The sequence below is a fragment of the Homalodisca vitripennis genome, chromosome X (assembly GCF_021130785.1).
Source record: "Homalodisca vitripennis isolate AUS2020 chromosome X, UT_GWSS_2.1, whole genome shotgun sequence".
Taxonomy (NCBI): Eukaryota; Metazoa; Arthropoda; class Insecta; order Hemiptera; family Cicadellidae; genus Homalodisca; species Homalodisca vitripennis.
Genome location: NC_060215.1, coordinates 19,864,219 through 20,008,397, shown reverse-complemented (window position 1 = coordinate 20,008,397; position 144,179 = coordinate 19,864,219). Strand labels below are relative to the sequence as shown.

General features: G+C 34.2%; 1 protein-coding gene across 3 annotated transcripts; it reads right to left on the bottom strand.

The window, feature by feature from the left end:
• Positions 1 to 39,176: 39,176 nt before the first annotated feature.
• Positions 39,177 to 132,866, bottom strand: LOC124368753 (probable G-protein coupled receptor No18). 3 transcript variants are annotated; one of them, XM_046826097.1, is made up of 3 exons: positions 132,500 to 132,866; positions 44,180 to 44,327; positions 39,177 to 41,799 (listed from the first exon to the last, which is right to left on the bottom strand). In XM_046826097.1, the coding sequence occupies exons 2-3, from the start codon at positions 44,314 to 44,316 to the stop codon at positions 40,392 to 40,394; spliced, it is 1,545 nt and encodes a 514-aa protein (XP_046682053.1). In that variant the 5' UTR covers positions 44,317 to 44,327; positions 132,500 to 132,866; the 3' UTR covers positions 39,177 to 40,391. The 3 variants fall into 3 exon arrangements, with proteins under 3 accessions (XP_046682053.1, XP_046682055.1, XP_046682054.1); XM_046826099.1 differs by lacking the exon at positions 132,500 to 132,866 and adding an exon at positions 109,104 to 109,363; XM_046826098.1 differs by lacking the exon at positions 132,500 to 132,866 and adding an exon at positions 56,233 to 56,440.
• Positions 132,867 to 144,179: the final 11,313 nt, after the last annotated feature.

The following is a 144,179-nucleotide window of genomic DNA, read 5'->3' as shown; positions in this document are numbered from 1 at the left end:
TCTTTATATAGTGGCTTGAGATAAACACACTGTTGAGAAACTTTTTGATGACAATATTCATTATTACGAAATCTTTGACACTACAGAACTGATTTACATGGAACTTAGCACACAAGATCCCTTTACTTCTTAGGTTCTCGCTAAGAAAGGGTCTGAAAATCTTGCAGCCTAACCTTTCAAATCCAAGAAAACCCATAATACTTGTAATGCAAATGTTTATCGGATTAAGAATTATTAAAACTACCTGTATGATCTCACGTGAGTCCTATAGATACGCTTAAGACGAGTTATTTCGCACGTTCCATAATTATTCGTGAGAACACGTGAAAAACCGCGATATCACTAACGTGACTCCATACTATTCGTGAATAGCCAATGGCGCAGTGTAGCGGGTACGGCGGTTATCGCAAGATAACCAGATCAAGCAACGTCGAGCGTGGCCGCTGCTTGTATAGGTGACCTCTGAGCGATCCTGTCCTTGCAAGCGGCCGCCTGCCCGGCCATTGGTGGTGGTTCGGAAGTCACCTTTAAGCCGTTGGTCCCCAGGTTAAGTGTTAGAGAGGGCTTCTTAGCCCTAACTTCGCCTGGTAAAATAAGACAATCTTTACTTTACTTATAAAATATTACGGTATAAAATATTGAATACCGAGGTTGAAAATTGGTTTACAAATTTTAAACATTAGCTTACCATGATGAATGTAATGGAGTTCGATAATACCCATATCTGAGCCCACGGGAATTATAGGCTTGGTAGAGTTTACGTATTTAGGCTGCGAAAACCGTGACTTATTATTGTCTTTCACAGATTTTGGCGATATTTGGGGAAATGTCGACGCTAACGTAATGATTCCTGCCAATCCTACAGTTGGAAACGGAACGGGCGAAGCCATAGTAAGCCTCTAGTAATATGGTATAATAGTATACTATATAATAGTATTCTTTCTCTGCTGCAATCCTTTGAGTGTAATAATTTAACTCGTTGACAAACATAAGGTATGTCGTTGTTTGCATGGATGGGCGGCCCAAGGTAGAAAATTAACCCCTGCAAGACCTCATTTTAGCTTCTCCCCAATCTGCAAGCCCTTCACCAAAGTTACAAGTTTTCAACCGTAACGTTCATACCACCAAAATTCCCAATAGCTGCACATAGTTTTAATAGAGGTATTTGTTATTAGTAGAAACTGGAAAAGAAGTTGATAGCATATACGCTTAAACAGCAGGATCTGGAGTGAGCGTTTAAATAGAAAAGGGGCAGATTACTGACCTTTTTTAGTATCATGCGCTAAAAGTACCTTGTTACTTAGTAAAATTTTAGGACTTTGGGCAAAAAAGCGTTTGTTCAGAAAATGTCCAGAAACAAAACAACTTCTTTAATTATTAGATGTACCATTACCACATGAAGTGAATGTGGGAAATTCCGAACGTATTTACTTTAACTAATATTATCTCAGAGATAATCGGTTCGGGGATTACTTCCAATTTTGATGAAAGTTCTAAGCTTAACATATGAAAGTTATATATCAACTAATCAGATACCGAGCATAATGCCGGATTTTAATGTTTTATTTATAAAATTTCTATGATATTGGTAAACATGTTTATAAGGGAAAAATTGTTTATAATCAAATTATGAAATGTAAGAGACCAAATTACTAAGTTATTTGACCTTACTAAGTTCACCGCAAGCTCGCTCGCCGAGCTGCGTCAGCGGCGTCGGTTACGCGGCCAGAGTTTAGTTCGGTCATAGGGTCGTCTGAACGGAAGTGACCAATAAAAACTTCTAAATCAGTACACAGATATAATAATTCTTAAAACCTAAAATTGAAAGAAGTTAAGTATAGTTTCAGATTCATTTATAAATATATTTATACTCTAGTCGTGGATTGTAATATTTTTTCAAACTCTGTGGAGGGAGGCCTCTTGGACTGTCGGAACACTCAGTTTCCATTATAAAGCAATATAAAGTTTGATGTTATTTGTGGGATTATGAATTGACTCAACTTGAAAGTCCTGTTCAGTGCGAGCGGGAACTAAGCGGGGCGGTCACGCTGCATTACCAGGAGTCTTTTTTCTATTCTCACAATATCTAGGGGGAGGGGAAAGTAGTATCAATAAAGCTGAAACTTGCCGGGATTCATTAGGTTAGAAATACCATTCGAAGGTATGAAACAACTCTTTATATGTATACATATGTATATATATACAGGGTGTAAAAGTCTCGTACGGGCTCCATAATTCCCGAACGGTTACAGGTAAAAGCAATAAAACTTTGCTCATTATTACTGCACCCATAAATAATCTACTTTTTGAAGTAAGTACCATTTATTTGCTATGTCAGGGAGATGGCCCGCAAGGAGTCAGCAGGAAATCTTAAATTAGAGCATAGGTCAAGTAGTATATCAAATTAATGGTCTCTATTAGTAGAGTACAATGCCGCATATCAGACATGAAAAGGTTCACTTTTTACAAAATTACGCTGCTTGAAAATTTACAATGTAGGTCCTGTCCTAAGTCGTTTAGTATTCTCTTCCTAGCTGAATTTGTTAAACTTAAACTTACTCAATGAATACTAAACTTAAAAAATAGTTTTAAGGTAGTTATTGACTTTTCACAACCAATGGAGGATGGTGTAAAATGAGTTAGATAAAAGATTTTAACGTAAGCATAACCCAAGATGTACATTATTTTAAATTTGTAGACCATCCTCCATTGGATGTGAAGAGTCAGTAACGACCTTAAAAATTATTTTTTAAATCCAGTATTCATTTAAAAAAAATATAAGCGAAAGCCAAGTTATTGTGTTTATTTTAATTGTTTCTTTTCATTTTGAACCCTCCCAAAACGGCGCACCGGCTTGCATGGACCTTTAATCACCCCGCTTGTTTGCTTTTAAGAGCGATAAATAAATTATACGAGAGTGAAATATTATCCCAATTCAATGAGTAGTATCTCTCTTTGTAAGGTTTAAACAACAGCATCCCAATCTCAAATAATCAACGAGAGATATGCTTATCTTATCTCTGCATCTGTTCTGCTCCAACAAGTTGTTGTTGGTAAACAAATGAATCGATATATGTCTTCACTAAATATAGTCTTTATCGCTTCACATTTCTCAAGACACGTTTATTAAATCACGCTTTCTGACACGTCCCGATCTGTAAAGCTTCGCTTTATCATTTATGGTTCAGTTTTAATAGTTAAAGTAATAGTTAATCTAAAACCAATATATCCTATTCATAGCAGTTTTAAAGACTTGCTTATTAATCTAAACGGCATGCATTACTTTCGTAATTTACCTGAAGAAGAGATCAGTTGAAGATCTCGAAACGTAGTGATACTGATTGTATTGTATCACTGAACGATGGCAAATGTCCGGAAAAATCCTGTTTCCTTCACAATCCTTCCATCGTCAAAAACTTCAAACAAAGTACCGGTATAGTTTGATCGTCTCCGCAGTTAAAAACTGTTGTTTGTCCTGGAAAAAAGACAATTGACACAGAAAAACTAGGGTTTATCAGAGAGCAAAAGCCAGCATTGTCAACTGATGGCACTTTCTGTATTTGCGTCGCAATCAGTGAAAATTCAGCCATTGCAATGTTTGATTTGATGAAACAACGGTGTTCATTATTGAAACGTTTATTGACAGGAAAATACGAGTATATTAAAGTAGAAGTCTGTTCACTTCATGTCTCATCAAATCAAATGAGGAAAGTTGATAATCATCATTTGAACAAACCCGTTTTAAAAGTATAAGAGCTATCATTGATGAAATTTGTTGGCTATATAATTTTGGATTTTCAATATAACTACTTAAATTTATAACATTAAATATTGCATAAAAAGAAGTATATAATACTAGTAGCAGAATAAGATTTCCGACATTTTCTCTCCTTATATCATAGGAAAAAGAACCCTACGTTTCGAGGACTGAAATCTAACGTCTTCTTTAGGTGCCAAAACACCTAAAGAAACTCTAATATGTAAGGTTAAACATGGAAAAAACTAAGTTTAACAATGTAGTACATTTAGTTTATGTTGTTGGAAATGTATTGTTACGAAAGTTCATCATCCATCGTTAACAACAAACTTCAAACACATAACTAGATAAGATCTCATTTTTGTTAACCCTAAACCTACCGTATAAATTGGAAAGAAAAACCTTTCTCGGTAAGAACCTACTAAATAAAATGGATTTACAGGTAGCTATTGAAATTTTACCTTTTAAGACTAGGCTCTGAGACAATATCGTGAATATAACATGAACTTTTATTACATTTGTTCTACAACATTTCATTGAATACTAAATTTAAAGGCTCTTTGCTGTAGAGGCCTACAAAATTGGAAAGGCCCGAAACAGTTACGTTTTGTAGAAACTACAACGTAACATGAATCATCGCAAATGTTCGTTGTTTAAAGTATTACAAATGCTTATGAAATCAGACTAAAGCATCACGATATAAACACATATAGGGCAGTTTAGAATGCTATTACGTACTCGTATGTTTTAAAGCTGCTTCACAACGAGCACTTAAGCTTAAGCGTACCTTACGTTGCTATCTATTCCAAGTTTCAGCGTCCAACATTTTCGAAGTTTACATGATACGTAAGTAAGTGAGTACAATTACAGTTTTTCACTAATTCCCACGATTTATATAAAGACACCGAACAAATTTGTAATTAAAGTACCTTAAGTGGAGCTCTAATGCCTATCCCTAATGTTTAAAGACTCAATATGTCAACAATTGTTGTTACTGTAACACAAATATTTGCGGATTTTGGCGATTAGGTTCGTTACGTATTAAATATTTACAAAGATTTTTAGGATGTCAAATCGTAGATTTTTACACCTAGTGTATTTTTGAGAAAAATGTTGTTAATAGTAGACAGAAACTCAAATAGAACAATAAAAATAGTCTTTCCATCTGATACTCCATTGTTTGAGGGTAAGACATATTTTATCTCATTTTGCTCAATTCCTAATAAGGGTAAGTATAGTCGAAAGTAAGATTCATAAGTATAGTTTACCTGTGAGAAACAAATAAGCGTGGAAAACTGCAAAGCGTAAAGTTTTCATTTACTACAAATATAAAGGCCGAAACCTTAAGGTCGGTTTGGCAGTCAGAGCGTTGGTAAAATCAAGGGTTTTTAGGAGTTCTTTGAAATGCCTTCACAAAGTTGATACGAATTAATAAAATGAAGTTTCGGGGCAACCACAATGTTTAAACTCAAAACTTCAGATAATGGTTTCAAACAGTTAATTATCTTCAATAGTTACAGATAAGAGAGGGGATAACTTTCTAATAATGTAATATGCTTTATATTTGAGAGAAAACTATCACCAACACAATCGGGATGTCGGAAATTCATAATGCAATGTTACTTAGAAATAACTATCCATCTTGTTTTAAATTTCTTTTTGAAAAAACGACGCCTCTATATGTTTCCGAGAAAAGCAGTTTTTGGCCCATTTTCAGTAGATGAGTCGTCCGTTTTATTGGTTGTGATAGCGGACGCTAAAAAGTCATCATTTGGATAAAAATGAAACACTGAAGAAAATATTACTTTGTTCGTCCCGAGAGAAAGGTTGCGCTTACTTGGACTGGATCAGTGCGAAGAGATAAGTAATGCATCGGTCAGATTGGGACCACGAATTGGCCTTTGGCATACCTCGGGGATCAGTACTTGACCCAGTTTTATACAATGATTATATTAACAGCAATCCTCTGGACTCATTTGCTCCCATGTAATCTAACGTATATATAGTATAATCTATCCATGTAGGTTAATGGTTTAGTGTGCAAATCAGATTAAACAAATAGTTACACGGTTCTCTCGCTAGTTTTTCGTTATCTAAATAATAGCCATTTTCATATGAGTAAAGAGATTACATTTTGGTTTCATTGGCTAAATTAATTAAATTTGGCAACCCTGCATTATTCCAACAGCGCAATACAGTGAATATTTGATTGGCAATATTGTTTAACATTATATGTAATATCCAATGCTTCAGTACCAAGTATTGAAGTGGAAAGCCACATGTTTTCCTATAAAAGATATATTTATACAACTAAAAAGACTGTTTCGATATGTGCTCTGTTTACAGCCAAGCAGTTTATATCTTAGCATAGATGCAGCAAACGCGCAGTGATGTACAAACGCAGAAAAAATTACGAAATTCAAGTCAAATAATAATTATTGTAATCAAATCACGGTATTTCCTTCGTTAACTTCGTTTTACTTATATACGGTTTCTTTAGAAAACTTCAAGTAAAACAGGCCATTTTGATAACTTATTAATGATTATTATTAGTTATTATGAGTCAAGCTGCTGCAGCTAATCATAAAGACTTCTAAAATTCATACTTGGTGGTGTTTTGGGTCTTCAAAGTGCTCTTATTTTTAACGAACACATGGAAGGATAGTGTTTTGCCCGCATCTTATGATCTAGGTAAGCCAAATATTTATGTATTTGTCGCGGAGTTAAAATAAAATCCGTCATCTAAACATATGTTGATTAAACCGGTATACCATTTAAATTATAGGATTAAAGTGTAAATGTAGATTAAATTAATTACATGCAAAGAGCACATAATTTTAACAACGGTGACGGCACATAAAAATATTAAATTCTGGATATTCAGTAAACCTATCAGTTAAAAAAATCGGTTGACAACAATCGACTAAATAAATAAATTAAAGGTTGATTCAGAAGAAGTTATAATTATGCGAATGAATATGAAAAGATACCAGAGGTTCACAAACCCTATAGAATCTATAACAAATCAACTTTCTCGGTACATTTCACACGAATGTCGTTAATTTCAATAATACTACAGTAAGCATTGTTACATTATACTACACATTATAATTAAAAATGTAAAGCTGATGTGTTTAACTGCAATAATAGATGAAGAAAATCTGTTATGTTTAATCTCAATTTTTAAAACAAAAGACAAACGTTCATTGAGTAAAACAACTGGAATTAACAGCTTTTCTTAAATATTGAAAGAAACACTTATCGTCTAGAAAAGTGAAGGTGCACAAAGCTCAGCCTTTGTTTAACAACACGTCATAATGACGTCAAAGTGGGTGGGCCATGTGCACACAACCTGTACACAACACAGAATACGTTGTGGTGAAGTCGTGATGTGGCTGGGTAATACGTGGTTTACGTGGTAGACACTAACCACTTTATAGTGCGGTCTTGATGGGACTAGGTAGATCACGTAGTAGACACTGACCACGTTACAGTGCGGTCTTGATGTGTTCGGTAGATCACGTAGTAGACACTGAATACGTTACAGTGCGGTCTTGATGTGACTCGGTAGATCACGTAGTAGACACTGAACACGTTATAGTGTGGTCTTGATGTGACTAGGTAGATCACGTAGTAGACACTGACCACGTTACGGTATGGTCGTGATGTGACTCGGTAGATCACGTAGTAGACACTAACCACTTTATAGTGCGGTCTTGATGGGACTAGGTAGATCACGTAGTAGACACTGACCACGTTACAGTGCGGTATTGATGTGACTCGGTAGATCACGTAGTAGACACTGAACACGTTATAGTGCGGTCTTGATGTGACTCGGTAGATCACGTAGTAGACACTGAACACGTTATAGTGCGGTCTTGATGTGACTCGGTAGATCACGTAGTAGACACTAACCACTTTATAGTGCGGTCTTGATGTGACTCGGTAGATCACGTAGTAGACACTGACCACGTTACAGTGCGGTCTTGATGTGACTAGGTAGATCACGTAGTAGACACTGACCACGTTACGGTATGGCCGTGATGTGACTGGATGGCCACGTAGTAAACACTGAACACGTTATGGTGAGGTTGTGATGTGACTGGGTAGGCCACTTAGTAAACACTGAACACGTTATGGTGAGGCTGTGATATGACTGGGTAGGCCACTTAGTAAACACTGTACACGTTATGGTGAGGCTGTGATGTGACTGGGTAGGCCACTTAGTAAACACTGTACACGTTATGGTGAGGTCGTGATGTGACTGGGTAGGCCACTTAGTAAACATTGAACCCGTTATGGTGAGGCTGTGATGTGACTGGATGGCCACGTAGTAAACACTGAACACGTTATGGTGAGGTTGTGATGTGACTGGGTAGGCCACTTAGTAAACACTGAAAACGTTATGGTGAGGCTGTGATGTGACTAGGTGGCCACGTAGTAAACACTGAAAATATTATGGTGAGGTCGTGATGTGACTGGGTGGCCACGTAGTAAACACTGAACATGTTATGGTGAGGTCGTGTTGTGACTGGGTGGCCACGTAGTAAACACTGTACTTGTTATGGTGAGGTCGTGATGTGACTGGGTGGCCTCGTAGTAAATACTGTACACGTTATGGTGAGGTTGTGATGTGACTGGGTGGCCACGTAGTAAACACTGTACATGTTATAGTGAGGTCGTGATGTGACTGGGTGTTCACGTAGTAAACACTGTACATGTTATGGTGAGGTTGTGATGTGACTGGGTGGCCACGTAGTAAACACTGTACATGTTATGGTGAGGTCGTGATGTGACTGGGTGTTCACGTAGTAATTACTGAACATGTTATGGTGAGGTCGTGATGTGACTGGGTGGCTACGTAGTAAACATTGAACACATTATGGTGAGGTCGGGACGTGTCGGTTAAAGTCAATGTGAGTTTCAGGAAATACGGTTTGACCAACTCGGTTTGAAATTCCTCAGGGAATCCGTATCATCAAAAACACCGCTTTTCCTCACATTTTCTCTTTTCTGCTTAGAAACATTTTGACCTGTCCTTAAAAACATTGCCATATTGCCTTTTGTATTATTTTAACAATTCTATTATTAATAATATGAATTAAATATATCCCGAATTAGATATGTCCAAAATTTATTTTGAAATAACTAACACCTATTTTTATATTAATATTTTCTACTGTATTCGTGAAGTAATTTGAATACTCATTTCTCAATCTTAATTTTGTGTAAGTAAGAAAACTATTTATACGAGACTACTAAAACTAAATCGTTTAAAATGACACTTTGATTAAATTAGGCAATACCAGTTTCCTTCGAGATTTTTTTAACATTCTAGAGAACTTTGTCATTTATTATATTTTCAAACACAATACGTGACAAATAAATCTCTGAACTTGATTTTATAAATTGGTAAATGTATTGAAAATAATATGATAGATAATTTATCGACCATTATAATAGCCATAAGAACATGATATTGAATTTGGTATTGATATAAATTAAATAATAATAATTACTAGTTTATTCAAAAGTAATAAAACTTTCTTAAAATTGCAAGAAATCTACAATTAATTTACTTGATAAATAGTTGAATATTCTATTAGTTCAATATTATTCGTACGTGGAATAATGAAGAACTAAACTTATTCAATTTTAATAGTTACACAGTATTATAGATAGTTGCTGGTGGCTTATTAAATGTTATGTATTAAATAAAAATTAATTTCAGGAACTTTAGTTTCAACGTGGAGAAGAAATAATGAAAATAGATTTGATCACGTGTCATCCAACTATGTCTAAAGTGAACAAGAATTAACCTTTCAATTATAGTTTATTTAACTTAACATGTACATAAACTAAGAAAAAATAGTACCTGAATTTGATATAGCAGATATGTAAACATTAAGCAATATCACGTCATGTAAATGGCGATGAGTAGAGTACTGGATGATGGTAATTTTCGATTTGCCATGCAAGGGAAACTGAGTTGTTTCTTGCACTTCTTGGTATGCATGTTTTGACATGTTTCTTGTGACATACTGCATGGCACTGTGCAAATAGCGAAATGTAGAACTCAGGTTGATGGCAATGTTCTGTTTGCTTTATAAGCTGGGCTAGATGCACCTCAACACATTGTTATTTACGATGGAAGATTTCAAAGGATAGTACGATATTTGCCATTGTTATGTGTTACAAAATGTGCAACACAGCGTTTCAAAGACTGAAATCAATCCTTCTTATCTTAGCGCCTGAAGGGGAGGATAGATATCAATCCTAGAAACGTTGTGTTATAAATTTTGTAACATATACCAATGGAAAACGTCCGAAAACCTATTATCCTTCCAAGTTAATAATTCATTGTTTAAAATGTGAAATTGACGATGGAAGGTTTGAAAGGATAAGAGGATTTCGAACATTTTACACCGTTATAGGTTATAAAGGTATAACAAAACATTTTGAATATTGGAATCTATCCTCTTCATCAGGTGAGGGAGGTATTAATACATACAAAAATAACGAACAGAAAGAAGTAAAGAAGGAAAAAAGGTTTCAAACGTACCCAAAAGCTGCTTTTAGTCCAGTCCAGGCGTTACATAGATCACAAGTACGTGGATAACAATCACACATCACGTGTGAAACCGCGCCACCTGACGAAGAGGATAGATTTCAACTCTCGAAACTTTGTATTATACCTTTTATAACCTTTAACGATGGCAAATGCCCAAAATCCTGTTATCCCAAGTTAACAATATTAAAATTGACGTATCTATATTATCAAGAGTAAAGTTAAATTTGTATTTTTGTATTTCTCAAAACTGGAAACAATTGAGTTTGGAATAATGGATTTGATCAATATTCCGTACATGGTATTAAATATCACCCACAAAATTCCAGTATGCAATATGCAATTCAAAGGCCCTTAAAATTGCTTGAATTAATATGTGCAAAACTGTGTAAGAATCATAGTTTTTAGGCTTACGCAGCTATTGCCATAACTAACAAATAAAATATCTGGTTCACACCAAGCTGACAAGTTGACACATTGCACATCGCGGCCGAATTATTTCAAGAATGTAATTGCGTAAGCAATGTTTCGGCGCGGTGTTAGTCAAAACTTACTCATTTTAGTCATGTGGAAAGAACATTACGGACCAACTTTACCAACACCTTCCATATCTTTTCCTCGCAACGACATTAGGCACAAAAACGTACCTAACTTAGAATATATTTTTCCGACTGCTTTGTGTACTTATTTAAAATAAAATTTGTATAATTTCCTTAGATTTATTTTTATTTATTGTTTACATGATGGAAAATGTACATAGATACAATTATGTATATACATACAGTGGGTCCTGTAAGTCATATCACACTCTTAATTTATTAAAGTTACTCGATTATTGCTTGCAGGTCTATGAAACAGGCATAAATGAAAACAGATTTTTATACATTTTTGTTTTAATTAGCGGTCACCCGCTATTATCTATCACCTGTGGCTAACGGTTTTACGAAAACAGCCCTAATGGCAACTTTGTAAAGAAAAGTTTAGTATATTTTGTGGCCAGCAAAGTGTTATACTGTGATTTCAGTGCAGCTTGAGTATCGTCGAGTGAAGGAATTAATGGCAGAATATAATTAATTTCCAGTCCTCATTAACATTGGGTTGGTGCTGCAATAGGCTACTGGTAGTTTGTCCTAAAGTACATACTAAATATATATATAGGTATATATTTACATTAAATTGTATAAATGGCAATAGCCTTATTTAATTTCAATAAACACTGAATACAAAATAATTGAATCGGATAAAGTAAGCGCTCTGTGGTGTAATGGTAGCACATTCACCCGGCAAGTGAGAGATCCGGTTTCGACTCCCGGCGGAGCAAGTACTTTTTGTGATTCAATGTTTATTGAAATTATATATATATGTGCATTCAATATGTAGATAGTGTAGATGGTATGCTTTAAACAGTAAGCGAGCTAAGAATTAGTACCTCGAAACGAGATTTAAATAACCCAGCATATACTTTGTCTATCTAATGTACCTAATGCAACTAACTGAATAACCAGCTTATGTAATGGCAAAGATGGAAACCGAAATAGGCAAATAAAGGCAACAGGGCTTCTTCGGACATTGACCGTAGTTCAGTAGTACAAAAAAAAGGTAAACATACGTTCCGGAAACCAACAATCCAATCTCTTCCTCAGGTGAATAATAACGTAACGTAATAAATAAACAATCAAGTTCACCAACTAGAAGTTCTTACTGTACATTCTAAAAGGATTATTGGTTCTTCCCCATATTGTTTTACTAGTGAAAACGCTATATACAAATCTGAATCAAAACCTATATCAAAATTAAACACTTTAGTTAATATGAAATTAGGAGTTGAGTGGCAGAGAGTACTTGATATCCCCAACTCCGCCTCGTCTTGATAAAAGCATTTCCATTTCATTGCGATTCTCTTTTGATTTTCTATTGCAATTTAAAAAATTTTCTTTCCAAAAATTTGCATGGTAAAGCATAAGTTTGTATCAGCCTAAATAAAAAACCTTTGAATATTTTTGTATGTTATAAATCAATAATAATTTGAGTTCAATCGTTGAAAGCAACTTCCGAGAGATATCAGCTGCTATTAAATTCATTTAATTAACTATATTTACTCTTTTTGAAAGTTACTAAAACACTCATCAGACCTAAGAGTGCTTTTACTTCGTTAAAATACAGCCATTTAAAAGCATTAACGACATCGTTTTTTAAATGTCTGCGAGTTATTTTAAATTAACGTTTTAATTAAAATTATTTGCATGTACAGTGTGTCCACAAAGTCATGCCTCACTTTTAATTTATTATAGCTACTCTATTATTGACCACAGGTCAATAAAACAGAAATAAATTTAAACAGTTGTTAAAAAGTTTTGCTTTCATTAGCTGAGTTACACAATGTTCTCATCTGTGGTTACATGTTTACGAAAACAGCCATAATGGCAACTTTGTAAAAAACGTTTAGTATATTTTTAGGCTAGCAAAGTTTTATACTGTGATTTCAGTGCAACGTGAGTATCGTCGAGTGTTTCATGAAAACCCCTCTGACGGTCGCAGCATTTATTGATGGCTATTCCATCATCGTTTAAGGAAACTGACAGCTTACTGGGAAAAACGCATACATATAGGCTATAAATAGGAAATAAAACCGTCGAAAAATTCAAAACAGTTTGGTAAGAAGTAAAAGAGTCTGAGCGGCAACGTTGAAGTGAGTTGAATGTTCGTGAAGTATAAAGTTCACAAATGTTTGAAGAAAATACTTAAGTTACATTGTTTGAATCTTTAACTATTATCATACAGTACTTTGAAACCAGATGAAAAAACTACAAGTTATTGTTGTTACTGTTCATATTCGATATAAAAATGTACTGGATAAACATTTTGTAAACCAAACTGTTTTAGTGTTGAGGCTGCCTTTCACTTGTCTCGAAATGTGCATCGTCATAACGTTCGTTATTGAACACTTAAAGCAACGAATCAGAGCTGGAATTGAATCAGTTAACCCAGAAGTCCTGATAAATATCTCGGAGAAGATCACAGTTCGCTTGGACGTCTACAGATCGATTCCTGGTGCTCCCGAAGGATTACAGGTAAAGAATAAAACTTGGTACATCATTACTGCACCTTTAAATCTACTTTTTGAAATAGCTACAAGGATTCAGAAGGAATCATTAAATGAGATCATAGGTCGAGTAGTACATCAAATTAAAGATGTCTATTAGTAGAGTACAATGCCGCAAATCTGACCTGAAAAGGTTAACTCTTTAAAATGTTAGGCTGGTCTAAAGTTTAAAACCTTTACAATGTAGGACCTGTATATTATCGGTGATGGTATATTTTAAACCAACCTAAAACATTAACCGTAATATAATTGTCTGTGATAATATTGTTCTAGGCGGTTTAGTATTATTGTCTGGGCTCAAGTTGTGAAAGTTAAACTTAGAAATTAAATACTGATCTTAAGAAATAGTTTTTAAGGTACTTATTGATTCTTCACATCCCATGAAGGAGGATCTACTAGGAGTTGAGCAAAATTGTTAAACTAAAAAATAGCTCAAGATGTACATTATTAGATAGGGGTTGTTTAGTAGAATCCAGGTATCAATTAGTATAATAGAAATTTATTATTTTTAAGTCTTTTTACTTTACTTGATGTACATTTTACGTTACACCTTAAAAATGTAATAGTTTTACTTTTATCTTTATAGTTCGGGAATTATCAAGCCCGTGCGGGCCTTTTTTACACCCTGTATATCTGAAAAGGAGATAAAACTTAAATGAAACTGTCTGTAAGTTTTACCGTCTGTTAGCTAGGCAAAAGCTAGATGATACACGGATACTTAAGCCGGTGCCTCTACTTGAGAATAAATCCAATTCGTAGAATAAAGAATCCAACAATGAATAAAGAAACAATCCATCTACGTAACAAGACACGATGCGAACATGGCCAGCGTGGCGTGACGTGAATAATTGCTTTGGCGAATAAAACATGGTACCGACACGACGATCCTCTCTCCACGTTTGTACCGTAGTTGTCCTCATCACGCATTTCATGTTGTGTACGGATATCTGATATTTCGAGTTATTAATGTTACGTCGAATTGTTTAATTGATAGGCTTTTTTAAATAATTTACATATTTTTACAATTAGCGATAGTAATATTATTAACACTAAAAGAGTTAGTGGTATTCTTTCTTTTAATTAGATGTTTATGAACCAATTGTCTTTTCACCTGACGAAGAGGACAGATTTCAATTTTCCGAAACGTTATATTAGGCAATTTGTAAAATATGACGATCGCAAATGTCCGAAATCTTATTATCCATATAATTAATTTTAAAGTATAAAATACAAATTAACAACGAAATTAAATAAATTTATTACATTATTATAGATTATTTATAAATAGTAATAGCAATAAATAATAATTATTAACATTTATTATGTAGTTTATTATGAATGAATTTCACCACCTGCATAGTTTAGAGTAAAAGAATTGTAGAGTTGTTAAAATGTAGCCCATTCAGTTTGCAGTGCAATAATTAAATTTGAATACAACGTTATTAAAAGTAAGTTATGTAATCGTAAAGAAAACTGGTAATGCTATTTTTGGAATATTATTTGAAACTCTGATTTTCTCTGCTTTAGAAAATGTTATATTTATTAAGAAGTAAAACGAAAAACGTCGTTATATTGTTAAAACATTATTACCGTCAGAAACTTCCAGACTGTTTTACAGAGGAAATATCAAAGGAATGAAAATAAGCTGCACCTCTGCCTTGTTGAATATACCGGTACACATCAGTTAACTTTTGTCAACAAGTTCAGCTCAACTGTGGCAAAAACGCGGAATGCACGACACGGCTGTGAGTATTATTAGTAGAGCAGCTTTCGCCTTCACAACGCATTCACACGTTACACAACGTAATGTTGAAGCTATTTACGAAATATAAGTTTTATTTTCACCTTCCTTTGACTTAAAAATATTAATCAATACATCAAAATTAAATTGAAATATAATACAACAGTTTATATTTAAAAATTGTTTTTATTGTATTTATTGCATATAATCTTATAATAAGAAATGGTGGACACTAATAGATGCGTTAATTCATAACTGCATTTACGTTAGTTTCGTATGTAACTATAAAATAATAACGTTTAAACCCATATTAATATAGTTTAAATTGGATTTTGTTCTAAAAATTCAACAATTGGTTGCAACTCGTTGCTTATGGATAAAAAAACCGCTTGGTTTCGATGATATTTTAATTAATTTATGTAATAATTGTCCTCTCACCTGACGAAGAGGTTACATTTCACTCCTTGAAACGTTGTGTTATAGATTTTTGAAGTGAAAACTTCTTTAGGCGCGTTGAGCGTTTTGGTAGAGGGTAAAATCCTCGGTTCGCGTCACCGACATGCTAATGATACTAACCTGCATGAAAAAGTCAGTCTCGCTGTGTTTTTTAACCGTAGACTTGGCCGCGGACTACTAACCTGCATGAAAAAGTCAGTCTCGCTGTGTTAAGGGGATCCGCCACTATCTCAGACTTTTTTTTCATCTTGACTGTTTTAGGTGTTTAAACTTTTTTTTATTATTGAATAGGACTTAATTAGAGGATTTATGCATTGAAACCAAAAACTCAACAATTAATTTTGTTTTTATGAAGCTTTTCAAAAAATTTTTACAAAATTCTAAATAACTTTTTTATTTACAAACCTATATTAAAAAGTTGGATATTAGTTTGTTTTCTAACCACTACCAAGAAATATCCCTGTGTATGGTCAACTTGGTAACTTAAAAAAAAATAACTTACTTATGAAATATTTTACAAAATTATAAAAAAAAAATCCCTCAGTTTTTCTAATTTTATTTTTTGTTCTCCTACTTTTATAGAAATAATCCTTGTATTGCATTGCCTATACACACAAACCTTCTTTCATAATATCAAAGGTACTATGGTAAAAATTTGACAGCTATATATATCATAGTAACAAAGTTATTCAAACTTACTTAAGTTCCTCTAAATCTAAGTTTTGAGAAAACGGCCGTAAAAGTTAACATTTGTTTTTAATGGCTTTAAAACTCTCCTGCACCATATGTAACACCCTCCACTTTTTTTTATTTTCTTCCTCTTTCAGCTGGGCACTTTTCACTAGTTTTCCTGTACTTCTTGTATTTTTCTGTGTCTCTTTCTTTCCGAAGGCGAAGACGATGAGAGTCCGTCTTTTGGGTCGCACTGCATTACTCCCCGGTGAAATACCAGCCTTAGAAAAGAGCTTGGTCATTGTCTAGGCATGTCCCTTTATTGTACAAGCTAATGCCCACTGCCACCAAGGCATCAAGCTTCCTATTGGTAGTAAAAATTGTTTTTTGGACATTTACTCCATATAACCCCATGTAGGGACTCGTTTGCGTTTTGAGTTTTTTCCTGAGGAGCATCTTTTTAGAAGATCATCTTTACACAAATCCTTTAGAAAACTGACTTTCTTTTCAAAATTGCTTCTGATTTTCTTGCCTAATTTACTCTTCCCATATTTACTTACCATATGAGCACAAAGTAAGCAAAAAAGGTATGCCTAGCCTAAGTCAAAAAACTAAAGCACCACTCAAAATTCACTGAATAAAAACTATATAAGCTTTAGTTAGCTGTTTATTAGTTGTCACGCACTCTGTTTACTAACAGTCAAACATAACCTCTAATAACAATAAACAATGATTATAAACTCAAAGAAGCAACCAGCAGTGATGCAACTTTTAATTCACAAATTGTTCACAAATTTTTATTATTTTTATGTAAAATACATACTAATGTATATATAAAAACATGAATATTTGTATTTTTTTTATGAAAATGTACTTTATACTTTGTTACTACATGGTTCTATTTTCATCAAAATACATTTACAGTAAAGAAAAATAATAATAATTGGTGAATACGCCAAAACGTGATTGAAAAACTGCCAAAACAGAGAGGTGCACTGTTTTACATTTTAGTTAAAAAATACATGAAAAAAATTTTTCATATTGAGTTAAAATTTCACCCACATGTTCAAAACTATATACTTAACAAAAAAAATCCACTTTTTTGGAAAAAGTTTAAAAAAATTAAAAAATCTGTAAAAAGATAGTGGCGGATCCCCTTAAAACTGTCCCCGGCGGAGTATGAAAAACAGACTGCGAAAATCAGTGACCTTTACGGCTTCCTCTCGCGATTTAAAAGTGAAAGCCAATGTCGTACAATTCTGTAAGATGCGTCAAATTAAAGCTCTTAATATTGGCAATCTATTTGGTTACATTTTTAAATATTAAAAAAATTTCGAAATAATTTTGATTATTTGTTTACATTTTACATAGCGTTTACAATGACAAGAAAAAAGTAGTAAGCGAGGATTTTTTTTTATTTTTTGGTCAGACAAAATTTGTCAGCGAGAAAAGTTGTGTGAAAATAGATGAATATTTTTTTTGTAATTTATAATTTTTTTTATTGGAAGTTTTTAGTTTAGCCTGTAGTAGTAAGCGTATGAAGTGATGAGTGAACGTTTCTGCCGGAACTGTAGTTGGCGCATTGGCTCACTGATACCGTATTAACTCAATAAATTGGTTTTATTGTGCAATAAAAATAACTTTACGAAAGAACCAAGTTAATTTAACTAATTTATTAGTCTTAAAAATATTGTGGGTTTTAATTGTTATAGCAATTATATACTTTATCCGTAGCAATATTTATTTTAATTATGTTTTTTAATAATTTAACCTCTTCATCATGAAATGAGTATTATTACGGTATAGAGATTTATCTTACTAGCGTGGTAAAATAGATTTCTAGTTATTTGATAATATTTTTTCGTGGATTTTAAAATTGTAAAATTAAAAAAATGTTATAATAATTTTAGATTTTATGAAATATGTTCATTTATTGTTTTTTATTAAGATATTGTTAAGATAATTGTATATTAATTATTTTTTCACAACCACTTTGTATTTATATTTTGTTCATGATTTGTTTAACCCATCATATGTAACTAATAAATAAAACATAAAAAAATTTCATATAATTTTTGCATATAGTTTTTAATTACTCTCAACTTAATAGTTATCTGTTTTCACTTCTATCGGCAGTCCCACGACTGCTACTGTTTTTTTAAATATAAGGATGGGAAATACTTTCAATAATTTTTAATTCTAAAATGAAAATTAACAACGAAATTAAATACATTCATTACATTACTATGTATTCTATATTCATAAATAGTAATGAAAAGATGATCGCTGAGTAAGATACAAAAGAACAGAGGTACCGCTAATGTAATATTGCGTTCGTATCGATTCTTTAAGGTTTTGCTGTTTTAGGAGTTATTAGCTATTTATTACTCATTTATTGTTATATACTGGCAATCCATGGGTACACTGCATTACCATATTCTACAAGATACTATTAACTATTGAGGTTAAGTGGAAGAGAGAACTTCGTTTCATTTCATCATCTAGAGTTTTCACTTTACACAGCTTAAAACTTTCAAGCGACACAATTAAAGTCGAGGTATTTTGGCATTGATCTGGTGAACCATTTCCAGTGAAGAGATATCAAACCAAAGTCTGAAATGCATGTTTATAAAATGAAGGTTAGTATATCAAATAAACGTCAACTCAAAATTGGGCATATCAATTAAATCTAAATAAAAATGAAGAAGGCCCAAAACCGACCTATCCTCATTACATTCTATGGTAGGTAGAACGGTAAAATGACATATTACCAAAATGTTACTGAAGCCGAGTATTATTGAAGTCGAACATCGAATAACTATTTGGGAACGTTCATGGATATCCCAAATCCAGTGTATACGCAACGAGTCTACACAAGGCCATACAGTTATGGCTCATTCTACAATGGAAAAGAAAATTACATCTACATGAATTCGTGGACATTTTAGGCATAACAAACATGATACTAAAATATAATCCAAAGCCGAACAGATCCAACACCAAACATATAAATGTAATTGGAAAATTAAAGTATTGCCGAATTTGAATACTATTATTCCAAGATTAATAAAATAAACCAAACAAATAATCAAGTAGAAAAATAAACCCAAAGAAGACAGCATGAAATTATAAAAATACATGCATTTTAGAGGTTGATTAGTCGAGTCTAGCCAATAACGATATAAACAATCCATCCCCTCCACTCTGTATGACCTTTTTATAAGCGGCTGTGCATTACTGGGTTTGCTTTAGTACTTGTGTTTTTTTAATAATAACGATGAGTTTTCGATAAAAATAAAACATAAAATATTAAAGAAAACGATTTTAACCTCATCATTTTACTAATATTTATTTATAATTTATGTAGTAATAATCATTAATGAAATTATACTTTTGTAATATTAGTGCGAGTTTCCTCCCTTCCCATTTTAAATATAATGTAACAAAAGTATGTAAAGTCCGAGGTTAAGTCACCTAGTTAATGTAGAGTTAGAGGAATATGATTCTTTTGTTTAAAGGTTTTTATTGACGATGGAAGGGTTGAAAGAATAACAGGATTTCTGACATGCCTTTCGGTCCTTTTCTTACCTATAATGGTGGCAAATGTCAAATATCCTGTTATCCTTTCAATATAATTTTATTTTCACTAGATATTTAATGTATAAGGAAAATGTTCGTCCGATTCTGACGGAATTTTTGAACATGAGGAGAGTCTTTACTGTGATGGAGCCCAAGTATTTTTCTGGTCAACAGTGAGATGGCCAAATGAATGCATCATTAGTACTGTTTGAACAACTGGAACACGATCCAGACCTACTGTTTAACCTGTGTTATTACTATTGACATGAGTTGATTTTGCCAGTATGATCCCGACAAATGCTGGTTTTGGGCATAGGAATTTTCAATTTTCCTAGAATAAAAAATGCCTCTAGTCTTTTGGCATGAAGGGAAGAAGTGAAAGGATGATTTTTGCTTTTTCGATTCAGCGTTATTTGCACTAGTAGTATACAGATCTTGGAACAAACAATAAAACTTCAGGACCATAAAGAAATCCTGGAAAAATTGCTAAGCATAGTAAATATCTGGAACCGGATGTCTCGGTTAGCATTCTGCATCACTACTATATTCTGTCTCTCACTGTACTTTCCGCGCATAAACGATTACATTCCGGATATAACCCCACGTGGTTATTCTTAGTTCCAAAAATAAAATCGTAAGCATCTCCGTACACCGTTTTAAAGTAGGAAACCGTACCCAAGTCTCTGAGTTGAACAACTTTAAACAACAAACCGGAAGAAGAGTTTCAACATTTCTATGTTGGAAGGACAGTTTGTACAGTGTCAAAGAACCAAAACAAGACACTTAGAACGAGATCACTTTCATGTCAAACCTCGTGTATATTCCTCAAGCGTACACAGGGTGTTCACTTGAAAACTTCAAACTCGTATTAAACTACTTATAGCACAAGTATCAAAACTCTGTAAACGGGAGTGTACAGTACTAATTGGGGAACAAAAAACAATATTTCAAAATGTGGTTGCTTATCCACATGCCCACCCGCACCCAAAGTCAAAAATTTTAAACGGCAACTGATACCTTGTGACACCTCAAATTTAAGCTCATAAAATATAATTTATTTTCATTCAAAGAAATTTAAATCGGCTTAGCCATTTAGTGTCAGCAGCCAATAATGTAATTACTTACACAAAAATTATTAGTCTACAAAGTACTGTACAACAAGCTAATAACAACAAAATTACTCACTGAATACTGTTGTAAATCCTTTGTAAACTTCAAATCAAATTTTTGAATTGGCAGCCATTGTTATCAAGCAAAAAATAACTTATTTTCAAGTTCTTAAAGTTTCCCTGGTCAAGCACCTGAAAATATACATTGTTGTTTGAAAATATTGTTTTTTGTTCTCCCAATTAGTACGAGTTTGAAGTTTTCAAATGGACACCTTGTATAGTTTAATGCATGTATAATGTAATATTAACTAAATATTCTAAACGTAAGAAGTGATGTCATTAACACAGGAAGAACGATTTACAGTATATGCGCGGACATGTACACTGAGGTGGCGGACACACAGACTCAGAACAATGACTCTACAGACTCACTATCACTAGAGCCTGTACACTCACTTACACTTACAGTGGCACTAGTACAGTCATAAGAAATATTACTGCAACTCCCAACTGGATGACTGAGTCCGTGCTTGTCGTGTATTACACACACAAAACTAGCAGAACGTAGGAAAAAAGTAAACCAGGTCGGTTGTATTGTATTGATTGTACTGCGTATTGATTGTCTCTGTTATTGTAAAAATAACTGCTGACAGTTATCATTTCCTGCTGTAGATGCATGCAGGTTTTATCAGGAGATTATACTGACTGAGCAGATTTGTGTCATTATACATCTTTACAGAAACGTTTGAAGGACAATAAAATACGTAATAAATAATACTTAACTTGCTCTAACAACGTTTTGAATTTTGATACACTGCCATTTGTGAAAATGAGAAAATTGTATATAGAATTGTATCAGGAAAAGAAATCAATACTCAGTATTATGTATAAATATATATTTTCGTGAGACGAAACTTGTCTTTTGGCACTCCTTCAATTAAAGAAATAATCGAAAAAGGTTTTAAAGCAGTTGGTATTAAAATTCGCAAAAACAGTCAGAATTGATTATCATTGGCATTTACAGATCACCCAGCGGAAATGAAATGAACTTTTTTTCTTCATTTGAAGCCGTACTGACTGACGTAACAAATTACAGGATTTGTCAGCACAAAACTACTAAACAATAACAGGCACAAAGCCAGGAAACATTGTCACCTCCAACACCTTTCATATATTCAAGTTTCTCACATTCTACCGAAAAGCTTTTTAATATTTTCTGAATTTTTGAATCACCAACTGGGCATACGCTCTCCTACAAAAAATTGAAGTTTGCCCGAAAAGGCAAACAATAAATAGATAAAACTATTTTTGATTTCAAGAGAAAACCAAAAATTTTTTCCCAAATCCAAAAAATAATATTGAACTAAGAGTAATAAAGTTTATTTACAAAGTCTTCAATTCAATCATCTTGTCAAAAAATATTTGGAATGTTTGGGACATTACAAAGCTCAATAAATACTTAAAAATATAAAGTATATACCCAAAAAAATGCAAAATGGGAGACAATGGGCTGACGGAGGAAGCGTCTGAGGGTGCAAACGAGTTTAACGGACTTTTTCTCTTATTTTGCTTGCGAACAAGGTCCTTGTCCATTACCTCCAATAGAAAATCTCACGCGTAGACAGAACCCATTATTCTCATTGTTAGGCTACTGGCTCTTGAAGTTGAGGAAGAGCTCGATTTTCATTCTACAGCTCCCGGCTAAAAAATCAGTTAATATTAATCTAATGTTTAAGTGACATAAAATATTGCTCAAAAATTGCAACTGTTGACTCTTCCAAGCCTCTAGAGTTTAGAGACAACTTTATTTTGCATTCAAGGAGTAGCTCTCCTAAATTGGAAAGCAAATATTTTCTTCAAAAATAACACACAACGAAAACGATGGACACCTGACGATGGCATCTTGGATATCGAAAGGGCTTGTGTATGAAATTTAAAATTATTTGTACCAAGACATCAAAGTGGTTGAGACAAGAGGCAGAGATATTTAGAGACTTGACAGAGATATGGCGGTGATTTACGAACACTTACCCTCAACAAGTTGCTAGAATCCATTAAAAATACATCGACGCCCAAGGCGTTAAAAGCTCGTTTGAAACGCTTTTTTTATAAAACGCGTCCCAAGCATTTTATAGTGGTGAAAGGTTTATACGACTGGATGACTGCACAATCCGGCACTGGAAGTGGGAAAATTGGCAAGAATGAATATTTGATAATGTTATAGCTACTCCTATTAAAGAACGAAATTAATATTAACATCTTGCACATTAATAAAAAATAACGCACTTAAAGGAGAAAAATAACATGTGTTTGAAAAATAATATTATTATTACAATATGGATATCTGTAAAATCAGGAAAGAGTTCATGGTTTACTATAGGTATAATTTTAACATGCAATTACCAATAATCATTTCATCGAGGGAACTTTCTACATGTTATACTGAATTGTATGTCTCTTTCTCGCCCCCCCCACCACTATTTATCTCACCAGTCAAATTGTTTAGTGGGAAAAATTATAACAGAAGTTTTCACCGTAGATCTGCCAATAGGATCCTCAGGAACCAATCCCACTAGTCGCGGTATCTTCAGATCGGGCCTTGGCGAACCGAGCGAGCACGCCTATCGTAAGGTGATGTAATCGATAAACACAATTTTAGTAAGAGCTCAAAATTTAGGGTAGTCTACAGTTAGACCTAAATACGTTTTTATCCTTACTTTGAATATAAATTTGTACAGTGTGTGTATGAAAGACGAGAAAGGAATGATATGGTATTAATTATAGAAAATGATTTTTGAAAGTAGTACCATATCATTTCTCAACCATCATATATGCCATCAACCATAAATAATTAAATTATTACAAAACATATTTGTATTGATGTTATTTTCTTCATTAATATTTCATTAAAATGCAAATAAATTATTGAAAACCCTCTTTAAACATGTATAACCTATCTAAATATTTTTAGGGAAAATATTATTCCAACTTAACCGATTGCACCACCTATATGACCAGGTACAGTTTCAAAATGTAAATAATTTAAACGTAAATTATGTCGTAAATATTTAAAAATTTCTCTTCAAAATATGAATATGGATATTGATTACATACGTGGTTTGTCTCTTCTGTTATGGTGTAATAATTTCAGAACGAAACGGGTTAGATATGAGTACATGGCAGGGTTGGCTATGTTAGTAATTTTCCAGTATGACTTCTGACTGGTCCATAACATGCAATAGTCTATTCCAATTCGGTAAAATTCTAGTGATTTCCAGCTGTCTTGTCTAATAGTTAATTATGAACGGATGTGTCACATAAATCTGGGAAACCTTTTGGATGTCAAGGAGCGGTACATCACTAACGGCAAATGTCGATATATTGCAGTGGAAGGGTAGATCAATAGGACTAATATACTGCGGGAGATAGCTGTTGGAATTAGTGGGGCTCCCTAAGTGTTAAGTGCTATTGCTAGCCTAAACATACGGGCTGTCACCCCTGCTTGGTATGACTGGAGAGGCTGATACAGAGCTGGCACTGTCTTTCAAGGAGACATGACTGAGATTAATGCTTCCTCATGGGTCTCGACAGGAGGCGGTCCCTACCCCCAACCTTACCGATCCAGAATATCCTGTCACTCTGGAAGCAGCGCAAAGGTTATCTTAGATTTAAGTGCAATGTATTTGCTTCTTGTCTTGAAGCAAAGTCAAAATGAAAGTCAATTTGGAAAGTCGATCATTCAACGATTGTACCATACTATTAAATCCATGGAGACTCTGATTATTTTCTTCAATAAATAAAGCACAGCTCACATAATATATGCTAATGATATATTATAAAATTTAATTTTCTATTTGAACTGCTAGGAAAAATGTCCAAAGCTCTCTCTTATGCAGAGTCTACTCTGTGATAGAGATTTTTTTGGCCGTATGTATCCAAGAACAAAATGTATGTGTTGTTGTATATTTGGTTGATCAAAGTGGTTTCGTCGTAAAAAAGTTCAAAACTACTACTAATATTATTTAGGTATTTATAATTTTACAGGGCTATGCTTATTTTACTGTTATAGCAGGCATAAAAAACATAAAAATCATATCTTTGAATTTTTGAAGTGAAAACTTCTTTAGGCGCGTTGAGCGTTTTGGTAGAGGGTAAAATCCTCGGTTCGCGTCACCGACATGCTAATGATAATACTCTATGTAAAACAGCTGATCCCTATCAAAAGACAAACTGGTTGTTGTTCCAGGCTTGTGCAAGCCTACCTTTAACGTGGTTGTGTTTACTTGGATTGACGGAATTCAATGAAACAAGTACCGTTGGAATAGTAATGTAATTTTTCATTTAATTGGTGTCTAGTAAGTTTTTTATAACTGTACTGGTTTTTTTCTAATTTGCCTTTAAAATTTTAACCGTAGACTTGGCCGCGGACTACTAACCTGCATGAAAAAAGTCAGTCTCGCTGTGTTAAAACTGTCCCGGCGGAGTATGAAAACAGACTGCGAAAATCAGTTACCTCTACGGCTTCCTCTCGCGATTTAAAAGTGAAGCCAATGTCGTACAATTCTGTAAGATGCGTCAAATTAAAGCTCTTAATATTGGTAATCTATTGGTTACATTTTTAAATATTAAAAAATTTCGAAATAATTTTGATTATTGTTTACATTTTACATAGCGTTTACAATGACATGAAAAAAGTAGTAAGCGAGGATTTTTTTATTTTTTGGTCAGACAAAATTTGTCAGCGAGAAAGTTGTGTGAAAATAGATGAATATTTTTTTTTGTAATTTATAATTTTTTATTGGAAGTTTAGTTTAGCCTGTAGTAGCGTATGAAGTGATGAGTGAACGTTTCTGCCGGAACTGTAGTTGGCGCATTGGCTCACTGATACCGTATTAACTCAATAAATTAGTTTATTGTGCAATAAAAATACCTTTACGAAAGTTAATTTAACTAATTTATTAGTCTTAAAAATATTGTGGGTTTAATTGTTATTGCAATTATATACTTTATCCGTAGCAATAACTGTATTATTTACAACGGTGTTAACTCACTCGTATTATATGTTTAACTAACTATTAATATTGAGCAATTACAACAAGTATAATGATTGCATTGAACTTTCTTGCATTAAAATAATATTATTTAATACCTACAGTACTTTTTTACAATGGAGCGGCGAGTTCCTCCACATCACTGGCGTCACTATCCTCTTCACTATCGCTGGTCTCAGAATCACCGATGTTTATTATAAAACTTTCACTAATACATCGACTATTTCTGACTGTATTATGTGCGCGTTGGACGCCTTTTGGATAAGTATAATTTTGTGAGTCACGTCAACAATACGTTATAGTAGCAGTACATCTGTATAATTTTTGCATAGACTATAGTTTTAATTACTCTCAACTTAATAGTTCCGTTTTCACTTCTATCGGCAGTCCCACGACTGCTACTGTTTTTTTATTTGAATTATATTTTTCTTGCACTTCAGTTTTTAATATGTACTAATATTTATTCCCTACAGAATTATATTCTCGTACAACATAACAACACTGAAGTAAAATATGAAATAATAAAAAAATCTACATTCATTTGGGTTAACACCTACATATACAGTAAATATTGGTATGTTTTTGTATGACACAAACATATTGTGCACAGTGCGCCTCAAGTAAAAATAAGTATTTCTGTAAAAATTTGAAATGTGTAGAGCCTTTAAAGATTTTAATTTTATTTCTCACTCAGTAGTAATAACTACATATTACTCCGTCATATCTGACAGTATTTCTTTACTATCCTGGTAGATAATTTCAACTACTGCAAAATGATGTACGACCCCACAAATATATAGAACGAGGCAAACAGTTCACGATTAATGATTTTGGTGCTAGGTTTCGTGCCATACTGATTTTCAGCTATTTATGAATAGCACATCTAAAGCCTATCATAACATATATAAAAAACCAATTTGTTTTTTCTCAATATTTAACAGCCCACCACTATGCAAACTACCTGAATCGCATGTACAGTTGGTAAGAGTACAAAATCTTAACTACAACTGAACAAATTATTGTACACTCATTCAGAAAGGTAGCAAGAGACCGAGAAAACGAGCAGAAGCATAAAGTTATTTAATTATATTCATTCATAGAGTAATATTTGCATTTATGAGTGGATCCACTGTTAGTTTATTTATTTTATTAGTTTATTCAAAATTAAACTAATAATTTTATGTACGCAGTTACTCAAATTTCCTTAAGAAAATTACATCCGCTAACTTTTATTTTTATTCATACAGCTCATTACGAATAATTTAGTTTTACAAGGTTACATGTGTATGAGAAATGGTTATACACTAGCTTTTACAAAATAGCACACTATCTTCTTTTATGTCACTTCGTTGAAACTTTCTATTGATATCCCTCTCTTTTCGATAGCTGCCATTCCCATTTTCTGTTCCTCTTATCTCGTCAACTAAACCTGCCCATACAATATTGGTTAATATATACGAATTAAGAACTAAACTTGTGAGATGGGTCAATAAAAACGAATTAAGAGTCTAGAATCTTATCAGTTTAGTTCTTAATTCGTGTATATCGACCCATCAAACAAGTTTTTCTCTTAATGCATGTATTGGCCATCTTACAAGTGGCTCATAATCCACATTTGAAGTTCGTATATTACTAGATTATTTATTTTTACTCATAATACAAGTTTGACCCATATACCCATGTTTGGCTATATGAAAGATTCAATTTCAGTTATTTCAATGTTGTTCGTTTCAAAACAAACAGTTAATAGTAAATGATAAATTTTAGGTAAAATATATGTTTACTTAATTACATAGGTATGCAGTATTTCATGACCATATTTTATAAACTTTAAAAATAGAACCTTAAACATGAATCACATTTATTAAACATGAATAACTTTTAATCATTGATATGAAAGAACTTCAATATAATAGAGTACCAATTGTTTTCTATAAGAATATTTGCCTAAGAATTCAAACAAAGGCGAATCAAACAATTTCACTTCACGGAAATCCAATTGGTTTTCTGCTATGGAACAAAAGAATATTTGTAACACTCTTTAATAATGGTTTCACCGCATTGTGCAGAAATTTATTGCGGAGCGTTCCACGACATATTGCATTTTTTGTGTTTACTCGACAACTTTAATAAAATATTGCGCAGCACCACGAGAACCAAGTTTGCTACTTGAACTACTTTGTGTGTTATTGAAACGTGTGAACTGTAGTAATATTTACTCACTGTGTTTGTTTTAATCCGTTTTTGAAACTGTTTGATATATTTAAGGTATATGAACGAATTTGGAGTAATTTTCCAACTATTGAATGTGATAGTTGTTTTTTTGAACCAAAACAATGTGGGAATATAGAAGTATCATGTAGACCACACTCAATGCCATCCTGTACTATTTTAAACCGTGGGGTTTCACCTAATCTAACAGCACCTAATCTCACAGCACCTAAAATTTAACCGTCTAATAAGGCCGATTCTCATAGCACCTAATATCATAGTACCTAATCTCGCAGCACCTAAGGAAATACCCGAGAGTCGCACGGCACCTAATGATCGTGCCGGAGTTTAATAGCACCTGATATCACACCACCTAAAAGGGAGTGCTGTGGCTCGCCGGAGGGGTAGGCCGCCACCACTGTCCGTGGCCAGTGGGCGGACGTATGTTAAAACAGTTTCAGAAGTATCAAAATTAAAGTACGCCGTTGAGTAAAATTTAGCAAATTATGAAAATACAAAACACAGCATGAAGAACTAAATAACTACCTTGCATGTACAATGAAATCACGATTGTGCTTTTAGGATTTTGAATATTACACACACTAGCCCACTACGTTCTCTACGAACTGTTCGTTCCAAAATATTGTTCAACGGAGTGATTGGAAGCGCCTCTACGGAGTGTCGTGTACTGCAATTTTATATAATAATTTATTTCCTAGCTACTTATTAATTACTCATTTTTAATACTAATATATGGTATTCTTGTTATTGCTAAATTACATAGTTTATTAGCTGTTAATATTAGTTCTCATTGCTTTTATATATTTATTATATTTTATTTATTCCTGTTATTGCACTTTTATATAGTTTATTATTGTTGGTATTTATTATTATATATATTGTATTGTTGTTAGTATCTGATTTTTGTTAATTAATTGCTGTATTTGCAGAACACATCTTGCAGTTTCATTGTTTATGTTTCAATAGTTTATATTTTTGTTTACATCTTGTTGTTTATAAGCTTCATAATGTTATTGTATCGCATTCTCTCGATTTATACACTTATTCTTTTTTTGTATTTTTATTGCCTTATCGCTTGTATCAGCTATTGTGTAATTTATTGTAAAATGGTTTGTCCGTTAATAAATAAATAAATAAATAAACGGGTTTTAATAGTAACTAGAGTTAGTAAATTAATTCGCTACGGTTCACCCAGGGCCCTCATTGGTCGGTTTCCAAATCCCACGTACTATTATAGTTCTTGGTCACAATTAATCCATGAAGTTGAACTTGCCCACGTGATTAGATTCACCAGAGTTAAGTAGTAAGACTATATTGTTTATTTCCAAGGGTAATAAAAAAACCTGGCGTCGATACTGAAGTTACATTTACTTATTGATTGGATGGATTATGTTTTATCTGCAATGAGCTATAATCAACTATGAGACTAATTCTACAACAGACTTAAATTTACTTATGGATTCAGTAGATAATGAGAAAAAATTACCAGTAAACTATGTTACAGTGTTTTTATGTATAATCGGTGGTTAATTAAATAAAGGGAAACAATCGAGCAGGAGACAAGTTTACAATGGAGTTAAGTTCCGTGGTGATTAAGTTAACAAGGAGAATCAATCGACTAGGGGCTGGAGTTCACAATGGAGTTATGTTTACCTGCTCGTTTAGTTGACAGGAGATACAATCAACCATGAAACTAACTTCACAATGGAGTTAGCTTTTCCTGTTAGTTCAGCTAACAAGGAAAATCGATCGATCCAGCACAACGAATTGCTACGTAGTGTACAGTAAACTATAATGAAGTAAAGTTTCAGTGGAAATACAGTATGTAAATGTAAATATACACAGTAGACCTGGTGTCATGTGGTTTAAAGAACTTCTGTTTATGCAGGCTTAGAGAAGAGTGTATGTTCTTGAAATGCTGTCAGGAGAACAATTTAAAAATAAAAAAATCTTAGCAACTGGGTTAGAGTTCATAGGATGCCTAACTCTGTGGTAATATTTATCAATCGGATAGGAACATGTTCACGAGTATATTCAATAGCTATAATGCAATTATACGCTTATTGAGTCATTCATTGTTCATTGAGAAACAATGAGAAAATGTGTTCGATAAGAGCAGATCAACTTCCAACACAAGAATTGTCCTCCTCTATAGACTAATGGTTATAGTCTTGACTATCTAATTGAGAGTTCACAGATTCCAATCTCGGGAAGAGCCCAGACATGATATGCAGTGTACTTTGAAGCCGGTAGAGCTAAAAATGTGAAAAAGGGAGAGAAAAATATAGCATGAAAGGAACAGAACGGTATCTTGTTTCAATCTGGGTATTTATTTTATGTCAAACTATATTTTGGCTGTTTTGAGAGCACAATAGCCCCCTTTTGGAGGTTGCTTTTGTTTTTTATTTTATTGTTTATTTAAATGTTAACCCATGAGAATTTTAGTCAGGATACATAGCAATCAGTCCAGTGTAAGATGTTCATCTTTTTTAAATCGAAATAGATTTAAAAAATCTATATTTCGACAAAAAGTTCTAAAGAGAGTGTTTTTGAAGTGGTAGCAATGGCGATATCTCATTAGGTATAAAGATAAGACCGTTTAATTATGGGAAATTTTATAAATTGGCTGTTGGTGTCAAACTTTTATAGGTCACAACATATATTTTGCGTTGTTATTAAATCATTTTTCAAAATTCTATTATCTGACTTTTACTACCGATAAAAATGAAGACAATGTTCCTAAATTTTACTGTTAAATATTTACTATTAAAATTACTGTTAAATAAATTGGTTCTCAGGTCACAATAACGACCGTATTATTCCAGATTAGTATTGTTTGTTAAACTGTGTAGCATAAAATCTTCCATGAAGTTTATTAACATAGGTCGTGAGGTCCGAAGGTGATATGTTTGGTATTGACCTTTGGAAACTATCTTGTTATTGACCAAATAAACAAACGCTTTAATAAAGATAAAGCAAGTAAAAATACACTCTTGGAAGAACACAAGGTTTGAGAGACCTTCCCAAGATTGGATTTTGCATACTACCTCAAAACACAATTTAAAAGAGACAATAAAAAAACTGTTCATTATAATATCAAGTTAAATTGCCTAAATAGCATAACACACCCTGTATATGATTAATTGGGAAGATAAAATAATTTCAAACGAACATGTTATTTCCAACGAAGTTACTTGAGACAGACTACATTAAGAAGACTTCCTATTAGAAAGACTACTCTTTACAAGTATTTGTTGGAGATTTTTGAAAGTTAAACACTTTTTGGGCTTCATTTAGGAGCGAAATTAAAGTATATCTTGAATATGATACATAACAAAACTTTATATTTTAGTTTCTAAAATTATGCTGTATATCATTCAGCTACGAAAAAAGTCACGTATAATCTTAATACGCAATAACAAGATTAAAATTGAGATAATTCGGCCTCACTGTTAAAATTCTCAGTCAATAGGTGTTAAACAATCTCAATTGTGTGCCTGATGAGACAATGAGACTACCACTTCACTTATTTATAGGTGTCACTGATGTCGAAACCATGTAAATGTTTCGTTTTAACTTCTTCGTCGTCGACTTTCTTTGGATCTCTTCAGACGAACATAACTCCAGATTCCAGGAGTCAAGTTTGAGACAGCGTCAGATACCAGACGCTGTAATAAAAGGAAGAGCTGGAGCTAAACTCAAAAGTCAATCTCAGTAAGTTTTTACGTTTCAATACAATATACTAAAAACTAAAACTGAACTAAAAATTGGTCTCCGCAGTGCGACAAAATATCACAATAAATGAATTGAGATATGTCGGCCTTACCGTTGAGATTCTCAGTTAATCGACGTCCATCTCGGCGAATTTGTATGTTTTGTTGTAGTATTGAAGCGCAAAATTTACTTAATAGTCTCTACAACTATCGCCGCAAAAGCCAAAGAACAAAAAAGAAATCTTTTGAATAACTGTATCAATTTGACTATTTTAAAAGAATCAATAACAAAAGTACATATTTAAAAAAGTATTATTTTTCTTGTATTTAATCAATGAATAACTGACATAACGTAAACAAACCTAAACGAGGCAACTATAGTTCAGATATATATATATATATATATATATATATATATATATATAAGTTAGCAAGAAATTAATTTATTTATTACCTGCATATATTATTCGAATAGGAATATAATTTTTGTTTAATTTGTACTTTCACATGTTCTACCCAAAAATACTTACAAGTAATCTCCAACATTATCAAAGAAATTAAGATGAGAACAACTCTTCACTATAACTCATTATTTTTCATTTTAATTGGGTTTGACCTTTAACATTAAAACCAGTAATTGCATTTTCTTTTGATCTTTTGTTGTTGTTTTTATTTTTCATACTCCCCGATATGATCACAGTTCGTGTTTTAGTAACTAGAAATGATGTTTATATTAATTTCAAAATAGATGGTATTACAATAAATTGGGATGGATGGATAACGTTGTTCGTCTAGCAAGACCAAGGACTAAGACAATACAAGATGGAGAGGTTGAAAGAAGCAGTATTGTGTATTAAGGCCCCATTTTTATTTAGTTCATACGGTGTTGTTCAGTGGTTTTGTTAGTTTGCTTAACCTAGAACAGAAAACCATATTGTTATTCCTAACATTCACCATTCAATAGCTATAAATTAAGGTTTCTTTCTGATCTTAAATCCTTGAGCATGTAGTTTAAATCATTGTGTCATTTTTGACACGTGTAACATTATTTTATTTATTGTGTTAGATTTGAAAAAGTTTTCAAGGGTTATATTTAACAGGTAACAAGTCTTTTTGCCTTCGCGCCATACCAAAGTTTGCTGTCATCCGCAAACCATCTCATAGGATAGACTACTGTAATCTGTGAACTGCTCATATCTGAATATATCCAGTCAGATCAAAATACGGAGTACCATTGATGCAGGAGTCTTGTTTCTACGCACCGTTTTTCCATTCCAAGCGGAGCCAATGACTTATGGCATGGACGAAATGACACAGGTTTCGGAGTATAAAAAAAAATTGAGGGTGAGGCACAATCGTTACCTTAATAACTTATCCGCCACTAAAAGAACACCACATTTCAAACTGTATTTAATTTCCGAACATAACAAATATAACGTTAAGGCGCAAATTTAGTTTTGTGAAAAACATATTATTGTTATATATGTTGTTAGTGTTTAACATATATTTCTCGCAACATTTATCAGAAAGCTGAAGAACAGAGACGATCCTCGTGTATTGCAAGTTGCATAAGTGGTTACAGTTCGTCTAAAGCGTTGTTTTTTAGGACTAACTATATTTCGGCCAAATTGTAATCATAGTTGTGTAGCTTTGGCTCAGTAGAGAATATTAGCAATTTTGACAACAGTCAATTCACATTGCTTTTGTATTTAATGTTAAAAAAACTGCTAGAGGTGACCAAATTAAAACTAGAAATAAATTATCACCGTTATCTGTATTATACGTGTGTTTTGTTTGCGGAAAATAAGGGCGAGGTCTTGTGTAACTAAATATGATGATGTAACTAAATAATAATTAAATATGATGAACAGACACTAAAAGGACACAACGAGCCAACATGATAACAACGGCTGTTTTTGAAAGCTACAGCTGTTCATATCCCAAACTGTAATGTTTTCCTTAGTCGTAGTATTAATACACAAGAACTTTTCAGCCTAATAATATCATATATTATAACTAGCTCGTATAACAATGCTTAATCCGTAACACTTACTTACTTAGTCAATAATATTGTATTCACAACTCACATGGATTTAATGAAAAGAAAGACCCAACAATTAAATACAAAATTACATAGAATCTGGTATTTAAATAAAGTTTTAAAGTAAGTAAGTGGTATTTAAGTTAAGGGAAACTAGTTTCTATACCCGTCGTTTAAACTAAATAATCTGATGGTTGGTTTTCCCTTCGGTAAAATTAATTCATTGTTTAAGTTAGAAATTATACATATTTCTACCATAATATTAGAATGAAGATACATATTTGATTTTATGATTATTGTGTAAAAAAGGCAAAAAAATCCCTTTTGAAATAAAAATTCTAAACACTCTGTAGCTGTTACGATGTTTATCATGAAATATTACAGCCTAGTGAATGTGTTGCAGTAACTACAATTAATCTACAGTTCCAGAACAATGGGAGATAATATGTTCTGCCGGGAGATAAATAATTAAAAGATCTGGATGTGTTCTTGACTTGATTATAAAATTATAACAAAAAAAATATATCATCATAGTCATTCAAAAAACAGATTTTCACGATTCAGAACGTCACTCTTGAATTGCTGCAGTTACTAACAAAGTTTCATCCATTTGCTACTAAAATAAACAGAAGAATTTAAGTTGTCCTATAATGAAAATGCAAGGCAGTGAAGTAGTGTGACAGAACTCATTCACACCGAAGTTACGTATGACGTCGACCCACCCCCTCAACAGCTTCCAACTCTATAAATGTATGACGGTCAAAAAAATGACAACAAAACTATTTATAAGACCGAACGAAATAAGCTAACCGGAGTTATATTTAGCTGAGATATATATTTTCTTGTAGTGACTCGTCAAGAACAATTATAGACCGTTGTATTGTATGTAAGTATAACGTCGCGTCGGGCCCGGCAGCAAGTTTGGCGAGCAGCCACCGCTAAACCAGCCCTCCCCGCACCCGCGAGCTTTGTCACGTTTTGCTAATTACATTTCACCCGTAATTACAACGGAACACTTATTCAGAATTTATGTTTGTAATGGGATTTTGTAATTAGTTTTGTAAGCAGACTTTGCAATTGGTGTCTAAGCCATTCGCAGTCACTGAAAATGTTAACCGCGCGTTATTTCAGCAGTTATTTTACTCTATTTCGCTTAAATTACATACAGCTATTTCAGTATCGGATTATAGCGAAGGAACGTACGGTTTATGCGAATGTTCCTAGTTGACGTTTTACACGTGTACACGAAAATAAAGACCCCAATCATATATATGATGTTGTGATTAGGGACTCGCCTTTATAAAGACTCTTTAGTCATGACTTCGATGTTAATTTCTGTGTGAAAATAATTTACCTCTCTAGGCATTAAACGTAGAATTACGAAGAATAGAATCTCTTACTTATACAACACATAATTCTTGAGCACAATAATTTCAACCTCCTTCAAAAAAAAAGACTCGATGATCCTCCTTTCCCCTTTTCTTTTCAAAATTTAAACTCTTTTTAAAAGATTAGAAAAAGATTCAGTCGTAATAAGTATATAACATTGCTGATATTAAATTAAATCCTTTATAAACTATTAAACATTCATTTGGAGCACAGAATAAGTTCAAAATACCCGGAATAATTTCGTGTTTAAAACCGTTACGAAACAAGTCAAATTGCAAAAATGTAACTGAATAAAATCATATAGCCAGGTGCTATTATTAGTTTTACTTATTGCTTTTATAATACAAGCTAAATAAGACAAATATAACTGAGTTAAAATTCCAACGCCATACACAACTATACTATCCCCACTTATTTATGGTGTCAGTGGAATCTTCAATAATTGAGTCGACGCTATATTAAATTTTTTAGACTAAATAACGATATCGCACCATATTCAAAGCTTCAGTATTCAATATTTTAATAAGATATGGGTCCGAGCTAAGACCGGGCCATGTTGAAAACAATTCTGAAATTATTATTCAATGTAACACCATGAAAATACTGCGGGCGATCTTATTATTAATAAAAGTTTATTTAGGTCCAGATAAATTTTTTAAAACATATTGAAACACACTCATTTAAACCCACCGGTACTTACAAAAAGTACTACTATTTACCTTTTATATTTAAAATTGAAAAATACTTTTCGATCAAGAAAACATTTTGGATATTCAATAGTTCCACAGGATTTGATTTTTTCTAAGACTTTGTTAAATATGGCTCAGTTAGACAACTTTGTAACAAGTTCATATTTGCAGAAGACGTAAAACCAAACGACAAGACGCCCAAGTCCCAGGAAGCCTCACGAAACTTCCGGGCCCAAATGGCTTTCTCTTGCTTTCTGCACTTCTAAAAGCATCGTAACCCGCTTACCAAGTTATGAAAACATGGATCTACCAGGTGATTTCAAGTTTTGAGAACAATAATGTATTTGAATTACTTAACAAACTCTAATAATTTTATGGTCGCAAAAGATGTTTAAAACGAGAAGAAGCTTGAACCCAAAATGTCTTAATTAATTTTCTGACAAACACGGGTGTTAATGCTTTCTTACCTTTTAATAACAACATAAGGTGTTTAAGAAGTCTTAAGCACGTTCTGAAGGTGATGAACACGGAGAACAATAAAGTCTAAACATGTCTTAAGACCAATATTAATTAAAATGTAAGTTGTACACGGAAATAGTTTCACACTTTCCATCGTATTTAAAACAGGCAAAATTGTTCATAGATTCAAGCACTTTGTCACTAATTTATAATTTTAACATTTTCAAACAGAGTTATTACAAAGCCTTTGTTAATATCTCTAAATTTTATTTAGAAACAAGGCTTGTTGCAATAAATTGCAGTATTTGAGTGATTCACATTCAATTTTCAACTGAAATTAAAGTATTAATGATAAAATTAAGGTAAAAAGTTAACTTTTATTCCATTTTGTAACATTTATTCTTTTAAGTTTCCTATAGTTGTTTTGGAGGTGTCAAATTGGAATAGGTTTGCAAGAGATGTTGTATGGCCTATACAGGGTGTACATAAAGTCCTGCACGGGTATAATATTTTCTGAACTATAACAGATAAATAAACAAGATTTGGTACATCAATACTACACCTAAAAATCTACTTTTTGAGGGAAATATCAGTTTTCTGTAATATCATGGGGACGTCCCGCAAGGAGTCAGAAGGAAATCTTAAATAGGAGCATAGGTCAATATGGACATCATTTTAAAGGGCTTATCTAGCAGAGTTTAATGCCGCAAACCGCACTAAAAACGATTGATCCAGTACAAAATGGCGGCTGTTCAAAGATTTTACATGGTTACATTTTATTAGTAGCCATAACCCCAGTAAAGCAAAACTGCAACCAAACAAATACTGTAGCTAACTACTACATTATGCTTGTCAATTGTACAGAAGTGAATTATAACATTAGTTATCCTCAAGGGTTACAAATTTGGTCCTAATATATTGATAACGGGGAAAACCTGATAACAGTAACAATTAGAAATCTCTTATCTTTGGGCCGCAGTTAGGACTTTCCTATTAGCCAGTCTATTCATAGTAGGCTATTCTAGTTTTCTTGTTTTAGTAGTGCTGTCCATCCATTTTATCAGTGCGCTTTAGTACAAAAGAGTTTGTCGTATTGCTTGTAGTTCTTCAACTACACTATGTCGCTTGACGAACGTGAACGTATTACATTTCTTATGATGGTTGGTTGGGGAAATAACAGACGATCGCACGAGGAAGCATGCCATTTATTTAATGACTACTTTCACGAGAGGCAGCCAATTTCTAGAACAACTGTAGGAAGAACCGTCCAACACTTTATGAAAACAGGAAGTGTTTCCGATCGTCATAGGTCGCTGAGATTTCTAATTGTTACTGTTATCAGGTTTTCCCCGTTATCAATATATTAGGACCAAATTTGTAACCCTTGAGGATAACTAATGTCATAATTCACTTCTGTACAATTGACAAGCATAATGTAGTAGTTAGCTACAGTATTTGTTTGGTTGCAGTTTTGCTTTACTGGGGTTATGGCTACTAATAAAATGTAACCATGTAAAATCTTTGAACAGCCGCCATTTTGTACTGGATCAATCGTTTTTAGTGCGGTTTGCGGCATTAAACTCTGCTAGATAAGCCCTTTAAAATGATGTCCATATTGACCTATGCTCCTATTTAAGATTTCCTTCTGACTCCTTGCGGGACGTCCCCATGATATTACAGAAAACTGATATTTCCCTCAAAAAGTAGATTTTTAGGTGTAGTATTGATGTACCAAATCTTGTTTATTTATCTGTTATCGTTCAGAAAATATTATACCCGTGCAGGACTTTATGTACACCCTGTATAACACCTGTGTGCCATGAAAACCAGTGTGTAGAATTGTACTCCAAACATAAATTGGAGCAAAACCTACAAATAATCCTCCTAAACTCAGCTTTGTTTAAGAATGATTTAGATTTTCTTTAATATTAATTACTCACAGTCAGTTTCACCCCACCCACTATAACTACGTTTAAATAAATCGAGTCTAAAAACCAAAGACAAATTATACTGAGCAATTAAAAGTATAAATTATAAAGTAATTATGAAACTTTAAAGCTTGTAAGTTGCACGTTTTACATTCAGCTAAAGTTTTAATTTGGTAATCTGGCAAGTTTTACAGTTAAAATGGTTTTAATTTTTTGAGAACAATTTTTTTCAAACAAAGTAAAGTATACAATAGGTATTGATCATTTCAGTAGCTGGTTTTAGTCACACTCCAAATAAAATAATTATATGTTCAGTATATATTGTTAAATATATACGAGTACAATCTGACAACTTGTAAGTTGGACTTTTTATATTCAGCTAAACAATTTGTGGGAAGTTTTAATTTGGTAATCTGGTAATTTTACAGATACAAATGGACTTCTTGATAAAAATTTTTTTCAAACAAAGTAAAAGATGCAATAGCTATTGATCATTTCAGTAGCTGGTTTTAGTCAAACTCCAATTAAAATAATTATTTGTTCAGTACGTATTGTTAATATATCTAAGTTTCTAATATCAAGACAGTACATTTTATATGTACTGAATTCCTATGGGTAAAAGTTTACATAAATAACTACATAGTTATCTTGGTAGGATTCAGGAAGAAAATAAAAGCCAGACCACAGTATAAGGTTCAGCCCTTAACACAGGCTATGTTGGTTTAATTTAATATACAAAATTGATATAGAAAATTACATAAATATGAGAGCACGCTTAAGTATCAGTGCACAACAATATAAGCTGCTTATAAATAAAATAAATAATGAAATGCTCTAAAATGCAACGGGCGAACAGTAGTATTTAATACTGAAAAACACTATTGTATCTTATCATAGGAATCAGTTTCTGACTAAAATCAAAGAAAACGTCTCTAACTTACTTAACAAAGTAATTTTTGGTTAAATAGTGACATTACGAGATCACATCAGATCATTCCCGTGTCAAAAGGGGTCAGTTTAACACTCACTCTGATATGATCAGATCTACACGAGATTCCTGGAATACTGATAGATGACGCCCCATCGGACCGCGATTCTCCTCCGTCTGCTGTATGGCACTTGAGCGGTTCACACAGGTCACCACGAAACAATCGGTAGCACTACATCAATCTAAAGCACCTAATGTATATATACAATAAAATATAAATGTGCTATAAATACTATAATAATACTAGGTAACGTTCGATGGCTGACTACACGTTTAAGGTGGGTAAAGCTATGCTACAATCTCCACCTGATCTGCTATAGAGAAATGACAATAAGTTAGTAAATGTAGTAAAATAAATAGTTGGGCGAGTTAAGTTATCACAAATGTGTAATGAAGATCTCCGCGCAGGGAGGTGTGCCTTGAAAGCTGGACTGTTTCCGCAAACAACGGAATCGCCTCACCAAACATACATTCTTTCTAGAAGTTATGTTACCATCGACTCTTACAACAACTTCGTGTCAGTAAATATAAAAGTATTCTTAAAGTTAATGACTTGATAGAAAATAAATATACTATGACTAAAGTGTACAGTACGTTTTAAATTTTAGCACTCAACATAGAAAAAGTCACCGGGTATGCCTTCCGAAACAGGTGAAATAGGTCAAGCACTTCTAAAAATTACCCTATGAGGTAAAGCCTAGAACCCTATAAGTAATTAAAATCAAACGATGACTGACGTGGGTTGAGGTATTCTTTAACGATGATCCACACGACCACTGCAGGTATGCAGATTCCACCCGAATTTTTCTGCCGAAGTCAAGCACTCTGCAGCCATCATGAAATGAAAGCTCTGCCAACGTCTCATGACAGTGGAGAGTATAGACCGCACTGACCCAGACAGTGCGTATCTCCGGTGTCAACACTCATCAGCAGTGTAGCTCGATATCGATGCTGCTGAGGTGGATCGCTGAGTAGACGTACTGCCGCCACTGGAGAAGGAGCTGCGACTGTTGTCCACGTCGAGGGCGACCTCTGGGACACATATAAGTGAACTGCCTGACACTTTATCGAGTTTAGTCACTATCTGAACACCCTCCTTCCACCACACTCGGCTTAAAAAAGAGCTGTTCTTCTTATCTGACTTGCTTTCCCGGTGATCGTCTCCGGCTTCCGCTAGACTGCTGAGAAGATCGAGCGCATTGTGGCTGTAGTTGGGGGGCAACACTCGCTTCGGTGGGGCGGAACGCTGCAGGTTTTGCCCGCGAGGACGCTGAGAGACGCTCGGGGACAGGCTGTTCGGTCGTCGCGCCAGGCCGAATAGCTTCCGGAGGTCTCTTTGGATCCGCCGGTTCCTGTGGGCGAAGAGGAGTGGCGAGATAACTGCCGTGACCACCAGTAGGGTGACGCTCAGTTTCGCGAGGTAGTGAGGAACTTGGATACCGATGGCCGGAGAGCTCAGCAGCACGACTAGAGAGAAAGGACACCAGCAGACGAGGCCCATGACGATTACCAGTGCGGATATTCTGGCGGCCCGAGTCTCTTCGCGGTACTTGAACATGCTGGCGTTAGAGATTCTACACCTCAAGGAATTCATTATGAAACTGGAAGTACTCCGGAGACTCGTTCTCGTTGGAGATCTCGTTATCGACGGTTTGACGAATACCGGTGGCTCGGACACGTCCACCGACTTCACCGAGAGCTTGGGAGATTCCGAAGTAGACGGTGCTTGGCTGGGAACAGTCGGTTGGCTTGCCGCAGGTACCATGGCGTAGTCAACAGGTGGCGTATTGGCGATAGCGTTAGTGGTGTAGAACCCGGTGCTGGAGCCGTTCCTTCGTGTCCTCTGGCTGTTTTTGTGAGCTGCGAAATAAATTGATAAATACATCCAGCAAATCACGGAAAACGGCAAGAAGAATGTAAGGCAAGTGTAGACGATCGAGAATATCGATATGTACACATCGGGGACGAGTGGGAGGTCCGTAGCTTTTTCTCCGCAAAGAGTCCACATGCTACGAGGCACGTCGTAGAAGAGTCCACCCACAGTCGCGCAGATCACGGAGAAGCACCAAGCAAACGTAATCATGAAGGCACATTTAGTGGTGTCGATATGAGAGTGGTAGTGGAGAGGGTCTATGACGGCGTAGTACTGGTCCACACCGATGAGCAGAACCGAGAGTACGGAGGCTGCGCAGATGCCGATGGACACTCCCTGGCTGAGGGCGCAGAAGACCTGGGAAGCCGCTGTCATCATGGAGTCTGTTATCACCAGCGGCAGCAGCAGCCAACATGACAGCAGGTTCGTCGCCAGTAGATTTATCACGAACCTAGAACAACAAACAATTATTATTTGGAAAATGGCATAGAAATCACATTTTTAATAGAACATTTAGAATATTATAATTTAATAGTAGCAACTGTTAGTAGAAATATAAAAAATAACACTTCTTAAGAAAATTAAGGACAGTCATGTATTGCTGTTAGTTTTTAAAGATTTATCATTTAATAAAAGAATCACTCAAATAATCACACAAATAAATTGTGTAATTTAACTACTTTAAATAACTATGCAATGTTAGGTATGTCAAGGTGTAAGTAGACTGTATAAATTATATAAAAAAATTAGAGCACGTTTATTACAGTTTACACCTTTAGTTCATTTGGTGTTCCACCAATTTGGTAGACATTTTAAAAAGATAATTTTAATTCAAGGTTAATTTAATTTTAAGTTTATATAAACTGTGAACATACAATTTCAGTAAACATTAATGGATTTTAATAACCACTGTGAGAGTTTTAGTCAACTAAGAATAACAAAAATCTGAATAACTCAGATACAAAATTTATTATAAAAATATTATTTTTCAGTGCTAGGTGAAGTGAAAATACGCATAGACGAGTTTAACTGTTTTATCATAACCAAAACTAAACTGTATTTTTAATTTTGCTCTAAAATAAGTTTCCTAATTTCATGGTATTCATCAATAAAAGTTTCATTCTCCATACCAAATTTAGTCTATAAACGTGCTATGACAAACATAATATTGTTATACAAAGTAATGTATTAATACATCAGTACTCATACTTTTCAGATGACACTGATCGGATGACTCATATACAACAATTCACATTCTTAATGATTTAATATTAATTTGAGTAATATCATGTGAATATCGATCTATTCAACTACACAAAGCCTGTCTCCTGAGCCCTTGTGCTCTGAGCCCACTATAGTCCAATCAACGTCTGCCCGCCATCTTCATTAGCATAAGCCCACAAGCACTGCAAGGGATTATACCAGCCTCTATCCCTGCCAGCCTTTCATCTCTCATGGAAGTTGTCTCCAGGTTTGATAAACCTTTACGATGTTAACTATCAAGAATACTTTTAAAACATTTAACTCGGGAATAATTGAACAATGTTGTATATATGGTATAAGACTATGTTGCGTATCATTGTATTCATCTATACAAACAGTGTTGAAAAAGAGGTTATGCGGGACTATAAAATCCATAATTTCAAATACTGAATATGCAAATATATTGTGGCAATTGTGTTACTAAAAAGGTGTAACTTAATCATTGTATGTATTTCAAAACACTATTATACGATGACTGTTGACTTTATGTTGTTTCGTCAATTTTAGAACAAAGAAGTTATCAATACGCATTGATACGTATTCTTTTCTCATTGTTCTAGTAAGAATATTGTGTTCTTATATACCTGGGACAAGATTCTGAAAACCTCCAATTGTGCTTAATCCTAAAAGGACCTTTGCCCTGTTTGCGGCGTGGTAGGATATTCCAGAAGGGGTTATGGGTTAGGGACCGACTCCCTGTCGAGATCCAATGTTAAATCAACTATGCAAAGGAATACCGGGCACTGTCTCAAGTATATCGCTTTGAAATAAAAGGGAGGCTGTTTCACGTCGAGCCTCATCCAATCAAGAAGGGAATGGGAGAGTTAATTCCTTCTTCATTTGTAAGTTAGCGAAAACATTCAACAGTACGAGGGCCCCACCCACTCCAAAAATCAACCTCCGCATTAAATTAGGTTCATCGACCAACTCTTTAACCCAATATCTCGACATTGTGTTAGTAACATCCATGTTTCTCCTCTACATGCATGGGGTTGTCTAGATTTACATCAATCCTAATTATTTCCTGTTCTTGCTTACACGCACTGCACTGATTAACTGAATGAACATACTTAGGACTCTTAGCCTTTCACGTTAAAGTAAAATATTTTTTATTTTTATTATTTTTTTTTTTAGGAGAGGCCGATCCCCTTTTAAGCCTTATTCTGCTCATCCTCATGGGCCACTGGCCTGTGCGAGGATCTTATCAAACAGAATAAGGGGGAGAGACGATTCAGTACGAGGTTGATTGTACTGATAAAAAGTGCAAAGGTCACAGACAGGATTTCAACCTGCGCTATCTCTAACTCAGACCCAAAGTCCAACGACTTAGACCGCTCGGCCATCGGCACTCCCTATGTTAATGTTATTAATCTTAAAAATAAAATGTGGGAACTGCGTAAAATTGCTAGTATACACGAATGTGGTGTTTCGGGTCCATTGTATCATCCGGAAGCAGAAAATTTAAAATAAGTAACAACTCGTGAATAGAGTATTAAAATGGTGCGTTTCAACATCAGGTCCAGTTTTACTAAATACCTCATGTGTTATGTAAACGAAACAACACCTACCTATTGGAGAGTGTCCGGAGGCCAGGCTTGCGGTAGAAGACTAGAAGGACAAGGGAATTAGAGGCTGTCGCTACCACGAAGATAACGATCAGCAGGATGTCGCAAGCTAAGGAGACAGCTACTTCACCAGACGCCATGCGTGCTTCTCCTGCACAAGAAAAACTAGAAATTAGAAGGATATTAATGAAAAAATTAATATTTAAAATTAGCATACAGAGACAGAGAGTCTCCTACTAAGCCTAAAATATTGTCATGCCATGGTGAATATATTTAAAATACGTATTAAGTGTAAATAAAAGAACTAAAAACAGTACAAACAGTAAAAAATACAAAAAATATATATCTATTATATAATTTAGTCATTATGCTATTCAATTGTACCTATTTCTTTTAAGCAGAAGCTAGTCTCCTTTTAAGGGATATTATGTTTGCCTTAATGGTCACTGTATTTTGATTTTATTAAATAGACTGAGGAGGGAAGTAGCTAGAGCACATGTCTACAGTCTTGATTTTTTAATTAGCTATTACAATTTTTTTTAGTTTTATTTAACTCCGGACTATTTTCAAAAAACAAATTATATAACTCTACGAAATTTTATTGATTCGTAAATACTACATGCAGTGCTTTAATCGTTTGATGGACTGAGAAAGTCAGTAAAAATAATGCATGTATAAGGGCTGATGTAACGAGCAAAAGTTTTACCAAGATCGTGTATCATCATTAAGCGATACGATAACATCATGTTAACAAGAGTAGGAGTTCATATTGTGTGATCAGAAGACAGTTACTTCCAAATTTATCGTCGTAGCTGCTGTTTATAATTTTATCGCAAATACTACAAAAACAAAGTAATTAAATTAATAGCAATCGGGAAATTAATCGAGGGAAGAATTAGATTAAATAATATAAAAAAGAACCTCAGTGATCTGTGCGGTGGTTTCCAAATTACCAGACTATAACAGTGGTATGATTTGTTTTATGTCTTACGTCAGAAAGAGCACGTTTGTGTAGGAAATTCTGAGCACGTATCTCCTAATGTTCTTCGCAGTTGCGGATATATCTTTAGAGAAAATGATCCTCGTACGTCGAAATTTCTTGAAATGTTAAAAAGGTAGAATAGGGAAATTCATGTCAGGTAAAAACTGCAGTGGTTTCATTAGTATTTTAAGCCTAGTAACGCAGAGTAAAACTGAGCGTCTGAAAGGGAATGGATTGTTTAACTTTCTAAGCTCCCGTGTTTCAATTTCTCAAAGTAATTAACCGGTAATAATTTCAGAACTCTTAGAAGTAGAATTTGCTAAGAATAAATTAATTCAATCCTAACTTATTTTGCCTAGGTGTGATTTACAAAAGTTTTGATTTAATTACTAAATTCTTTAGGTAAATCGTTTAGAAATATGTATATTGATAGTAGACAACAAATTTAACGAATGAACAAGAAAATATCTTTCACCATTAACTTAGATTCGTAAAACAAACTATGATTCTGTAGTTTCTCCGAAATATATTCCAAAATGTCTAGAGTAGTAGTAGTGGCTGTTTGGCATAGTAATTTTATAAAGTATTTGACATAATTTAATGCAATTTTTTTATAGTTGTGCTAGTAAGCGTTACGTATATACGCTTCTAGAGTTTTTCCCTACAAGTATTAATAATTCCTTATTTAACCTTACTTAGTTTGGGGTTTAAAGACATTTACATTTATTATTAAAATTATTGCTCAAATTATATAAACTCTTATCTAGCACTCAGATATGTATATAAATACAACACTTGTAACTGGATACATGTAATATGCATATTAAATTAACTCATACAATAGAACACGTAAGAGTTAAATATATTACGTTATTGATTAGATTTTCTTTATTTACGTCGAAATAATTCTTTATTTATCAGTGACTACAGTAGCTTATTACCGTTCTAAGGTAAACATCCATAAAGATTTCAATCGACTAAGTGTTGCTCATTCATATAAATTACAACTATGAGTATAGTAATGTTAAACTTCATCAGTTTTTATTACTGAGTAAGAATCCATAACATACTAGTTAACACTGTAAAACTTCACTTTTTTGATAAAACATGCAATAGCAACTAATTAAATTATCTTAATTTGTTTATGATTTGGTTCCAATTATTACGGACCGCTTCTTCACATCGTGCTTGACAGTGAGGAAACCGTGACAACTTTATCAGTTGGAGAGATCATTCCTAATGAGCTACAATCATGTGACCAGCCTGCTTCCACGGTTTGCACATGAGTTGGACACACGGTCACGGTACATTGGCTATGACGTGCCAAAGAGCACTACCCGTCAACCATACGGGTAGCCGAGGGCTGAGTTCTGCAGGTAGCTTTCGTCACTGTAAACTCAGTAACCCAAATAAGCATTGCACATTGATTGCAAATTCTTTTGACAGGGAGTCTAGACATTTAAGTTGATTGAATCACTTTTCACCATATCTTTGAAATTATGAACCTAAAATGCTTTATAGCACAGGCTAACTTTAAACTGAAGGCCTAAAAAGAGAAAAAATATATAACTGTTTGATTATTTTTTCCTAATGAGAGTTTTAGTCCAGTTAACTTTCTCGTAATATATAAAAACATGTTTAATGCAGGTTTCAATCATCCCTACACCTCATCGATTTTTGCCTCTCGTAACTACGAAGGGCGTAGAAGAATCAAGAGCGAAAAGCGAATCTGAGGTCTACGCAAGCAAGCATCTTAAAAAAACAAGATCTTAAAACAAGCGGAATATGATAATGGGCTGCTCTCAGTCATGGCCGCATTCCATTTTCAAATTCGGTAAAAAAACTGCCAAAGGCGTCCGTCGTAAATTCTAAATGATAAGTAGTGTTCATAAGTATTAAAATTAGTATTTCTTACCCTTCATCATAATGGTTTTTACCTATTAGGTTGAAGGTCTTTAATCACTTCTATTAGTAGTTATATTGGATTCGTTTCTTTTATTAACATATACGTAGTTTTAAACAATTGTTTACAATATTTTAGGGTGTTTTTGTCAGCTTCCACCAAAGTTTCTGTAGTATTGTATACATTGTGTTTTTGTATTATTATCACAAGCGTTCTTATCAGACTCTTTAGAAGATTGTTTTGCTACGTGACAGGTATCTCCTGGATGTTTTCTCTCATGGCCATCAGTGCGGGACAGCTTCCGTAGATAAGATAAAGATAAGATGGTAATGCTACACTACCTGTATTATCGTAAACCAATGGAAATAGTTCCAAAGAATATGAAATATCATTGATAATCATTACAGTGTACTGGCTTCTTATACAAGACTTAAAAGTTCGGATTGGGCTAGTAAAATACACTATCATATTGTATAAAAAAAAGAAATATCTTAAGGAAGTAGATATTAAATTTCATAAGCATACCTCATACAATTAAATGAAAGTAACAGGCAAGAGCTATTACTAATTAGTACGTAAAATGTATGTATCGTGTGCTGTATATATTACTGAATAATTTTTAAAAACTACACCACTACAAATGCATAGTAAAATATAAACGTAATCCTTCTTCTAAACGCTAGTTAAATCTTTAATTTATTTTGAGCTATCAAAAGGGTGCTAAAACGCCAGATAGTACGGTTGAAAAGACTGTATAGATAAAGGTTTAAGCGCAATTCCTTTTACAACTTGATTGATCAAGCTCTGTTACATGAGGGTCATTTCGTTTACGATCTACAGTATCGGTTTATAACTATACGGAATTTGAATGGATACTTTCTTTTTACTGCGTTTCGTGAAAGCAGGTGTTGAAGTTAATACCAACTATCCGTATCCAAGCCCTAGAGTTATTACTAGGGTTTTACAGGGGTCTTTTTTCTTTTCGAATAATGTTTTATTCACGCATGGTGGAAATGATGAAAAGAAAACATTTTATTTTTAGACATGATGTATAACGCTTTGGTACATATTTAACAGTTTATCAAATTTAATAATTTAATGAACCTAGGCATAATTAATATTTAATGTTAAAATTGAATAGTTGTTTTACATGCAGGCTTACTAACACGTCCCCATGTTTTATCCGCTTCTTGACCACACATCATAAATATTCCAACAGCATTATCCACTCCAGTAAACTTTTTATTCAGGTTACTTAACACCCAACTCAATTAACTTTATCAACAGTTAAGTTAATTAAGTTATACACAGTTTAGTTGATACCGTGTGACGTAAACTTCCAAACTAATTTAAATTATATTCATACAAAAGGCACTTTTCCATTAAAAGTTGCCGTTTGTTTGAATATAATTTAAATGTTTTTAAAACAGTCCAACAAGTGTTGAATCGTATCAGAGAAGCACTTTAGACTGGTCGTTATTCATTTGTCCGATAAAATTATAATCAAAATATTATTACAACTGATTGTTTGTATACGTTATACATTATTGATAACATTTGTAGGTCAAGAGTCGCTCAACCTATGACCTCACAGAAAACCTCTACTAGTAATGATTCTTCTGCTCACGCTGCCCTTCAAATTTTTAGATATCGAACTCTCAGCCCGATGGAAACCATGTGGAAACAACTATCCGTAGTTGTAAACCAAACGAAGGATACATATGTCTTTTGTAGCGTGTATTAACAAGATAAAATCACTAAAAGGAAGCAAAGAATACAAGTCTGAACCAAACTCAAAAGTATTGGTGGCTAAAGCGGGGAAAAGCAAAGACCACGTGATGACAGAGCGTGAACTGACTGTTACGCATGACATCCTATTTCAGAATGCGAAACCGTGGTGAAAACAAAAAGAAATCACACTTTCTAGACTGCTCAGAACCGAAAGTTTTAAACAAAGTTAGTTAATCTGTTACAAGTCTTTGCTTTTAAATATTTTGCAAAAGTTGCAGTAACACCAGTGCAGCTGAAGATAAATTCAAAGTAATAAAGTGGTGTGGAAAACGATTTAATTTCTATTTAGCAACTTGAACAATTAAATAGAAACACTTAAATGAAACTCAAGGAACATTCAACTAAATGTTTTAAAGTTCAATCTCGCGGGAATTTCAAAGAAAATGGTGAAATCTTCACAGTTTTCAGTACAAACTTTTCTTTCTCTAAGATGTACTGGCGGAAACGTTGTCTAATTGGATTGTCTTATTTCCAATGAGTTTATACCCAGGCACTGTATTTGTTGCTTAATTAATACATTTCCCTTACTATTTCATAATTTTTTATTTAATTAACCTATTATTTCTTGACGTGTTTTCCACGTTTCCCTAATCGCAAAGAGACAAATATAGGAAGAGAATGAATCAGCTGTATAGGGGATACCGGAAACCTGTGTGCGAGGCCACTAATCAATCACACCTTAATAACGAAATGGCACGGTCTGTATTAGGATCAATTGGTGTAGGTCAGGTAAATGTACGAGGGAACAGCGGACCGGTCCGGACGTTATGGACTGAGTGGTTCACAGCTGCCAAGGAATGAGTCAGGACCTGAGCTAGCGAGTGGGGGCAGTTCATCATAGCTCAGTTCATCTCGGTTTTACGATCTTTCTACGTGGGTTTTATGTCCCCGGCTTTATACATGCTCCTCATTCAGAGCTGGAACAATGTAAACGAAGCAACAATGCGTTACACCTCTCTTCGGGCAGTTCTTCATTACTTTACGGCCTCTCCCTGATTCAATGACTCGCCCTCGAGCCGACTTGCAGCCCACTCTCGATCGTGCAGTTACATCTAGAAAGAGAGTAAAAAGCTTGTTGTCTAATTGCAGAACGGTAAATCTTGCACAACGAGCTCAGAAAGAGAGGTAGAAATGAGCTAGCATGAAACCAGCAGAAAGTAAGTTATCTGGACCAGTTTAAGGTTAGGGATTAACTCGACTGAGGTAATATAAAGGGGTTGAGATAACACAGGTAATGAATTGACCCTACGGACACACCAGCATGTTCGACTCAAACATATCTTTTGAAGGTTTGGAAGGGAGCCCGCCTAGTTATATCTCAAAAGTCTATTAGCTTCAGAACCGGATGCTAACCTAATGCTTTAGAAAAACTTAATTATTAATTACATTTCGTTAGTACGAGAAATATCTATATGAGGTAAACTACCAACTCGTTAAATTATATCATGTATATAAAATAATAATAATAATAAAAAAAATTACCTCAAAAGTATGGCCAGGACCCATTAAAATACGATTTTTGAAAATTCTTTATATGTTTGAGGTTTTCGAGCAGTACTTCCTATTATTAGAATAACATTAGTACACCAACATAAACATTGTGAATGTTGAATTTAGCTCCAGTTCACCTTCCTCTTAGTGCAGCATCTGATACTGTCACACACTTGAGTCCTGATATCTAGAGGTCATATTCGTCTCAAGAGTAGTACACCAACATAAACATTGCGAATGTTGAATTTAGCTCCAGTTCACCTTCCTCTTAGTGCAGCATCTGATACTGTCACACACTTGAGTCCTGATATCTAGAGGTCATATTCGTCTCAAGAGTAGTACACCAACATAAACATTGCGAATGTTGAATTTAGCTCCAGTTCACCTTCCTCTTAGTGCAGCATCTGATACTGTCACACACTTGAGTCCTGATATCTAGAGGTCATATTCGTCTCAAGAGATCCAAACGAATCGGCGACGAAGAAACTCAAGAATCCAGGAGTCAAGTATGTAACGCTGTTACATTTTAGACGCTGTACTAAGAGGAAGGCGAACTGGAGCTAAACTCAACATTCATGTAGAGTCAACCCTTCCCGACATATCTACGGTATGAATAGCAACATGTTATGATAACTTATTGTGAATGGTTTGCCATGCGAATTTCTGGTATTCTGTATAGGTTAAGTGTCACAGCCCCTTTAAAAAGGAAGATTAACATTAAGTCCAATCAGAAAAGTACAGCCTTGGGCAGGAGGCCGGGATAATGAAGGTCGTAACTGCAGAAGTACAAGGTGACTTGGGTCACATGGGCAGGTTTTTCTATCTGAGCCCACTGTTTAACGTCTAGAAGGTATGGTATTATACATCTACAGGATTTAACTAGGATCTGAAAAGGTTGAGGCAAAGTTTTCTTATCAAACTCTAAGCTCAATAATGTTTATTCCAGGAAGACGAACACAGCACGAAAAAGGCAACACTCTAAAGTCACGACACAGTAATGTGTGTATAATTTTATAAGATATATTTTCTAAAACAACCTTAAATAGATTTCTACGCAAGCTATTGTTGTTTTGATCAAAGCATCAAAGAAAGTTGTCTTGGATTTTTTATTGCACGGAATATGATAATCAATTATAGACATACTGACAGATCCTAAGCTAAGATAATGGTTCATAAATGTCGTTGAGGGATGTCTCCGTTCAGGGCATGGCTTGAACGATCAGTGCAATGATGCGCTATACCGATAGGGTTGACTTAATAAATTAAATGGAACTCATTAGTGATAATTAAGAATGAATTCGAAGAGCACTCACTAATCATAGTGAGTCAGTCATGCCTTGGAATAAATGTCATTCAAGATTTGAAATTCCCAACCAATCCCTAAACTGCAAATGGCAAGCGACATAACAAAGTCTGGTGGTTGTTACTGTTATTACAAAAAAACAGGAGAGGTGTCATCAAGTAATTACTGGTAAGGATAGATTCAGGTAGCATCGATCACCCCTATCGGTCGATGACGGTCTGGACAGTTGGAAACGACCAGGAGCCGATCGATATCCTAGGGAGAGTCAAGGTCGTTCAGTGAAAGTGTAGCTCTCTGCCCACAATCTCGCTCTAGAGCAATATCGCCGCAGATCCAAGGCTCTTAACTTCCAAAATCGATCCTTGACAGAGTGATTTATGGCCAGAAGGCGTATGTCACGGACACTCGTCCTTCTTCGGCGATGTGGCATTGGGCAAACAATGAGGCATCTCGGATTTTAATATATTTATTGTTTCCTGCAAGAGAGCTTTCTGCTAGCAGTAGATTATAATCTGCAAATTGATAAAATAATTTCGTTTTTGTAAAACGTATAAAAGGGACCTAAGTATTCCTTATTTACTGACGTAGGTTAATGAAACAAGGACAATATTATAACTTACTATTTTCAGCAAAGAGGCTAGGCGTCCAAGGCAGCAAACAAGGTTATAACAATGGATAGCAATATCTCGTGTTTAGAGATGGGATTAGGGAAGGGAAAGGGAGTAAATTACAGCTCAGATTACACGAAGTAAAAAGTTCCCACAATCAACAGAATGCAGCTTTCTCTCGCAAAACTAATGAAGGCCCATTTCTTTCCTCAAACACCCTTTTTGTCGTCCGTTGGTTTACTATTTCAGGTGCATCCGAGGGCATAAACTTTGAAACGAGAATCATACTATGCGTCCGTTTCTAGTTTAATTGTATTATATAATTGATCGATTATAGAATATGGAATATCGAATATGATTAGGAACACGAATAAATCTGGAACCACAAAACGCAATAATGTCAAGGTGTTAGACTGCACACGTCAGAGTGGCGTGAAAGTGCTGAACAGCCTGCCCCGCGATGATTCATGACCAGCCGAGTCAAAAACACAAGTTCGCACCTCTCAATAGCGCTGACATCTGTTATTAGTTCTTTAGTCATGTATAGGTAATCATTTCTACCTTCTGAAAAATTGAAAGTCACACAATTAACGTAAAGGTGCTACGACGAGTGTATAATGGTCTTAAAGAGAATAGTGAATGCATCAGTACATATAAAAAGCTAGTGTAGGTTTACTTATAGTGACTGTTAAAAAATAATAAACAATTGTCAATAATTTATGATATGCTATACAACTATATACAACTTGTACCTGGATATTTATTTGACAAAAAATGAATAATTAATACCACGGGTTTGATTGCGATTCTTGTTTATAAAGTTGATATATTTGTGGAATTTCAAGTAGACATTTTCATCTCAACATTAGGGAACAAGCATTTTCACAGACGTATAGAGTTCAACATTATCCAGACGTTCACCCTTGAGAGCTTCTTTTCTCAGATCTCTGTGGAATACATAAGACACCTGACAGCTCACAACGCAGAATATTCCTTTTCCGAACCTTAACTCAGTTGTAAAGATGATACAATACATCATTACTATTGTGGAAGATAAGTGTTTCCGCTATATTATGTGTGTATATATTTTTATATAGGTACTAGTAATAAATAGTTTCTGTAAAATCCCTACCCTACAAAACGGCCTTATCGCTACATAATTAATTAGTATTGATTATTATGACCTGCAGTACACACAATAAACCTAAAGAGGTATTTACCATCGTGAGTTCTGGGAAATATATTCTACCATACACAATTAAACTGACTAATTACTTTAAGGGCATTCCAAGTCCTGAAAAACCAATGTTGTTTACGATTTTTAGCTTTTTATTGACTGCCATTATCTGAAATATTATTATTTTTACATAGACATATAACTATTTAAGTTAAAGGAAAAACTATTTGCATGATCAAAACACAATTAATAATTTGTTTTCCTAGATTTTTGAACGCAATTTTCAGTGAATAATTTAAAAACAAAAAGGATTGCTTGTTACATGATATAACATTTATTATTTTGTTAAGAAAAAAACTCATCTTACTTGTACATAAACTGTCAAACTTTTTTTATTCAATCCAAATCAAGTCTCTAAACAATACTAGAGTACAGAACATTGGTCAGCCTACCAACTATAAATTTCGGTTTATCAAAACAAATTTTACCTTTAATAGAGGCCACCTCCCCAAATACTAAAAGGGTTAACAATTCCAAAATTTTGGTGAGAACCGAGGGTATTTAACATTATTCGTTTTTGAGTATTGAGGATTGAATTTTAATTTTTTATATTATCAAAATATGAAGTAATTCGTAATCCATAGCTATGAAAAAATGTTTTATTGAAAAGAGTTCATCGTTGCTTGACAGCAATAAACAATATCTCATACTTCTAAAAGAGAAATGGATCTTTACTCTCTCTTTTTAGTACAATTAAAAGATTTGTAATTTTTTTTAAATTGGGGAGCATCCCGCCTCTGAAAACATCCCCTCTAATAGTATATTACGGTAAAAAGTAACCATGCAATATTTTCCTACATCCATTTTTTTAACTGCTATGGTACAAACATTTGTAAGAGGGGGTCTCTTTGATGGCCTTGATTAAGCACAGTAAAAATAATATAAATCCCGTTTGGGACCATTTAACAATGTACCACCTTTCATTAAAACGTTAGAAGTTCAACGTAAAGTTCAAAAGTTATAGAGACGTAGAGAGAATAGTCTGAAATTCACACCTCTCTTGTAAAATCATCACGAATATCCTGCCTTCACAAATCGAACTATTTTTATAAGTGTATGAACTTAAAGAAATCAATGATTGGCTGTACTGGATTATCAATCTTAAATCTCGTACTAAAATTCTTTTCAACAACAAATCTTCATTGATGCAGTTGAGGAAAAATAACATCAGGTTTGATCCTGCATTTGATTAAAATATTCAAGGCATTCCAAAAAAATCCGATATTTACATACGTATATATAGCGAGTAAAGCTACATTGGGAATTATCCACCGGCATATATTTGGGACAAATCGTCCATTTGTAGAAAAACCCATTTAGGGTAATGGCATTGATAAAATATACTGCAACAAACGGGCTTTCATACAGTATTTGGCGTACACGTCCTCCAAGACCACTGAGTTGTTGCATCAGTTAAACCTATATGAATAGTGATAATTAAAGTATCTCTGTCCCTTTGACCTTCACTTCAGTAAACACATAAAAAGTAAGACCGGTTATCTTAATTTTCATCTACTAAGGTTTGTGAATGGTTTTACCCCCTCATTACCTAAGTGAGCCTGAGTATTTTGTCTCTGGTGCGTGGTAATGAAGTAATAATATCCACTCACTTAAGACATAGCCTATTTGACATTGACGAACTTCAGACGGAAGTTCTTGATATTACAAAACTTTACAGATAAAATTACCAGATTGTCTGAGGAATTCTAAAAAGCGCCGTTGATTAACAAACACTAACGAATAAAGACTGGACTGAATTTTAGAATAGGTACGTAACTAATATAGCTGTGTTCCACCAGTGAGTGCTTGGATGAACTTAACTAAAGTTAGTTAATTACAAACTGACCTAATTATACGGTTTGGAAGGAACACTGCCACATATTTATGAAGCTGAAAGAGGTCAAATTATTCCACCTTGTGGTTTACCGTACTGTTGCGAATTTTGTGGATTTGCCCTGTGTAGCTAGGAATTAACAACAGCGTTGAATACGGTCTGAATCCTGACTAGCTTGTTATTGCTAATTAGTAGTAGTAGAAACTATGGCTTATAGGTGGTTCATTTTAATAACAACGTCAGCAACATTGTTTGTAATTTTACACATAACACACAGACGCGGGGTCTATTGTGTACTAGATAACGTTTTCATGGCATTTAATGTATGCATACAAATAAGTCATTAGTTATGTAAGAAAAGTGCATTGAAATATTATGCTTTTTACAAGAACTTATCATGCAACCTTACGTTATCTAGTATCTCATTATATTATTATATAATATTTACTTGAATTTCGTTAAATTTTCTACGCAACATAAACATTAAAATATTAATGGGTTTTAAATTACACAGTAACTAAGTCTTTAACTTATTCTACTTCATTTTACTTTGGATTGTCAGTACAAGTACTTTTAATTAAGCTCACTTTACTAGAATACTAGAGGAATAATGCTAGTTATGCTCATCCTATAACTATCCACCCATGGAGAAATGTAAAATTAAATTTTAACGAGTTATTACATGTCATAAACAAATTAAATCATAAAGTTTGAATCAAAAGTTACAAAACTGAACAGTTTAGTATAAAAATGATGCATGTCATATACCTTATTAGCTTCCAACCTGAACTGTGAACAACCTCCTCCAGTCCAGTTAACTAATGAATTGAAGTTAAATTTCTTTCCAAGTTAATGAATGGTTCGATGAGCACATGAAAAGTGTACGTGAAACTGCAGAAGAAGTTACCTGAATGAAAACGGAAGAGCGAGTGAAGCAGGTGGAATGACCACCATAATAGTACAGAGAACCTCAGAGCACAGTCCGCTCTGTGGCGTGGACGGATGAGACTGGCGTGGTATCAGTGCTGGTTGCGCAAGTTGTAGATAGATGCTAGACTTTGGTCTACGGTAGTGTGAGAAACGGTACAGCCACGGACTACTGGGAGTCGACTCAGTGTCGAGCGATCTGCCTCGAAGCTCGGCGGCAACGGCACGGGCCGGGTGACCTGGCCTAAACCTTGACCCCGCTTATCTCCGTACAATAATATTATTGAATTGCAGCATTCATGCCAACCATCGAATCATCGATGGGCAATCTCTGAAACGTCTAATAAATAGATAAAGATTTTTATTCCGTAAATATGACCATATTTAAATATAGCACAACGTTTCGAGGATTGACAACTATCGTCTTCTTCAAGTGTCCTAATACATAAGCATTCATAAAAACTTATAAGTAATACCAGACTAGCACATTTTTGATTTAAGAAATGTTTATGCATTAGGTTTCGTAGTATTCTATTGTTTGTAACATATACAACATCGTTGTCACTTACTTATAAGATAGAGGGTAAATTTTCATTGTATCGCATTTATTTACTGCGACCAAACTTGGTACAAATTTAAGTGGATTAGCTCAGATCCAGTAGATTGTAGACTAGTTTGGGAATCAATTAAAGCAGGTTAAACGATGTAATCAACTTTCAACTTGATACATACTTCAAACGCTCATATAGCTTACACCTGAATGACACTTTTGTTATAATTAAATAAAATTCCTAATTTACAGGCCTACTAAGTAGGGAATAGTCTAGGATCCGAGTAAATTTTAATTGTATAATTCCGGGACCCGGTGATCCGTGACATCTATAGAGGTATCGAAGCTCTAATCATATTAATGGACATTTTTCTCAGTTCATATTTTTACTTTGACATACATAACCAACAGTCAGACATGTATATAAAAGTAAAATCAGCGTCACCCAACTTTATAATTTGAAAATGATAATTTCAGCTCTGGTTCTCTCTTTGAAGGAATTATAAACATTGAGGCAGATTGGCTACTCTCGAAAAATGCCCACTGGCACATTTACACACGTTGGGAGATGAATTCTAACACAGTGAAGGTTGACTACTCCTAAAAGATGACTACGTGACCATTTTATTCACTACACTAACAGCACACAGTGGTCTATTGAATTTTCATGCCCTTGTTTTAGATATAATGATGACGATCCACGTTTTGAAAAATGATGTATTTAGCGAAAATGTATGTCAAATAATCGCACTCAATATACATATTTACTATCCAAGATGAAATGCTTACGTGTCTACTTTAAACGTACTCCAACGTTAAATAGCTCTTTAAACGTTCATTTAATAAAAAGCCTCGTAAGGATAGAAGCGCGTCTCATCACTTTTAAAGAAGGCATCGCCGCTTAGGTTATATACACACTAAACTGAAACTCCGATCCTTTTCCTGAAAGCCATTAAAAGTTGTGTATTTCTCAGACGTAATTTCTTTCAGTGAAAGAGATTTTGCTACAGCGTTTTCTTTCTGCGATTTATTTCCTTACCCACAGTCGGTGAACCCATTTGGTATTCTCTTTACATTCCTTAATGTATCTACCGTAGTGGAACAAAATACTAAAAAGTAAAGTCAAATGTGTTAGATTTGAGTGACAGAGTACAACCACTAAATAACGTGCCCTCACCACTTGGTTTTAATTTAGTTTTCAACACTTTCTAATTTTATAAAACAGCCGTATAAATACTATGTGTTACATATTTAAAAAGGAGAACTTTAGGAATTTATTAATATAGAAAAAATATATTGAAAGGATAACAGGATTTCGGAAATTCGCCATCTTATAGGTTATAAAAGGTATAACACAACGTTTCGAGGATTGGTATCTATCCTCTTCGTCAGGTGGCCACCATCTGGTTATTAATACATAAAAAACAGGAAACAGAAACAATAAAAGAAGGATGGCAAAAGTCCGAAATTCTTTCAAACCTTCCATGGTAAATAACAAACTTTAAACAAAGAAAACTGTATTATCATTGTGAGTATTTACTTCTCATTAAAAACTGAAGGAGTTTTATCAACATTAATAGAAGTTTTCGGATTACGAGTGATTGAAAATTACAGTTTATGCGTAATCGCTGTACACAAGTAGAAATGCCCGCAGATTATAGAACGTACATGTATCAAATACGATAGCTGAATTGTTTACGGAAACAGAAAAATCCCTGATTTAATGTAAATTAAGGCGTCTGTATATCACGAAAGTTCCAAAGAGCTGTTCCATCCTCGTAACAGTAAACTGAGAAATACTGACCAGCCCAATTCCGCAATTACAGTTAGTTACGGGTCTAATGTATTCCAGTAATTTCCGTAGTTATGCGCACAAGCCCGAGAGGTAATTGTCACAAAAAACCTCGTTTAAGACGAGAGCAATGTCCTAGATATCCAGTCATCTCTGAACAGCCACCAGCTGACTCGTGCGCACAAAAAAAAAATTATAATGGTGACAAAACCAGGGTTTCGGAAATAATATCACACCTTTTTACTCCGTAAGTTTACTTCCGATTCGGCGTTGACCTTTTCGTATTATCCAAGCTTTGATAACAAGTTGTTATAAACCAGTATGTATGTATTTACTCGGCAATAAAATATCTTTATCACTGAAATATAACTTGAATATTCTCCGACCAACCTGTAGGTGCAAGTGTAAAAGTCATTCTGATTTATTTCAGGACGTTGACCGATTAGCAGCCAGGCTCCTTGAGCAAATAATGTTTTCCAGCCATACAGTCTGGGAAGGAAACCAACCATAGTAGTATATAATAATTGTAACAGGACAGTTTTTGTGAAAATTAAAACTTTTTATTAGCCTATAACAGTTGGTCTTTTGACCATGCCTGTATGTGCATTTGTACCCAATCATGTATATTTCATGTAACGACATGAATCTTCATGTTTTAATGTAAATTAGTACTCAGTGAGAACACTATAATATATTTCATATTTAGTGATTAAGAAGGTTTTAGCTGAGGTTCGCTCCGATTAAAGTGGTCATTATCGGACGAATCTGATCATGACAAATCCGACCATTACTAGTATCGATATCGAAGTGGTCGATAAACCGATTAAGTGGTATCCACTTATTGCAATTAAAACGGTCCGAATTCTCTTACTCTTGTTTGGTAGTCAGCGGTTCAGAACTGGCTGTATGCAGTACTAAACCGGTTTTATTCACGGAGACACGTCAATATAATGTCTATAGTATCTATGGACTTACTCAATTTCAACTCTGACTAATTATTTAACATAATTTGTAATATTTTATTTCATGTCTATCACGAATTTGTCCGTGATTCACCTCAAAATACTTTGTTACGAAGTCACATTGTTTGGAGTAATGAAGGAATAACGTATTACTGACTAGTTGCTCTTGACAGTTAATCAGGCAAAACTAATTAGTAGTCTTATATGCAAGGACATGTAGGGTGATTGGTGTATTTCAGCAAGGATGCGTTATTGGACCAAACATATTCAAATTTATGTTCCATTGTGTTTCTAAATGTTGTGGGGTCTCATAACGGCCTCATAAGTGACATGTAAAACGGGGAACTTTTGCAGGAAAATTTCAACATATTTGGTGAGCACTGTGAAAGGGATAGACTTTAATGGCATTAATATTCCATAAAATACTGATGAACAACGCAAAGGTTAATAAACTAGATGTAATACATTCTCTCTTACTTACGCAATGCTATAATCTGATTCATTATTTATTGATAAAATGTCACGGTGGAACATACAGCAAACGAATTAATTCGGCAATGACATAATGGAACTTAATGGATTTTCAATTATATATTAACGAAACGTATATATATATGTGTATGGATCATAATGATGAGAAAAAATAAATTGATTTGAGAATAATCGATGAATAAAACTGTTTCAAGCATAAATTGAACATAAAAAAATTTGTTTTTTTGTTTATAAACATGGTACATATAATATAAGCCTGAAATGTATACCATTGTTAAATCTTTCACACCAATTTTGGCTTTTTGAAGAGATGAATATAACTCAAAGCTAAGGTTGATGATAGGTGTTTTAAGATTAGTATTACGGCTCAATAAATTTATGCCGTATTCCTATACAAAACGTATTATTAATAATTATTTGATCATAGTCATATTCCTAACGTTTATATACAGATTTATACGTTTTTCTGCTCGTAAAATCTCTGAGAAGACAAAAGGATTCAGGGAACAGCAGAAACAATTCAATCACTGTTAACTATTCCAAAACACAACACCCAATTGCCATACAGGTGAATAACAAAATTAAATGATTACAATATCATTACCATCAATAACATGCTAAAAAAGTGGTGAACATGGTATATCACGAAAAAAATTCCTGATAGAGCGTTCCTTTATATTCACCATTTAATGATTTGTTAAAATTATTGAAGGTTTTTATAAATTTGTATTTATTAAGAAACGTAAAAGCTAACTTTAGTTGATTGTACTCAGTTTTATAGTTTGGAGTTTGTGTTAGAACATAATATTCACAAATAAGCTGTAAATAAAACATGGAGGATATTCAGGTACATGCAAGCAGGATTATCTTGCTTGTTACGACCGTAGGTTTGTATTCACCGTAGGCTACCTAGGACAGTTTTGGACGATGAGGTGTACTGTTATAGAATATGGCGTAGGATGCAGTCCAGTCAACCTTTAAAACAAAGTTGTGGTTGACCTTGAAACTGGTGCAGAAACCGAGTAACATTATAGTTGCCAATTTCTTTACCCACGCGGCCAATGAAACAATCAAGCCTGCGGTAAATAAACCGACGAACAAATCTCTGCCGGATCGGCCGTCTTTGATTGAGGTTTATTTTTATGTATTTAATTGACAAGGAAGTGGCTGTACACAGCGCGTTATGGCGGTGTGGTTAGTGGTTGTGGTTGCCATTACAAGGTGTTAAAGGTACCTGTAATCAGATACTCACTCGAGTACGAGTACTTCTACGTTCACAACCGCAGGACCACTCTCTACCGTAGCACGTACCGCAGTGACGTGGAAGTAACTCCGACTACCTACTATCCAATGTCGTATTTCCTCTCATTCTGACCTACGTCATTATCTTGACGCGTGTAGGGAACTTTAGCTGGCGAACTGGTTTCAACGTAAGTTCGGGACCTCCTTAAAACATTTGAATATTTGAACTAATAAAAGTGAAATTCGTGCACATTACATATACCATGTGAGAAAAGTAAGCGTGAGACTTACATGGATTTACTAGTATGAGAACATAGGTACGATTAAAATTAAATGGGTCCACCGAGTGAAATGGCAGCCGTTTAAAATTTATTATAGTAGTACGTTTATGACTACCAGTTGTCATTTAAGACTTTCAGCTCTACACATTTAGAAATCAACTTTTAGCCAGAGGATTTCAACTAGTATACGTAAACAATGAATATGAAAGCCACTATCTAGCGCATTTCACTTTTACATCGCTCTCGATTGATCAAAACCCGTATCCCCGGAGTATGTCCTTGTTCATGCTTCAACAGACGTCCCTTGGATCGTTGCCTAATATGCCAAATAGGTGAATACAATATAAAAACGCATTCCTCTAAACACTTTTCAAAATTAAAAACTGTTATGAGACCTTCTGAAGACGCTGCTAATACTTGAAATACTGTATTGTAGATTGTAAATAATAAAACAGAAATAAAAAATTACAATACTTGTAAATGTTTAAGATTATGTCACCTTTAAAAATATTTATTGCAACATTTACCACTAAAGAAAAGTTATGTTTCATTGTACGTTTTACTAATTCGGTCCCAACTACTGTCTTGTCACAGGTCTCTATGATTTAACTGTAGGTTCTATATCAATATTTTAGTTGTGTCCCGCCATAATAATGTTGAATAACTCGCTTATGAATAAGGCTTTGATTATTTATCATCAGTACTTGATGGCAATATCATACTAAATATTAGATGTTTAACAATATCTCTTTTTCCTTTCTCAGTGTCCATACGGACATTAAGGGTCAGGTTAATAGTTTTATGGTGAAATAAACAGATTCAGTGTGGTAACACGACGACGTATATAACGTGGTGGGGGGGGCAAAGGGGGCTCATGTCACCCCCCCATAGGTTTGAAAGACAAACATAAAAATTGCACCCAGAAGTTTGTTTTAAGCTAGGTGAAATTTATGAGGTTTTAATGATCAACCCCGGGGGAATATTACCAAACTCCTATTTTTGAAGGATACTTTATGCATTCTAAGTGTGTCAACTCCCGCTCTCCCCCGAAATAATTTTCTGCATACGCAACTGTGGTAAAATAATAATTATAAAATATTTTACAGTTTTCAAGACATTACTAAATATACTCCCATATCTGCCAATAAATTGTACATATTTAAAAGTAATCAAATAATATTCCACATGAGCATCGGAATTAAGCGTGGTGTTTCACGTACTTATCATGCGAGGACAGGTCTACTTGACTAATAAGAGAGAAAGGTTGCAGAGTGAAGCTTGGATTTAAGTGGCATCCACCTTTGTTCAGAGAACCAGGCGTTATGTATTATGCATGTTATCTGTCACGCGGCAGAAATTGATTCATGAACTATTCAGCACAGAAAATGCGGGTCTTGGACATCGCGTGGATGCAACTTCTATAAATTTCAGCGCAGTTATATGTAGGTCAGTTGCAAAATGTACACGAAAACGAATGAATTCCTTATTAGAATGCTGATTGGACTTCGATACATCGGCTTATTTCAAGTTGAGGTCCGTGTACAGTCACGATATTGAGCTTTAACCGAGTGGCCTACATGCTTTACAGTTTAAGGGGACAAGCAGGCTATAAATACACCGAAACTGAGTAATCAGATAAAGTTTCCTTTGTTCTACCGAGCAAGGAAACAAACGACAGTTTTGTTGGCTTACGAAACTTTTGACTTCGTAAGTTTATAGAATCGTTAAATCCATCATCTTGTCTGTTAAACTGCAGTTGTCGTACCTGAAGCATTTGTTCCAGGTAAATAAACTTTCTAAATGTGCACTTAAATAAGCCCAAGTAAAATAATTTAAAGGATTAATTAAATAATGGATGACACCAATTTTGTGGACTTCAATATCACTTTAATTACATTCCGATTAACATTTTCTTATCATTTGTCGTATTTGTTTCGAAGACTAGTAAACAATAATTAGCATCCAGAAGTTTATCATAATCCAGTAACTTGTCTTTGGACCGCGTTGTTCAATCACGTGCTTTATGACTAACAGAGGAAACTGGTTTGAACCTGACACGTAATCGTAGTCAACTTTAAAATGAGCTAATATTTTATTACACAACTTCTCTTGTTTGTTTTATGTTTTTTTGTAGTATTACGACACGACCTGGTTAGACAATACTTCTTCGCATTGTGACGATTTTATTGCAAAAAGAGGAATTCATTGAATTGCAAATTTTCCAGAATTACATGATATAACACTAATGTACGTATCTTTTTACTATGTTTATTTATTTATTATGTGTTGTATATTCAACTACGTTGACTTCTGTTGTTAGTTTTGATTTCGAACGCAAATAATGTTGATATAATTTGCGATAATTTAATCGTCTTATATGAGACACACGAGGCGCTCACTAGAGTGTGTGGGCTGTAATAAAGTTGTTAGAAATGCCATACATCGTAAACCGCCTGATAACGTTCAAGAACTGTAGATCATTTGATGCTGCCATACGTTTTGATGCTTATCCCCCACTCATGCATTTTTCTCAAAAATTTTGATTTGGAAACAATAAAATTCGTAATAAAAATATTAAACTACGATAAGTTCAAGAATATTATGGTTAATTCTGATGAACGAGTTAATACAGGGAATCGTGAAATAAAATGTGGTCCCAGCTTCCTATTTATAGAATAGCGTGGATGACGCTGACTCACAAGTGGTGAGACGGTATCTGTCAATATAGCCACTTGTCACACAATACACCTCGGATAGACTAAATAAGCACTTTCAACGACTACCACAGTCAGCCGAATAACGAGCCATGGTTTCTCTGCTCAGTTGAAAAAACACGAGGCCTTTACAAGGGAAGATAAGGCTTTTTGGAATTACCCTATAAATGAATAACTATCGACCAATTAATTGTTTAAATATTCATGCGTGTTGAGTACGATTAAGATTAATCCAACCTTAAGTGAGCAATATGGAAGTTTAAACTGTTATAAAACAAAGACGTCGTGGACAAACGGGTGAAGGTCTTAATAGTCTGAAATATTATCGCTTATTGTTCCAAGAATCGGGGGCAATGGTACGATGGTGACGTATGTCGGCAGTTCGGGTTTTACAGGTATTGTTTCGATGCAAAGTATACGGAAACATTCAGCATAAAGAGTAGGCTAGTTCTGAGAAGAAAACAAGGAAGAGAAAGAAGAGACGAGTGATAGGTGAGGTATTAGGTCAATGGCCTTGTCACCACCTGATAGCAACGATAATAACACCTGCTCTCACGTTGCTAGAAAAGGTGAGGAATCCATCCCACATTCTGTAGGGAATGTTTCAATAATAGTGACACGACGCTGAGGCCCCTGGGGGTTCAATAATAATCAACCCATATGCGAACTGCAACGTGCGCCTGGGAAATGAGAACTTAAACATTCTGGCATTAATATGAACTCTTCCTTGATTGCTGCTAGTAGTAATAACCTCTCCAATTGTTTGTTGTAACTTCCATTAAGATATAGTAACTATTCACTTACATTTTAAACATAAAGGTTAATCTAAAGATAATAATATTGTTTTTAATCACTCTGCGAGTCGAAACAATAACTAATAATACGTGGAAATGTTTTTTAGAAATATTAACTTGAAAGGTATTTCAAAATGTTTTTTGTAAAAAACTTAACTTTGCACTGATCATTGTAACGAACTTAGTTAATATTTAACTCACATGATTCACTGTCACAAATTTAAAGACAAAGTTATTTATAAAACCATTTAATTGAACATTGGGTGAATAAATTATTTCCGTGTTACATACATTCTAGCATGATCGGTGCTGAAATATCGTTACATATATTCCATGGCCGGACGTTCTGTATCATCAATTACGGTTTACTCCCGTCGTATCCACTTTCAAAGTTATCACACAAATTCAAATCTAATTTTCCTTTATAAATAAATTCTATCCCTACTAAATACCTGATACACAGTAAACTAATGGATGATCGAAAATAATATGATTATAATATACTGTGATAATAACGCTACTACCAACTCCCCATGAAACTGTAACTAAATTAGTTTTTCGTTGGAATATTTTTACTGCAGTTTTAATGGACATTTAAATTTGATACTTCACTGAAAGAAAATAAATGACGTCAAATAAAAACTTTAATTGACTAAAAACCAATGCAACTGTAATTGAATCGGTGTTAAAATGCAACATCTATGTTGAATTATAGACAACGTTGAATAGACCACTATCAATAGTTCTTAAGAGTACTACAGCAAAATCAACATTTCGACCGATTACACAGCATTGAACCAAGATTGACAAGTTGTCCAGTATCTCGTTGTTTAACATAACGGTGACTCTAATGGCTATGATGAGCAAGACTACAAGAATAGCCCTTGTAATGGCAGTTAACCTTTGTGATCGCAGATACGGTCGATGGCTAATCCACGGCTACACTCGTAATGGCAGTCATCAGGGCATCTCCGCCATCTGACATGTCTCACTAGCCCTGTCTGCTACTGAAACCGCCAAATCGACAAGTTAAAACACAACTCCGCTATGTGATGGTTTACCTAACCTGTCTCCTACAGCAACCACCACACCACTTCGAACTGTTAGAACGGAACTCCGCTATCTAATGGCTTACCTACCCTGTCTCCTACTGCACCCACCACACCACTTCAAACTGTTAAAACGGAACTCCGTTATCTAATGGTTTACCTAACCTGTCTCCTACTGCAACCACCACACCACTTCGAACTGTTAAAACACAACTCCGCTATCTAATGGTTTACCTACCCTGACTCCTACTGCACCCAACACACCACTTCCGACTGTTAGAACGGAATTCCGCTATCTAATGGTTTACCTAACCTGTCTCCTACTGCAACCACCACACCACTTCGAACTGTTAGAACGGAACTCCGTTATCTAATTGTTTATATACCATGTCTCTTACTGCACCCACCACACCACTTTCAACTGTTAGAACGGAACTCCGCTAGCTAATGCTTTACCTACCCTTCTCCTACTGCACCCACCACACCACTTCGAACTGTTAGAACGGAACTCCGCTATCTAATGGTTTACCTAACCTGTCTCCTACTGCAACCACCACATCACTTCGAACTGTTAGAACGGAACTCCGTTATCTAATTGTTTATATACCATGTCTCTTACTGCACCCACCACACCACTTCGAACTGTTAGAACGGAACTCCGCTATCTAATTGGTTTACCTAACCTGTCTCCTACTGCAACCACCACATCACTTCGAACTGTTAGATCGGAACTCCTCCATCTAATCTTGTTCATCCTGACGGCTACTGATACCAATATCTACAGAACTTCACTTCAGTGAAGGTGCTGATAGGTGCTAATACTTCTACGAAAGCATAAATATAGTTGGAAAAGTGTTGGACTATTTGTTGCAGAAGAAAACACGTTTTTTTAATTCCGAGCGATTTAGCATAATCATTTTAGGTACACTAATTATTAATGTCCGACTTTCTAAATCGCAACTATGCTGTAATTTGAGTTTAGAAGTAATATTAATAGTCTTTACAGATTATGATGACCTATACCTCATAGCTTCTTTTTACAATTTCATGACAATTATAGAAGATATACTAGGAAATTGACTAAACGATAATTAATTTTTCTTTCATACAAAATTGTACAGTATTAAAACTAAAAACTGATTGTTGTGGTTAGTTAAGTTTAGACTTGAATGAAATATTAGTTTTCTGAGTAATTTCTTTAATAAACAAAACCCTGTTATGAGAACTAAGATGGAAACGTCTAATAAATAGGTCAAGATATGCATGTTCGCGTAACTGCATTTCCTTGATATAAAAATAAATTACTTCTACTATTTCAAATCAATTCTGATTAAACCTCTGAACGAAAGCTTTGTACTCATAATTAATAGTCAGGTTCACATAGCTTCCATATCGTATCTCAATAATGCCTCGATAACTCACTTCACTCTTGCAACTCTTGCGTCACTTCCAGTTACGAACGTAAATAATTGTTGGTGATTGAATTGTACTTTATATATTCCTTATAATAGTCAGATAGCTGAGTGGGTTTACGTGTTTATCTGAAGAGTGACTCAATATCTTGACAAGGAGATTGAATCAATTATTGACTTTTACAGTCGTTCACATTCTCACATTAAAACAATTACTACGTTCCAGAGCACGTACAATTAAATCCCGCTCTTTCTTTCTCTACCAATATTATGGCACCGTGGTTCTGGTTCTACTTCATTACGGTGTTTACATAGACGATAGCAAACTACCTAAGCACCACTAAAGGAACAGGACTGTTTCTTTCCCGACCTCCTACCAACACTGTCTTTTGTGTTCTTTACCTACCACATCTTTTACTTTCTATCGTCATAGATGATCGTTAATTAGTATAGCACATCTACGAAAGTCCTACTTTTCCACCACTCTTCTGCCAGGGACATTACCATACCCATTTCACCCGTCCCTGTCCTATCTTACGGCTCCTACTTCTGCTATCTCAAGAAGGAAACTTAAGTAAGCTAAGTGAGGTATTTTGATAAGCAAAATTAATCATTGCTCGTTTAATCACTTCCAGGCGTTTTGAACAACGTCCTCCTTCCATAACACTTTACAAACTATTTTGCGAAAGCAAGTGTTTAAATCTTCTGAATGTTTAGATACGTCATACAAAAACAAAAAGATAAATATTTCTTCATTAAAAATTTAAACATCTAATGAAGTAAATACTTGCTCATAAATACTAAACAAATCTTAAATAACCAAAGGAATAAAAATTAACTAACCTATTATAAACTTTATTTATTTTGAATACCTTCAAAATACAAGCCTGAGCAAAAGCAATTAATTCATGTCTATGTTAAACCGGTCGTAAACAGCACAACACACAAGCATGGCACTGCTACACAGCTCTAGCTTTGTGTTGCCATCAAAACAGCCCTATAGCTGGTAAACGTGTACTGCTAAACGGAAAGGGCTATTCATCTACCTATCTAATGAGGATGGAATAAAATAATAGACATATAATAGACGGTAAATGATCGACTGAACGTGAAAACGTCCAAGGTAAAAAGCTAGTTCAGCACTCGTTTACCGTGTTTAACTTGATTAACTATCCTAATCAAATGATCAATTTAATCTAGAGTTGTGGTTTCGTTGTTAAAATGGAGCAGTTAAAATTTTCTTGCTCAGCCACTATACAAATATATTAAATTAAAGTGATCCTAAAACTGCTTTAAATTATACCCATTCTTGTGTACTAAATGTGAAACACACCGAGTAAATTAACATTTCATATCAAAGTGGTAGAAAAGTCAATAAACCATTTTAACAGTTTGTTTTATATACAGGGTGTAAAAAAGTCCCGCACGCGCTTGGTAATTCCCGGAAGATTAAGGTAAAGCAATAAAACTTGGTACATAATTACTGCACCTATAAATTTAATTTTTGAAGTAAATGCGAGTTTTTGTTATGTCAGGGAGATGGCCCGCAAGGAGTCATAAGGAAATCTTAAAGAGAACTTAGATAGAGTAGTATATTAAAAGGTCTTTAATTAGTAGAGTACAATGCCGTAAATCAGACCTCAAAAGGTTCACTCTATAAAATATTACGCTGGTTTAAAATTTGAAACTTTTACAATGTAGGTCCTGTTCTAGATGGTTCAGTATTCTTGTCTTGACTCAAGTTGTGAAAGTCACACTTAGTAAATGAATACTGGACTTAAGAAATAGTTATTTAAGGTGTTACTGACTTTTCACATCCAATGGAGGATGGTCTGCAAGGAGCTCGGCAAGCAATTCTAACGTAAGCATAGCTCAAGATGTACATTATTTTAAAAGAACAATGAAGAACATACGAAGAGTCAATAATACCGTACAAGAATATTAAACCACCTAGAACAGGACCTAGATTGTAAAAGTTTCAAACTTTAAACCCGCGTAATTTTTTAAATAGCGAACTTTTTCAGGTCGGATTGCGGCATTGTACTCTACTAATAGAGAACTTTAATTTGATGTGATCTATGCTTTTATTTAAGATTTACTTACTTCAAAAGTTACTTCAAAAAGTACGTTTATAGGTGCAGTAATGATGTACCGAGTTGTATTGCTTTACCTGTAATCGTTCGAGAATTATCAAACCCGAGCAGCACTTTTTTAACACCCTGCATGTATGTAATGCATGGAACTCTAAATCAAATGAAATTCAGTTGTAGCAACATGTACAAATAAAAATGTATCTTTTATAGTTATTTGCAAACAAGACGACAATACGGGGATTGGCCATTTATAGATGTGACTTTCAGAAGAGATGTGACGTAAACAAAGTACACTGAATTAAAAAAAAGCTTTGTACCAGATAAAAGCCGTCTCTAGAGTAGGAGAGAGGATCTAAGAGTGGAAGATGTTGCTTTTATTAATGCGAAATGCGAAGTGTTTTAACAAAGACAAAAGATTCGAACTTCAGAAGAACTTATTCTTTGTTGTTATGAATGTTTATTGGCGCCCCTCTCTTCCACCTCTCTCAGTCTCTCAGTCGTCAATGGCATTCCACTACTGGAATCCTCCAAGAGTCAGTCAAACAATGCTTTTCTTCTTGTAAGAGTAAAAGTCATTCCAGAGCCTTCTTCAATTGCCATCGGAAAACTAGGCTAATATTAATGTTCATAATGAAAGCTTATCTCAATAGACCTTTTCATTTGGATGTTTTAGATCTATGTTTCCTTGAACACTGTGATATTGTATAATTCTAAAGAAAGACAGGTCCACATTAAAAGCAATAAGAACAAATAACTTTATAACAATAATTAAGTTGTTGGAATGTATTAAACATAGATGACTTCAATAACCAATAAAAATGTAATAAAATCTATAAATTAATGTGGATATATAGCGATACAGACTGTAATAATAGTGGTAGACATTTTATTTCATTATATTGAAGTAGCCTATAATCCTATCTGGTAATATACTGGAAATAATCTTCTTTTGTCGGACAGTATCAGGATAAGTCTGTTACGGCGACTGGATCTTGTTCACAAAAGCTGCTACGTCGAATACAATGCCACGTACATTAGTTGGATAAAACCATAGTTGTGTATATAGTAGGCGAATCTGGACTATACTTTTATGTATATAAGGCAATTACTTACATTATGTCACGATAAAATATTTAGAATTTTCTGATATTGGAAAGGTTTCTGATAGTTTTAACTGTATAAGACGATAATAGACATTCCTTCCACAACCGGTCTGATTGTTATATAAAGTAGCATGTGCTCGGAGAAAGACAAACTCCAATCAGCTCGGCCGCCGCGTGTAGAGAGGATAAGCGGACCCACCACTAGGCCTGTGTCACCGATAAGTAAAGTAGAATTTAGGTTCCCAAATATTCCATCATCATTGGACTGGACCGGAAAGTTCTATGAGCAAGCTGATATAGTACCTCGGTTACAGATACGTTTGGAGGTTTAGAGATATCTTAATTATTTTCACAAGGATCTACTAAGCCGATTAGTTTTATGCATAGGTTTAAGATAAACGTAAATAAAATAAATACGCTAAAATTACTTATAAATGAAATATTTACAAAAAGATGTTAGCTGTGTTTCAAATTAGCTAACGTTATTTTATGTATAAGAGAAAAATATACACAATTCAATTCTCGTAACTATTTCAGATAGATAATTAGCATTGCATTGGCGTAGTGCATTTCTTTTAATGGGAACTAACCAATCCAACGTCTCTAAAAAGTCCTCTTTAAACAAAAATAGTTTCCAAACAGACTAGGTTTACACCTAACGCTCCTTCTTCCCGTGATAAATGAGTGAACTCGAGTCTAATAAATTTGTGAAAACAATAAGGATAAAGAAACTGTATGTAAGAAGGGAATAAATTAAACCGTGCGAAGTGAACACGAACAACCAAACATTAATGAGTTATTTGGCCGGAAGCAACTCCTTGAAAATATCGTTAAATTACGATACAACAATTAATTAATATTGATAAAATATTGTTCTGTTATCTTTGGGAAAGAATAAGTTCAATAGGTAAATAGCCATATGCTAATATTTAATCATACGCAATGTAAAAACTCTTCTTAAAAAAACTGTACATTCTGTAGAGAAGGGTTTTTAATTAACTGAGAATCGGTACCTACACTACTATTTATAACAAACAAGAAATGTAATTTTTATCATGGCCCTAGAATGAATCCAAACTATGTCCTGTACACTTCAATAATGATACAGTAAACAGTTTTTTAATGCGGTGTCATAAAAACGTATTTTTGATTGTTTCCGATAAAATATCGTCTTAAATTGAATAACTAATTAGATTATTTTGTCAGAATTTCAATTTATTCTATAAACATTGCAAGTTTATAAGCGGTTTGTCTCAGTTAATGAACAGAGCTGGTCTACCTCGTCCCAGAGTTTGTTTTGAATATGGAATCCAGCTTAGAGACAGATTGGATTTTAGTTAATTATTGTTATTTCGCAAAAGCTCTAGTCGAGTTTAATTCCAAAACCCAAGAGAATTAATTATTTGCGCACTCGTCGGCACACAGCGAGTTCTAACCTAATTAACCAATTATAGGTTGCCTGACGAGACTCGGAGATGATGACGGAGCAGAGAGAGATCTGTAACGGTCAACTTTAGTGCTGATTCAGGGTCTGTCGGCCACAGTCCATCTTCCTGCATAGTCGGCGAGCTGTGCTCTGATGTCACGTGTCAGAGTAACATAGCTCGTCATGTTTCGTCATTCTACTCCTGACTTGTCAGCAAAACGTCCCTCCTATGTTCCACAACGTTAGCCTCGTACGAGAGCAAATCTTTACGACTTTGATAAAAACACATGATATATGTCGGAGAGTGGGATGATACGGTTATTTAAAGTGTATTAATATTAAAAGATATTAAAAAATATTAATATTAACATTTTCATTTTCTTCACCGCTTTAGCGTTTACAAAATAGTAAGTGTATGCTATATGAGTCATTTCCGGTTTAGACTGCGTGAAAAACATTCCTAAAATAAAATTAACATTCCTAAAATAAAATTAACATTCCTAAAACAAAATTAACATTTCAAACACAAATTAAGCGTTCCTAACACACATTTAACTTTCTTAAGAAAAAATTGATATTTATGACCATCAATGAAGTGTTCTGTTGAATTTAATTTGAGAAATTAATAACTTTTATACGGTCTCAATCTTTATCTTATCATCGTTCACAGAGTCATACCGTTTAGGATGTGTCCTGTTGAATGTACTTCATGAAATTAATCAGTTTATACTGTCTCAATCTTTGTCTTATCATAGCTCACAGAGTCGTACCGTTTATGATGTGTCCTGTTGAATGTACTTCATGAAATTAATCAGTTTATACGGTCTCAATCTTTATCTTATCATCGCTCACAGAGTCGTACCGTTTATGATGTGTTCTGTTGAATGTAATTCGGGAATTTAATCACTTTATACGGGTCTCAATCTTTGTCTTATCATCGCTCACAGAGTCGTACCGTTTATGATGTGTTCTGTTGAATGTACTTCATGAAATTAATCACTTTATACGGTCTCAATCTTTATCTTATCATCGCTCACAGAGTCGTACCGTTTATGATGTGTCCTGTTGAATGTACTTCATGAAATTAATCAGTTTATACGGTCTCAATCTTTATCTTATCATCGCTCATAGAGTCGTACCTTTTTTGATGTGTTCTGTTGAATGTACTTCAAGAAATTAATCACTTTATACGGTCTCAATCTTTGTCTTATCATAGCTCACAGAGTCGTACCGTTTATGATGTGTCCTGTTGAATGTACTTCATGAAATTAATCAGTTTATAAGGTCTCAATCTTTATTTTATCATCGCTCACTGAGTCGTACCTTTTATGATGTGTTCTGTTGAATGTACTTCAAGAAATTAATCACTTTATACGGTCTCAATCTTTGTCTTATCATAGCTCACAGAGTCGTACCGTTTATGATGTGTCCTGTTGAATGTACTTCATGAAATTAATCAGTTTATAAGGTCTCAATCTTTGTCTTATCATAGCTCACAGAGTCGTACCGTTTATGAGGTGTCCTGTTGAATGTACTTGATGAAATTAATCAGTTTACTGTATACGGTCTCAATCTTTATCTTATCATCGCTCACTGAGTCGTACCTTTTATGATGTGTTCTGTGGAGTGTACTTCGGGAATTTAATCACTTTTATAGGGTCTCAATCTCTGCCTTATCATCGCTCACCGAGTCGTACGGTTTATGATGTGTTCTGTTGAATGCACTTCACAAAATTATGATTCCTAAAACTAAATTTTCATTTTTAACACAAAATTGTCATTTCTATTACAAAATTAACATTCTGAACACAAAATTGACGTTCCTAACATAAGAATTAGCTTGATATTTCCGTCCCACTGTTCAGGTATATATTCTGTCAACACATTTTGAACTGAAACAATCAGGAAGACAATTTGGAAACTTAAAAGCCGGCTGTAGTTAAACATCCTTCAGTTTCCCTTTATGAGAACAATATTAAATCTCTTTTACACCCTTTTACTTTGCAGCGTTACGGTAGATGTCTCATTTAAAAAATATTAATTACGCATCCCAAGACTGGCTATGTAAACAGTTATGTACAAAAAAGTTTGAGATTTTATTTCAATAACAGTGATAGCTTTAAAATAAAAAAATCGTATATAACTCTAAGATTAAAAATAAGGCAGTTCAAGATGCTTAACATTGTTCTTATGGTGTTATAACACAAGAGCAGGAGATACATAAATGTATGTTTTGTCAGCCTAACCACTTTTGCACTTTTCGAATCTTTAAAAGACGGAACCTTATTCATAAACACGCATCTTATAATTTTTCTTCACGCCGACGATTTTTAATAGCTCTGTTACTTTTATTTCTAAATACGCATAGTTTAACAAGGTAGATCATATGAAATAAGCTTCATGGGCGGATCAATTTGACAGAACGGTTCGATCATTATAACACGATCATATAACGAGATCCAAAGGCCTCTCTGACGGTCGCCAGGCGGCCTCGTGCGCAACGATCACTCAACGGCAGATTATCGCCCGGTCTGGCCCTGATAGTCTCGGAGCCGCGTAACCAGGTGCTGTTCAGCTTTGCGTGAAATGCGATAATTAATAATTAAAGTCCTCCCTAGGGGCTACTTATGCAGTGTCTTGTTATGTAACTACTCAGAGTCCAGCCTCCTGGGTCGCAGCCTCCGCTCAGCCTTGCGTGCCTGGCAATCTCCCGCCTTTGCGTCTTGTTGATCCTTCGATGAGCTTGTAATATCCTGACGTACATTTCCTCTGCACTGAAATTTCGGAGATGCCATATTTCCGTAATATTAATTGATAGTACATTCCTAAAATTGCTTTTCTGGTACCGACTCTAAACATTCTTCGAGAATTCTTTGAATTATTTGGGCGGTTCTCAAATCTGCCAGTCTCAGAACCATAAACTGTTCTGGGAGCCATCTCAGTCTGAAAATTATAATCCTTTCAATGTGTTATCATTGTTGTGTATACCACGAATCTGTGTACACTAAGTAATTCCCATTGAGTAACTTCAAGTGGTAGGTCTCGGCAGGTGGTATGCCAGATGGCATGTTCCCAGCCGCCATCCGCCGTCTATCAGTTCTCTCTCCTTTCCGATTTTCCTCCATCTCAATTTCCTGCTTTTAATTCGACATTAATGTTGTTTTAACCATCCTCTTTCCCAATATCTCTTGATTCACGAGGCAAGGAAAATGAAGAGGGGGGTAGCTGCGGAAATGCCTAAAAAAGAACCTGAGAGAAAGCTGGTTACGATAGAATATAGGTGAATCGACTCCAGATTTACCGGAAAAACTTCTATCTGCATCTGCATCTATGATTAACTCAAAGAGGGAATATTTAAAGAGGACTAAATTATACAAGAACGGCTTTCACCTAGACAGAAGGAAGGAGATGATCAAGGAGATTGTGGATATACAGGATTCAGAGACATAAGGGGAGGACAACTTGAAAATTATTGTACCAGTGTTGGGTTCATGCTTGTGATGTGCGAGGCTTGTGGTTAAACACTGCAATAAACAAAGCCCAGAGTTATTTTACAATAACGGCGAATATGGTTGCTATGCAGGGATAGAACAACAAAGACAAGATTCATTTTGTTAACTGAAAGAGACAAGGCTATGCAGACCATCTTCATGATGAGGGATGGAGGATATAAAATGTACGAGGGAAGGATCAAGAGTCAGAATAATACGATGATATTCAGGGTGCAGGAAAGATGAATAAATAACTACGAACTAAAAATAAAAGCGAAGATAAAAATATAGAAGTACAGAGAGGAAGAATAATTATTAGGACTAAAGGCATTGGCCGGAAGTAAATATATATTCTCTTTCTTTGCCTTTCTGTCTTTGTCTTTAAGCCTCTCCTTAACTGTCTGTGCCAGAAATAAATGTAGAAACTTGAAAATAAAGTTAATAGACAACTTGAAACTAGCGGAAAAATACCAATTACGTAGATTTTTATACTAGCCCTTAGGTATATGTCTGCTGAAATTGAAAAACAGAGTTTTTAAAATCCTAACGTACTAGATCAATTTTTACATGTTAAAATTCAACTAATCATTCATAACATCTACCATATAATCTATAATATTATTCCTTCAATTGCATTGGTGTAAAATTTGAACTCGTCTCGGAAACGGAATAAGCCGTAACTATAGATATATGTTATAAATTTAATGAGGTTCCTACTTTTAAAGACAAATATATGACATCCGTTACGGTAGAAAAACATAAACTTAGTTTCCTACAGGACTTAAAAGACGGCTATGTCCACCACTCTTAAGAGGCTTGTAAAATTACTATACAATAACGAAGGTCTAGAGTGTAGCTCATGACACGTCTGCGTAAAAAAGTTTCTTTATTGCTGCACTTGCTGTGGCCGTTATGTTTTTATGTCAAGGTGTTTTATCTGCGCACCGAGTCAGGAAACAGTATTAATCACTTTTCTACGGTAAAGATTTCTGCCTTATCATCGCTCACCGAGTCGTACCGTTTATGATGTGTTCTGTTGAATGTACCTTGGGAATTTAATCACTTTTATAGGGTCTCATCATCTGCCTTATCATCGCTTACTGAGTCGTACCGTTTATGATGTGTTCTGTTGAATGTACTTCAAGAAATTAATCACTTTATACGGTCTCAATCTCTGCCTTATCATCGCTCACTGAGTCGTACCGTTTGTGATGTGTTCTGTTGAATGTACCTTGGGAATTTAATCACTTTTATAGGGTCTCATCATCTGCCTTATCATCGCTCACTGAGTCGTACCGTTTATGATGTGTTTTGTTAAATGTACTTCGGGAAATTAATCACTTTATACGGTCTCAATCTCTGCCTTATCATCGCTCACTGAGTCGTACCGTTTATGATGTGTTTTGTTGAATGTACTTCGGGAATGTAATCACTTTATACGGTCTCAATCTCTCCTTACCATCGCTCACCGAGTCGTACCGTTTATGATGTGTTTTGTAGAATGTACTTCGGGAATGTAATCACTTTATACGGTCTCAATCTCTCCTTACCATCGCTCACCGAGTCGTACCGTTTATGATGTGTTCTGTTGAATGTACTTCAAGAAATTAATCACTTTATACGGTCTCAATCTCTGCCTTATCATCGCTCACTGAGTCGTACCGTTTATGATGTGTTCTGTTGAATGTACTTCAAGAAATTAATCACTTTATACGATCTCAATCTCTGCCTTATCATCGCTCACTGAGTCGTACCGTTTATGATGTGTTCTGTTGAATGTACTTCGGGAATTTAATCACTTTTATAGGGTCTCATTCTCTGCCTTATCATCGCTCACTGAGTCGTACCGTTTATGATGTGTTCTGTTGAATGTAGCTTCGGGAAATTAATCACTTTATAAGGTCTCAATCTCTGCCTTATCATCGCTCACTGAGTCGTACCGTTTATGATGTGTTCTGTTGAATGTACTTCAAGAAATTAATCACTTTATACGATCTCAATCTCTGCCTTATCATCGCTCACTGAGTCGTACCGTTTATGATGTGTTCTGTTGAATGTACCTTGGGAATTTAATCACTTTTATAGGGTCTCATTCTCTGCCTTATCATCGCTCACTGAGTCTTACCGTTTATGATGTGTTCTGTTGAATGTACTTCAAGAAATTAATCACTTTATACGGTCTCAATCTCTGCCTTATCATCGCTCACCGAGTCGTACCGTTTATGATGTGTTCTGTTGAATGTACTTCAAGAAATTAATCACTTTATACGGTCTCAATCTTTGTCTTATCATCGCTCACAGAGTCATACCGTTTATGATGTGTCCTGTTGAATGTACTTCATGAAATTAATCAGTTTATACGGTCTCAATCTTTGTCTTATCATCGCTCACAGAGTCGTACCGTTTATGATGTGTCCTGTTGAATGTACTTCATGAAATTAATCAGTTTCTACGGTCTCAATCTTTGTCTTATCATCGCTCACAGAGTCATACCGTTTATGATGTGTCCTGTTGAATGTACTTCATGAAATTAATCAGTTTCTACGGTCTCAATCTTTGTCTTATCATCGCTCACCGAATCGTACCATTTATGATGTGTTTTGTTGAATGTACTTCGGGAAATTAATCACTTTTACTTCAGGAAAGGATAGAAAGGATTTCCTCTTCACTCTTTGGATAAATATCACCGAAACAAAGAGGATAAAGCAGACTGAGAACCAAGAGAGCCTCTCTTTCACGATAAGTCAACCAGCCACAATGTAATGCTGCACTGTTGAAACAGTACTATATTGGATTCTCAATATTGGAGCTGTAACAATATGAACGAATATGATTCTCTGTGGTTTGAAACATTGCATTTCGGTAGATTTCATGTGAGTGGAAAATAATTTTTTATTGTGTACTTAAAATACATTTTTTATTTAACATGCAGGTTGTGAATGTTCAATAATCTCATTCATCTTTAATTCTTATAATTTATAAATTGAGACATAAAACATTTTTCTTATTGCGAAATAGTACGAAAACAATTCGTGGGAGGTATTTCTAGAGTAATAGCGCTATTAAAAATACATTTAGTTTGCGATTCTACATAACTTACCATTTAATTAATTGTACAGCATAGTTAAGTGGATAAATGAAGTGACATGTTAAATTCTGAATTAAAGTTAGTTTCTGAATAGCCTTCTCTCAAAAAAGGACATAAAACTTTTTCGATAGTTAAATCAGCCATTTTCACAGTTTCGTATCTTTTTCGTGTTCGTCTCCAGCATCACTTAGATTTCGCACACTAAATAACCACATTCCTGCTTAAACCAAACAGACGTTGGTTCCTTACATATATATTGAGCAAATATACTAAGTTTAAAAGACTAAACTTCTAAACATTCCAGGTAGGTTTATAGATTTCCTATACTGTTATCAATGCCACACTTTTTACTCCATACTTTGATCCGACAAGAACAAAAAGTAAAATTGACTAGTTCGTAGAAAAGGTGATACAGTCATAACGAACTGAGCTTATAAGTGTTGGCTGACTACACTTGTATGGGCGATTCTGCAAAGCTTTGCAGTAATCAGCAAACAATAAGCAGCAATCAGCAGACTATCATCAGGAGAGAAAGACAATGATAACGTAACGACATGTAGATGTATGATAAGAGCTGTCTGCTTGATAAGCGGCCATGGAACACGCTTAATCTCAAATTGTGAAAGACAATGCCTTCGATCACAAAAGATCTTCAACCTACAGAACATTTACACAAAGTAAGGTAAGTTAGGCTATTTTTATTTTGGATAACAAAGTACTAAATTCCTCTTATTTATTTTATCATCATAATAGTAGTAGTTTTTATTATTACTGTGTACAAAACTAAAAGTATTAATTTTCATTCCATCAATGATTTTTTTGAAGACATATTTATATTGATCAAAAATGCGTTGTGATTTCAGAAACGTTTGGAATTTATTTTTGTAAAACTTCTAAGTAATTATTTAAGTTTGGATGGACTTGTGAGTTGACACTAGTTTATGTTTTATATGACGATTGCGTATTAAAAACAGATAATGTAGCTCATCCTAATTTAGAAAGGGAAGTAGTCCGATCCCTTCGAATACTTTCTACTACAATTATAAGTGGCAAAGCTGAGAACCGGGCCGTGCCCCACTCAATCACGGCGTAAACGACACCAAAATAATTAGGACCCTTGATAACACGCTCGATATGGTAATATAATGACCTTGACATTATTTGATTCTCAAAACACCTAGAGAAAGTGAAGGTCACAGGATCGACTCAGAGTCAGGACAAACGTGAATGATGGTTATTCTTTAAGCGTCCTCGAGCTCCATGGAAGAACCTTTTATCGCAGTTGGTTGTCACCCGTCTAAGTTAATCCCGTTGATGGAGTTCCGGACGGAAGCTATAATGTTGTCCAGACGTAAGGAGTTAAGCGACTTCAAGATAATTGCCTCCTTGTAACCTGTGATTGCCTTGATACCTTACGACGAAGTCTAGTGCGACAGTGCTTTAATTGTATCAAGATTTATCTGCAGACGTAGAAGTCCTTCTGGACTCCTATAGACAAACGATTTAATTTAGAGTGACTGTTAGAGTTTCACCGCTATTAAAAGTATTTCTGCATTATTTTCAAAACAGCATGAAGAACCAGTATAGAAGCAGTTCTCTTTTGGGGGAGGCCTATTCCACGTTTTTTTAGTAATTTGTTAAGAAACAGATTGCCTATCAAACGAATACCAAAACTTGATAGAGCTGAAACATACAGCTGAAATTGATAGAGAATTGGCCAGGATGGAGGCGATACTCTAATTTAGAAGGTTTACAGAAATTACCAGGGTCGATCTTGCAAAATGTGAAATTAAGACTGTGCCAGGCTCTTTTATTAAAGAATGGTAGTGCCTTATATCTGGACCCCCAATTAAAACGGGTAGCGCCTCCTTCCTCCTCTCCTAAATTAAACCTAAATTCAATCACACAAATAAAATATAATAGTTTTGTATTGTGATTAAAGCGTGTATGTATACAATGTGTCGGATGAGCAAAAAATTAGCTTAGAAATGTCCAAAGAATTTACTGATATTTTGTAAAATTTTGTTGGATATCAACTTATCACATGAATGGTGTGTTGATTTCGAGAAGTCCATGATTCTCTCAGACTGTTTTGTGAGGAAGCGCCTGTTGAAAGTTTTATTACAGCTTTTGTGGGTTAGACTCAAGTTTGAACGTTTGTACCTTCTAACCTCTCCTGGGGTTATCGATTGAGTTCAGCAGATCTGCCTTAGAATCGCCTGTAGTGGTGAAATCATTGTTACCTCCTTGCATTTATGTCTCCATACAGCAATGTACATCTTTCTGAAACTTCCAGGTGTGCAGGCCTTCACAGTTGCTGGAAGCAATCGGTCTAAGTCCTTATAATACAAAAAACTAATCTCGTATCGTTGTAATGCGTTTTACTGAAGCCCTCATTAATTTTTATAGAGAATGCCTGCTTAATTCGCCGCCATGTAAGACAGAATTATCAAGCAGTGAAAACAGCTTTCCTACCCAATAAGTGTTGGGAACCTGTAAACATTTCATTCCTTTATCACACCAATTGCTAGAGTAAATATATTTTGTACGATATTTTTCTGTATTATAAGCTATTTGAAATACTTAAAATAAAGATCTTTGGATTGCTTTTATTCGTAGACATGAAAAGCCTAAGTGAAGAAAATTTAAATATAAAGAACGTTTAATATCAACAAAAACGATATTTTGTATGAGACTTTTTCGTTTTAAATATCTAAGCATTTTAGGGTTCAAATCGTTCTGGATAACCCAAAAAATGTGAGTCTTCCATTCTTCGCTTTTTAAAACATAATCTTGGAAGTAACTATATTATTCTAAGAAGTTGGTATTGCAGAGTGGTCCAGATTTAAGTTGATGGTTTAGATACTGTTACCATGCATGATATAAAGATGAATGTCTCTTGGCAAAAGATGTCTAAAACTAAAATATGATTTTAAATTCCTCGCTCCAAAGACTGTTGGGAAACCATTAAGTAACAAAACGCGTTTACATGCGCAGAACTGTACGAACGCGTTGAATACCCTTATTACAGTTCAGTAATAAAAATATAATTACCTCACACAAACAAGAGACTACGTAAAAAATACGGTGTTTTGAACGAGGATTGGTTTAAACTAAGTAGATGTTTATTTTTTTCCAACGGACATACATCTCCATTTTATATACTAGTATTGTAATGTTACAAGTCTTGACACTATACAATATGACACTATACAAATGATATACAAGAAACATTATTTCAAACCTTGATGTTCATCGTTCGCTTGGCTCATCAAGGCTGCTTGTTCTCAAGGCGCCCTTGTTGATTCGCGACCCAACTGTTGGTTCGAGAGGCAAGGGACACAAGAGCCGGCGAGCCGTGTGTGGGGACCCGGCGAGAGTCGGCCTGGGAGTGAATGCCCCGATAACAACAGCCAGGTCCGGGTCCCCCGACATGCGGGTTGACAAGCTACAGCTAGTCAGCCTTGCGTCATATACATCTTATGCACGACGCTGTGCGCCAGGCCCGGTCGGTGACGTAAAGTGACGTAAAGATGTCCGGCAGTGACAGTGCCTCAGTCTTTTGTCCGGAATCTACCGTACCATAACTTTCTAGGGGCAGTCTAACTCGATATTTTTCGAAAAATCTTAATTTTACTTTTTTGATATTTATTATGCATTGAAAACTATATTTAAATATATACGGTATATTACTTCTTATAAAATATTTTTTGCTATATGTCATAGCGATTTTAAAATATTCTCATCAATGGCACCTGCTGCAAATATGACCAATCTTTATTAGACCAAACACCATATGACCATAAAAATTATTTCCATACCTCAAAAGACATCATGACTGAAACTAAGCCTATATTTCGGGATTTGACAGAAATTATTAAACAGGTACATATTTTTTTTTTCTTATTGCGATTTCCGAAACTTGTGTTCTAAATATTTTTATGCACTTTTTCAGTTCAGGAAGGTCCTACAGTAGTCAAATTTTTACTGCATGTCTCTTTTAATATAAGCTAATCACATACATAAATCGTTAATTCTGATATAAGTTTTAGGAAAAGTTATTTCAAAATATGTTAGGACTATTTAATTACATAAAATAATTGTTTTTGTAAAAAATGTATATTTCAATTTTGTTTATCTTGTGTGTGTAAATAAAAGCCCAAAGAATTAGTCCTAGATTAATTAGTTCCAGCAATAAAAGGCGTAAACATTACATTACAGAAGATAAAAGAGTCGGACTCCTCTTAAGTTCAAATGAGACTCTGAATCGAAGTCAATTTGAATGTAAAATATTTGTGTGTATACTCGTATGTGCGAGCGCGCGCGTGTGTAAAACTATTATACGCTAAGTGAGATGACAAGCGATGATAAGCTTCGAGAAATGGTTTGATGAGAAACATGATAAACCGAAAATAAACGTGTTCTCGCTTAGTTCAAAGTTAGTCTGGAGGTTTTAGTTTTCTAATCATTAATCTAATACTCTGGGTATCAGCGCCGTCAATTTAGATATTTAATTTTACTCATTAATACTAAAAAGTACTCGTTTCATTAAGAGTAATAATCAAAACTTTTATGTAAAAGTTTCACAAATTTAAGTATTATTTGTTGGATAAGTAATAATGAATTTTTTCTTGGTTGGATAAATTAGGTACAGTTATTTGTTTGAAATGATCAGAAGAAAATATTGTATTGCCCGAATACCTGAGCTGGGGCTAATGTGTATATCCCAGCTCTTAGGTAAGAAACGGTCAAGACATATATCCGTTTCCCGCGAAAAGTTTGGAAAATAACAAGTTGGTTTACTGGTATATATGAAATGAAATCATAGTTTGGTGGGTGAAACAATCTAAGGGGTATAGTAAATTAATGAATAGTCGTGAACTTGATTTTTAATCAGGATTGATGTACGTGACATTTTATTAAGTAGCTCCCAGTTAATTTTGTAGATATACAGTGTGTTCAAAAGGAGTAGGAAAATATTTGGGGATATGGTGTAATATGTGAAAATGAACAAAAAGTTCCTCCATCACTGTAAGTTGTTGCTTCTTTTAGCGTCTGTCTGCCTGTTACTATTGACTTCAATGGATTAGAGGGTAGTAAACACACACTTATTCTGTTATTTAAAACTGATAATAAAAAATAAGAAATTAAAATGTTTGCCCTTTTGCAAGCTGTATTTTATACAGCCATACAAATTATTTTTCTTGTCGCCGCTTTTAAATATTTACCAAAAAATGCCACTTTTTTGAAACTAATATCTGTAGATTTTTCATTTCGGCAGAAAGTAACATCCTAACAAGACATACAAATTTGCAAAATTATTACGCCGTAACTTAACCCATGCCTGAATTATAACATTTTATAAAAATACAGACTAACAGACTACAGACCTAGTGTTAGAGACACTTCTTTGTTAATTTCCATCTATTGAACAGACATTTTTGTGGAACGTGCTGTATAATAAAAGTATTTCCTTCGACAAAATATACTTATTTATTTAGTCATTCGCTGAAATATTCGCGCCTATATATAGCGCGTTTTCCTCGTAGGCAGTAAAACTTGTTTAGTAAACATTGAAATGTTCTGATAAAGTTTTACTCTGAAGGCCAAAGTGAAATGAGAAACGGCACGGGGGTAAGATTGGGGAGGGTGAAAGTTTCTCTTGATTCTTTCACAAAAAGTATTCCAATAAAGTAGAAACAAAGCATTACTCTTTCTGAAGTTCACTTCAATATAAGCATGGCTTACTTACCTACGTAATACTGCCATGATAAACTTCCTTGGTGTTAAGTTGGATAAAATGGCAGGCTTTTTACACAGAGTAAGGAAGCTGAAAACTTGTGAATAGCACTAAGATTAAATGGCAGATGTTTTACACAGGGTAAGGAAGCTGAAAACCTGTAAATAGCACTGAAAACTGAGATAAAATGGCAGGTGTTTTACACAGTGTTAGGATCCTGAAAACTTGTGAACAGAACTGAGATAAAATGGCAGGTGTTTTACAAAGAGTAAGGAAGCTGAAATCTTGTGAATAGCACTGAGATCTGAGATAAAATGGCCGGTGTTTTACACAGAGTACGGAAGCTAAAAACTTGTGAATAGCACTGAGATCTGAGATAAAATGGCTGGTGATTTACACAGAGTAAGGAAGCTGAAATCTTGTGAATAGCACTGAGATCTGAGATAAAATGGCCGCTGTTTTACACAGAGTAAGAAAGCTAAAAACTTGTGAATAGGACTGTGAATTGACATAAAATGGCAGGTCTTTACATGTCGTATAAAAGACATAAATAATGAAATGATAGTTTGAAAAATATATTTGCAGCCCACCTTGATTAATTTGATGTGTTTGAGATGTTTCAACGGGAAACCTTAAAAATCTTCAATTGACAAGAAATTAATACTCAGTGAAAGGTCATATTTTGAAACATGAAACTTGCAACGAAGGAAATGCAATACAAGTTAATAAAACATGCACCTAAAGCGAATTGGAAAATGGATTTAAATAGGTTATTATTTTAATAATACACACTAAAATATTACGTATCACATATATTAAAACTTTAAGTTGCTTTGACAAACACGTAACAATAATAAGTATACTGACGCGTAAAATGAGTTTTGAGATATACACGACAAAATAAGCAGATTTATATTATTCTTCAATAAGATAAAAATTTAAACACGAAATTTCGAGTGCACCTATGAACTGGCTCTTTCTGGTGAATAGGCGTATATCATAAGTTAGCGTAGTGTATACAAACTGAGTCCATAGCAAATATGTTAACATATCTACAAAATACGGAGGCGCTAACACGTCCAAACCAATCCTACCATCAAAAACGCTTTCTGTTGGCAAGCATGATTTTGGTAAGGTTAACACTATTTCTTGACTTTTAAATTGTTATGGATATTGGACACAGTTTTCAGGATTTGACGCATCAAGAAGAGAACAGATTTCAGAGAACAGAGATATCAGTTTTCGAAACGTCGATTTCAGTTCCTTTATTGAAAACAAATGGATGCGAACCTCTGATCCCATTAAGTTATATTTCGTAAATAATGATCCTTAATAAAAAATGTCTAGGAGTTAAGCGATGAGTACCGAGATGTTTTTAGTGAATATAGCTAACTCAACTTGCAACTTGAATTCATTTTGATTTCAAGACGTGTTAAATCTTTAAGTTGACAAATCGTATTTACCTCCCTGCAACGCTATGAGGACTTGGGTAGGTCCATTATGCAAAACTTTTCTGTTTCTATACTGACCGAGGATAAACAAGTTTAAATTTTAAGTTTATTTTTTAAACTTTAAGGTCAAATTTCAAGATACACAAAACTTGAGCCGATTGTTAACTGTAAAGATCGTGTAAAGCGTACAAAACATTTGTTTAGAATAATATTTCAGTTAACTGTATCCGATTCAAAGTCTAAAAAACAAGCCTTACTTAAGTATAATTAGTATATTCAACTCTTATGAATAATCTATTTAAATATTCTAATCGAGCCCATAATAAAAATGCACACTTATATATCAGCATTTTGAATAATTACCTCTTCAAGGTTAACTAACTAATGCAACTAATGAATGGGCAGCAACGATTGAGTTAGAAGTTACCTCTAGATAACGGCTGGCTTGATGAAGGTAAACGGTCGAATGTAGCACAAGTGGAGATATTTGAGTACAAAGGTTGATTGGTACTTCAGACACACCCTACTCCCTACTCTTCAATTTGACACACACACACACACACACACACACACACACACACCCACGCTGTATGGAAACTTGGATGTCAAGGAGATTAGAGTAACGATAACGTATATATAAGGCCATTATACAATATGTTCATAACTTGATGATTCATTTCTTGCTCCTTGAATTTCTACATATCTCTTTCCACGGGAGCGTATAATCTATTAAGAGTTGGAGAGTTTAGTTTTCTATTTTAGTAGCTGAATGTGTGTTAGATCGACCCAGAGTTTCACCCAACGAGAACAATGGTAAACTTGAAACACTTTTAAATCCTTATTTTTGGTATTTGTAGTTAATACACAATCAAACGCTTTTATACAGTTTTTGTAATTGTATATTTGTTTCACTGTTAACTTGTGTAAAAAATTTGATTTTTGAATGACCAATAAAAATATTGAAAAAACTAAGAATCGCTTGGATGGTATTAATGGTACATTTAAATTTTTAACGAAACATCTTCGAAAATTCTACGACTAAAATTAAGGTCGTAATGTGTGGAAAGTTTAACTTTGGTCTCACAGGGCTAAATAAAAATGGCCGCCTGTACACCCGCTTATTAAGAAGAGGTACTATCTCCAATAATTACTTCTTTGAAAGTAGAATAATGTACAGAAGTGTTTTATTCACCATAAATTTGTGCTAAAAGATGGGTAAGATATTTTGTGTTTGATTATTCTACCCACTTAGTAACTTTATAATAGTTTGGTGTCTGGACATAAATATTAGTGCTCAAATTTAAATCATTTAGATGCCCCACATTATTTACATCCTTATTAAAATAGTAATAATTTTCTGACCAAAATGTAATTGCTTTATGCAGATTATACTTTGTACACCCTTACTAATAATGTCTAGTTAAGACTAAAATTTAAACCTAGAGGAATGAGACGTATACTTTCTCTTTTTAAGAGCATTTCAATTTAAATATACTAAACGGTATATATGTTTTATATTATCAGCACGTCCGGGGTTCTAATCCCGGCTGATCCTGGGAACACAGGTATCGATAATCCGAGTTAGTTCTGAATAGCAAACCTACAGAGCTACACAAGGACAGGTACTTTATAAGTATAAGAATAAAATAACTGATTGAATTGAACCCTTATTTAAACAGTTGAGTTTTTGTGTACGTCAATACAGATCAGCTGATAAATTAACAAACAATAATAACAAAATGAGAATATTTAATTTCCCTAAAATAACAAAATTCCACATGACATAAACAACACGTTTAGAAAATAGCAATAAAACCATGATAAATATAAGTAACCGTTCACTCCTAATAAACTAAATTAAAGAAATTTATGTAAATCTGCTCGTATATGTACCGTGGCCCCTTGTAGATTACAGAAAGCTTCCACGGCTGATGTAGTTTAACTGAACCTTAAATAGTTTTAAAATATTCTGATATATAATGGACAATGATTATTAAGTAAATTTGAACAAAGTAAAAAAACAGCTTTGAATATAGACAGCCTGGATTAAGTAATTACAAGGTTTTGTTTCTGCCTTGTCAATTCCGACAATTCTGAGTGATCCAAGACCTCAAAATTACTTCTGTTTCGAGAAATGTATAAAATGGAATGGTAAATCATTGCTAATGTTAAAGTGTCATTAGATCGGAAGAACTTAGTACAGCTCGATCGAACGTCGATCGAACCCCGAACTATTCTCAGATGCCTCTTTTAGAAACGGAAGCCTCTATTGAAGTAATCGGTATTAAAAACCCACAAACGATAATGCCTTAACTAATTATTGACTCGAATAATCCACTGTGACCCAATATGAGAATTTCTTAGGAGGAAAATGGAGGTGTCATTAAACAAAAAAGAAGTAATGACGCCGCTCCTACACAAACAAGCATTGTAAGAGGTATGCCGCTGCTGCCTGCTCACGGGCCGACCGTGTTTGTTCTATGATTATGAGCTACTATGACCGCCGGGTTGGTCAAATACGGGAAACTATTTAGACAAACAAGGGTTACTGTGTATATCTTCCGGCAGTGTGAGCTGATTCCATGTTTAGGTTCCTGTTATACAATGATAATTTATAGGTATATAGTAATTTGGATACAGTAACTAACCCAGTTATGGCACAATGACGTGAGGGTAGTCCAATGTATGTATGTATATATATATATAGAGTCAGTAGAAAATTATTAATGTAAGCATAGATTGATATGCGAATCATTTTAAGGACAGTCAAAAGAAGTATGCTGTAAACCGCATTACAAAAGCTTGATCCGTTACAAAATGGTGGTGGTTCAAATATTTAAAAGTTAACTGTTAATTCAGGAAGTTGCTGTGAAGTTTTAATATGGTGTAATCTGTTTTCAGCATTAGTATTTTTTAGTCATTGTGATATGTTTTCAATTAAATTAAGCAATTCTTCAACTTTTACATAGAATCTGTATTGAAAATTTCGAGCGCTGCCATTTTATTTAGGATTAACCTTTTGAGGTCTAATTTGCGGCATCATTTTGGACTAATTAAGACTTAAAATGGTATGCACATCAACCTATGCTTACGTTTAAGATTTTCCACCAACTATTTACCACTGAGGTAGTAAAGAGTTTCTGATTGCATCAAAAAGTTTAATTTTATGCCCTATGTCACTGTTCAAAGTTTTATGTTTGTACGTTTACGAGTACAGAAGATATTATTGATTTTATGTCTGCATAAAGCACAAAATTGATGAACGGTATTTAATCGCTTTTAAAATATTTAAATGTATGCCTAATGTGTCAAAATTGTTTTGCAAAATGTGTAAAACAGTGAACTGCATATAACTGAAGGTTCACAAAATGCATGCAATGCGCACAAAAGAAACATGGTTCAGTTTGCTCTAGTAAATATTTCTACACAATCATAAAATTAAATACTTATTTGATACCACGTAATAGTTTCTCTTCCTTAGATGACACGAGTCGCTGTTATGCGTAAACTACTTATGTAAGTATGGAGAAGCATTACAAAGTCTCTCGTTGAAACTTGAACGCTGCGCTGATTAGTGAAGTGAACATGAGCAAAAACTGTATTATTGTGTGTTGAACAGAGAACATTACCTGGAATAGCTGCAAACAGTCTTCCAAGAAGGGAACAAAAGTAATGTGGCCGCTCTTGGCAATAAATACGCATAAACGCAAAGCCCCACTTTATATTGCCAAAGAGGTTCACTCTCACAGTAAGTATTCCAAAAGTGTTTCTGAATTACGTACGTACCTTTTAAAAACATGTTCTACTAAAATTTGATAACTACATAATATAGCAATGTGTGTGGGATAATTAAATGTTACTTATATGCTACTTAAGATGAATAAGCATTTTCTCATTTTCAACCTTGATTCTTTGAAATTAGATGTGTTTTTTTACATTTATAAAATTTTAACTTGCCCTAATACACGAATTATAATTTAATATATCAAAATAGCACAATTGTTAGTTTAGAATTAAACCTGTCCGTTGAGTACGCTAACATTGGATTTCGTACATTTGCCACAATTGCAAAAATAGAACAATGCGTTTCGAGAACTCGGATCTGTCCTCTTCTTCAAGGGCAAAAACCTAAGAAGTACGATTAATGATGCAAAGTGATTAGTCAATCAACAACGCATCGCAATAAACTCGTAAAGGTTAAACCTGACATTAAAATTGCACGTGAAAAATAAATCATGTGTCTAGAAATTCAGGACTAGTCTAATTAAATCCAAAGGATCCGAAATCCTGTTATAGTTTAAAAGCATCCATTGTTAATATTGAACGTCAATCAAGGAACCAAAGTCAAATGTAGCATTTTTATGGTTTATAATTCAAACGATGTGGGTATTGCAGGAAATGATTACAGGCAAGCTAACTGCATATTGTGTAATAATTGCATGCCTGCAGGTTTAGGTCAGTGGTTAGGTACCGAACTGATAGTCAAAGTGTTTCCAGTTCGATCCTGCCCCTAGAGATCGCTCGGTTACTTTCCCTCGTCTAATACAAGGCCCTAAGTGACTACGGATAGAGCGCATAGGGCAAGGAAAAATATGATACAGGAAAACATGCTAACAAACGATAAGTGAAAAATATCTGACACCTTAAAATTACCCGTACTATGATAAGAGGACTCCGTGTAAAGTAAAGACTTCTGATCGAGGTCAATAAACTACATTCTAAAAATGGAATTCAACCTTTTCTTATCTAAACATTCTATTTGAGACCAGTTAGCTTCATTATATGATAAGAAAGTAAACAAGATATTGCCAGACAAAATCATAGACAGCGCTTCCGCTAAGTGGGAACACTTGACTAAAGTAGTCGATAATTGAGGCGAACATGTATCATCGTTATCAGTAAGGCTAGGTACCTGATGTTTATCTTTAGTACAAACTGATAACATGGTTTTGAAGAATGCCGGAACTCGATTAGAAAAACCGTTAGTTGTATAGACGAGGGTATATGTAGACAAAGACTATGTTGTAATAACTGTTTCAATAAGAAAGATAAAGACAAAGTGCCTAAGATAAGGACAAAACAAGTGTACCCTGAAACTTATGTTATCCTTTGCTTTGTAGGAGAGGCCAAGGCACATAAACAACATAATCGTTATGTAAACCGTAGCGTGGCGATGCCACAGTAGAGCGATTTTAATAATGTCGTAGCCTTATGTGTCGGTTGCGACACTAAGGCCACTGGAGCAGTGCAAAACCTTAGAGAAGCGACCTTGAGTTTTGCTCCATAACAACAATGTTAACCTCAAATACTCGTGCTGTTACGCCCTTATTTTTGGTCCTAGAGTTATGGTAGATGTGTCGTTTTAAAGGTAAAAGGAGCACGCATCTAAAATCGTTGTGGTTTTCTTGTAAAGCTGATATACTTTGAGTACCTATTTAAACTATGAAATAGTTCCTTTCACGATTAAAAATAAGATTAAAAAGTGTTTAAGGTTTAACATTGTCATTATGGGGCTAACCTTAATATGGGCGTCCATACTTACAGCCAACTCTGTTCTTATTAAAAAACAAGATTAACCTAAGGTTGCACGCACTACTGGATTCATTTAGTAATTAAATGATGATGTCTTTCATAGATCCGCAAGGAAAACCTTATGTTTTGGTATTTAAAATCGAGTCCATTGTACAAGGAAACGTCGATTAATGTAGTATATAGAAAATTCATACCATAAATTTAATGCTTTAATACCGAAATAAAGTGCTGGAAGACACATCTTACTATTGAAAATAAAAGACTTGAGCCTTATTAATCTTTAATGGGTTCAAGATAGCGGTGGGTTCCCAAGCACAAATAACACCTTGTAACTAGGACACATTTAAAAACGCTCAGTTTCAAGTATTGGACGTATATTCTTTGATTACTTTGAGTGTGGTGCCTACTTGACAAATTACTGTGTCTTGGCCTTTCCTTATCATTTTTTAAACGGGAGAAAAAAAAAACTAATAAGCTGTTTTGGCTGGTCAGGGAGCTCAGTCTGCCAAAGATAGAGAGGAATTTATCAGTTCCACTTAGATAAGGCCGCTGATATTACTAGTGATTTTGCATGACCCTAATTAAGCTGAGCAATAATTTGCTTCATCAGAGAGTGCTCCTAAAACTAAAGATATTACGCTGAAAATAACTTAGTTTGATTTCTATTGTAACATTACTAATTAATTATGGTCATACTCTTGTTACAACCAAATTTTTTTGTTTTGCTTATCCTAGCAACTGATCAGTTTCATATTATGTTATTTGGATGCTGAGTTTAGGGTTTTTAAGAGTTAAAGTACTGCTGAGAATCTTTCCCGATACCATTCACTGTTCTTTCCAATTTCTGTATCTCAAAAGGAAGAGTTTTGATGTGAACAGTCACTTAAAGCCAAGTTTCATAGTTGTGTTAGTGCTCTGATAAATAAAGACAGCAATTTAATTAAGCACCTTTAAGCAATGTTATGCCATTCTTAAACCCATCATGCATTATCTAAAACCCCGATCTAAGCCATCTACATACCCCAACCTAGCCTAATTCACCAAAAACAATGAGTAGATCACTTTTTGGTGAAGAAATATTTTCACTTTCTTATGTCATAGAACAGAAAATGAATGAATGAAAGAACAAACACAGGACAAACACACTATGGATTGTTACACAAACAGATTACTACTGGGGACATTGAATAGACGAAAGCATATGGGAGCAAGCGACCAGGAGCCAGCAGACGACACTGCCCGGAGACTGATCACTTAACCCACCAGTTGAACAGACGACCCCACAGCCTTGATTTCTATCCATTCAAGCCAACTGTGACATCGATTGGAGCTATCACATGTCCAGCTAGTCAATTTCACGTTTCAACTAAACCGGTACAAGTAATCTTCAAATTAGATCTTCTAATGATGCGTTTCGATTCGGAAGTTAGCCGTTATTATTGGGGTTTCACGTGCACTAGGTGTGACTGGATTTGTAGAAAATTGGATTTATAAAATAAATAAACTGGGTTGATAAAACGGATCGATAAACTGAGTAGTCTGGTGTTAAAACAGACTTTATACTATTTTCGCAATGTCAGGAGTAACAGTATACAATTTTAACTGTAGGCATCTGATACACACAATGTTAAGTACACTTTCAGAGAAGAGAAAATTTGGGTCGAAGAGATAAAAATTAAAAAGCACAATCACATAATTTGTTTTGTTACTAAACAACTTGATGTTGCTGGTTTTGTTACTACGTATACTACCGTAGCTAGTTTTGATTCTGCTTAGGACGATACACCAGCAGCAGGGCTACAGTGATGCTTATGATGATGCTCGTTTTCATAATGGGTGTTTTACGTAACTGAATTAAAAATTAACCCGCGAGCTTTGTTGTTTAGATAGCAACTGACGAGTTAGGGCGATTAAGGCCTACTAAAACGTAAATAATATTGCATACCCTAAAATATTTTTATGATATAGCTGGTTTTGATGTTACGCGACTCAGCTGTATTCTACAAATTGGATTGACAATATTCGAATGTTTTTGACCATATTTGAGAAAAGTCAGTACAATAATAGTATTTGTGTTAGCAATACACACATGCACGTCGAAGACTGCTTGAACAGAATTGCAAAGTTAGGACTTCATCCTGATGCGGGGCAATGCGAATTCTTGTATCTCATAATCGTGAGATCACGTCACTGAGCAACATTGAAGTGAGATATCTGTTACATAGACTGTTATGTAATGGCGGCGACCTAAGGACACGTCCCGTCTCATCACATCACATGGCATCGGCCCCGGGTCAAACTCATTAGTAACTTTCGACACATCAGTGAAGGTCGACACAAAACACAACAACAACACAGATCCACTGGAGCGGCGGTAAGGTCACGGTACCAAGGGCTTATTGCTGAAGCTTTGTTTCTGACAATGAGGATCTGATGACACTAATCAACAAACTCGATCGAGTATTGGAGGTCAGTGTTCTATCCCCTGTACTGAGCGCCTGAAATATTATATTACTCACAGTATGCAAAACTCTGATTATATTTGTGTGATATAATACTTCAAGTGATATACAACAACGCATAAACCTGTTTCAATAAGAAGCACTCGATATTTCCCATGCAATAAATACACTTCGAATACGTGGTGGGTCGTAACAGACGTTATCACTATAATAACATAACTATCTACAGTAGTCGATAATACGCCATAATATAACAAGTAAATTAACCTTCCCGTTATCAGAGAGATAAGGACCAGTTACATTGGCTTCTACCTCTCCCGATAGCGTAGCGAGCACTGTGGCACATAACGGCCTAAGGGCATCAGGGAATACATCTGGCCCTAGCAAGTGTATAACGTAACTAGCAGTTCCCGAAGAAAAACTAGTTATGCCTTAAATTTGTTCTATCCCACTGTGAAGAGTCAATTAAAAACGCAAAGCAAGAACAACAGTCCTATTAATCGTTTGGAACAAGATCAGAGAGTGTTTATAACTTCCGAACAGGTTGCCACAAATGCCCTGTTTTCGACAACCAAAAACATCCTTAGATAGCCCTTAAGTAACAGATGACAATTCTACAGGGTATGATCGCAATTGCCTAAGGGAGAGTTGATAATTATTATAGACTCGCTTATAAAAGGTTTGTGGCCGATTATGGAATCTAACCATATATTTTCATACTACCTAATTCCGAATTGAATTACTCAGTTTAAAGGCCACATGCTGAAATTCTGAAGTCAGTATCAAAACCTTTATTAGTGAGCAATAATAAGTTTACTAATGATATTTGATTTTGCTACTCAATTTTATTACTCATAGTGCCAGTGGAATGGTATCGTAATTTTGAAGAATGGTTGACGAAAGACTGAAATCGGAATGTCACCTCCTAAGACACCCTGGGAGGTAAAGTAAGGGTAACAAGAGTATAGAATAACATTAAAATATTAAATAAAAGTTTATTGGGTCAGTCCACTGCGAGACTTTAGTATTAGCAGTTTATTTTCAAACTTGCAATTAGGAGGGAAGTATAAATCGAGCGAGGAACATATTTTTAAGAAAAAAACTGAAAAAAGCTGTATCTATAAGCAAAAATGCCCCTTCACCCAATATTTTAGGATATTTCGGGATGGTTTTATATAAAATAAATATCATTAGGTTGTAACGTTGGGTACCATACCATGGAAAACCAGTCACGAATTCTTAAAGAATTCTACAATTTATAAGATCACTCATTTTTTTAAATATTGTGATCAATGAACAGAATATTAAAAAAATAATAAACTAACGTTTTAGAGCTATGGCTATAAATATAGCAGAACAAGGAAAGGTAGGAGAAAAAGACCAGTAAGACCAGTAACAGTAGAAAGTAACAATAAAACAGTTCAAACACGTCCGTGATAGTTCATCGATGGGAGTTGTATAAAATGTGACAACATTATTTATATAAAAATTAACTCACTTAAAACCCAAGGATACTTAGATTTCTGCTTATAACTCGGTAACTATGCCTTCTAGTTTATTTGCCAAGAGTAAATTAAATACATCACAACTAAATAAACTTAGTATTACGTTGCAAAATATTATGGTTGATATTTGATAAGTTAACTGAAATGTACAACATTAAGGTACATTTTATGATTTAAAAAGTCCCCAGTATTTTTAAATTACACGGTAAATTTCCGTTAGGCACGACGACGCCATTGTGGCAAAGGTTTAATCGAAATTATGGCAAAAATGGTTTGAAACAGTGAGTTTTCCGAGAGCCAAAGTGACTTACACGACTTTTGGTTAATTTCCAAAAGGAGTGTTCAAGTCCCAGCCCAGAATCCGGTCGCGACCCGTGCATATACAACATGTCACGTGGCGGTGCTATTACCGGTGACTTCATCCATTCATGTGACACCGGCCACACGCGTGAGCGCGCGCGCGTGTGCGTGTGTGTGCGTGTGTAGGCGACAAGGTACTACTTACCGCTACTAACCAATGCCAACTTGTTTATTTACTGTCCCGATAGCGTATATATATTTTTAGATCTGAGTAACGGAAAGCGTTCACTTCCTTAACTCATTAACGGGAATATAACAGTTAACGAATTTAAGAGAAACAAATTAGAGAAAACAATTCGATAATACATCAGTTTAAAAATATTTATATAATCCAATTCGTGGGCCAATTAAAACGTGATTCAAGAAGACTATTTCGCATAGTTTTCAACAGGGTACTGAATACCAGAAAACACCTATAAATTGTCATGAATGGAAGAACCAATAACGCCACACTTTGTAACAAACCAGTTACCAAAAATCGTCGTCTTCAATTTCAAATGAAAAATTTAACATCTACTCAATAGTAAACCAATTAAATTTCGATGTTAATGAATTTAAATACATTCAATGTCACCTAGTGGAGAGTGAAATAATCGTATTGTTCTTAAATGTTTCAATATGTATTTTTAATTATTAGTATTCACAAAATAATACATTTAGCTCACCTTACTGAATTTAAAGGTATACTTGAAAGCGAACGAAACGGTATATATACATATATATATATATATATATATATATATATATATATATGCAACTTAATATATTATATAAATTAAGTGGCACATAATAAAAAAGTTTGAAATGATAGTAGAATCTCTGACATTTGAAATTGTTATATAATTGCGTTTCGAGGATTGAAATTTACCCTCTTATTCAGGTGCCAAAAACTCTAATACAGAAACTCTAAAAACTTAAAAACAAAGCTTTTAAGTGGTATTTAAATACGATGGAGAACGTACAAAATCTTTCGATCCTTTCAAATCATCCATCACCAGTAACAAACTTAAAAAAAAAACTGTATTTACTATAGTTTTTACGTCACTTTCAAAAAGAAATCTGGTAAAAGTTAAAAGAAGGAATTCAAGGATAATGAAATATAATTTTAATACAGTTAAAAATCAAATCGGAACTCGCTTCAAAGGTTTGTGAATATTGATTTGCCATTAAGATCTTCGACCAAAATTAGCATATTGGCATCACATTATTCGAACACGTGCAGCCCAACCTACTCAGGGGCAGGCCGGGCAGAGCGAAACCGCTCCCAGTTGTCTGCCCACAAGACGTAATTTTGATGGATGTATTCTATATACTGAATGAATGAAACTGTTCTTAAATACACGATATTATCGACTTAAATAATCGATATTTTATTATCATTCACATTGTGTAGCTTATCACCCTTAGAGGGACGGTATTACTCTTAGTTCTAACAGAGCTTGGCAATTGTAATTTTGTGTTAACTTCCTTCTTATTTGGAATGATTGAAATATTTGTCTAAGCGAAATTATATTTTTTTGTTTTAATAAACAACATGTCACTCCCAGAAGTTATTGCTCATGTCAAGCTTTACAACTTTCATATTTTTATCTTCTTTCGTTTTTATTTGTGCCTAATTACGCGCGTACGTTAATTTCCTATTTTGGTACCTGTGATTTCACGTGGAGCGATAAAAAATTATCGTTTTTCTGTGAGCTTCCGTGGTCTAAAACACAATACAGATCATCCAAACCAAAAATCGATTTCGTCATCTTAAAACGTGTGGTTGAAGTTATTGATTAAACTATTCATTCTTTTACAGAGCACGCGTTATTTTCAGTAGATATTTTGGATATTAACTAACAACCTATAACTTCTGTGCAGGTTTCTTTCACTCCGTTCATAAATACAGAGACGAGTAGTTATATTTATAGTACCACATATTCAAACTCAGCTAAAGTACTAATAATGAATTACAATAGAGAATATTTGTGATTTAAAACTTTTTGTTGATGGCATCCTAAAATAAAATAGGTCACGAATTAATTTAAATAACAACGAATGCAGCGCCTTTGGTTGTTGGACACAGCTACACGTATATAGGGCGGCCATAACAGTTCAAAGAACAAAGAAAACAATGGACAAAGGAGTCGATACCAGCTGGAGATGAGTTAACATGTCTGTCTACCTGTCTACTTTCTCGAAACGACGACGCGACGCTATGTTATAGTTCTGAACTATTGTCTATTATCGGTAAATACTAAAAATACTTCTGGGTTCGTTTCCGTATTATATTTCAAGTGGAATATGTAATCAAATATTAATCGGAACTTCAGTTCACTTGTTACACGTATGTTTTATAAATTAAAACAGTTTTAATTCTCATTGTGTTCCATATGTGTTTAAATCAGTATTTGCTACTATGTGTGTATGCTTAGGAATGCTATAAATAAAGTGCACTATAAATGTATTAATTGCATGTCGCAGTCTTAATAAATTTAAATCGTTTTAAAATATTTGGTTTATTTTGAATTTTTGCACTTTGGAATTTAAAATAATTTTTATAATTTTAAGAAATTGTAATAAAACTGTTTTAGTTCATTTATAGATCAATTTGCCATTTTTTTACACATTGGTACACGTCATAAGTAATATTTATTGAGTATAATCATGAAATCGAATGTTAGGTGTGGTAAAGTTTACACAGGTGTTAATATGGGTAGATTTAATTTATGCATTGTTCGATTTGGACTAAAACATAATTTTTGTTAGTATTCCTATAAATACAATAAAACTCTTTTCCAACCCAAAAATATTCCTAAAATGACAACTTGGGCAAAGATTAAGTTTTCCCTCCTTAACCTAGGTTTCGTGTTTCAAGTTTTAGCTAGCTGTGAAGAGCACAGTTTTTGTGCCATTTAGTAATGGTATGAATCAAAATTGTCTGTAGATTATTTTCTATAGTAATGCTTTTTCAATTGTATCTTAATTCTTTGTAAGCAAGTTCATTACAATCCCATCTTATTTTGTGTTTTATTCACGCTTTTCAAGACGCACTTTTACTTAGATAGTACTCTTAAAATATTTGTTACATTAATTAACGCAGACGACGTTTTACAGACATGCAGAAAATCACGTTCATATATTAATACTCTGTTTCAGACATCGTATAATTTCCGTTTATGTTATCGACGTAATAAAAAAGATTTACAGTTATATGACTTTTTGGATATACTATTTTATCTTTTTATCTGTAATAAAATAATACAATCCCAAAAATTGTTTGTTCACTTAAAATAAATTTGTTAAAAATGATAAAAATACAATGGTGAACTTGGGAAGATTTTTTTAAATAAATAATATAATTACTGTATTTTTTTTTTTTTTTAATTAAAACACTTTATTGATTGCGTAAAGAGGAGGAATATTTATTTGGTCGTGTTATCATTCACTATAAGGTTTGTTTATTTATGTAAATTATTTATTGAAACGGATGAGATATACCTCCTATAGCTTTCTATAATAGTTTGTTATGTTACTGGAAAAATGATACAATTCAAAATAAAGTTTTCGAGACTCTAATATATTTTAAACACTGTAATACAGTCATAATTGGCATAACCTACAACCACAAAATAGTGGAATAATTTCTTTATATTAATGCAACGCTAAAATATTGTTTATAATAAAAGTTGTTCATAACATATCATTACGTAAATTCCAAGTAATTAGGATAATATTGCTAAGTAAGGGAACTGTCCCCTCAAGCTACTTTAAAAATCCGTACAAAGTTTCAAAAAGTTTGCGTGATTAGTTTGTTGCCCATGTATTTTACTTTGTAACAAAATTTACTTCAGAATCGGGGGACCAGTTTTTTTAGCAGTTTTGCTGAATTTTCTACTACTAAGATGTATTATTATGAACATGACGTAAACGTTGTAAATTTTGTTATATTAAAACAATTTTATTCCAAAAAGGAGCAATACCGATGTTATGATAAATCTTTTTTTGAAGGTGCGTTTTGATGTAACAAATAGTCGGTTTTTATTGAATTTCCAGAAAATAATCTATAGAAAAAGTCTAAGAAAAGGCGACAATACATTAAAGCAGACTGCTGTTCATTACCATACAATAAACTTTAGAAAGCAAGTACTGCAGATGAATTTCTTCTGATACTTAGTTCGTGGGTCTGAGAAGCAAAGCATAAAACTTTGTTCTCAACTTTGCTCCTTAAAAGTTAGAAAGTGTATTCTGCAGGAAAAGGGTGTTTCCCGCCTACATAAAATGTGTGGGAATCCTCACTCGGTTATTCAACAATAGCTAACCGACTGAATTTAACTAAACGATCGTATAAGCATATCAGTATTCAAATTATTTATTAGTGCCGGAACAAATAAGTTCCCTGAATTACTGTAAACAAATGTTTTTGGTACATTAATACCGAATAACTAATATTTAAATCCTAATACTTCAACTAATATTTAATATTTATATATGTTGATAATGTAACTTTGGTGTAATGATGATACAGCAAGTCACCGCTTTAAATACATATAAAAATGAATCATTGTATATAAATGGAAATTCTTACCATTTAAAAAATTGAGAATATTGAATTTCGTGCCTTAAAATATGCTTTACTTGTTTATTGATTGATTAAAAAATGAAATACTGAAGATCTATAAAAATTATCATTCTAGTTCAATATTACAATTTGGGTTTCCAAAACCATTTAAATTATTTCCAATCTGGGTACGAATTGTGCAAGAGACGCTCTGGCTCGTATATTTGGCGAATGTCCCAGGAAGGGACCGTGGTGATTGATAAATCATTGCATGTCGTCGAGAATGCCGCTTATGGAACACTCTCACATATGATGTAACTTCCATAGAGAGTTGTTCCCTGTTTTTGGCGACACAGTTGGAGGAACAGTGGGTACGGTAATGGAAAAGGGATGAGTGTGTGTATTTAAGTACTAGTGAGTCTTTTTATTGTACCGATATATTTATAGAATGTTAAACAGATCTCTAAGTAACAGTTTTTAGTGTTATCTTAAAATCTTAAAATTGGCAAAATGTATGCAGCATTATTTCTATGTATATTACGTTTTTGCGTATATGTTACACGTATGTTTATAGTAAATTTACAAATATATTTATTAAAATGTTTTTTTTTCGTTTCGTAGGGTTATTTTTTAAAATTATTAATGTAACCAAGTCATACGAAATTACATTTTAAATTTAAATACTTTCTCTATTTTATCCGTTGCGGCGTGTACGGTTTGTTTATGTAAATATTTATAAACTTAATCAGTATATGTCATGTATAATTAATTGGGTTTTATTTTTACGCTATGCTTTATATAGAGGGCCGTGTGGGCCTAAATTTGTCTGTTAAGATAGCATATTTTTCATTTAAACTACAATTTATTTCTTTTTTCCTTTGTTCCATAGGTTAAGGAAATTTTAGGTTAGTATTTAATGGCCAGCTAAGAGAAAGCAGTGTAGCCTTTAATTTCTGTTTTTACATGGTACTGTACAATTTATTTTATTTCTTAAAACTTTTTTTTTCGAAAATAGATAATTATTATTAGATTAGTAAATAGTCCTTATTTACACAAAACATCATGTTGTGGCAGTAAACAATTAGAAATCAATATACTGATGTTTAAATTCCTAGTCATCTTGCCAGCTGAACCTGCATTCTCCATCTAATGAACACACTTTTACACTCGATATATGTATGGAAGCACACGTAAAATGTTGTGTAGAAAGGTTACACGCAGGCGAGACCTCTGGTGCGAGAGTACAGAATCAGGTATAATTGAAGTAACACGGACGCTAAATGAGTTACGTGCCAACTCTTGGAATTTCGAGTCACGGTTTCTCGCATTACAGCGATTGGTATCGACCAAGACATAACAGACGGCAGCGATTTATTGGTCTTTTTATCTTTCGTCTGTCGTTTATGGAGAACGATATCGCCGGAGTGAGTGAACTTTCCGTCCAACAGCGCGAATTAAAGATACGTGTGTTCCATAATATCGTTTTGATATTTCAGTGAAATAGTGTAAAACTGTTTTATTAAATTAATTCAGTTTATGTTACTAGAAGGAAACATAAGTAAACAAGTAGTGTTTGCTGCATTCGAATATTTAAAACAGAAAATAGCCAGTAGAATACTTTTAGCGTAAAACTGTTGTGCTTCAACAAACAGATGTTACATTTCTTCAGACGTAATTTGCAGATGTATCGCGGTATACTAAAATATGTTTTGTAACTGATTACTTCCCTATAAGATATAACCCTTCGCGATGAATGCAGACGACGACAATCGGCAAAACAACGTAGGTACCTTCATGTTTGCGTGCAACGGTCTGAACGTCAATAGCGAACTATTTCCGAGCAGAATGTTAAATTTATAAGTAAGGCAACTTCGAGCAAATTGGGTCGTAATTATGTAGGCGTTTTCTAGAAGTAGACGACTTATGCAATTTAAATGCAAACAAGTCAATACTTGACAAGGATGGCAAATTACAAATTATTTTATTCATGACGTAACGCCAGAAAAGGCGAATTTATGGCCTTAAGCCCTTGTCTTACAATGAACTCAATTAAGAAACCATTAACTATTATGAAAAGTTAATTAAATAATTACGACAATTCTCACTAGCATGGAATATTTTAAAGCATATTAATTTCTAAAAACTCACTTTGCTTACCAAAATAGGTAATGAAAACGCGAATATTTTCGTTTCGTGTCTTTGAATTGAATTCAAATTGTCATATAAATATCGACATGTCAATTCATTAAAGTGTAAAGAGTTGAATCAAAGCCTTTGGAAGTACAAAGTAAACTGGGTTACACGGACAAGGCTTTGATTCAAAAGACCTCTCTGGGATGGCGATAAAGCGGTCCTATATTACTGGGTCTAGTTGATTGTTTATTTTACTTCCGTAAATTTTAACACGAGGCTCTGTGCTTAGTGCAACTATGTTTTTAATATTCGTGAATGATTTACTATGCGTTCCCTTCAAGGGAAGAGCCACAGCTTTTGCTGACGACATTGCTCTTCAATATAATAATACACACTGGACTAACATTTTAGAGGAAATGAAATTCGACATTCGGTCATTAAAAGCGTGGTGTGAAAATAATAACATGATAGTAAACGCCGAAAAAACTAAATTTATAAATTTTGGTCTTAAACGTTTTTCTTTCGACAACAACTTGAAATTTCACGTAAATATTAACTGCGAGAATGACAATAAATGTAAATGTCCAGTTATAGAGCAAGTGAATCAAATCAAATACCTTGGCATAATAATCGACGAATCATTATCCTGGAAACCACATACAGACAATCTACAGTCACAATTAAGAAGAAACGTCAGAAAATTTTACTTTTTGAGGAACTTGCTACCTGAGGCTGTAATGCGCACCCTTTACTTTGCACTAATTCACTCCAGATTTATTTATGGGATAGAAATTTGGGGGGGGAGCTAGTAATAAAGCTTTAAACCCACTGGAGATAATACAGAAGCACTTTATTAGAATAATAACATTTAAATGTAAACGTGAGCCGTCCCTTCCTCTGTTCAGACAGTTGAAAATACTACCATTAAAATATCTATTTGTATTTAAAGTATTAAAAACGTTTTATATGCGAAGTGGTGATGACAATAATAAACAGTTTAAATATTATACGCGAGCTGCTTCAGAAGGTCTTTTCAAAAGACCAAAAGTGTATAAGTCATTCTTTAGAAAGTCATTTGTATTTTTAGGTCCAAAATTGTTTAACCTGCTACCAAACCAAATCAAAATTATTTGTAAAAAAACATTTATTTAAAAAAAAAAATTAGAATTTGGTTGCTGGAAAAGGATGAAATTACTGAATTAACAGGCATCATTCAGTGATATATTATAAACTCGATGTAAATTAAAATTGTATTATACAATGATGTAATACTTCATCTTGGGAGTAATTTTAATTTCCATTAAATGTTATGTTGTGGGTGAAACATTGAAAATGGTAGCATTAAGTTTAGAATATATAATATTTTATTTCTGTTTCGTAAAATGTGAAAATATGTACTTACTGGGGTATTAATTTTAACAAGAAATAATCTATAATTCTTAGTTTTGACTTAATAGTTTTGTGTAAATACTTTGTGTGTATATAGTAGGCGCTGCAGTGGACCGCCAGTTTAAGTGTCAAATATAGACTGTTGTATGCCAATTTAGTTGTTTGATAAACTGTGCTAGCCATCGCCACCTGTCTAGATGGCTAGAATTCCGAGTTTTTAATTATGATTTATATCTGTATTTATTTTCAAATGGAATAAATATTTCTTATTCTTATTCTTATTCTTATGAAAATCAGCGATGTTTCCGCTTTGTGACATAAAAACTGGAATTCAACTGAGTGGCTGCATAAGTTCCAAAAAATGTTCTCCCACCCTCCTAAAACCTTCTGAGCAATTACACAACAATAATCATGGTATCATTCAGAGATATTTGACAACTCCCTAATTTGATAAGAGCTAACTAAATTTATAATAGAGAACAATTATCGACACCATCGTATTAAAGAATGTATTGTCAATTCTAGGCCGATCGTAAGTTAGATCTAGGTACCAAAAATGCTTAATGTGGAGAACTTAATAATCAAACTTTTTGACATAGTGAACAACATAGTTTGAATAGGAAAGGAGATAGTAACAAAAAGGAAGCTTTGTCCTACTTAAATTCTTAAGTCTCCAACATCTCTCTTCGCCATATTATTCCATGTACAAAAATTCGCACAACGTCCAAAGAAAATCGCAATGACCCAGTTTGTAGTGTTAGATTCTTCACATTGTAAATGGGGGTCCCTGTAATCACAGTGGGGAGGTCACGGAGAGCCAATGGGGTCAATCCCCTCTCCAACTATAGCGCGGTGGAGCTGATAATGGTTTACGGGCGAAAATATAAACATTTACTATATAATAAATAAGTATATGCGTTTATTCACAATAGCTTGTACAAGTTTATGATAACTGCATCTTTATAAAGTGGATATAAAGAGTATAACCGTAACACAGCTGCAAGAATACGTTTTATAACGTGTTTTAATTACGCTGTGATAAAACTGTAAACGGGCCAATTTCTCTAAGATTTAGTAAGTGATTAAAATATTCTAAATTTTGAAATGATTACATAGCAAACTGGAAACATAAAACGTGTAATGTTTATAGTTCATGAGAAGTATGACATTATGACACCATGCGATACGGTTTATTCTCGGATTAAGTAAGCATTTTTCGTTATATTATCTCAATACATTTGTTTGAAGACTGGAACAATTACCAACTTGACATTTGCAACCCTGACAATGTACACCACAAGAGCACGATAAATAATACACAGCCAACGTTATCCTGAAAATAATATTTTCTACTGTCATAGGCTTATTTAAAAAATGTATTTACATAAGTTGGAATTATTTGGCGTTATTTCAGAACTGCCGGTGAGGGGACTGATGGATTTGGAAGTGAGTAGGATGGGAATAGAATAACTGTACCAGAAAAGCAAAAATCCTGAAGTATGGCGGAAAGTTACAATCATGGATATTGAAAATTTCAAACGGTTTTATACTCAGCGTTGAAACAAAAATATAGTCGAGAGCGACTTGAAACAACCAGGTTTACATAGGTTTTTACAACTATAAGCGGTAAAATAAGCGAAAACGAACGAGTTATTGGTGGCCTTTAGAAAGGCCGTTTGTCGTAGCCACCGGCAGCGGCAGTGCACGCTAAGTTTGATGAAAAGGACAATGATGACGTTATTGAGAGCTATAAAAATTTACTGTTTGTTGTATTGATGAAATAGGAAAATAGGTATTAAAAGACTAACAACATCACATTAGGGAATCATAATTCTGAATGTATTGGGTTCGATTTTGAGGACGGAAAAAGCTATAAAGTGTATGTTGTACTATGTGAATGGTGTAAATATGAGGTCAACTGCTGTGTCAGATTTGAAATCTAGTCAAGTACAATATGTTCTCGGTGGAGCAAAAGCTTTAGTCCTAAATGAATTCATATTCACATCCTAGACCTATAATCTGGAAACCAATCAAGGTAACAGCATATTCTGTTTTGCACAGAACGATGGAATATGGATAAGAATAATCGAGCCTTAGTAATATCAAGAAATGTTTTATAGAATAAGAAATATTACTAATGTATATACAGTATAAAAACACAACACTGAGCACAATATCTATATTTAAAATCCTTCCCATATTCAAAAGTAAATTCAGCTACGAAAGATATAAATCTTTGCAAAGGAGCAAGCTTTAAGAAGTTCTGTAATTTCATTCAGATACGACACAATGCCTTTTGAGGCAGACCTGTAGCTATTTACGTTACGTAGTAGACCAAATAGAAGTTAAATGTTATTACTGTTAATAACTGATTAATAAGGTTAAGTGTTAGGGAGTGTCTATCAGCCCTAACTTCGCCTGGTAAAATAAGATATTCTTTTACTTTTATTTACTTTGATTAATTTAAATTAGTTCCATATTTGTAAGCAATATAATCTGATCTGTCCATGAGCAAGAATACTTTACTGTTTTGTTCAACCGTGTCAGTGTATTGATGTAGGTTACACCTTGGCGATGATTGATGTACCGTGTGCAGAAAGGTAAAACTCTCATTTGTCTCTATTCTCCATCTTCATAATTAGGCGCCAGCTGCAATTCGTTCTCAGGTAGACAAATTAGCCGTGGAGAGCCTTGCGCGAGTGACCTATTTTGTAAACGGTGGGCGTGTTTTTCTTGAATACTCTCAATACAGCGGGTGGCGAGAATCGTAAACCAGACAACCTTGTCAACGACGTCTCTGGACCGTCCTGGTATCGCGGGCCAAAATATCTCTGTTTCAGGCACTCTGCCAGGGACAGTTCTGGTATCTTTTTCACATCGGTGCTTTCTCAGGAGGTCATTCATTTGCACACAATTGAAAAGCAATGCAAGTGAATTTGTCGTTAGCAGACCAAGGTTTGTACAAAGTGAGAAAGACCTCTAGAGAATTTTACTGTTGCAGCTGGGGTGTTTTATGGGTAACGATGTTCTACACGATACACGTATGGGTAGCAAACTAGCAAAGAAATATTTGTTTCTTAGACATTCAGGGCCGTTACAATAACAGTAACCTATGTTTTGGTTCATGACAACATCTGTTGACAGAAGACGGATCTCTGCAACGAAACCGAAAATATTCCAAGATTTTAATTATAGTGTTAAAAATGCTTTGAACCTGCGTGAACCACAAACTCAAAATAATGCCCAAACATTATTTTAACGTTTTGCAACAAAATAAGTTATGATGTTCTTAATCATCAGAACAATTAAAAGCTAGTTGGTATTTAGTGTAAGTATTCACATATAAAGGTATTTAATCTAGCATTGAGAGGAGATAATTATTCAAATTTTAACGATTTCGTACTCATGACAATTTTAATTCAAAACTTTCACCTTGGTGCATATAGACATGTCTAGAAACGTGTTTTACTAAAATAATTGGAGTTGTAACGGTGTTGCTACTGCTGTGTACCAGTCGATGGCGTAACAACTGAACCAGATGAATTATAATTCGGGTAATCACTGGACCCGGTCCAACTTATAATCTTGCTCCATCTATACTGTATTTAAAATAATGATAAACCCTAACAAACATTACTGTTAACATATGAAGTGGTATTGTTTCTATAAGTAGTTTTGTGAACAACTGAAATCGCATAAAAACAATAGAAAAGGTCAATCGAATATGGAAAATTTACAACACAACCATCTTGAAACGGAGTCAAATAATCTGGTCGTTCTTAATTATGTAGCAATGACACTTGCAAGCAGATACAATAGGGACGTGCTCTTAAGAACTATTGAACTGGCCCTATTGTTACAGCCATTAATATGTCGAACATTACGTTAAACGAAATCACTAAACGAAAACTTTTAATGAACGAAGCATATTTTACTACAAAATGGGAAGACGTATTAGGCAATTACAAATGTAGCAACAAACAGACAAATTTTCCGGGAACTGTGAGCCAATTTCCAAAGTATAAGCACACAATCTAGTTTGTTGTGGAATCGATTAAGGAATTTCGCTTAAGAACAATTTGATTGTCAACCGTGCAATGATTGATGGGAATTTGAAGGGCCTATAAAGGGTTAAAAGTATGAATAGATCAATTTCAGGAGAGAGTTGAGACTAGCCTGTCATGACTTGCATATCATCTGATAACTTTTCTCCCATTATTCTTGTTGTGTTACTCTGTTATTGTTTCTATATATATTTTGCTCTTGTTATTTATTTACAGTATTTTCCCCATTGTTGTTTACTTTATATAGTTTATTTGCACTGTTATTATTTATCTCTTTATTTATTCATATGTCAGGTCTTAGACAGTAATGTGCATGCACTTAAGTTAAATATTTTGTATTTTTCAGTGTTTTATTACCACTATCAGTTATTAAAGTTAATATATTTTTTTTTACTCCTGTTATTCATTTAAAGTTTATCTTTCATTGTTGTTGTTTATTGTATAGTTTATTTGCATTGTTATTATTTGTCTGTTTGTTTCTCCATATTGTATCACACCTTACAGTAGTGTATTAAGTTAATATTATCACTAATTTATTATATACTTTCACTGATTTTTAATATAATTTATACTTTCTTATTACATTATTTATACGTTAACTATGCCTAGATCTGATTTAGAGTCCAGTTGCATGTTTGGTTTGGCCCTTCTGTTTAAGTATGTTTTAATCATATATTATAAGTTAATAAATGTAAATTGGTTTTTGACCGTTGGAAGGAAATAAATAAATAAATTTCCCCAAGGGCCATATTTTTTAGCTTGACACACTTACTACAGCCGACTGTGTGACACCTAAATAAAGGTTAAATTTAAATTTAGCTACGTTGGAGCTATATTTTGGCTGAAATGCCAAAGTCTACTCTCATCACCTCGTTCGCTGAAAGTGCAATCGCTATAATTTGGGCGTCCGTTTGTTGGTTTCAAGTAAGCCAAGCTAAAAAAACCACCAGATAAAAAATTATGATTAGATATTTTTAACCTCAGAAACTCTCCCTTTACCAACTCCACCTACCCTAGCGTGGCTGACGATAAATTTGTTTCTTAGTGGAAATTATTTTATCGGTTTCACGAAAACCTGACATGTGTAAGTATAAAATGGAAATCAGCCCTCGGCAACTAGACTATAATGTCAAGTTATCGACCTAAAGCACTCGTCTCCCTAATAAACAAAATGACTACTTACATTCAATGCTTGACGGTGAGTGATATCAGTGACGCAATCAATGACGTGACCTGTTATCAGAGAAACGCCACGGAAGACTAACAGCTGCGACAAGTTGAGCTGATTTGAGTTAATAAACGTTATCAGAGATATCGACTAATCGTATCTCATTATCAGCCTATCCATCTCATCTCTGATAGCGTGTGTTGTCAATGGGACTAGAAGGAAGACAGGGAAATTAACAGTTCTCCAATTAAGATTAGAAAGAAGAGATTTCCAACATAGATAATGTTAAGCCTTCATTATTGTACAAATAGAAACGAAATAATATTTTACTGAGTATTGTGTAAAAAAGTTTCAGTTGATAACTGATGAACTTAAACCTTTATAATTTAATAATGGTCTTTCCTCTAGTGAGTTACGAGTTAAAGTTACTTTAGGGTTAAAAGAAGCTTGACACTACAACATTATAAGCAAACAGTAGTATATTTTAAATCATAACAACTCGTTCTTAACACATGTAAAGTTTCATGTTAAAGCTGTGCCTTTATTTATCTCACAAAGGAAAACCTTTTTCATATTCGCAGCTCAAGATTAAATGTATACCCTAGAGAAATTATTGAGCTAGGGTGTTTAATTGGATAAGAGAGTTGGGATCCAATTGTAGTACAATTTCTAAACAGTGCATAGCGCTCGAATATAAAATGTTATTTCGTTGTTTTACAGTTGTTCAGTGTAGATGGAGAAAATAAAACAAAACGAATGTGTATTATTGTCTTGAGTAGATGAATTGTTTGAAGTTTTATAGACCACTTGAAATCAATCACAGCGTAAAGTGATGCTACATAAGGGAATGAAAATGATTTACTCACTGATATGGGGTTGTATGTATATAACATAGTGAATCTATTTGTTCCAGAGTATATTCAATATACTCCTTGTGTGACGAAGTGGATAACGAGTATAAATACATACTTACTGATTATTTTATGAAAAAGTTTGCAATTATATTTTTGAAATAGCTTTATAAAGCCTGTAAAACATGAATTTCCTTCAAAATGCTTATTATTGCTCTTTATAAATTTAATATTCTTAGTGATACAGTTTTGTTAAATACTTATTGTACTTAAATTCTCAATTGATTTCCAAACTGCCTCATAACTTGTTATTCTTAAGACCTTATTCAATTTAGATTTATGTTTCTATTAAATACGGCTTAAGTACGTTTTCAAAGTCTTATTGCACTTCCCATTTGTTTGAAATCATAAAGTTATTTGTATAATACTGGTTTTTTTGAGTCGACAAAGCGCACTTAAATTTTGTAAAAAAATAATACATAGCTCCAAAATTTTAATTTTAACTTTATGTACGTGTTTGATCACATTCAGTATAAGAAACTAGTCAGTTTAACTAATAATGACTTAATTTTAACTAATAGAGAATGTGAAAGAATTCTTTATGTACATACACACAAATATATATTTAATTATAAAAAGCGTTTACTTCAGTAACTGAATTAGAAAATGAAATATGTTAACCTTAAAAGGAGAAAATGTATTTAGATCCTAAAATATTAAAAGTTATTCTTCCTCCACGTTAGGACACACATCTCCCATTTGATCTTGCCCCTAAGATAAGTGGCAAAGCACTATCCAGTGCAGAAGCAATTTCAACCTATGACTAAGTGCCTCATACTACTATGTAAATGAAGGTCTAGCTATGAAACTCCACGGGATATGGCGCTCTTTAAGCCGTTAGTGGCTATAAAAGGAAGATTGAGTCGGTTTAAGTTGTAAAACAGAATGATCAATGGGCCTCTCTGTACAGAGAAATACGAGGACGGTATTTCACTATCCAATAAAACCGTTAGTTTTAGAGCGATAGCAGACAGTGTGAAATACGCCTACATTGTGCCAATACCTGAGACCAATAACTAGTATTTATGGAATGGTGTAGTTTCGGTTAACCATGAATGAGACAACTATAAAACCAGTTGGAATCGACAAGTATACTCAGTTAAAGACCCAGTAACTAAGGCTTAAGTCTATATTGTCCATAATGGTGCATAATGTGAGCCATAAAGTCTATTTTGGTTGAAGATTCCTGTTATCCAATATGGATTGTCATATACAATTTTATGACGAAGTTCATTGCCATTAACATCGTCCATAAGGACTGTCATCATCGCAAGGATTCGATCCCTAAACTACCATCCTCGAAGCCCCGACCTACCGGTGTCGAATTCGATTACCGGACACCGCCATATTCCGGTAAATAGCCGGATTGGATTATAGGGAACTGTAAACTGTCATAAGGTTACGTGATTCCATTACAAGGTCACACTGCCCGGTCCAAATTGACTGAATTGGATCACGTTAACTGTCCGAATGTAACTCGATTTGATTATAACGTTACTTTACCTGTCCTAAACCATTTATTGGATTACGTAACCACATTACTCTTCCAGATAGACTGAATTGGATTGTTATCAAGTCAGTTTATAAGTAATTGGATTTAGTTATAAGAATACCTTACCTTCCCCAAAGTTATGCCCTTGGTTGGATTGCTTTGCTTGTTTAAAAGGAGTTGGATTGGATGATTTAAACTGTCCTAACGTAACTTATTTCATTATTAAATCACGGTCGAAACAAATTTTAGAGTATGTCACCAAAAAGTTGAGTTAGATTATGACATCTGCTGAATTCATCTAACTGGACCGTTACTTCTTGTACTGTGTGGGTATTATTAAAGAACAATGCCATATTCCAGTGCAGATTAGAAGAATTATAATAACTTATTAATAATACTAATAAACTTATTTAATTAATTGTTGATTAATTTAATTTTAATTAATTAAAAATAATAAATTATTAATTAATTAAAGGTCAAAACTATTTGAAAAAGTTTACGAGTTCGTCAAAGTTTTGGAAGATTTCATTATTTAAGAATGCTGGAGAATGTGGTAAATCTGACTGTATAGTGGAATAAGTAACATTGGGTGTCAGTTCTGAATGATACACTGTTAAAAATAATCTTAACTTATTAATGAAATATTTAAACACAAACTGTGTTCACCATTGTTTATTTTGCCTAAAATTAAATTAATAGTTAATGTAACACAATAGTTGGATATAAAATACTGACTTATATTAAAAAACTGACAAAAAAGAGTGGAGATTTCATGGCAATTAATTTTAGTAGTTCGAAACCTTCACGTTAAGTTTGGAATTGTAGGGCCAATGTTCATGGAAATGTGTACATTATTTTAGAATTTATGCTAACAATTCTAAAATTTCTTAAGAAGGTATATGTATAAGTTTAATATCAACCTATAACTCAGGTTTGAATGTACGTAATGATAAGTAGGCAGAATTAATGATACCATGAATATGATAACTAAATCATTTTTAAAGCAAAATAAGATGGACTATGCTTACCGACCAAACCAGCCAGACGTTCTCTGTAGCTATGGATAGCTGATGCCGACAGCAAGTTCGTATTTGCCAATGACGACAGCAATTTATTTTATCTCTGATGACGTATTTATTACGTATTTATTAATTATCTTTACGGCTGTATGATAAAATACAATGGTTTCAATTTACTCCTGTTACGTACTCTTATAATAACATTTGCTATATATGATTTAATGACCTTTGCCATTGTTTTATTTAAACTACTTTGAAAACTCTTTATTAGATACAAAAATACAGGGGCAATCAGAAAACGGAAAAAAAATACTAGCTGTTATAAGTACATTTGGGAAGGAATTTGTGTAAATTAGGAATATCAAAGGCCCCAATACTGAGCTCTTACGTACACCGCGTGTATTACCTTCCAAAAATGCACGACTTTGCGTCACAAGTTCTTGGAGGATGTCTGGGTAGATAATCCGAGTTTTGAATCCAACCGCAACGGTAGGGGTATTATGACAGTAGCTCTAACACTGTTAATAAGAGTACCCCACAACTCGTAATATTTGTTTAGAATATTATACAGAGTGATTGCTTTACCTTGCAAGAAATACACATTTTGAAGTGAAAGAAACGTTCAATTTCGTCAATTTGTTTTCTATACACTGATTTTTGGTAGTAAAGTTTAATTTAAAAAACTATTATTTCATTGTAATTGGCTTGTTGTACACAATTGTATTCAGTATTACATTTTCTACAAGCTTCTCTTTAAAAATCTATGTTTTTATTTACCTATTTAATAAATTAATTGTACATTAAACATAAAAAATCGTTTTTCGAACACTTTTTTGTGTTTTACATACCACATCATAAACAATAAGAGAGATACAGTTATGGAGCAAACTTTATTCAATTTATCATGTCAAAAACAATTAGAAAATACTGCATTCGTCTCTAAAACCCTCCTCCCAAAATTGCAGCAAATGATTATTTAAACTAGAGTACTAAATTGTGGGTGAAATATTTTGTTTGCCGTCACTCAGTAACAAAGCATTTCCGGATCTATGTTTATATGAACTTTTTTATTATTTTTTATAGTTCAATAAGTTCAGAAAGTGCCAGTAACACTACCAGAATCACACGGTTTATAAATAAAGTATTATCAAAAAGTTAAATGTTTTGTGGAAAATAAAACAAAGTGTTTCTTATAAATTGGTACGAAAAAGTTACTTTAATTTCATCAACTTATTATCAATTCGTCACGATTACAGATGTAAAGCACAGTTTAAGAAAACAGATTGCCCATTTGTTGAGTTTTCAATAGAAATGTTTTCTCTTATAGAAACGTTGATAAGATCCTCCGTGTTACTAATTTGTTCCTTTTACAGTGCGAAGGAAAAAGCGTCAGTTATGAAGGACGAAACACGGAATAACTAATGACTACACGAAGATAACGTCAATTATCACAACTCGGGTGTATCGATAAAGGAATATTGGCACAGGAGCGATAAGAGCTGTCAGCATTGGATGTAGTTTGCCTTCTCCACTCCAGAAAACACGGGAAACCACTGGCAACCAGCATGTGCAGATCACCAACTAGGTCGCGCACTCGCGTGAACCAGCTGGCAACGTCAGCATATTTGTATTTATGGGCAAAACTATAGGAAATAGTACTGTCTTAAATAAAAACTACCACGATTATACTGTACATGTCCGGAATTGCCGTATTTTTTAAAGTATCTCTCCTTTCCATACGTTATAATATTAAATGGCTGGAGGTGAATACAGGAGTTAGAACTTAACGTGTAACTCATTTGTAACAGTGAACTAAAACAAATAACAGTTGTAACTGTAACAGTGTCATTAGAAGAACATGCAACAAATCTTGCGGAATCCTGTTTTGAGGGTGATTTGCAATAGAAAAATGTGTATAAATTCTACCTAACAATCCCAGTAGGAATTTCGCGTATCTTTTTTAACTCATAAAACGCTCTGAAAACCAACAGTTTTGTGAAAGTTAACTGAATCTATTATCCTACAATACTTTCAAGCTACCTTTGTCAGTTATCAATAGTATAGCAGTATTAAATGTTAATAAAACAAAACTTTCCAATATGGTTTATTTTTTGGACGAGGCCTTTCGAAACTACCAAAGGTTTCATCATCAGGCGACTCCACAAATAAATGTTTTATTTTTTTATTTGAGGAGGCCGTTTGATGATGAAACCTTTGGTTTCGAAAGGCCTCGTCCAAAAAATAAACCACATTGGAAAGTTTTGTTTTATTAACATTTAATACTACTTAAAATTATTTTCCAATTACTCCAACAATCTTCAATAGTACAGTAGTCAATAAGTTACAATTAACTGTTCTACAGTTTGGAAATAGAGATTACATAATATACCCGTACTGTGAAAAAGTCTTGCAGGTTCTACTACATTTACATTTTGTACAGTTAACCTAAAACTCATTTCTCTAGCCTGAAATGTCCCGTTCTATTTAATAAAACTAGCATAAAGGGGTGCGAACGTAGTGAAATTTTAGAAACCAAAATATCGATAGTTGTTTCTTGGGAGTGAGACTAATATGAGTGAGACCCGAGCAGTCGCGATTGCACAATCAGATGTGTTCACCTTGGTCGGCAAAAGGCGGGAAGTGAGGCAGTAGCGAAATAATCACGACTTGGAAGATTGACGATCACGGGAATTGCTTTTCATGGCTCAATCATGAGATATGAGTGTTATGTTTCCTACTTGGTTATGTTCAGCGATAGCGAATCTAACTAATAACCGATTATCGCCAGTCCGGTCGTGCCGCAGGGCGATTTATTCGGTACTCTTTCTCGTCCAGTAGTCGGTATTCGGATTGAGGGGTGACAGAGGCAGAAGTTTTAATCACAGTTTTAAAATAAATAAGATAGACATTTTATCCATCAGTTTAAATAGTAAAAAATGATATTATAACATCACATTGAGGTTACTTTAACAAATGTTTAAACAGCGAGAACCCATAAGAAAAATGTTTATGATATTATATATAAATACTAAATCCGAAAAAACGAAGGATTATTCGCTTTTGTATATAGTATAAAATCAATTCAATAATGTTATCCGTGGTAGCCTACATACAGATACAATACTACAATTGTACTCTTATGTACAGAGTACATAAGAGTACAATTCACAAATAATTTTCACTATGAAATGAGAAATCAAAAGTGAAGAAATAAACAGAGCACCTAGAGTAAAAAACCATGGACAACTATGAAAAGCTAAGGTTACTTTATTAGAACGACATACTATAACACAAATTTTGGAATTACCAGACGGAAAAAATTTAATGATTTAAGATGGTTCTGATTTTATAGAGGGAAAAGTTACCCAAAATTTCTAAACATACAAGATTCGTGACGTATATACCGTAGTATAAGGCATGCATTAATTTGAAATGACTGGTAAATTGTTTTCATTTCCACAAATAAAATTGACGTATTTTGTACTTTTCAAAACTTTGACAAGTACGGGACATACCGGGGAATCATAAATACATATAACATATAAGTTAGTTCTTCTCAAAAGAACGATGGTATTATGATGCGGTTGCAGATATTATTATAATCAACCATTTATACCATTCAGTTTGTCCATGACACATTTCACTCATAATAGCGTAAAGATGGGAAAACTTGATACTTACACCTGGTTTTGTAAATGATCCTTTTTAATGATTCTGTATCAATTTTTGCATCCTTAGGCATGAAACAAAAAAAAGGGGGGAGAGAAAGACACTTGTCGATTATAATGAAGTCATGCGTCTATTATACATGTCGGAATTACGCAGAGGATAGACCACCTAGCTGAAAGAGAGCTGGGATAGTAGACTAGTAAGTAACTTCAGCTGAAAGAGACTGACATTGCTACTCTCGTGTTTCTATTGTGTCAACTGTGCAGACCCAATTAGGTCGGAAGAGAAACCAGTCGACTATAGCGCGGTTATGTCCGTTGACAAAATTATGTAGAGAAGGCTCCATATGGCTGCGAGAGAGCTGAGGCAGTGGACCGGTAAGTAACTTCAGCTGAAAGAGACTGACATTGCTACTCTCGTGTTTCTATTGTGTCAACTGTGCAGACCCAATTAGGTCGGAAGAGAAACTAGTCGACTATAGCGCGGTTATGTCCGCTTGACAAAATTATGTAGAGAACACTCCATATGGCTGCGAGAGAGCTGAGACAGTGGACTAGTAAGTAACTTCAGCTGAAAGAGACTGACATTGCTACTCTCGTGTTTCTATTGTGTCAACTGTGCAGACCCAATTAGGTCGGAAGAGAAACTAGTCGACTATAGCGCGGTTATGTCCGTTGACAAAATTATGTAGAGAAGGCTCCATATGGCTGCGAGAGAGCTGAGATGAGATAGTAGACTGATATGTCACGTCAGCTGTGTCAGGCTGAGGCTGACACAGCTTGACACACGGCTGCTGTACCAATTGTGCAGACCCTAGGGACTCCCTCCTTGCTCGTATGGCAGACGCTACGCCATCATAATCGTGATAAACACAGACATCAAGTTTACGTACTTTTGTTTTCAAGTGTTTTAAATAGTAAAACAAAACATTGTCACATTTAAGACATAGTATTTTTACTGAACAATTTATTCTCGATTGCCTATTCTACGTTATCCTGACATTTTATTTTAAGCCACCAGTCGTGTCAGCAGAACATCTTGGTGTGTAGATAAGATTTGTTCGCGACTAATATTGTACACCCTTGACCTTGTTCTGACAACCGAGATATTAATGAAAGTCTAACCTTAAAGTACACTTGGAGAAATGTTTCAAGGAAAATGCGCTCGTCAACCGAATAACGAGCTTCCTGTCACATTTAAACATCAAACTGATTTAGAGCAGTGCTTCTTGACACACGGATTGTTCATTCTATTAAAAAAGGTAATCGTGATTCAATACATATAAACACGACTTAGGTAATCGTGATTCAATACATATAAACACGACTTAGGTAATCGTGATTCAATACATATAAACACGACTTAGGTAATCGTGATTCAATACATATAAACATGACTTAGGTAATCGTGATTCAATACATATAAACACTACTTAGGTAATCGTGATTCAATACATATAAACACGACTTAGGTAATCGTGATTCAATACATATAAACACGACTTTTCAACAAGAAAATTAGTGTCTCAATACTTGTACCGATGACTGAGTTACAGTTTCATCGTGAAACGTACATAATAATGTCATGCTTTATGATAACGCCATTTAATTTTTTTGGCACAATTCAACATAACCACGAACCTTTTGAAATAATAATATTTTTTTAGTACGATGTTCACCACAGTCTGCAACAATATAACTCAATGTTCGTCAGAAAGTGTCTCGGTTTTTATCATTCAGGCTCTTTGGTCATTGAAATGTTATACTAAAACGCGATGTCTTATATTGTGTGACATATCAGTTAACGTGGTTACACTATTCGCAGAAATCATATTCCACAAATCGAGTTGTAGAATAAGAAAAACACTGTAAATCATACGTAAAGCTTGTTTAAGGCCTGAAGTACAGAGATATTACAGTACTGCACGTGTAATGTTCGGTTACAGTATATTAGGTGCACTAGGCGGTGAAACGCCCGATCTTACATTAGGTTTTGTTTAAACAAATTTGTTTTGTCGTAATTACACGATTCCCGATGCACGAAAAGGATTATACTTAATTTTTTTTTAAAAATGTTTGATTTATTAGCCACTAACACTTTTAACCCAAACCCAAATCCATATTTGGTAAAAATAGCAATATTAATCATCGATTAGACTGGTATCAATTCAAATTATAGTTATAGAATGCTTAGACAAAGCATCAATTTTCAATAAAGCCTACTTTATTGGTACTCGATGAGTCATTTTTTAGTCATACTACGCAACTACCTTAAATATTTAGGGATATTTACAATTTCAGTATTTTAAAATATTAACCCGAATAATGCACATAAAAATTGTATTGAACCGGAAGTACAGATTTATAACATTAACCAAAATATTTTAGTAATATAATCGACAGTAGCAAATTTAAAGTCCAAGAATATTTTTGCACCAAAAACTGTCAAATTTATGTCTTCTTCAATAGATTTCTGAGCGGAGCATTCAGAAATTGTGCTCCTATCGGCAAACAACCTCTTCGAGGTCCTACCTCTTCAGGGTTCGGAATAAGGAGGACACCCCAGAGCACGGTTGTCCCCGCCCACCTCTCACGGCATCGGACAGCGTTTCGTCCTGAGCAGCTGAGATGAGTGGGATGGAAGCAGTCCCACGTCCAGCGGCTCATTTACACGTAACCGAGGTCACTCCGGCCTCAGCCCTCGGCCTCAGCTGGTATCTGTCACCTGCCAGCGTTACCGATAGACTAACAAGCCCACTGTCGACTGAGGCAGAAGGCACAATAACGCTACTATGCGGCTAACGAACTGAACAATTAATCAGAGTATTCATCGGGATTTAATCTCAGCAATTAACAATCTTTGATTGAGCTGTTATCTATGAGCCAAAATGGGGTTCCAAAAATAAAAATTGACCAAAACAAGCTAATATTTGAAACAGATTAATCGATGGACCTAACTCATTACTACTACAATTTTTGTATTGTTGGCCATGTATTATTATTATTTTAGAACAAGCTGAATATGTCGTGGTACCGAATCAGTTCATTACAGGATCAATGTTCCACCAAACGAAAGAGTGTGCCTATTATTATGATTAGGCTTTGTAGAACTTGGTCGGTTTAAGGATAAACGTAAGGTATTGCAGCTCAGTGAAACATTGTGGTTTTGCGTAGGTTTAGTAGAAATCTACTCATTGAAATTACACTCATGGCGGAATTTCCGCGTGGTATGTTGAATTTTTGTAGATCAAGGTCCTCACACACATGCAGGCTTGTAAACATGATAACTACAGACGTAATTTCCAACTGATTCCAAACATACTTGAAGTGTAGAAAATTTTAAAAATATGTGTTGTTCCCTTCTATACAACGTGTTCATCTCAAGTATTCAACAACATTCACAAAACCGCCCATTTCATCATACGAATTTTTATATATCTTATGGTTTGAAGATATTGGCCATTAACAGTTTCTAAAAGGAACTAAATTATATCTGCTTAGGAAAAATAAGAATTGAATTATATCCGCCAATTGATATTATGCAGTTCCAATTCCACTTTCCTATTCGTCCTATTCCTATTCGACGAACGTCACCAGCTTCCCTCCTCTTCAGCTCAGTTCTTTCGGAACAGCCTCTCTAACCAAAGCAGCGGATATGAAAACTGTAACCTGCCGACCTGCCGGAAAATTCTAAGACTTCTACTAAACAGGTGATAGTAAACGGTCACTATGATATATATACAAACTCATACCACCGAACATACATATATATATATATATATATGTAATATTTAGCATACCCCTGACAGATGTAAATTAGGCCGTACCCCGTGGTAAGAACACAACCCTGGATTTATATATTTACGTACTATGATTAGTTCGAAGAAAAGAAACTCAGATTACTTTCAACGGTAAACATTATAATCCATGTACATTAATTCGAGTTTCTACACTCGAAAAGAGACGGCAACAAAGTAACGCCTAGGGATCACTGATACTGCAGCGTGAGGTCCTTACACTTATTCAAATGAGACAGCCAATGTATATTCGAGGTGGTGAAGGATGCTCACGAAAACCGGAAGTGATTATTATGATAATTTCAGGAGCTCGGGGAAGGAAACGTTTACGCGGCGTGGGTGTAAGGAGGCCACGTTTAGTCCACTAATAGGCTAGGCGGGTAGAACCGAGAACTCGAGAAGCGCGTCACCTACGAATATCATTATCGGTTTGAAAGTTCAAGATCGCGGAACAAAGAATTGCGCAGATATTCCGTATTGATTCTTAGGTCACCGATTTATCGGAGTAGAGGACGACCCAGCGGGCTTCACGAGTATTGTGATTGAACAAACACGTGATTGGAGAGCAATCGCCATCTGGGTCCGTAGATGAGTAGAGTAATGTTTGTTTATCAAACGGAGAGGAAGGCCAAGGTGATTGCAGGAATTTCTGTAGATATCGAGATAGGGAACAATCTAAAGTGATTTCACCGTATGCAATAACATACGTGTTAAACATTTCTGCTAATCTGAAATACTACACTGTTAAAGATTGTGGAATATTCCTTCCAGGTAACACATTTTTACGGTGGAGATACGGAATTCAGCGAATGCAAGGTTGCCCTTGGCCTTCTGTGTAGAAGATCGGTTAATGCGAGGGCAAAAAGTGGAATACCGGTCGGTATTATTACACTGTAATGTTGTCAAACCCCTTAACGAGTGTGGATGTAAAAACTGTTGCTGAATGGGGAAAGAATAAATTCACGATGACATTCACGAATAACTCGTTTATTATTATTAGTAAAACATTTCTCACGGCTCTCGGTTAATAAGGGTCAATCAGTCATGCCTGTTCACTGGTTGGCATAGAACTAACTGATATATACTGCCTTCCATTGTATGTTGAAAACTGTATACTTATAATACACAGGGACAAAGATTGCTGGAAGTAAATTCAATGTGATTTGCAACTCAAAACTAAACACTCAATAACTACCTTAAGTAATCTTTCCAATTGTCCCTTTAACCCATACACAGTTATAATGGCGCAAAAAATGTCCCACGGATGGTGGGTCTATATTAGGTTGGATGAAGGAACTGAGCCATTATTATTTTACAACCTGAAGGTCAGAATGAAATTACAGCTACATGCATTATCCAACCAAACGTTATCTCAGTTAGAGGTCACTGATAGCGGAAGCGGAACAATCACTGTAGGAGGACCGCGCCGAGCTTGGGTAACACATGGCTGTTGCCTGGTGCAAGGCATCGTGGAAAGAATAGCCGGAAAGGTGAACCTCATTTACAAGTTGAACTGTCAAAATAAATAAGCTCTTCTCGGGATTTGTATGGACATGAACTATCTCTTTATAAAAAAGTATTGTATAACTAATTTCCATTTATGGTTCCTATGTTTACTTAATGCTCAACGAACTCTAACAGCAATAAAACCAAAAACAATTTTTACTCTCGCAGTTATACAAATAATTTTAAATTCAATTGATTACGAAGTGGAACGATTTACATGTAATTCGTGCTTATCAACAATGCGCGTTAAATGTACATTTTTATATCGAAATTAATAAATAAAGTACCGGTCGTACTGAGAAGCATTGAAAAAGTACGATACCAGAGAAATAAAATTAATCATCTGACGAAACTTGTGCAGACTTTTTTTTAAATATTCTCGATTGCCGTTTCCGTCTTTTTCTACCTGTCCATTCCAACCGTTATCGTAAATATTCTGTCACACGAAATGCACAAATAAGTATTTTAATGTACAGATTATGCAAACATATAAATGTTTACACGTATCTTAGTACGCGTGAGGCCTCACACCTTTCCGAGAGATAACACGGAGGCAAATTGCTCACACTTATTTTTTTTACTACTTTTACTTTTTATTCAATTGAACATCTTCTCAAAAATACCTGCGATTGTTTTGGACAGCGGTCTCTCAAAGTATACTAGGAAATAATCTGCATAATATTTTCTGACAGTAAGAAACATATTAAAAGTACTGTAGAATCAGCTGACCTAACATTTACACTACGAGGGAAATCGCTTGTAAGGAAATTGGCCGTGTACTTTTTCCTACGTATAAAACAAATTTTCTTTCTTACGCCAAAAGAAAATGTATACACCATGAAAAATGGAACTTGAATTTATTATACGTGATTAAATTCCAATTTTTTTAATAATTTTTGACTAAGGGAATATTCCCGGAACTGGTTGCAGGGGAGAAATGAGTTTAAATTATTTTGAACACGAAGTTAGGAAAACACTAATAAATGTCAAGGTCAAGTAATGAAATATATGATAAGAGATAAGACGAGCTCTCAAGCTGATTATATCTTTAATTACAAATTTGTTAGCAAATTCCGAAAACTGTCTGTTAAAATACACCGGATTTCACAGACTTTTTTAAAAAAATACGATGGATTCTGATTTAAGCAGATTTCAGAGTGAAACTCCAATCACAGTTTGTTGTATTAGAAAAGTATACTTGTTACATATTGTTGAAAGATCCTATATTTAGATAGTATTTATTCTAGCGCACTCAATAGGAAAACACTTGTATTACGAGGATTGAGGGTTATTTTATGAAAAAAACTAAATTATTACCACAAATTGGTACATATAGGTCTAGTCAGCTACCTGTAAGTTTTTTGGTCCATGTCAATAAAAGAATCAAATTTATAAGCTGTACATTTTTTATTCACTGTCGATTCTAATATTATGGTATTCATAATAATAAAAAAAAATCATAACGTTAACACTATATAAATTATTTTTGGATGTAGTATTTTGATTTATACATTACAATTACTACCGTAAAATCGAAGGCAAGATACGAATTTAATTTACAAAAAAAGTTCATTCTATAAAACCAAAAGTATTGTGTACGCAAACACAGTTCTTTGAAAACAGGATACCATCGAAACATTTCAAGGACAGATGCAATCAAATCAAAAGCACCACGATTGTCGCAGTAGGCTAACAACAACCTTGTGAACAAGTAGGTGTATTCAATTTAATTTATCGTATCATACGAGTACGTCAGTGGTAACGATTGCTTTCTACTTTTAAAATTCTAACTTTTGAGTGGCAATGTACTCACGTGATGCTAAATTGTGTTGAACCAGAATATTAAGGAAATAATGCAAATGAGATGACCTGTTATACCGTCGTTATCTGTATTCTTGACCCATAACGTTCGGATCACGGTTTAGGAGTTCGTTACAATCATAAAACGTTTTTAATTTTGATGAGTTCCATGGCATCTTCGCAACTGCCGTTCAGTGTGGTCCAATGCGCCAACACGTCACTACACGAGTTGTTCGCAGATAGTAGGCCTACGCGCGTGACCCGTATCCCCGAAGGGTCTGGTAGTCACGCACGTGCCAGACCGTGATACGGGTAGTGTGAGACCAAATGATCAAATGCGCTAATGACGTCCCCAGCAGTATTGGGTTTATCTAACGAGCGATACGATTTAAAACAATGTTAATGATTTACTGTAACCAACTGAGAATGAACAAACAGTTTTATCTCGATAGATTTCACAGTTGGATCTTAAACCTATGAGAAAAAAGCAACAGGTAGTTTATATCCATGTTAGGATACTTTCTTATAAATGTCGAGTTCTTTGTTTGAAGTTTGTTTTTGACGATGAAGGATTTGTGTAAACAGAATTTTTCCGGATATTTGCCATCGTTTACCGACTGCAAAAAGTCAGTAACACTACGTTTCGAGACCTGCAATCTGATGTCTTCTTCAGATAATTAACTAACCTAACACATAATTACAAACAAGGTTAAAACGAATAAATGTTTTGTTTCTTATTAAATGGACGTTTTAGAGTTAGTGAAGTTGACACACAACATAGTGGTTGTGATTCCTGGCTTAGGCGTGACATAACGCTCTGGTAGGGTTTGTTTTGTTTTTACCTAGTTTGTAATATTATGTGTTAGGTTAGTTATTTACCTGAAGAAGAGATCAGACACGGATCTCGAAATGTAGTGTTACTAACTTTTTGTATCACTGAACGATGGCAAAAGATGAATTTCATAACTCTTCACAATTTTTAAAATTGTTTTGTTACGTTGACAGTAGTTTAAGAAATAGTGTTTTTATACGTTATGACTCTGTTCGAATCATTGTAATATGTTATTGAACAATAAAATATTCTATTCTAAACAATTCATTTTGTGGGGTACGAAACTATACATAATTATACATATATGATGTAGGAACATTATAACTTGTAACCTTCTAAAATTATTTTTATCGTAGATTACATTTTAAAAACATTCGTATTTATGACTTTTAAATAATTACATACCGTTTAGAAACTTTTAATGTTGCAAAGAAGTTTTATTAGAAAATTATCTGAGGAAATAAAAGAAATACATTTATGAAAACTATTAATTCAAATATTTTAAAAACCTATATTTCTGAATGAATTTGTTATTATAAATCAATATTGGTCCTTCAGTATACATTCGAAATGTATATAAAAAATACTTTCTTCTTAATAGTAATTTAAATCTTACAATAAAATGTTACATATAAAATCAAACACGATAAATACAAATTTATTATACGACGGTTCTTATTAAACCTTTCTTCTATGTTTTTATAGCATTGCCCCTGATGAAAACAGCAGATACCATTTCTCAAAACGTCTGGTTCGCCTAGTTAAACATCTAATTACATTTAACTATGCTAAATGATAATAATATAATATTCATATAATATTTTTAAACCCTATCACGAGGAAAAATTAAATAAATACATCAAGTCATTTAATATTTTGAAGCTATAATTATTTGATTAAAATTTTAATAGTTACAATCGTAAAAACAAAAATAATTTATTCATTTGTCCTAAGTCGTGTATACCTTCAGGGAGTATAGAACTTTAACCATTTACATTTTACAAATACGAGACTACATTTGTCGTATATAACAGCATATATGTTTTATACTATCCAACTAATTATCAATCCAAAATCACAGACTAATTAAACAGCACTAATGCTGGTAAATCTTACGCAAAGGTTAAAAATATATTTGTTTGGAAAATACTAATTTATTGATTTATTTAGCTAAATTACTTTTTGGAATTAGGTATTATGTTTTAATAAAGAAACTGAGATCTAAACAATTGTTATACGTAATTGCAACCGTAGTAAATTTGTCTTACATCTTAAAACATTTCAAATGCAGTAACACAATTCGTATTTGTTTTTTATAATTTAATATTTATTCGTAAAACATAACTTTTAGAAAAGCAAATAAGGAAAATCAACATAATGACAATGAGTAGAAGGAAAATAACAGCAATCATTACAAACAGAACATGTTCACGAGTTGTCAGCAAACTGGTTTATATTGTTCTAAAACTACACGATGAATCGTGAACACCCATATGCTTAAAGCAGCACGATGATGCAATGTGGAAAAGTAGGGCTGCAGGAAAGTAGATGTAAATTGCTCCATATTGACCGTGATGTACAGTGATGTAACTTAACGGCCGTGTATTCCAAGGCGAATTGTCAAATTATGATCACATTTCATCAACATAACATCTGCAAATATGGTGACTTAACTAATTAATGTCCAAACGACCTTTCCCGATGTGTCATTAAAGAGTTAATCACTTAGGTTATCCTTATAATGCTGCTTTCGATGCCATTCATATCTTAATACGAAATATGTGGGAATTTACGATGTATATTGTTCATTTACTTCCTCATTTCTTTTCAGCTACATTAAACTATTTTTTGAAAGCTATAGAGATGTGCTTTAGGTATCAGATTTATAAGTATTAACCACACTACAAAAATAGATTTTTTTGTTTTGGTATTTTTAAGCTTAATGTCTTTTTGGCAGATTACAGATGATCTGTAACTACAGAACAAATACGTCTATAGGTACTATACCAAACGGGTAAGAATCGTAGAATTTGATGCCATACCATATTATGTTTTTTATAACACCTTAAATCTCTTTAAGCACAATATGGCTTGGAAATAGATAACTCTAACGTAGTATGAACTTTACTATAGTTTTTTTAGTGCACAAAAAAAGAAGAGAGGAAAATTATATTTATCCTAGTATAAATAGTATTGGTAGTTACATAACACGAAGTATGCAATCATTGAAGCTATGGGATAACGTGTCCTTGAGAACTACAGTTAGCCGACAGTTCCGAGAATAATAAACCTCACTCAGGCGTGCATATACAAAGGTCCATTAAGGTGGGATAAAATTATCCTTATTGGATAACACTAGTAGCACACACAATAAGACGGTTTTTTCGCTTACAATGAGTCAGTGCTTTCATCAATAGCATCCATATACGCATTTTAATTAACTTACAGTAGTTTCCTTACTAAACTTCCCTTACTTTTACACTTCTGGCTAGTTATACCTTCAAGTTGATCCTACACTGGGTAAAGCAAAAATCAATGTGACACTTACATATGGGAAATCCTATGGATACGCAGGAGAGCCACATCACTAACCGCAAATGTCGAGATATTGGAGTGCAAGGGTAGATCATAGGTCTAGTCCACTGCGGGAGACGGTGTTGGAGTTAGTGAGGCTCCATGAGTGTTAAGGGCTCTTGCTAGCCTAAACATAAGGGCGTGCTACACCCTGCGTCCTTTGGCTAGAAAGGCTTTCTCTTCTTCCAAGGAGACATTAGAGATTAACGCTCAAAATTCTTCCTTATAGATCTTGAAAGAAGGCGACCCCCCCAACCTTATCTATATAGAATATCCTGTCACTCCGCCAGCGCAAAGGTCCTTTAAGGATTAAAGGCAATTTTTCAGGTATTTGTCCTAAGAGAAACAAAAGAAAACTTTCTTTACTGTCGAACCATTACACTGCCGACCACTGTTAAATAAGGCATTCAAATTCTTGTTTTGAATATTTCCTTTTTATCAGTATTATGCCCATCCTCATGGGCTTCTTGCCTGTGCGAGGATCTTATCAAAGAGAACAAGGAAGAGAGTCTTCAAAGTTAGCCGCGTTAGGCCGTGAGGCAACAAGCTCTCTAAATTAAATTCCTGTGATAAATTATTGTTAAGATATTCTCTTCTCTAGAAGCAAACCAATTACAAAACGAATATATGTATTGCTAGTTAGGTTTATTATAAATAGATTATGAAATAAGTGGCCTGGACTAAAAAAAAAACTTTTTCCTAATATCAGAACACATGTGACTACCAAAAACGCGTTCACTGACTGGTTAAAATACTCCAATACCATGTAGGGATTTTCATTGAATTACGTGGCTCGTCACAGTAAAATCCCTCACCATTCAACTGAAGGAAATGGATGTAGATCGTTTCGACATAGTATGCTCGTATAATAAAAAATAATTTCAAGTTTGCCAGGATTGCTATCTTATATTTGAGAATATTTATAAGATATTACACTGACTTAAAGGGATTGTATGTATCCCTTATCGTAAGGCTCTGACCACTGCGTCATTAGCAGAGAGCATCGGGTACTTTTACATGGAGGTTAAGATGTCCCACAGCATCTCTGGATGAGTTCCAGTCACAGCATTATATCCTGGCTCATTGTACAATACTCAGGAACTCATGGGACCCTACAGTGGCACCACAGGAAACCCATGCAATACTTTACCACAGGATCGTTGCCCTAGAATGATTAAAGTCACCTGTTCGAGGTGCCCTCTGAAACTTTTACTGTGTCCCTAATGTGACTGGCTGCTTTTAAAGTTCTTATCAAATTCATGTAATTATGTTGTCTTTGCCAACCATATAAAAAAATACAAATTTAAAACAATCCAATATAAAATAGTTAAGGTGGTATTTGAAATTTATAGTGCTAAACTAAAATCACCATTCCACTACTTTGGCCAATCCACTACTTCGCGGTTTAATTTTTAGTGGAGAGATAAACCAAATTTTGATAAAAAAGTACATTACACAATAAAGTAACTTTGGTGTATCCTTAGTTGATAGCTCATAGCAGTTTGTAAGGATGTGGTGGGCAATGTGGTTGTATGTGTGTAAAGGTGTCCATAGGTCTCCGTACAGTATAGGTCCAAATCCACAAAAACTTAGAAGTGTTACTTACAGAACATAAGAACGGCAAACAATGACAACCAAGCACTACTGTTATGATACGTTTGGACATTGGAAATTTAAAGACCCACATATAAACATAAATTATTAGTAGTGTTTTACGATGTTCTTCGTTTTAAGAGCCATATATACGCACAAAAAAAAAAAAAAAAAAAAAAAAAAAAAAAAACACTTTTAACTAAATAACTATTTGGTATTTTTTAGGCTCAACATTAGGGCAAATATTCTTTAATTTTATTTGTATAAATTATACATCTATCATGAAATAAACCAAAAATACCCCAAAAATATAAAACTAATTTAAGAAAACTGTAATGTTAAACAAAAAAACTGTAATGTTTTTATACAAATCTATAAATAATAAGGAAGAAACTAACTTAAAGCAGCCGTTAAATAACCATAATCTAGTATTACGAACACTTGTTTAACTGCAAGTTCAGAATAAGTTTGTTAAGCATTTTACAACTGATTGAGATATTAGAAAATACGTAAAATTACCGACTAATTCGTGATTAACCTTTACCATGTTCTTTAAAATCAATAATTAACCAGCATACTCGTAACGTTCACACAATATATTTCACGACTTTGGCAAATATGAAGAGAAAAGAACGTAAACCATAATGAATATTGGTATAGTGAAAATAAAACTAGATTAATGCACTCGGGTAATTACATAACTAAGGTTAATATTTTGTACACGCTAAGTAAAGGCAAAAAGTGTATGCGTTGCTTACTAGTTTGCGGCTCATTACAAAACATATATGTTATGAATCTCTTTTTTATGTAATCTTAGTCTCTAAATTACATTAGTTTATTAATAATCACTACTTAACAAGTTTTTCACCGAGATGCAAATTAATCTTTTATTTGCTTCCTTGTTACCTTTCCAGAATCATTTATTTTAGAATCATTGTTAAAAAAAAAAATTATTTGATATTTTCGTAAAAAATGCATAATTTTAAATCAAATTTTGGTGTACAAGTTTTTTTGTGTGATATCTTTAATTTTTAAGTATTATTATGACAGAAAAATATTTTTAACTAGTCCTGTCGTTCAAATAGAAATGTACGTAAATAGAATGTTTGGTATCTGATTACATTACATCAGCGTTTTTCTCACTTTAGCTAAAGTATATAGTTATAATCAACACTGTAATAATCAGGCTATTTAAGTTTTTTGATTAAGATCCTTATGTATTATATAGTTTCGAGGATTATTTATTGAATTTTCTGTTGTAAAAGAATATTCCAATTTTCAACCCTTGCTAAAAATTAATTCCCCGGGGTATAGTAACTCGTTAGTAAATAACTATATAATAATAATGGATTGTTTTAATATAATTACACATTCGAAACATGACGTTGATGTTCACGATGCGTCTCTTCAATTATCAAGTAGTAATCACTCAAACTTATGTCAACTAATGTTATCTGTCATTGTAAATTGTACAGTTTTGAGGATAACTGCGTTAAAAGGCAAGGTTGGAATGTAATAGCTTATTTTCTTCACGCAAAGTACTTTTTCTTAACGAGTAGTTAGTGAAGATTAGTCCAGGAGCTACGTGGACTGCAAGTTTTCGGATTTTTTCGGACTGATGATAAAAACTTGCAGTCCACGTAGCGCCTGAACCATTAGAGATATAGAAAAACTCTAAAATGCAAAAATGTCTTATTTTGTAGTGTAGAATATAAAAACAACATAAAATACAGGGTGTTCAATAAAATATTTTAAAGTTGGCCGCCATATTGGCAAAAATTATGAAAACTTCCAGTCCACGTAGCTCCTGAACCATCAGAGATATTGAAAAACTCTCAAAAGCAAAAATGTATTATTTTGTTGAGTAGAATCTAAAAACAACATAAAATACAGGGTGTTCCATAAGAGATTTTAAAGTTGACCGCCATATTGGAAAATGGCGGCCATCTTCAAAAAATTTGAAAGTGTATCCCTGAGTGAAACTTAAAATTGAGCAAGTTCCAAATTTAAAGTGTGGTGCTAAGTCGTGTAATTAAAAAGTTAGCTATTGGATCACTTTAAAAAACTCACCCTGTATATATATATATATACAAATATATAAGACATTAAATTTTCTAATAGGCAGAAAACAATCTTTAAATGTGTCTTTCGTCACGAGAAAGAGGGTCAAATTAATTACATACCAAACTTAATCTATAAGCCATAACATTAAGAGCGAGGTGTAAATAAAAAAACATTTACCTACTATTTATAGGTATGAATCAACTACACTACCAGATAAGACAATACGATAGTTGCATAAGCTGCCATTTACGAATGTATTTAACGAGAGTGAGTTTTTACTAGAGCCAATATCACTTATTAACACACCCAGTGTATGGTTTTCACTACATCTTGGTACCTACATGTTGCTTTTTGACAAATTATAACCCTGAGGTGCTCAATATGTTTGTGCTTGGGAGATTTCAAAATGCAATGTTTTTTGTGTCGACTAATAGCGAATTGATGTGGGGCTGCTATATCCAGGCCCGTACTTAGAAAATTTTACCGGGGCCCCTTTAGGCCCACCCTCTCCCCACATTTATACGGAAGCAGGTAGCGGGACATGAAGGGGCCCGCCAAAGATAAGTACGGCCCTGAATGTTAAAAATACTTTTGAAAACTACTTTATTCCTATTTTTTTCATACAACAATATTAGTATAGTACTAAATTTAAACGTAAACTATGTAGGTTGAGTGGTAGACAAGCTAAAAACATACAAAACCTCCGAAAAAATAATGACATTTTTCTTTTTATTTAGTTATTATTAATTTTAACAGGCAAGGAAGGCTTATCACGATCAATAAACGTTTGTATTTGGAAAATATTTTAATCTAATAGAGGATTTTATCATATATTAAGGACTCGTACGTAATTTAAAAACTGATAACGTAGGAAATGTAAAATGTGAAAGGCAAATAAAAAAGGTGACAATTTATGAGACGTTAGTGCAACTGCTATAAAATTATAATAGTTAGCTAAAATCCAGGTGGCCCACTTTTTATTTGTATTAAGTATGATGCTATAGGAAAAGATTGAAGGGATTACTGGATACGACAGGAACTTCTGTAAGTAGGAATGTAGGAACTGGCTGCAGTTTTTGGTAATCGTGCAATCACGGTTCAGTGGTATTGTATGACTCGAGTCATATAGAAGTAGCTGATCCATTGTATGCGAGATTTGGCCGATCCACTCCATTCGCCTCTAATGCCGAGCGAATGTCTCGACCGCTCGTCAATCAGAACTGGTTTGGCTCTGCTGCCTTTTGTGAATTACCCATTGGGAAAGTACCGTGATTACTTTTGTCCACAAGTCGTCCTTCTGGATGTGGGCGTAGTTGGTCAATGGCGACCATTCCAGTCAATCGTTCCAGTCTTTTTGTTCGGGTTTGTCGTAGTAATAGAATGTTTACTGGAATCCCGACGCGGTCAGTGGAAGAAAGACATTGTTGTCGTCAATGGGGATTCACAAAGAATTTAATGTCGTTTTATTCTGTATTACAGAATGGAATATTTCTATAGTATGACTACACTGGTGAAGGAACTCAAGTAGTTTTTATAAACTATTTAGCCAATGAACCAGAAAAATGGCGGACTCAACGATTGAGAATAAGTATGGAGTAATGTTTAAGGCAGTTAACCCTACGTAGTTGATTAAAGAAAAAGACGGGCACACTGTAAGAGATAAACTAAAGTCTCATAATAAAATTCAATTAATTTAAAACTAGCCACACTTAATGACAAATACATTAAATACCACTCCATGAAATATCAACATAATTATATAGTATATCTCAACTGTGTACAGTATAGTATATTTATTTACTCGTATACGAAGTATTAACTTTAAGTTACGCATATCATATTCACATAGAATGTGGCTCATAGCATTTGTGTAATGTCTGAAAGGATTTTTACTGACAAATAAGAAGAGAACAATTTAAAATGAAAGTTGCTCAGTAAACTAATAAAATTAATCTATGTATAATTTGGATAGATTGGCAAAAATACATAGAATTCTTTAAAATGTGTACACAACACTGGAATATTTTTGTATAATGTAGTTTTCATAATATAAAACTGTGTGTATATATATATATATATATATATATATATATATATATATATATGTTTGTAAACGTAACAGTTTAAGGTAGAATAGCTGAAAAACAATACTCACAAGAACAAACGCCGCAGTAGATCAAAAGCAGGACAGTCCTGAACAAGAGTTATCAGCAGAGGGCACTGTTGACAGTTGGCATTTGACAAGCACGAACAGTTAATACCCGCGTTTTAGTACAAAAACTTATCGGTTCAAAAGATCTGATTTAAAACAGTAGCAGCTTCAGATAGTGACGCGAAGCAGATCGGAAATCGTCGAGCACCACTGCGAATAACATAACGAAACAGACCTAGCCACGAGAGGTTCTCTAGTTTGCTGAGGCCTACGAACGAAGCAGGCGGCCTACGGCCTGGTAGCTTGCACTCTACAGAGTGTCCGCAACCGCACCGTGCCGGACTAGGACTAGAGTCTGCGGTAGCAGCGGACTCGGCTAGCGGCTTCCCCCACTCGACCTGCCGCCAGTCGTCAACCACTTACTGCTTCTCTCTCTCTGTCTCTCTCACTCGCCAGTGTTCCGTTGCTCCCGACCATTCCCTGGACCCATTCCCGGTATTGCAGTCCGGATCCGACCTTCGATTCCGCCTGGCTATCGTATTGGCAGTAATCGTTTCAGACTCATGTGCATATTCAGCAGACTCTTCGCGGTGTGAATCCTCTACAGTGATGGCCCACACATCTATTACGACCGAACGTGGCTATTATAATTACACAAAATAGTACTTTACTCCACCACCCGCTCTGAGGAACTGAGCAACTTCTATATTCCTGTTCATTTCACAATTAAAATATTCAAGAAACATATACAAAACAATTCAGGTTTATGATTCATCACATTAGCTTCCCATTCTTTTGGACATATCATTACAGTTAAACAACCCAGCACTGATAACCCCATAGGCAACTTTCTCTTTCAAAGTACAGGCAGGCAAGTCACTCGAAATGGTTTTGAGAGCGAATTTCCACTCTATCAAATATGAAATATTCAATTATATTTCTAATAATTTTATGTTATTTTTTTAATATTCAATCTAACACTACATTTTTTAATTTTTAAACAAATAAAAAATTTATGTATTTTTTACTCTAAGAAGAATGTTTAATACATAAATTATTTTAACTGGTTTTTATTATAAGAATTGTTTATAGCTGAATTATTGTAATTAACATTGATGTAGATGTATTTATGTAAAACAATCTGCATGAAAAGTATGTTTAATATAATAAAACAATTTCTTAGTAAAATTTTCTCCCTCGATTAGCAATGCTAGAGGATTAGATGTAGTTTATACATTTACTGCAATGTAATCAATGATTTTCTGAAAATAAACGAAAAAACACATAAAATATATATAATCAGTAAACAAGTAATGTGAATCACTTGTTACGAATGTCATTTCCATTTTGTTTCAAGAGCCACGATATAAAAAAATTGCAGTTGTATAAATAAGGCCTACTACTACTGGGTATATGAAAGTTTCAAATTTCCTATTCCCCCGGAAAAACTATATGGAAAGATTATTACAATTCATTAACGGAAGAGTGTGAACAGCAAATAAGACATTTTATATTGGTGTTTCATTTACTTCCTTTTCAGGAACAAATCTAAGGAAAATTAAGAATATTTTTTTAACTATCCGTCTTATCCCATACATTATTTATAACTAACATTCAATTTATTCAGTGGCGAATCCAGGGTAGGGGCCGTTGGGTCCATGACCCCTCAGAGATTTTGAAAAAAAAGGAAAAACGTAACCACTCTTATATTGTAAACATAAAATAAACAAAACGAAAAACATGTTGTAAACCTAACGAAACAAAATTCGAGTACGAGTAAACTTCTTATAAATACTTATTTCTTGCTGTAACGAAATGAAAACACCTTTTATAGTATAGATAATGGTAAACTAAAACCAAGGTGTCCACCGAAAATCAGTATTGGATCCTGTTTTGAATGTGCACGTCTACTTTCTTTCGAATCCCAGTTAGTTTGGTCTGAAACTGTCGGACTGTTGAAAACCACCGTATAAGCGGCAATATTCACAACTCTAATAACAATACGAAGTAGCCGAAAAGCTGATTTCTTAACGTTGGTGGACACATTGTGGTTATGAACATAAACAATTGAAGTACAACATTTAAATTACATCCACCACTTCTTATTTTGAACTTTTATGAAAGGAGAGTGTAAGTTGGAAAACTGCAGTAGTATATCTTTTGGACTTTTGTAGGGCCATAAAGAGTTGTTCGGATAACAATAATAACATTTAAGATTTCGTCTTCTTGTTGAATCACTTGAACCCATCATAACCTAATTCTACTATCACACTCCAATAATGCACATGCACAATCGATACTTGTGTTTTAGTTTGTTTCTATTGTTTCTACTGTGTGGAAATTGATTAGACAATAAATGCCATGTTTTAGATATGCCAGAGACAGACGGGTGTCAGGCTTAGTGTACATTGTGGACAGAGGGGGCGTGTTTGTTGCAGTCCAAACACACTAACAGATAAAAAGTACAAAGGAGTACTGAAGTGGGTTTATCAGTGATTATAGGAAAACATTTCAGTGCATCTGTCTAGATATTGAGAAAATACGATTCGTTAGTCAGAAACGCTTTTCTAATACAGTTGTATCTGACTAATCCATTGTGCAACAAATCATGTTTAACGGGAAATTGTAACTTGATCTAGTGCTAATTACGATATTACGATCAAAGATTGTTTTCCATGAAGCGCGTAATGATAATAAGCTTGTACAATCTAGATAATTTAAATATTGTCTTGAGGATAGATTCAGTTAACTATCCAAGTATTATATCTTTGATACTTTACCTAGTAAAAGACTAATGCAAACCAAGAAAAACATGCTCCATGATCTCTAGTTTCTGAACAGTCTGATATTGGCCTTCGGCCATCAATACGAGTGCGGGCAGCACTAAAAGGAGATAAAAGTAAAACGTTTCCCAATATATGTTTATCACGTAACATAGTTAAACTCTCTTGGACTGGTCATTACCTAAGATAACTACCAAATAGTATAAACCCATTTGTAAATATACGTTTACGTGTATACAAAGGTTGTAGTGCCAAGCCCAGCTGACCAGTTCAAGCCCGTTATCTTTATAGCGATAAGATTTTTGACTCGGATAGTTTCACTGATAAAGCCGTATAATGATTCTTAGTAGTTACTCATTCACAATAGCGTATAGGCTTGTTTTATTGTTAAAATAACTGTATAGATTAAGTTTCGGAAATGGGTAACGGAATTAAACCTCAAGGTTTCAAGTGTATTGAACCTACAGTACCGTATATTCCCTTGTTTTATCTAAAGTTGATGCCACAGAATTCTGACAAACCAACAACCGCCTGTCAGATAGTCATATACCACTGCTAATAATGCAAATGCATATTAAAATTTATTTCAATAAAATTAGTATAACTGGAGACCGTCTGTATAATTTTTATAAGGTCTCGTTTATCCATAACATTCTATGATCAACAGACTGGTCGGGTAAAATGTTAACGATGCTTTATTATATTTTGTTTAATCGCTTTTAGACTTTTTAATTATTTTGTTTAAAAAAAGGTTATTTACTAGTTTGCCTTATCGAATTTAGGCCAGTCTCAAAATAGCGTCATGTCGTAAGGAGAAAACATGGTTCGATTTAAAATTATTAACGGCTAAAAGTTTTAAACATAATAAATATGGTATGCTGTATGAAAGGTGTAGAGGAATTTAAGTCTAACTTATAGTAAGCATCGGATGTTCATATACTACAAACAAATAATCAACCGTATACCGTTATACGGGTTTGGAAATAGTTGAATATAAGTCAAAACGTTGTCCATATGATTTGGTGTGTAACAATGTGAAATTGTCTGATGTAACGGAGAAGCTGCAGAGTTTTTCTGCCTTCAGATTCCAACCCCTAATCATCAACCAGATATGGAATGAGCACTGATCCTCAGTAGTTTTTTGAAGACGCTCAGAAACCTCTCATTGCACATAATCCTAAAAGGACCTTTGCGCTTGCTTCCAGAGTGACAGGATGTTTAGGAGGGGCCAGGTTGGTAGTAGAGACTGCCTCCTGTCGAGATTCAGGAGGAGGATTAGCACTACATGTCTCAGTCATGTCTCCTTGGTTGAAGGGAGGCCAGTTCTGTACTAGCCTCTCCAGTCAATGCGGGCAGGGGTGGCACGCCCTTATGTCTAGGCTAGCAAGAGCCCTTAACACCTCAGGAGCCCCACCAACTCCAACAGTCGTCTCCCGCAGTAGATCAGACATATTAATCAACACTTGCATCCCAATATGCAATATAGACATTTGCCGCTCCTGGACATCCATAAGGTTTCCAAGATTGAAGTGACACACCGGTTTTGGCTATACAGAAATATTTTCAACTGGAAGGTGTAAAAGAGCCAGAAATGGTGAAGTAAGGAAATTATAACCTAATAAAAATTTCATACATGAAACTGATGATATGAGCACTGACTCATTGTAATCGTAAAACGGTTTTATTGTGTGCACTACTTGGTTTATGCGATAAGGATAATTTTATCCAACCTTAATGGGCTATTGCATATGCACGCCTGAGTGAGGTTTATTGTTCTCGGAACTGTCGGCTAACTGTAGTTCTCAAGGACACGTTATCCCAGAGCTTCAATGCTGGCATACTTCGTGTTATGTAACTATCAATACCATTTATACATGGAACACTGTAATTTCTTTTCTTTTTTGGTGCAAACACAATTATAGTAAAATTGATACTAACGTACGTTAGAGTTAAATATTACCATGCTGTATTGTGCTTGAAGTTACTTAAGATGATATGAAAGACGTAATAGTATATGGTTATCCTGCACAGTAGACTAGACCTACCAATCTATCCTTGGGCCCCAAGATCTTTCCATTTCCTGTTAGTGATAGATATACCGTTCCTAGAAATCCAGAAGGTTTCCCAGATTTGTGACACATCGGTTTTGCTGTACCTACCAAGTGTAGGTGCAACTGGAAGGTATAAACCAGCTAGAATTGAACACTCCTTGGAGTTGGTAAAGTAAAGTTGCAGGAGGATTGTGGGTTGAAAGTAGTAAACACCCACAAGATACCACATAGCTGGTCCTGAATTTTTCTATATCATTAAAAACATGCGTTATTATTATCTTAAACCATCTTTGCTGGATCCATAACGTACGTTAAAATATCAGTAAAAATAACGAACAGGAGTACTTTGATCTCTTTAGATTGTGTGACAAAGGTTACAATGATTTAGAATTTTTACATTTTATTATTCATACGCTCTTACTGACGTAACTCCTTCACACCTACGTGCCGTTATCTTCTCTGAAGTGTTTGCAGCGCATAGTAATGATGGTTTACAGTCACTGCAATCAATCGACTTTATTGCCTTTTTATGAATAAAACGTCTTTCTACCGTCCAACCTCCAGTTAAAATTGTATAAATTTACATTTTATAAATGAATTAGCTGGCGTTTACTCTGCTTTCCATTAACATTTTGTTTCAGGATGAATGTGTACCATTTCATAAACAGAGGTATTTCTGTCCGTATCTTACAAACATAAAAATACGTTTTTGCTAATACTTTATATGTAACACCATTAGGTTTTTTGAAGATCATGTATACTTATTTTAAACTGTCTGTAATAAGGCGCTTAAACAAAAATCATTTGAATTAAGTGGGGAACATAATTTAATTTTATACTAATCTATGATTATTACTTTGTGTTTTGGCTTTATTAATCTGTTTTACGACTATATTTATAATATTTACTCTAATTCCTATAACTCTTTCATAATAAAAGTTGATTATACATAAAAATTGTTTTAAAAATTTTATAATTTTTCTTTTGCTGTAGAACTGTTTTAACTGACCAGGTTATATACACTCGTGGAGCTTGTTGTTGATTCACATGTCTGTAAATCAATAAAAGAGGTCTAGTTAAAATTTACCTAAAGAGGTTGTAGTACACACAGAGAAAGTGGGGAGGGGAAGACTGAATATCATGTCATGTTTATATTGGTTTGAATGCAACAAACTACATGAACAAGTTAATAATGTTTAGGCAAGCTGCATCATACAATCTTGTGAGATATCGAGTTTTAAAGACTTTGGTAGTTCAAAAATCAGTTTTTAGTTTCATGAAAAAATGGAATTAAATACTTAAAAAAATCGTAATATTCTTTTGCAACTAAAAGGAATACTTTCTAACTAACAATAATGCGGTGGTGGCTTTTGCTCAAAAGGGCTAAATTATTGTAATCATAATTTTGAAAGATAATATATTTTGACACTTTGACAGGCAAAAAGTACATTTTATGTGGCTTTAGAGATAAGTGTTTTGAATAAAAACCAATGCATCGGTTTAGTACCGAATAGTCGTTGTTTTGAACCTCTCTCATAGAGAGTGTGTAAGTACATCATTAGTAAAGAGTAGTTGTTGTATTATTAATCTGACTATTTACTATTGTAGTGTTGATCATGAAGTAAATCGTAGTTATTATTACAATAAACAAAGAAGGGATTATTGTTTTTTTGTTCAATATATAGTGTATTTTGTCCCTCTCACTTATTGCTTTGTCTACATCCCTTTTATGTTTAGAATCTTACTGTCATACAAATAAATTTCGTCAGGTAGTTAATTGTAAGAGTTTTAAATAAAAATAAATAACAATAAAAACAATTTACAATACGATACTGTCTGTTAAGGAAAGAATGAATTAATGCATTATACAAAATAGAAGACAAAGTTCTGACAGTTAACTTTAAAAGAATAAAGATACAAGCACAGGAGTGGAGATACCAGTTTTAACTTTTTAGGAATGCACCAATACTGTCAATCCACAAGGTTCAAGCATTTTAGCTTTGTAGTAAACAAAGCAGATTGACAGATTACAGAAGGGGAATATGTAGTTTGACAAACTGACATATTCAGATTTTATCCCATGTAAAGTTTCTTCGCGGAAGTTTTAGTTATCATAAAACTGGCAAGGAATAAAGCACACTTCAAACTGCATGCATAGAGCAATGGTGTAAGTGACATTGCCGCAAACAATACTGACTGAACATCCAAAAGTGTGCTGAGTGTAGGACTTTCTAATGTGTTCACTGTAATTGTTTTCTTCTAGCGTGTAAAAACATGTCCAGGTGTTACTTTCACAACTCTTCTCAAGCCGACATACGTTTCAGAATCTTCGGTATCGCCAGAATTATTTAATTTCCTCTTGTTTAATCAAAACTTCTTAAGCTGAGAACTGGTTGGAACACTTTCGAATGGTCCACACAACCCCTTTGATGGTTCTACTAGTATAAATGTGTGTTTATTAAAGATGAGATCTCTGAATGTACGCATCAGTGTGCATCCGGTCACAAATGTTTAGTTCAATGATTTCTAGAAAAGTAACCTAAAGTTTGTGGACAGGAAAGTGTTTATGTTTGTGTCTAGAGTGAGTCCTGAAATATCTGAAAATGACTTTAAGTTGTTTTTAAATGACACCCCGCAAATGCGATAATGTAGTAGTAAAAGAAACTTGAATCTATATATCCATCAGAATATTCTTCTTTTAAAAGGTCGGTATATCAGAAATCAGACTGTGACAAGGCCTTTCAGCCAGACTTCTGGCCTAGAGGAGCGTTTGTTGACTATTTTAGGCATAATTTAAACTCCAAAGCTGTAGGCAAGAAGTTCAAAGAATGACACAAGTAAGTGGTGAGTACTTAAGCTTAGGTAAAATGGATATCTCACAACCTGGTCTTAGCAATAATAAGCACTTAGTCAGGATGCTTTTTTGTAATATACAATGTTTTGAATAACAAAGTCCAGGAGTTAGAGATTGTAGCAAGTGAGGGTACCTTTGATATATTGGCTCTCTCGGAGCACTGGCTGGGAACAACAGAAGTTAACCTAATTAACATTAGTGGCTATAAACTTATAAGCGCTTTTGCTCGCAGTACTTTACAACATGGTGGGGTGGCTCTTTTCTTGTCGGACAGATTCCAGTGTGTTTATGAAGCTATTGATGTTTCCTATTACTGTACAGAATTGCATAATGAATTTGCAGCTGTAAAACTCTGTACATTTCAGATCATTGTGATAGTTATCTACCGATCACCTAGTGGTAACCTGGATCTGTTTATGTCGAACATCGAAAGAATGATCCTGTCATTGGAAAAACATAAATGCAACTTTCTTATAGGTGGAGACTTTAATGTAAATATCGCCAAGCGTGATATAAATACACTCAGGCTGGAAAATCATTTTAAATCATTAAATATGTATTTTATGAACTACAATCCTACAAGAGGACTCTCGTGTTTGGATAGTATAATAACCGACCTCGCGACTGAATTGATTGACTCGAAAGTAATTGACTACGGTTTGAGTGACCATGACTCAGTTTGTACCAATGTTTGGACAACAGATCCTAACATACCTTGCAACAAAAATAATCAAACTGTTAGTATTATTAGACCCATCAACACCTGATAAATTATGTAATTTTATTAAACCATCTCCAAACGATTAACTGGGAGTTTTTGGTAGATTCTGTCAAGGACGCTGAAACACAAGGTTTAATGACTTCTTTCAGGTTTTTATGAATGGTTTTCAATTTTGTTTTCCGGAAGTGACTCTTAGGACTCGGAAAAATAGGCCTACTAGACCTAAATGGTTCACCCTGAACTCAAAGTGATGCGGGAGAGACTAATGTCTTACCGGGACTTTGCTAAGTCAACAGGAAGCTTGGATGCTAAGAAAGTCTATAGCGCTGCTAGAAAAACGTATCAGTATGAAATAAGACAAGCTAAACTGAAGACAAATGCTGCTTATATTGAGGGTGCTGCGAACAAGTGCTCTGTTGCCTGGAAGGTAATTAGGCAGGAAAAGTTGGGTACAAATATAACGAAGGTTTCGGTTACACCGGATAAATTTAATGATTATTTCCTCAGTGTTGCGGAAGAGGCTCTCAAGAATGTTCAGGCTGCTCCCTTCAATCCGATAGACATGGCCAGAAGAGCTAATGCTCCAGTGGAAAGACATGAGGTGGACACCTATAACGGTGGACCAGATTCTGCACACGGTTGGGCGGATGAAGGACAGTAAAAGCAAGGACATTTATTCGTTATCAAACAGCCTTATAAAATCAGTGGTTGGGTATATCTTGCTGCCTTTGATGGCCTGCTTCAATGCATGTTTAAATGAAGGTGTCTTTCCCGGAAAGTTAAAGGTTGCTCGGGTCACCCCAATTTTTAAGAAGGGAGATAGGTCACTGCCGGAGAGCTACAGGCCTGTTTCTAATGTTCCCATTTTTTTGGGAAGGTTTTTGAATCTCTTATTAAGTGTCAACTTCAAAGGTTTCTCGAGGAGGGTGGATTGATCTCGGATGCCAGTATGGCTTTAGGAAGGGCCTTTCCACGGTGAGTGCAGTCTCTCACTTGGTTAGTGGCGTACTGGATGGCTTTGAGCATAGGTTAAATACGGGGGTAACACTCTGTGACCTCAGTAAGGCCTTTGACTGTGTATCACATATTATATTGCTTGAAAAATTAAGGCACTACGGTATAAATCACAATAATTTGGAACTGTTCAGGTCTTATTTGGGAGGACGAGAGCAGATTGTCACAGTAAATGGTCATAGATCTCGGGTGGGCGCTGTTGTGCACGGAGTACCACAGGGATCCGTTTCTTGGGCCATTACTCTTTCTTGTAATGGTAAACGACTTATCTTGTAACATCAACTCTGATGTAATTTGTTACGCTGATGACACCAGTCTGATTGATGTTAATGCTCATATACATGACTTAGTCGTATCGATGCAGGACTCACTTGACTCAGTTTCTAGTTGGTTCCGAGCCAACCTTTTTATGCTTAACATGAATAAAACACAACAAAATTATATTTAGCTTGAGTGGTGTAGTTATTTTTAGAGATAGTGTTAACCTACTAGGCATAACCTTAGATAGTAAGTTAGTTTGGCATGATCATGTACATATTTTAAGTAGTAAGCTATCTAGAGTAATATATCTCTTAAGAAAACTAAGGGACTGCGTTCCCCATTGAATATGTTAAGACAGCATATTTTTGCTTTTTTTCAAAGCTTAATCCAGTATGGGCTCAGTCTATGGGGAGGCAGTTCTGGTGTAAATAGTGTTTTTAATACTGCAAAAGAAAGCTCTTAGAATAATATGCAAAGTTTAACTCATGTGCTAGCTGTAGACCCATTGTTTAAAACCCAGAATATCATGACTGTGGTTAATCTGTATATTTTTAATGTTATTATGAATATTAAAGAGAATTATGAGAGCTTAATATTAAGAAGTGATGTCCATAGGCATGACACTAGGAATAAAAATCTTATTGATATTCCATACAAAAGGCTCACTAAATCTAAATCTAATCTGCATTACCAAGGTATTGTATTTTTTAATAAACTTCCAGGCTCAGCTCGGACCTTGAAGGCAACCAAATTTAAAAACAAAACTGACTGCTTTCCTTTTGGCAAACCCTTTCTACAGTCAAAGTGAGTTTCTTGCCTTATCTCAGAGTGACTTTAACCATTACTTCTAATGCATGGAGTGCTCACTTTTAGTATTTATTAATCCTGCATGGTTTTGTACATAGCCTTTGGTTTTTAGTTTTAGCCATGATTGTTCTTTTAGCCTCTACTGACTAAACCTATTACATGTATGCTACTTGTTAAACGGTTAATAAAGTTGTCTATTGTCTATTGTCTAATTTTAGCTATTGGCTATGAGGTAGAATTATAGTTATTAATTTTTAGTAATTATAGCTAGCCCTAGTTTCACGGTTGTTTACTGTACCTTAGGTTACAGAAAATTTATTGTAGATCTTCTCTTTCTTTTTTGTGGTTCTCCTTATTCTTGTTTTGTATATTCTTGCTTGTAATGGACAATAACATTTTTAGAAACGAAATCACGGTCAAAATCTTAATGCATACATCTTTGAGCACAGTAATATGTACAGTACCATCAATAACACCAACAGTTTTATGGGAATTTTGTAGTGCAACAGTTAGCTTTTATAAAAATCATTCTGCACGGACCTTGAAGAGTTCTAAAGAGATTATGTATCATCAGGAATACACTGGGAGGGTATAAGAGACTTGTAGCTCGTGAATACAATTTGTAACATAAAAATTTTACTTTCTTTACCTTTTCAAAACGATTTGCCTTTTTATGCTTTTTATCGATGTATCAATGAAAATATTATTCTTTGATCGAAATCCTATCAAGAATACCGAAAAATAAATGTGAATATTGAGTTTAGCTCAAATTAACCTTACTGCCAGTGCAGCGTCTGGAATCTGAAGCCGTCATAGACTTGGCTCCTGGAATCTGGAGTCATGGTTGTCTGAAGAGATCCAAAAAAGGTTGGCAACAAAGAATCTCTAAACGAATTCTTCACATTGTTTCTACATCAGAGACATCCAGAATACAAAGTATAGTGTAATATAAGTGAATAGGTAGTTCTTTGTTTGAAGGTTATTTTTGACGATGGAAGGATAGTGAAGGAAACAGGATTTTTCCGGACATTTGCCATCGTTCAGTGAAACAAGAAAACAGTAACACTACGTTTCGAGATCTGCAATCTGATCTCTTCTTCAGGTAAAGAACTAACCTAATACATAATTACAAACTAGGTTAAAATAAACAAATCTTACTAAAGCGTTGTGGCACGCCTAAGTCAGGAATCAC

What these genes read in the sequence shown, in the direction of transcription:
- LOC124368753 (XM_046826097.1), bottom strand. Translation starts at nt 44,316, where the DNA reads ATGGCGTCTGGTGAAGTAGCTGTCTCCTTAGCTTGCGACATCCTGCTG. An exon ending in CTCCGGACACTCTCCAATAG is followed by an intron (nt 41,800 to 44,179) that starts GTAGGTGTTGTT and finishes TTGTTGTTCTAG; the next exon opens with GTTCGTGATAAATCTACTGG.